The following is a 144179-nucleotide window of genomic DNA, read 5'->3' on the forward strand; positions in this document are numbered from 1 at the left end:
TTCTCTTTTTGGCTATGGTGTCATTCTATGGAATCTTCCTAGAGGAGTGACAGGGACACTGGGGGCTTTAGTGATGTTGGCCACAAAACTGCCCAGCATAACAGGACACTGAGAACAGCAGGGAAAATCAAACAAATTGACAGATATCAAATGCACCATTTTTTACAGCCAGCATAATTTAGATTTGTTCAGTATTTAAATCATTCCTGCAAGAACTTAGTACAAGCAGTAATTACATCATCCAAAGAAACAAAATACTCTTATATCCAATTAAACTCATTCAAGTGAATTATTTAAACAATTGCTGCCAATAAGCAATTCAAACCTTCCCTTCAAAATAATTTGTTTACAAACTTACCAGTGCTTCTGAAAAGGAGCCCTGGTGGTGCACTGGTTAAGCACTAAGAAGCTGATTGAAGGGTCCACTGTTCAAATCCAGCAGCGGTTCCATGATAGAATAAGGTGGCAGTCTGCTTCCATTAAAATGCATGGTCTGAATATCAATGGACTGAATTCAGGCATTAAAAGACTGAGGCTAGTACACTGGCTTAGAAAACACAACCCATCAATTTGCTGCCTACAGGAGACACATCTCAAGACTACAGACAACAATAGGCTGAGAATCAAAGGCTGGAGAAAGGTATGCCAAGCAAACAGCAATTCAAAAAAAGCTAGGGTTGCAATCCTAATCTCAGATAAAATTGACCTCAAAGTGAAAACTATAAAGAGATAAGGAAGGGCAGTATATAATGCCCAACGGAATAGTAGACAAAGAACCACTAAGTATTTTAAACATATATTCTCTGAATGAGAGATCCTCTGAATATGTCAACCAAACACCCCAAAAGATGAAAAGAGAAATGACAGCCTCAACAATTATAGTGGGTGACTTCAATACACCGCTCACTAAGAAAGATAGATCACAGGGAAAGAAACTCAACAAGAAGGCTAGAGATCTAAACACTACAATTAGACAATTTGACCTGACAGATATTTTCAGAGCTTTTCATCCACATTAAAATGGAATTCACATTCTTTTCAAGTCCACATGGCACATATTTGACAATAGACCACATGGTAGGATGTAAGGCAAATCTACATAAATTTAAAATGTACAGTCTTAGAAAACCCCAAGGGGCACGTGTGTTCTATTTACAGGGTTACAGTGAGTTGAAGCCTAGAAGCATTATAAAATGCTCCCCATTAAAGTATCGTATTCTCAGGGTAAAGTTCCACTTAACCACACAGCATTCTACATCTCAGACCAGCAGAATCCAGAGACTGAAACAAGAGACTCCTGAGGCAGAAATAGATGTAGAATGTAGGGTCTTAGACTCAAAAGCAAGGATTCTATTCTTATTCTTATCTCAACACCACCACCCCCAAAAAATATACATATACTGTGTTTTCTAGCAATTACACTTGTTATTAACTCGCTTCCTTCCAGGTGATTCTGACTCATAGCGACCCTGTGTGTGGTCTCTGAGGCTGTAAATCATTACAAGAGCAGACAGCCTCCTCTTTCTCCAGAGGAGTGACTGGTAGATTTGAACTGCTGATCTTATAGTTGGCAATCCAATGCTCCCTAACAGCACTATCCATTGCTGTCAAGTCACCTCTGATTCAGAGCAACACTATGTGCAGCGAAACAAAAACTGCGTGCTTCCACACCATCCTCCCAACAGCTGTTCTGTTTGAGGACATTATTGCAGCCACTGTGTCAAGACATCTCGTCAAGGGTCTTCTTCTATTTTCGCTGACTCCCTGCTTTACAAAGCACGATGTCCTTTTCCAAGGACTAGTCTCTCCTAATCAGAGTTCAAAGTTCATGAGACAAGAACTTATCGTCCTCCTTTCTAAAATGCATTCTGGTCTACTTCCTCCCAAAAATACCCCTTTTGCTCCTGGCAGCTCATTGTACCTTTGATATTCTTCACCAGCACCGTAATTCAAATGCACTCATTCTTCCCCACCTCTCTTCTTCACTGCCAAGCTTTCACATCCGTGTGAGGCAATGAATGTATCCTGATTTTGGTCAGATAGCTTAGTCCACAAACTGACTTCTTTGTTCCTTGACATTTTAAAGATGTCTGGTGCCAAACTTTGCCTGAAGTGATACATCATTGGAGTTCTTGACCACTGTTTTTCAAGCATTGATTGAAGATCAAGAATCATGAAATCTTTGGCAACTTCTTTTTTTTTCATCCTTTACTGGGTTGGCTATTGAACTGGTTGTGAACATTTTCATTTTTTTGACATTGAGTTGCAATATATACTTAGGGCTATAGTCTCTGAATTTCTGCAGTAGAGGGTTCAACTCTCCTTCACTTTCAGCAAGAAAGATTATGTCATCTGCACATCATAGGTTGTTAATGAACCTTTCTCCAATCTTGAACCTGATGCTCTGTCTTCTCTAGGGAGTTTAACTTCTCAGATTATATCCTCAGCATACAGACTGAATAAATACAGTAATGTGATACAGCTCTGATACACACTGAGTTAGTTAGTTTATTGTGCCAACCTGACTGATAAACACGTGTGGGGTTAATTGAAATGCAGAGGGGTAAATGGCTCAGTGAGCCTCGCCTTTCGAGTTCTCAGGTCTCTTGCTTTGTGATGATCAGACCAGGGTGCAGCTGCCTTAGCCAGTTCTCTGCTTCAGCTTGCAAGGCTGACTTTCTGCAAGATATCCTCAAGGAGAAGCTGCATGGACCTACCCCGATGCAGCCCTGGGTGCTGGAGCAGCCATGTGGAGACCCCTGCTAGCACTGAGATGCTTACACATTCACTGACTTGGCTTTCCTCCTGTAGTCGGTATCATTGTGTTTGTTTTGTGAGATGGAGGCAGACTTTGTGGATTGGTGTTGGACATATGGGTTAATGGGTTAATGTTGGATTTGTGGGCTTGGGCAGCACTGGGTTGGGATGTTTTCTTTATGCACAGCTAACCTGTATATAAAACTCTCTTTTATACATGAGTTTCTGTGAATTTGTTTCTCTAACGTACCCAGACTATCACACACACCTTTCCTGATATCAAACTATGTAATATCTCTTTCTCTGTTCCCTGTGACTGCCTTTTGGCCTGTGAAAGAGTGCTCGTGAGCAGAATGAAATGACCTGGAGTTCACATTCATCCTAATGTTGTTCAGAGCTTGTTTGAGCCACACTGTCAATAAAACCTAAGTAAATGTTTTTCTGATATTCCAGCTAAGGTCCATCTGGCCTCAGCAATGGTAGCCCTCATTCCACATCCTCTCTTGAACCCAGTTTGAATTTCTGGCAGCTTCTTGTGGACGTATTGTTACATCTCTTTTAAAATTATGTTCAGCAAAATCATACTTGCATGTTTTATTAAATGTAAAGTTTGATAATTTCTACATTCAGTTGGGTCATCTTTCTTGGAATGGTCACAGATATGGATCTCTTCCAGTGAGATCACAAGGTTGCTGTCTTCCAAATTGGGGGGCAGAGGTAATAGGTACAGTGGTAGCTACATTACATGGTGTCAATTTGAGATTTGAGAGGATTAAGAGTGCAGGGGTGGAGTCTAGTCTGTCAATCCAGAGATAGCCAAGGAGGGCTCTGAGTAGACATGGCCTTTTCATGAGAATTCTGGGAACTCCAGTATTTTCCTCACTGGATGCAGGAGACATATTCTCTCTCTGCTCACTACCTGTGAGACATCCCTGAGGAGAAGCCACATGAATCTACCTAGATGCAGCCAGAACCCTTGCCCTTGAGAAGCCACGTAGAGACTCCTGCCAGCACGGAGATGTTTATAATGCCACTGAATCCACAAGAATTCCCACCCACTGGCCTGTGTTCCTCCTGCACTCGGTATCATTGCATGTAGTCCATGAATCTGAAGAGTACTTTATAGATTGGTATTGGACTTTGGGGCTTGGACTGGACTGGGTTGCGATGCTTTCTAATAGTCTATTACCCTTTACATAAAACACTCTCCTATACACATACGAATGTCTTCGGATCTGTCTCTCTAGTCTACCTAGACTAACACAGGTGCTTCCAGCGCTTCCTCTGTGGAATGAAACACTGGTATTTTGTCAGTTCCCAGAGCCCTGTTTTTCACTACTGTCTTCGGTGCTTCTTGGATGTCGTCCTTCATCACCATCGATTCATCATAGGTGGCGATGCTGTTGTTGTTAGGAGCCATCAAGTCCGTGCCAAGTCATAGCAACCTCCATACAACAGCATGAGACTTTGTCTAGTCCTCAGCCAGCCCCACAGTGGCCATGTTCCAGCCCACTATGGCAACTGCCGTGTCAATCCGTCACCATCCTGTGGGCCCTCTTAAAATATTGGATGTCAACAATTTCTTTTGTGTGTTCCCTCCATTGTCTTTTAATGCTTTCTGAACTGACCAATATTTTGCCCATCAAAACTCAGAAAACTCACTGACCTGGATTATGATTCCATGTGACCCTACAGAATTCTCCTATCTTGCAACTCACAGCTTAAATTTCTCTTCAGTATTTTCAGTCTGAGATACGCGAAGCATATTCTTCCTTTTTCTAGTTTATAACTCTAGGTCTTTACACATTTCACTAGAATGTTCTGTGTTATCTTCTCAAACTGCTTTGTCCACTCAGCTCTTCTTTGTCATAAAATCTTCCACTCCCTCTAGCACGTTTCGGAACCTCATCTGACATCCATTTGGGTCTTTTCTTTCTTTCTTGTTTTTTTAGTGACCTTTTGCTTTCTTCTTGTATGATGTCCTGTTTTTCTTTTTAAGTATTTCATTGGAGGGAGAAAACAGGTTACCACAAATCAGGATCAGAACACATTAAAGATACAATCACTATTCCACAGCAACATATCTCCTCGTCTAGCGGCCAAGTCTCATCAGTATTCAGCCTCTCAGCCACGTAGACTCTTGGCCTGAAGCTCTGTGAACCAAGTAGCCAACCTGTCCCTGTCTCACAATCTTGGTGACTGAGACTGTTCCACAGTCTTGGTACTGCTCCTCTGCTCTGTCTCGTGTAATGCTTTCCTTGCCTTGGTCTTTGGTCTCAGTCTGGTCCCTCTGCTCTGTGCCATAGTCTCCATGCCACCGTCATTAGGTTTGCTGGTTTTGATCTCCACCACTGAAGATGCAGATCTCAAATTTGCTCTTCTGATGGCTCTGAACTTTCTCCCTGTGTCTGAGATACCTCTTATACACAGAAGAATCCCTTTTCTTGGAACTGTGGCTTTTCTCTATTAGGAAGCCACATGTATGATATCCTTGAAGCCATCTCACAGCTCATTTGGTCTTGGGTCACTACAACACTAGCGTGCTCATCAGTCTGCTGTGTACTTCACATTTGTATTATGTGACCCAAACTGGAGACATTCATTGGATGGTGCAAAATGTTGGGTGCTCTTTCACCTTTCCAAGGACTCAAACCTTGTTAGTTATAGCCATTGCTTGCTATTGAAGAAAGTCTCTCTTCAATGCCCACTTTTCTCTGCCCTGTAACCTTTAACTAGACCTGAAAATGACTTGCCCCATCTCCCCAATACCTCCCACAAGTATTCTGGAATTCTGTCTTTATTGCCACCGTGCACTTTTCTCCTGAAGTTGCATTGGGTATGTTTCGATGGTAATATGAGTCGTTCAAAATTTTCAGTTCCACGATTAAAATAAAATTGTCAAATTGCTTGTTTCAGAATCTCAATTTACTAGTTAAAGTGGGGTGAGCGCACTAGGAAAGAGCATTGGTAACCGTGTTTAGCAGTGGTTTAGCAGTTTGCACCCACCATTGGAGAAAGACCAGGCAGTCTGCTTCAATAACAATCTGAAGCCTTAAATCTGATGTGGCAATTCCACTCTGTCCTAGCAGATCACTATGGGTTGGAATTATCGCAATGGCTGTGAGGTTTGGTTTGGTTTTTTATGCCTTAGGTACATAACTATTTCACACAGTCAATACTATGATTGGCCTATTAAGATCATGGAGAATCCTGCCATGCCTGTGCAGGGGAACAGAGAAGGTACCGTGCACAATTATAATCTATATTGAGGCAGTATAAAGTCTATATGTTTGCGTGTCATGGGTATGTCTGTTAGAACGTGTATGGCCTCATGAGCTTTATAACACTAACAGTAAGGCTCTAGCACTCAGGACTTTTCTATGTGGTGTCCCTGGGTGACCACCAAGAATGCCAGTAACAGTTGAATCCCTCCGATCTGAAGCAAAGGGGTCTATGAAGTGAAATGTACTTATCCTTCCCTTTTACTTTTCTTTCCCTGTTCCCCCTCACCCTGCCCCTTCACATCCCATTCTTTGCTTTTTTTGTCCTCCCTTCTTCCTTCCTTTCTTCTTGTCTTCCTTCCTTTCTTCCATGCCTCCCTCCCTCCTTCTCTCTCTTCGTGTGCTTCTTTTGATCTTTCTGACTTCCTGTCTTCTTCTGGTCTTTATTTCTTTCTGATGATAGAATAAGCAAAAGCACATGACCAAGTTCCTATGGTTGGTTGACTGATTGATTGATTGATTGATTGATTGATTGATTGATTTGCTGCTCTGTCTCCTCTGGTTTATAATTTTTTTCTTATTAGAAATTCCTCTATCCTGGATTCTTCTTTGCCTGAAGTTTGTTTACTTGACGCTATAACCTCTACATGGAAAATGCCAAAGTGCCAGTGCATGTCAGGGAAGGGAAGTGCCTTTCTTGCCCATACATAAAACTGTTACCATCCTATTTCTGGGAGGCTCCACCCGTGCAAACTCAGGAGTGGTGAGGAGAACTACTCATTCTGAAGCTGCCTCGGGGAGGGGACGAGTCCCAGGGCGCAGCTACCTCTGGCACCCAGCAGGTGCTGGGCTCTGTCTTCTGAAACACTCTGTAACCAGAGATGTGGAGCAAAATAAGTAACACTCAATTATTGAACTAAGTCTACATACAGAAAACCTAAAGACATCCTTCTTCAGGGCTGCTCTCACTGTTCAAGGGCCTGTACACTCACTTTCACATTGTCTATAAATATGAGGCGAGGAGCAAAGAATGCTTTAAAACATCAAAATTATGATCTCCTACTGTGCTCTCCAGTGAACAAGTTTTAATAAGCTTTACTAATTTGCTGCATCTCAAATTTCCCACTGTTGTGCCGAAGTAAAGGACTGGAGGGATGTTCGTGAGGTATACGAATGTGCAAGCCCTAGAGACCTCTGAGATTTTCTAGAAAAAAATATCAGTAAACCTACAGAGGAATTCTCTTTTCACCACTTTGGAGTGTGAATAATTGACTTCTCTCCTATATTTATGGATATTAAATGCAACTATAAATCAAAAAGTAGACGAGGGGCTGGAAGAAGGGAAGCAAGCCTATTTGTGAACACAAATTCTTAACCCTCAATTCCCAAAGACAAACATTACTTTCCCAAGAGAAATCGTTCAGCTACTGTCCAAAGGATGGGTGGACTTTGTGCAGTCACTGATAAATTCGTGGGCTGATTTCTGTGTACAATGCGCCCCTAATCTCTGAAGGCAGGGGTACCTTTCTGCACAAAACAATCACTATCACAGCGGGTGCAGCCAGAGGAGCGAGGACGAACGGGCAGCATGTTAATAAGGAGACAGTTGGGGGAAACCACAATCTGTCAAGTCATGGGCACAAAAAAAAAATGGAGTCATGAGCAAATTCAGCCGGCAATCAGGTAGAGTGTATATGGTATGGATCTGCATAATAATCACAGCCCAAGCATAAGCTGTCATCTGTCCTCGCCTTTTAACTAGAAGGGAGGACCACTTTTACTTCCAGTCTGGCTGCGGAGATTCAGTGGTGATTCTCTGCCTTGATAGCTGGCTCTTTCTTCTCCGTTCTGCACGAGAAGAGGCATGTTCTCTCCTCCAGACACAAAAGCAGGAGTTACACCCATGAGCTAATAAACATGATCGAGTCCTGGCTTTTTTTTCTCTTTTCTTTTAACCTTGGAGAAAAGCCCATTTGTGCAGCTAAGAACAAATCAGGTTAGCAAGCCAAGAAAAGGGTTGTAGAGCAAATCACACATGTAATAAAGAGAGCAAAAGGCCATTTTAATGCAGATTCAATTAGGTTCTAGTCCAAAGGTTTCCCATAGGTCCCAGCGTAGACCTGTGTGTGGAACAGAGTGAGGTTCACATGCCCTTTTTTTTAAAGAATTGGGCCACATCCCCATGGTCCAAGACACAGTCAGGAAAACTGATTTAGTGGCCTAATTCCATCCTCAAAATTTGAAACTCCAGTATTGCCTGGGTGCCTTCTGGGCATTTTCCTGACATTTCACTGATGCTAAACTGCTCTCCATGTGGCTTTTTACAAATTGATACATATGGTTGGGAGCACAAACACACGTAAAGGTAAATTTACTATCCAAATGCTTGAATGAGGAAAGGCAAACTTTAGGAAATTAAAAAAAAGAAATCAGACTTAGTTTTAGAATTTTTTTTAAAGAGGACATCACGATACTGAAAAACTCTTTACAATAATCTTAATACTTTTCAAGCATAAAGAAAGCACAGTGTCTGAGGTGTGGCTTGGAAGAACATTAATTTCCATCAAACACCACACCCTTCAAGTCTTCATAAGCACAAGCGCTGCTTTTTCAGTCTTACAATGTTTTGCAAAGACAGGTTGAGACAACTCATTGTGTGCCCCACCCCATCCAGACAGCTGCTATTTATAAAATATCAAGGTGCCACAAATCGGATGACATTGTGGTTCCTGGTCGGGCTGCCATCTGCACAGTCAGCAGTGTGAAACCACCAGTGCTCCAGGGAGAAAGACCGGCTTTCTACTCCCATAGAAACAGTTACAGTCCCTGAAACTCGCCTGTCCGATAGGGTCACTATGAGTCAGTATTGACTCCATAGCAGTGAGTTTGTTTGTTTCATCACAAAATCCAGATGCCTCAAATTGATTCTGACCCATATCATGGTGCATCTATCCTTTGCAGTAGCTCCTCCTTCTGTTGTTGGCCAACGTCAAAAGACAGGAGGGACATCATCCTGGGCCGGCAGGGCAGAGGGAGGGAAGGGGGAGAGCCATGTGAAATTAAAAGCGGAATAGGATGGATGGCGCTTAGGTGATCCTTCTAAGAAAGCTGCCCGTCGCTCGTGCAAGGAAACAAGAGCAGAAGGAAAACAGCCGCCGTCAGTCAGACCTTGTTCCCAATCATGACCCATGGCAACAAAGACGGATTTAAGACACATCTTGCGTAGGGTAGGATTTGCCATTAGAGTGAGCATTTCAACACCAACAAAGAGTCGAGGTTCCTCTTTTAGACTGGACTACGCGATTCTGACTCTGAGGTGGCCATTTACAAGGGAGATTCTATTGTGGAATGCCCACTGAAATGACAATCACAGAGAAACAAGGACGGCGCCATTGAGCGGAGGGAAAGCTGACCCACAAAGGAGCTGCAATAGTTGCCCCATCTTTCCGCTGCGAAGTCTGGATCTGGAACATTGTGATTGTTAGGGTTTGCATCAACTTGTCAGACCAGGATTCTCTGAGGTTTGGCAATTGAGATCTGATAAACCAAGCTGTTGGTCTCCGGCTATCAAAAGATATAGCATCTGAGTTTGCTTGAAGATAAACAAACAGCCATCTAGCTGAGAAGCAACGAAGACGCACACCAGCCTGTGTGATCATGAGGTGTCGATGGAATCAAAGACCCAGAACAAAAACCTATCAATGTGAATGAGGGGGAATTCAAAGTAGAGAACCAAAGCCCATCTGTAGACAATTGGACATCCCCTTACAAAAGGGTCACAGGGAAGAGATGAGCCACTCAGGGTGCAGTGTAGGACCAATGAAACATACAACTTTCCTCTAGTTCTTTAATGCTTCCTCCCACACCCACACCCCCAACTATCATGACCACAATCCTACCTTACAAATCCGGCTAGACGAGAGCATGTACATGAGTACGGATAAGAAATGGAAACATAGGGAATCCAGGACCCCTCAAGACCAATAATGAGAGTAACAATACTAGGAGGGTAAGGGGAAGGTGGGGGGAGAAAGGGGGGACCAATCACAATAATCAATATATAACTCTCTCCCAGGGGGATGGACAACAGAAAATGGGTGAAGGGAGACAGCGGTCGGTATAAAACTTGAAAAAAATAATAACAATTTATAAATTATCAAGGGTTTATGAGGGAGGGGGAATGAGCTGATATCAAGGGTTCAAGTAGAAAATTTTTTTTGAAAATGATGATGGCAACATATGTACAAATGTGCTTGGCAGAATGGGTGTATGTATGGATTGTGATGAGAGCTGTAGGAGCCCCCAATAAGAGGATTTGTTTGGTTTTTTTTAAAGACCTGACAAACCCCATGATGTGACCTAATCTCTAAAACAGGATCCGCTACAAGCTCCCAATCATTTTTAGGAAGACTAGGGTGGGATTCTCACCCTTACTCAGATCATAGCACTCCGTGGAAAGGGCCTTTCCTTGGCTGAGTGGCTGGTTTCCACAATAAGGAAACCTTGCTTGGCTTTTTACTGAGTCTGGATCCTGCCTCTAGCCCATCAGCCTCTGGTTCTGAGCCGCTGACTTGGAGTCATTTGCCTCTGCTGCCACAAGCCTGACGGGCTTACCATGGATTTATTTGCTTCTGCAGCCACCAGTCTGTGGTCTTTCTGCTCATGTTGGGTTCATCTGCTCCCACATCTAGCAAGTCAGGACATGTTTCCAAGTTTACATCATGCCCACACATTTGGAACCTACTCCAACTTGGACTGGCCCGCTTCTACAACTATGTGAGCCATTTCTCTCTCTCTCTCTCTCTCTCTCTCTCTCTCTCTCTCTCTCTCTCTCTCTCTCTCTCTCTCTCTCACACACACACACACACACACACACACAACGGGGTTGTGGATAGAATAAGGGAGAGTGCAATTCCCTTATGCAGGTCACAGCCCTAATGCCATAGGAAGAAGTTTCCTCAGGGATGTAGCCTCCTTCCTATATAAGTTGACCCTGTGGGGAAGCTGGCTGGCTTCTTTCTGGTCTGGATCCTGCATCTAGTTCATCAATCTCTGGCTCTTTGGACTTGAGCCAATCCCACCCCCACCCCCTTCTGTATTGCCAGCCAACCCTGAGCACAACCAGCCACCTCCCATGTGATGTGACATCTGAGCTACCATTTGGTCTGCCATCTGAGTTGTCTGTGTCTGTTCTGCAGACACAGATATGACCTGCTGACCGTAGATTCACCCCCCTCCACATGTGCCAGGCTGTGTTCTTCCTGCTGCTTCTTCCTACTTCCTGGTGCATGATCTCCCTGCAGGCATCCAAGCCAGGAGAAACCTACCGCTTAACAGTTGGTACACAGCCTTGAACCAGCCTAGACTTCCCCACTTCTACAACTGTGTGAACATTTTCTTAATATAAAGTTCTCTTTGCATATTGCTTCTCTTGAGAGCCCAGCCTAACACTTACTCTCATGTCACTCTCCTTTATATCTGAATTCTTACCCCTTGTGGCGAATAAAAATAAAAGAGCAAATAACATGACTACTAGGCATAGCTCATGTATGGTGTACATGCTTTCTCAAGTCCCTGGAGAAAGAGATTGTGCTAAATATACTAGAGGATCGGTGAAAAAAAGAGACAGACTGCAACAAAATGGACTGACACAGTAGCTGCAATGATGGGCTCCAAAATCCTCTGAGGAGGACCGAAGGCTGGCCAATGGCTTGTTCTGCTGTATTGGGAGTCCCTGTGAATCGAATTATAGAACAGTATTATTGATACTACATCCAAGCAAAATTTGGCTGAAGATCCTCCAACAATGGTTACAGCAATGCATTTTCAGGGAGCTGCCAAAAGTTCAGCTGGATTCAGAAGAGGACATGGAAGAAGGGATACCATTGCTGAAGTCAGATGGATCTTGGCTGAAAGCAGAGAACACCAGCAGGATGGTTATTTGTGTTTTATTGCTGATACCACGGCATTGAACTTGGTGGATTATAACCAACTACAGATCACCTTGAGAGGAATGGGGATTCCAGTACACTTGATGGTGTTCATGTGAACTTGTACATGGATTAAGATGCAGTTGCATGAACCGGACAAGAGAATCCTACATGGTGTCAAATTAGCAAAGGTAGGCAACAGTATTGTATCCTCTCACCTCACTTATTCAATCTGTATGCTGAATAAATTATCATAGAAGCTAGATTATATGAAGAAGAATGTGGCATTCGGATTGCAGGAAGGATTACTAACAATCTGCAGTATGCAGATGACACAACCTTGCTTGCCGAAACTGAATAGGACTTGAAGCACTTACTAATAAAGATCAAGGATTGCAACATTCAGTATTGATTACAGCTCAATGCAAAACCAAAAACCAAACCAAATTCTCTGCTATTGAGTCAATGCTGACTCATAGCAAGCGTTATAGGATGGGGTAGAACTGCTCCCATGAGTGAGACTGCAACTGTTTACCCAAGTAACTAATGGTTTTGAACTGCTGGCCTTGAGGACCACATTTAACCTATTCTCCATTAATCACAATGCTCCGTATTGGTCCAGTGTAAAGAAACCAAAATCCTCACAGCTAGTCTAATAGATAACGTCATGATAAATGGAGAAAAGTTTCAAGTTGTCAAGATTCCAGGTGTTCTGTCTTGCTTAGATACACAATCCATGCTCCTGGAGCGAGCAGTCAAGATCAAAGCACACATTTCATTAGGTAAACCTGCTGCGCATGACCTCTTTAGAGCATTGGAAAGCAAGGATGTTACTTCAAGGACTAAGGTGTGCCTGACCCAAGCCATGGTATTTTCAATTGTTTCATATGCAAGTGAAAGTTGGATATTAAATAAGGAAGACCAAGAAGAATCGGTGCATTTGAATTGTGGTTCTGGAAAAGAACATTGAAATTACTATAGAATGCTAAATGGACAAACTAATCTGCCTTGAAAGAAATACAACCACAGTTCTCCTTAGGGGCAAAGATGGCAAGACTTTGTCTTACATACTTTGGGCATGGCGTCAGGAGAGACCAGTCCCTGAAGAAGAACCTCATGTTTGCATAAAAGAGGGGCAGCTAGAAGCCGAAGGCCCTCAATGAGATGCACTGACACAGTGGCTAAACTAACTGGCTCATGCGTAGGAACAATTGTGAGGATGGTGCAGGAGCAGGCGGTATTTCATTACGCTTTGAAATCAACTTAATGGCACAAAACAACAACGAGGAAAGTCAGAAATGTGTAAAGATTGTTTTTTGAAATGATTGAACATCTACAGCAAGGCCCTTCTGAAGCTCACAGACAGAATGTGTGAGTCAGAGTGCTTTACTGTTGCCATCTTTCCCCTGCCAGGAGGTAGAACTACCAGACACATAAGTCCTAAGAATACCTTTAAATGCAACTTTTTCAGGCCCTTAGTTAAGACATCGTCTCATTCCATGAGTGAGTTTTATGTGGTTGGGTGAGGATTCGAACAAGTATGATCCATCTGGTTAATGACGCATTCTTTTGGGAAGCATTCATAGTCTTGGGCAAAGGACACCTTCCATCTCTACCATCTTCCACCTCTTCTATCTCTATTTCTTTTCCTTCTTCTTTTCAAATCGTTTTATTAGAGGCTCATACAACTCTTTTTACCATCCATACATACATTAATTGTGTAAAGCACATTTGTACCTTCATTGCCCTCATCATTGCCAAAGCATTTGCTTTCCACCTAAGCCCCTGGCAACAGCTCCTCATTTCCCCCCCTCCCTCCCCGTGCCCCCACTCTCACGAACCCTTGATAATTTATAAATTCTTATTTTGTCATATCTTGCCCTGTCCGACGTCTCCCTTCACCCACTTTTCTGTTGTCTGTCCCCCAGGGAGGAGGTCACATGTAGATCCTTGTAATCGGTTCCCCCTTTCCAACCCACCCTCCCTCCACCCTCCTAGTATTGCCACTCACACCACTGGTTCTGAAGGGATCATCTGCCCTGGATTCCCTTGTGTTTCCAGTTCCTATCTGTACCAGTGTACATCCTCTGGTCTAGCCAGATTTGTAAGGTAGAATTGGGATCATGATAGTGGGTGAGTGGGTGGGGAGGAAGTATTTAGGAACTAGAGGAAAATTGTATGTTTCATCATTGCTACATCGCACCAGGACTGGCTCGTCTCCTCCCCGGGACCCTTCTGTGTGGGGATGTCCATCTCCAGCAGTACTATCCATTTGAAGCACGTTGAGAGCGGAGGGGCTGCATATCTGCATTGACACAATGCAGGCAGATATGCTGAACAACAGAGTGGAAACCCTCCTTTTCTCTTTCACTCATAGAAGCAAGGCTTGGCCAAGACGACCTTCCGAGTGTTACGTGTAGAGGGGGTGGGAAAGAATTTCAAATGTTTGTGTATTTTTTAACCAACTATCTGTACTCATGGTCCTTTGAATCTCTCAGGAAACCCCAGCACACCTGTGCTTCACATAATAGCAGCTCTTTCCCAGCAGGTATGTTTAGAGAAAGGAATCTGTCGCCACACAAATAACAGTCCTGACAAGGGAGGAGGAAATGGTGTCTCTGGGAAATTAAAAGTTTGTGCCAAAGAGTGGGTTGTGTACATCTGTTTATGTTCTTGTTTCCTCCACTGGCAGTACTCCTGTCAACCCAGGAATTCTGTGCTATGAACGAAATGGAAAATCGCTTCAGTATTACACAGTCCCAGCTGGATGTGAAACCAACTCACGACGATGTTATTAAACTCAAACGTAGATAACTATAGCTTTACACTTCCTTGGACTGAAAAAAAAAAGGGTACTCTCCACAATACATGAGACTCCATGGGTCGGGGACAGTGAAAGGCACTTGCCTGATGTTGTTTCTATTTTGGAGGGTAGGCAGAATTTCCTGGGACAAAGAAATGAAGTCTTCTGGAAATTTTCAAAATATGGAAGACTGGAAAAATATGAAGTCTTGTGTCCTGCCTTCTACTATTGGCCACCAAAGCCCAGCTGCTGGCCCTCAGAGGACATGGAAGGGGAGGAACTACAGGGACCTCGGTTGCAGTTACCTACACAGGGAACAGGAGGGACATTTAAGTGCGCTGCCTCATTTGATAGGGGACACATAGTACCAGCTACCATAACTTCAAATATGCATTGAAACTCAATTCAAACACACTTCCAGTGAAGCGATGTAGACTCATAGCAACCCTGTAGATGAGTAAAATTGCCCCTTTAGATTTTCAACACTTAAACGTTTTTGGAGAAGGAAACCACCTCATCTTCCTTCTGCAGAGTGATGTGGCTCGTAGCTCCAGGTGTAGCTCATGATGCTATCGGTGCACCTTCCATTATGCAGTAGAGCCCACTACATGCACACCGAAGTCAATCCTCCCTTTCTGCACAGCACAAGACGTCACTTCATGGTCTTCCATGGAGCTGGAGGAGTCACGTGACTCATTCTCCCCATTAGAATACTAAGAGAAATTATGAGTTCCATTTGCTGGTCTGGACCTAAAGTCATCCACTGTGCACTCAGTCGTGTTTTCCCAACTGTCCCATAAGTGAGAACACTGTTGTGCCTATCCAGCACTGGCCTCGCGATGAAGACAGCACACTGAAGGGAGGGAAGAGCAACAGGATCCAGGCAGTCTGTAGTCCTGAATGGCCATGCGGAGCAAAGACAATTAGAACTAAGCAATCAATGTTGCTCTCTCTTTCGGCCATTGTATTCTTGAAGGTCTCTGTAACTGCCAAGGGTCTCAGCGGTGTAGTCTTTGAAGTGCTGGGGTGCCGATCCATGTGAATTCACCAGCTATTTGGCACGAGAAAGATGGGACAGCCTGTTTCCATAAAGATTATTGCCTTGGCCTCCACTCAAGCACTTACTCAATGCAAGAACACTTTGTTCTATTAAAATGGCATTTCAGGATGCACACCTTCCCGACACGATTGCTGAAGAAAAATGTGTTCATAAGCAAATCTGGTGAAGAAAGCTGATGGTGCCCGGCTATCAAATGATATAGTGTCTGGGGTCTTAAAGGCTTGAAGATAAACAAGAGGCCATCTAGCTGAGAAGCATCAAAGCCCACATGGAAGAAGCACGCCAGGTTGGCTGACCATGAGGTGTAGACGGGACCAGTTATCAGACATCAAAGAACTAAAAATCTTATCAGTGGGCGCCCACCTTCCTGATACAACCACTGAAGACAAACATGTGCATAAGCAAATATGGTGAAGAAAACTAATGGTGCCCAGTTATCAAAAGATATAGAGTCTGGGGTCTTAAAGGCTTGAAGATAAACAAGTGGCCATCCAGCTCAGAAGCAACAAAGTCCACATGGAAGAAACACACCAGACTGTGTGACCTCAAGCTGTTGAAGGGATCAGGTATCAAGCATCAAGGAACAAAAAAATCATATCATTGAAAATGTGGGTGAGTGCAGAGTGGAGACTCAAAGCCCAATGGTAGCCAACCAGACACCCCTTGGTGAGGGGTTGTGGGGAGGAGATGAACCACGCAGGGTGCAGGGTAGCAACAATGAAACATATAACTTTCCTCTAGTTCTTAAATACTTCCTCCCCCCTCCCCACTATCATGATCCCAATTTTACCTTACAAATCTGCCTAGACCAGAGATGTACATAGGCACAGAGAGCAATTGGAAACACAGGGAATCCAGGACAGATGACTCCTCCAGGACCAGTGGTGAGGTGGCAATGCCTGGAGGGTGGAAAGAATGTGGGGTAGAAAGGGGAAACTGATTACAAGAATCTACGGATAGCCTCCTCCCTGGGGGAGGGACAGCAGAGAAGAAGGTGGGGGGAGACGTCAGACAGTGTAAGACATGACAAAATAATAATAATTTATGAATGATGAAGGGTTCATGAGGTAGGGGGAGTGGGGAGGGAGGGGGAAATTAGCAGCAGATATTAAGGACTCAAGTGGAAGGCAAAATGTTTTGAGAATGATGATGGCAACAAATGTACATATGTTCTTGACAAATGGATGTATGTATGGATTGTGATAAGAATTATACAAGCCCCCAATAAAATGATTTTTAAAGAAAGATTATCACCTTGGAAACCTGTACAGGACCAGTCTACTCGGAATGAGTTGATAGAAATAAGTTTGGATTGGGGGCCAGTCTTTGGCAAGCAGCCATTTGTGCCACGCAGATTTTATTATTATTATTACACCCAGGATTCTCAACGAGGCGATTTTGCTCCAATCTCATCCCCAGGAAACATTTGGGAATAACTGGGGACATTTTAGAAGTATTGGTGGGGTAGTGGTTATACCTTTGGGCTGCTAACTGCAAGATCGGCAGTTCGAAACCACCAGTTAATCCACAAAAGAAAGATGGGGCTTTCCACTCCCATAGTTCCAGTCTGGGAAGCCCACAGGGCAGTTCTACCATATCCTATAAGGTAGCTATGCGTCAGAATTGACTTGATGGCCGGGAATTTGGTTTTGCTCTGGAGGCATTTTTGATGGTTTCTACTCAGGAGCTTGAGGAGGAGGGACGTTGCCGACAGGTGGTCAGGGAGAGATCCAGGATGCTGCTAAACATTGTGCAATAAGCAGGTACCACTGGCCCCACCACATGCAAAGAAATGTCCAGTTGAAATGACTAGTGGTGCCACGGATAGGAACCCTTCACTTTAGGAAGCTGTCCTCCTGACCAACTTGATCAAGAATCCCAGGCTTCTTCACTCTCCCTGTTGTCATCGGCAAGGGCTCTCAGGTCATGTTTTAACCCCTGGGACAGAAGAGAAAACCAGGCTTCTCTGGATTGTAATCTTTATGAAAACAAATCACCAGGCCTTTCACCCACAGAGCACCTGAGTGGTTCCAACCACAAACGTTTCCGTTACTGTTAGACCATCCGGACTCTCCCTACTTTCTCAGTTTCCTCCCATCTTCCTTTCCAAATGCCCGCCCCAACCCCCCCTTGAAGCTCAAGCAAAATCAACTCTTGTATGCCACTCTGCCTTGATCAACTGTGGATTTTCTTAGCCATCTCTTCAGTTTTAGCTGTGCATTCAGATCACCAACGGAATATATTGAGAGCAAACCTTTAATAAAGATAATAATAATTAACAAAATATCGCTCTCTTCCTTGAATAGAATGGTTCCCCTGAACCCCCATATTTTAAAATATGAAGTCCCTCCAACATGTCACTGAAGGCCTCCTCTATACCTTGGAGAATTGGGCGAGGGAAAGAAAGTTGTGAGCAAGTGTCCTAGAAGGGAATTCGTGAATAGACAGTTGAGAAGACACTGAGCCAGAATGGGGTCAGAAGTTGAGTTGGGGATGGTTAACCACTGGGGGATTTACTTGGGAGGGGAGATGGAGCTTCCAGAAGCGGAGGTTTTGGGCTATGGTCCCACATTGAAGGGAGGAAAGGAAAGAGAGAGAGCAAAGAATGACTCTTTTAGACTATTTAACTGACCTCCCAGATTCTCAGACTATTTAACTGAATTCCCAGATTCTCAGACTAGTTAACTGAACTCCCAGATTCTCAGACTATTTAACTGAACTCCCAGATTCTCAGACTATTTAACTGAACTCCCAGATTCTCAGGGCAACAGAATGGGCCTAAGCTGTACCAGGTGGGTTTCTAGGGAAGGGAAACTCTTCAGCTCATGGGGATTGTTAAGTATAAAAAAGAATCCTGCGACTCTCCAACTTCGTGGCCTTCATTGTTTCTTAAAGGGAGTCCATATTTGGGATTAAAGGACCACGTTGGATAGTGGCAGATGTCTTAAGCACTGTGGCTTGTTTTCAGGTGCAGTGACACCTGGGAGAGCTGGAACAGGAGGACTGCCTGGTTCTGCCCACCTGTCTGCCACAGGCCTCAGCGGTTTCTTTCTTTGACAGGTTTCCACCTTCATTAGTTCCAGTTTTTGCAGGTTCTACTGTATTTTCCTTGAGATTTTAATCCATTGTCATCAATTTCCTGGCCCTGGGACATTCACATTTCTCTTGTGTGCCCTTGAATATAAATTATCCCCCCAAATGCATATTGTTCCTCTTTTCAATCTACCGGTAATCCCTGCATGACTTATGAATTCTGACCGTAGCAATACAGCAATACCCAATTTGTACATAAATAGGAATAATTAGGTGTGGTTTGTATCTACTGCCAGTTGGTAAAAAATGTGTTGTCTTTCTGTCCATAGAATATGTTTATCTTTGTGGGCATAAAAAAATAACACAGCACTAGTAAGGATAAAGATAAAAATGTTTTGATGTGTGTCTCAAAGTAGCGCCTTTGTCATTTTGAGCCATGTTTTTACCATGAGAGGGTTGATGGTGGTAAAGCTGGCTTGTAGTCTTTGCTTCCCTGTGCATAATAAGAGGAACTGTGTTTGCCCTGACTTTTGCAGATGATGATTTTGTTCGTGTGTGTGTGTTGTTTCCTTGTGGTTTTATCAGATCAAAGAAAAAGTTTGGAAGGTCTCTTAAGATAAATTATTCTTCCCAATTTTTATTGGGGGCTCATACAACTCATCACAATCCATACATACATCAATTGTATAAAGCACATTTGTACATTCGTTACCCTCATCATTCTCAAAACATTTGCTCTCCAAGTAAGCCCCTGGCATCAGCTCCTTATTTTCCCCCTCCCACCCTGCTCCCCCTCCCTTATGTCCCTTGATAATTTATAAATTATTATTTTGTCATATCTTACACTGTCTGGGGTCTCCCTTCACCCACTTTTCTGTTGTCCGTCCACCAAGGAGGAGGTTATATGTAGAGCCTTATCATCGGTTCCCCCTCTCTACCACACCCTCCCTCCATCCTCCTGGTATCAACACTCTCACCACAGGTCCTGAAGGGATAATCTGTCCTGGATTCCCTATGTTTCCAGTTGCTATCTGTACCAGTGTACATCCTCTGGTCTAGTAGGATTTGTATGGTAGGATTGGGGTCATGATAGTGGGGGAAGGATGCATTTAAGAACTAGAGGAAAGTTGTATGTTTCATCGATGCCACACTGCACCCTGTCTGGCTCGTCTCCTCCTGTAAAGGGATGTCCAGTTGCCGCCAGATGGGCTTTGGACTTGGGTCCCCACTCCGCACGTAGTCCAAAAAGTATAAATGGATGTTCTGAACGCAAACCAGTATTTTACCCTTCTCTGGATTAGAAACAAAACATATGAATCATCTGGAATTGAAAATTTTTTTATAAAAGAAAATCAAGGAACACAGGACACATTTGCACGTTCTTTTACAACAGGTACCCACTCGGGTCCCCAGGAATTAAATCACACCTCCATACTTTGAGGAGTCCTGGTGGCCTAGTGGTTACACTCTGGGCCGCTAACTTCAAGGTCAGCAGTTCGAAACCACCAGCTCCGCGGAAGACCGATGGAGCTTTGACTCCTAGTCCTTCGGAAACGCACAGGGGCCGCTCTAGCTTGTCCTGTAGGGTCACCGCGACGCGTCCACTGGACTGCAGGGGGAGGAGAGAAGTCCCACTTGGGAAATCGTGCTGCTGTCTCTTTAACAAACTGAAAAGGGGGTGGGCCTCCGGGCCTGCGAAGGCTCTGATTGGTTGTCCTGGCAGGAAGTGGGCGGCGAACGCACCGGTCCTCCGCGTACGCGGCTGCTGGGCCAGAGGCTGGCTTAGGTGGGTGAGCTGCCTGCGGCCGGAGCGCTGCGTGCTGCAGTCCGCGGGCGGGGAGCGCGGGGTGCCGAGCGGGGCTCTGCTTTCCCGGTGGGTGCGGCGCCCTGGCAGCCCTTGCGCGGGGGTTGTGCCCCGTGGGGCCGGACGCCGGGGGGTCGGGGGTCCGCTCGGAGCTAGAGGAAAGGCGATGTTACCGCCGCTTCTCAGCTCCCCCAAGGACCCCACCAACCCAGGATCTCTTTTCCCCTGTTCTGCAGGCTCGATTCCGGCGTCATGGCTCAAAGGGCCTTCCCGAACCCTTATGCCGATTATAACAAATCCCTGGCCGAAGCCTACTTCGATTCTGCCGGGAGGGTGAGTTTGGGCTATGTGTGCATCGACCCCCACCTCCCTCGTTTGTCTGGAAGAAAGAGATGGCGTCCGTTTTAAAAGGCATAGCAGTCGGGGCAAAATGCGTAAAGTATAAGATGTAAAATACATATTAAAGTATGTACTTGGAATCCTAGCAAATGTCCAATTTCTAAGAGACCACTAGTTATTAATATGGTTGTTAATTCCGGTAACGAGAAGTTAACTGAGGAAAGTGCCAAATAGATCATAGCCTAAAACCATTGGACTCTTCCCAGGGCAGCCCCACAGCTTAAAAACTAGCAAGTTACTCCACTCTCCTTCTAACATGCCACTGTGCCAAAGGGAACCTGGAGGTGATAGAACCAGGGGCCTGTGTTTTGGGGGAGCCGTCGGGTAAGCAGTGGACACCTAAGGGCAGTTCAAACCCAGCTGCTGCTCCTGTGGAAGAAACCTGAGGCCATTCCCATGAACATTTACAGCCTCGAAAACCCTAGGCAGGGTCGCTGCGTCAGGATCGACTTGGTGGCAGTGGGTTTAGTTTTAGGATGTGTTTTCTTCGGGAGCCCTAGTGGTGCAGTGGTCGGCTGCTAACTGGAAAGTCTGGCTAGTGGCCACCAACTGCCCCTAGAGAGAGGACCACGACAGCTTCTATGAAGATTCGAGCCCTTGGAAGTGCTGGCGGAGCCTTCTACTCCGTTCTCTAGCATCCGAACCAAGTCGATGACAAGGCGTTGTGATTGTTAAGCCTCTTTGGGTGTACATAATAGCCTGCCTAGACTGTGCAGTTCTTTTGAAGCATACCTAGTTTGAAGCCTGGTGGCCTAGTGGTTACTAGTTGGGCCGCGATCCCCAAGGTCGCCACAGGGAGGCTAGAAGACCATTAAGTGTATATGGATGGAGGTAGGGGCAACCTGATTATTTGAGGACCAATATTGAACTGCCTGAGCAAAGCTTTTTATAATGATCTTGAAGTCAGCAGGTTCCCCGTTGGCCGTTTGAGGCCGCATTTTTGCCTCGCTCTGCAAATGCTGGAGCAGGTTATGTGTCTTGTCTTGTCGGAGGAAGGCATGCTGCTCCATGCTCCTTTGGCAGAGCACGTGAGGAGGGTGTGCCCTCAGGAATGAAGCCTTTAATAAAATGTGGTTCGCGTTTGAGGCCGCTACTTAGAAGCTGTTTCTGAGGGAGTCAACTGCACCCATCCGTTTCCATGAGTGGCACCTGACCCACAGTAAACCTGTACTCCATCCCCTAACTCATCTTTTGTTGTGCGTTTTAACGGAGCCTAGAATCTAGATGAAGTCTAGCAAAGGAGTTCTAACGTCACTTCAAGTTGAGCACAAAAGACCTGCGCTCCTTAGTTCCTCAACACCGATTTCCATCAAGAAATCTGTTTTCTGGCATCTGTCAGAGAAAATAGTTTTCAGGGGCTCTTCCAAGTATTGCTCCAGTTGGAATCATTTGGTGGCCTGCCACAAGCAATCCATTTTCTCCCAGCAGGTCACCTTTGTAACTGCCAAATTGAAAGGACACTTCCCTTCCTTGGGCTTTCTCACTACTGATGGTCTCCTGGGGAAAGGGCCAGCTGATGGAGCATTACCCTTGATCTGTGTACAGAGAGTGTACTGTTGGTCTCCTGGGGGAAAGGCCAGGCCAGTGGTACCTTGTCCTTGATCTGTGTACAAAAGGTGACGTGTTTCCAGGCAGATGCACTCTCTTCTCTAGTTGAGATGGACAGACCTTTTCTGTTAATATTGGCGATACTTTATCTTACTAAATGCATGTTTATGAAATGGGTAACCTCTTAACAAATATCACTGAGTGAGAGCGTGTCCCTCACACAATGTGGGCTTTCCTTCAAGTGGTAGAATCGGTGAGATCATAGTAGTAATTCAGACTAAATGAGCCAGATGGAACCTGCCTTCTCAGAGGCATCCCCATAAGTGAAACTTAATCACTTGTTGTTCATCACTGTTATTTTCCTATTCTTATTGACCCTCATCTTGCTGTTTTCAGTGTTGAGGTCCTTCTGAGAGAGAGAGAGAGTAAGAAGCTCATTGATGGTGGGAAAAGTGGTTCTTGCAATCCTTACATGATGAAACAAAATGTGTGGGCCCTTAGTCTCCTACATTGATTTGAAATTTTACTACTTTGTGAAATTCAGGTCTGGGAACCATAAGAATTGTCCCAAAAATATTAAGGAAAGCATTTAAGTGACCTGTTAAGACCTACCAAGTCAGAATACAGAAAAACATCAAAAATCGTTGTAATCAGTTTTAGGAAGATGAATGGTGAATGGGTGGCCCTCTCAGTTTTGCCTGCTGGGACTTGGTAGGGATGCTTCTGGGTCCAGAGCCCCAAGTCCAAGTTATTACACTTTGTATGTCCTTAGACCACTTTAGACTAGTAGAAAGATGTTTCATCTCCAAATGCCTGTGACAAGTCTCAGTTGATCTTCCCAGTAGTCTTTGAGATTGGTGAGTGGTATTATCATTAACCTCTTCCTGACCTTATGGAGATAATTGAAGCAGAAAAGGAATTATTAATTGAGCAAGATCACTCAGCTGCTAGCAAATACAGCCAAGCTCGCTCATGGCAAGCCCAGACCCACTGCCATCGAACTATAATGCCCCTTTATAGGGTTTCCTAGACTATAATCGGAGCAGACAGCCTCCTCCTTCCCCAGTGGGAGTGACTGATGTTTTCAAAGCCAATGTGTGCTTCATTATTGTGCAATTCAGATTTTTAAAAATAATTGTTTAAATAATAGGTGAGCCCCATGAGATGGAAAATTACCAGAAGCCAGTTTAAGATCATCAGTCTATTTTGTACGTAAGACTCTCATGTAAAGTATTTAGGCCACAGCAATAGTGTTTTGTGCCCTGAATGAGGAAACATAATTGTCCTTTAAACTTTGGTTCATTTGTATGGCTTAGGAACAAATCGGTGTCCTGTCCTGGGCAGAAAAGAATGTGGCTAAGTAGAAGCGGGTAGCTTGTAGTCCAGGAAGTTGACTGGCCATCATGTTTTGATATTTGTTTTCCCTTAAATTATCTACAGCTAACCCCTGAGTTCTCGCAGCGCTTGAACAATAAGATCCGGGAACTTCTTCCGCAAATGGAGAAAGGCCTAAAGTCGGCAGATCCTCGGGATGGCACGAGTTATACTGGCTGGTCAGGTATGAAGTGCTGGCCATGAGCCAATGTAGAGTTATCTGGGCCCAGCGCTGTGCTCGTTCTACCTAGCCTTGGTCAGATATTTCACAGTGGCCTGAGCTTAGGCCCAGCCTCCTGACCACAAATTTGGGTTGCTGCTACATTGTGGGGAGAAAAATAGCTGTTAAGCAAACACACTGTTCATTTGGAGACTGCGCTTCTGTGGAAAGAGTCCCAACAGAGGTGCAGAGGCTCTGTCCACAGGATATAAAGCATGATCCAGGAGAAGCATTTTGGGGGAAGTGACCACATAACTCTTAGAACAGGACATCAATGCCGGGGCACTGGGTAAAGTATAAGTTCTGTGAGCTGACCATTGCCTGTGGTCATTGCTAGCTGGTTTGTCGTCACTGTATTGCCAGTTTGGAGAGAGATTTTGAATACCTGCAGATTAGGACGAAATGCTACATTGGTGTCAAGAGGTGAGAGAGGGTAACCAAGGAAGGAATGTTAGAGACCTGTGGTTAGTTCACTTTTGTAGAGAGACAGACAGACAACCTGACAGTCCTGAAGAATGCCCCTGTTAGAGGCACAGTGTTTCCCATTTACTTTGCAAGTCAGACAAGGAGAACTAGTTTGCAGCTCCACATCCATATTTGAATTTGAATTAAGGCACTGATGTTCATCATGGAAATACAGGTAGGTTCCTAGGCCTATCAGTAGAGATTCTCATTGAATCGATCTTGAAGGAGGCCCAGGAATCTAATTGTACAAGCACCCAGTGGTCCTGGTTCTTTGGGTGGCAAGCTGTGAAGGGCCGTACTTTGAAATTTCTATATGCAGTCCCACGGAAATCCTCTGTCAGTAACACCAAGAGAGTCCACCTTTCCTTAGGATGGGAAAGGCTGTCAATCCATTCATGACCTGTCAATCATAGGGGGACCAGTCAAAAAGTATTGCTACTGGGCTCCAATTCATACATTTATCACTTTATTCCCAAGAAAATGTTTTCAAGCCTGTCTGTGTGATCAATAGCTGGCTATAGGCCTGATTGCTCAGGAACACACTGTCTTGGACTTGGCCGGGTCCCATCAAAATGAAAGGATACTTTCTGTGCCGGGGAGCAGCTTGACCTTGAGGTAGGGCTAGTATCAAGTTTTTAACAGAACTATAAGTGAGCATCTTCCCAAGTCACTGAAGCTTTGTAACAAGTTCATAAGAGCACTGCCTTACTGGAAACAACAACTTTTAGATAAGTCACACATATTAAGAAAGGTTGAGAAGCCCTCAAAGATGAGCCCAAACAGGGAAGGCCTGAACCTCGATGGATGGAGAAGCTTCAGATGAAGTTCAGAAATGAGCTGGGAATGATCTTAGGGCATTTGGCTTTTTCAGTTTGCAGCATGCCTCTTGGCCTTAGCAAGCTTTTGGCTCTGGGGGTGTCAACAGTGTTGGGGAAAGACCAGCTATCACAGGCCCGATCTATTGTTGTTTTTTAAAACATTTTATTAGGGGCTCATACAACTCTTATCACGATCCATACATATACACATATCAATTGTATAAAGCACATCTATACATTCTTTGCCCTAATCATTTTCAAAGCATTTGCTCTCTACTTAAGCCCTTTGCATCAGGTCCTCTTTTTTTTTGAAGCTGTAGAAAAGTCTTTCCTGGAACATAGTTCTATCACGATACTTCATCTATTCATTCTTCCGAGGACAGGAAGGGCTGTCCTACAAGAATTTCATTGGGAAACCTTAATGAATCCTTCCACCCTACTGTCCTGACTTTGTCCCCCAGACTTCATTTTTTTGTTACCCCCCGCACCGCCTTCACCTCCCCAAACTCAGAGACCAGAAAAAAAATAATAGGATTTGAGCCCCAGGAAGATGCCCAAACTGATGGTAGACATCAAAGAGCACAGAATTTTCCGGGAAGGGTTAGAATTGGCAACCCTGCCTTCAGAACTGCATAGACCTTGATGGAGGAATAGATTTACACTCTATTTTTGTTTGCTAAAGTGCCTGTGAGTTTGTAGCAGTACTTGGCATGCCCTCATGTCTCACCCCTCAACACTTTGGTCGTGGTTTCTTGGGAAGCTGCTCTGTAAGCTGTAGTTCGTGCTATGGCCTGGCGAGGTCCGGTGACCTAAATGTGTCTGAAGAAAGGGACCTTACCCTCCATTCCTATCACTGGAGTTCACACGGGACCTCTGTGTCCCACATAATTGTATCAAAATCCACTTTTCCTTTGATTGTAGCATATTTTCCCTTACTGAGAAAACGGTGTCAACAAAAATTTCAAGGCAGAAAATAATTTGGTTAGGAATGATTTAAAATCAGAGTTAAACTGATGTTCCAAGGATGTTGAAGTCCAATATTTTTAGAGATAAGACGAATAGGCAGTATCTGGTCCTCCTCCTTACACAATAAACCCTGTGAAAACCAGACTCGTGTACGGCAGGAAAAGAAAACTCAAAATACTGCCCACGAAGACAGAGAAGGGATCCGAGTGCACCAGTGAAGGGCAGAGAGCTCTCGAGACCTCGGGAAGCGAGGCGGCCCAGTGAGTTCTGGCAATCATAGGTCCACTGTCATTTTGTTTCACGCTGCTTGGGGATTTTAGAAAGTTCCCTCAAGAAATGTCATGATGAGAATGAAAAGAAAGTTGTTTGCTTCAAGAGGGAAATTAGAACAGATGCCATTCGAGGAGCCACAGATAGGGGGCTACTGATAGATTAACCTCATTGATGAAAATGCCTACTGATCCGAAAGCATCAGGCTTTGTATAGAGCAGGACGGGTGCAGGGGTGGCTTCAGCGTTTTTCTTGGGTGCAGCATCAAACGATTCCTGAGGCTTAGACCGCCAATCTCTTCCTAACGTGTTTGGAATGTCTCGTGCTCTTTAATCTTGGCAAACACAAAAGAAGGAGAGGTGGCTAGACTTGACTTAGGACAGATGAAAAAAGAAGGGCACAAGCCTCAAGTCACCTATTCAAATGAATTTATATTACTAATTCAGATGAGCTTATCACTGGATGAAGAGGCATCAAAAAGTTCATGGAAAAATTTAGCTAAAATCTAGTGGATTCTTTCCCACAAGGTTTTGGAAACTCCCTCATAGATTCTGAAGTAGCTTGTTTTGCGGAAGAAATGGTGCTTCATCTCAAGTTTGAATTAATAATTTGACTGTGCCCGTAAAAGTTATCTGGCCCATATAGTACTAGAACTAGTTAAGAAACGAACACTTAAACTTGGCTCGAAAATGGGATGGAAGGACGAGCCAGAGCCAGTCAGGGTGCAGTGTAGCAAAGATGAAACATAAAACTTTCCTCTAGTTCTTTAATGCTTCCTCCCCCCACTGTCATGACCTCAATCCTACCCTACAGATCTGACTGGACTAGAGCTGGTACACAGATGCAGATAAGAGCCTTCAACACAAGGAATCCTGGGCAGATAAACCCCTCAGGACCAATAAGGAGAAAAGAGATACCAGGAGGGGAAGGGGACAGTAAGGGGGGGGAGGCAGGAGGAATCTAGCACAATGAGCTGCATCTAACTCCTTCCTAGGGGGATGGATGACAGAAAAGTGGGTGAAGTGAGACAGCAGTCAATGTAAGACATGGTGGGGAGGGGATTTATAAATGATCAAGGGTTCATGAGGGGTGGAGAATAGGGGAGAGGGGAATGAGGAGCTGATATCAAGGGCCCAAGTAAAAAGAAAATGTTATGAAAATTATGATGGCAACATATGTACAAATGTGCTTAACACGATGGATGGATGGATGTTTGGATTGTGATAAGAGCTAAAAGAGCCCCCAATAAAATGATTTTTTTAATTAAATTTTTTTTTAAATAGGGAGGGAGGAAGGATGAAGAGAGAAATCACTCCAAACTATAGCTTTGATGGTCTTGATTTTGGAGCAACATGGGATTTCTGGCATTTCTGTCTTTTGAAGGCCAATGTCCTACAACATTTTATCCCTAATGATCTGTGATTCTCATTGCTCATTCCTGAAAGCAGCTTTTATGGCAACTGTGTGAGTACGATTGGCAGACTAAGCAGTTCAGGGTGTCTTTGGCTGCTGCTCGTTTTATGATGAAGCTTCAAATCATCTAGATAAATTTGCTAATGGCTTTTGAGGCCAGGTTCCTAATGCCTCCTAATCGAACATGGTTAAAAAGCCATTATTCCCAATAAAATGGACTGTCTCCTCCAGTGTTTTGATAAATCTAATGCTTTGCTGTGCCGGTAGTCAGTCTAGATAGCAGACAGTTCTGCGTTGTATAAGGAACCAATGCTGACTCCACCACAGAAATTTGTAATGTTAACATTTTCTCCTCCTGTTATCTCAGGACTTACCAAACAAGCATCATCTGTTTATATCTGCAACGCTTTCCCTGCCCCCCAAAAACAAAATATTGGGCATGTGACAAAGCAGCATTTATATAATTTAATGCAGATTTATATGTTAACTTGGTGTGTGTCTCATGTTATCTTTCATAAATAATCCTCTTAGGAGATGGGGGTTATATGTGTTTAACTTTGTTTAGCAACAAATTTAGGGTCATATTTTTATGAACACTGATTTTTTTTGTTCTTGTTGCTCACTTGTTCAAAAATGCATTACTTTGAAAAGCACTGATTCAATGTAGAAAACCTTTTAAACTATTTCCTACTTCAACATTGATGCTTATTGTATATTTATTGCTGGTGTACCATAAACACTTTTGCAAATTATCATCACTCATTGTACAGCTTGTATGAGAAAACTACATGATATTAACACAGAACTGTAAATCACTGTCTTTTGTTAAATTTCAGTCAGGCATACATCTAGGAATAGGATTAGATTCGGCTGATATACCTCCCCATGCCCAATAAATTAAAAAAATAGCAGTGGTTTGAATAAAACAGCCGCCCTCCTCTTTAAGGACATAGTTAGGCCGTGATGTGAAAATTGGAGTTATGTGATAATGGGAATGACTGACATTGCATAACTATCAAATCCCGTCATTACGTTACTGCCAAACCACTGAGACTCGTGGTCCAGCCATGTTGACATGTACCTTGCCTCACACCTTGGCGTCTGATACTGCCAGACACTTACCATTATTCTGAAAAATAGTTTATTTTCCTCTCAAGTAGAAAGAGATCAGGCAGTAGCAACCCAAGGCTGATGGAGGAGCCTCAGCATGTCCCTCTCTTAGCTTGCTTTCCCTCCTTTGACAATCTGGGCCTCCTGGAAGTCCCACTCAGCATCTGACTTCTGCTACTTTTCCCCTGGCCAGGTCTCAGTCCCAGGCTCACAGCAGGGAGCAAGGTGAGATAATAGATCCAGCTGATTAGCTAAAAGCAAGAAGGGAGGGGACACTTTGAGATGAGATCTACCGCCTCTGCCTCTCTGTGCCTGCCTTTTGCACAAAGCTGTTTGTGTAAAAACCTCCGTTATAGGTGACCGTGAAGGACAGAGGAGACCAGGTCTCCAACAACAAAGGTGGGGTGGTGGTGAGAATCACATCACCGTGAAAGAGGGGGAGAGCGTGATGGGGACCCAATGCCCATCTGTAGACAGCTGGACACCCCTTCCAGAGGGGGAGTGTGGAAGAGATGGGCCACTCAGGGTTCAGTGTAGCAACAATGAAACTCAAAACCTTCCTCTAGTTCCTGAACGCTTCCTCCCCTCCCAATCATCATGACCCCAATTCTACCTTGCCTTGCGGACCTGGTCATACCAGAGGATGTACAGTGGTGCAGGGGGGATCTGGAGGCACAGGGAATCTAGGACAGACGAACCCCTCAACACCAGCGGTGGGAGAGGCGACACCAGGAGAGAAGGGGGTATAGAAAGGGAGAACCGATCTCGGAGATCTATGTGTAACCTCCTCTCTGGGAGATGGGCAATGGGGAGGCGGGTGAGGGGAGACGCCGGGGAGTGTAAGATAAGATATAATAATTATTTATAAACTATCAAGGGATCAGGGGTGGGATCGGGGAGGGAGGGGGATGGGGGAAAAAAGAGAAACCGAGCTGATTCCAGGAACCCAAGTGGAAGGTGAATTATGAGAATGACGAGCGCAACGAATGTATAAGGGTGCTTTGCTCAATTGATGTGTGTACAGACTGTGATAAGAGCCTTATGAGCCCCAATAAAAAGATTAAAAAAAAAGAAGAAAGATTTTTTGACTTCTGCCCTCATTGGTTTTTCATGTGGATGAATTCACCAAGGTCTATAAAATAGTTTGGATTTGGGTAAGCAGTATTGGTTACCTGTTCTTGGTTTCTAGGGACATCCATTGGATTTTGATTCAAAAAGCCTTTATTCCCTTCTGTATAAAAATAATAATAATAATAGTCTATTCATACACCTTGGCAATGAAAGGAAGTACTATAGCAATACCAAAATCATCAATAATGTTTCTAGTTCTAAGCTGAGAAAGACTGCAATTGACTAAACTTGATACTGTGAAATATTAGACATTTCTCATTTGATTAAGTAGATCGCAAACTACTTGCCCTCTTTGCTCCAGGCTTTCAAAGTCTTATGCCAGGATTGTAAGGTCCTAGATTTGCTTGTCTTCCTTAGCTCGTGCTGCTGTAACAGAAGTACCACAAGTGGATAACTTTAACAAGCAGCTTCTGCCCTTCCATTTAAAGAGGCTGCAAGTTTGAATATCAGGTGCCATCCACAGAGGAAGGCTTTCTCTCAGCGTCGCCGCCCTGCTTCTGTAAGGAGCCCAGCGGTGCACTCTGGCCCCAGCTCTTCTTTCTTGTGCCAGTAGTTCTCTCGCCTCTACTCCCTCCTCTCTTCTTTTTTCTCTTCTAACAGTTCTCAACCTGTGGGTCGCGACCCCTTTGAGGGTCAAACAACCCTTTCATAGGGGTCGCCTAGTTCAGAACAGTAGCAAAATTACAGTTATGAAATAACAAAATTAGCTTTGTGGTTGGGGTCACCACAACATGGGGAGCTGTATTATAGGTCACAGCATCAGGAAAGTTGAGAAGCACTGTCTCATAAGGTAGAAATTGATGCAGGTTATGCTGTTATTGCTAGGTGCCATTGGGTTTAGTTCAGCTTAGAGCAACCCCGTGCACAACGAATGAAACGCACCCGGCCCTCCGCCGTCCTCCCAAACATTATGTTTGAGCCCATTACTGCAGCCACGGTCGGTTCATCTCCTTGACAGTCATCTTTTTTGCTGAGCCTGTCCTTTACCAAGCATGATGTCCTTTTCCAAGGACTGGTCTCTCTCCTGATAACATCCATGAGACGCAGTCTCACCGTCCTTGCTTCCTGGCGCATTCCAACTGAACTTCTTCCATGACAGATTTGTCTGTGCTTTGGGCAGTCCGTGGAGCTTAGGGAAACCCCTTAGATCAGATCAGGGCTGTGATGTTAGCCAGAGTGTTATTATCCCACCCTAATCCTTTTACTACCCATGGGCTGGCCACCTCATGGCACTGACCCCATCCTTACGTAAGTGCCTAATAACACCATTACACAGCTGCCTGGGGAGATCATGGTCCAAGCAAGTGGACACATATTCGGGGAGACACAATTCTATCAATGACAAGCTTGTATCAATTCTACCGAACCCCAGTCAGCTGTCTGTGTTTTGACTTCAGGGCCCTCAAGGAAGCTGCGAAACCAGGTTGCCCAACTTGATGGTGCTTCGTTCATGCTGTGCCGAGATTCGGCTCACTCGATCTTGAAAATGAAGTTCAAGTGAAAAGATATAGCACCCCTGTGTGTTTAATGTTATATGCAGCATACTTTCAGTGAAAAAACGAGACTCCTATTATTTTTCCCATTCTCTAGCTTGTCAGTAAAAAATGAGGCCAATGGTGATAGGAAACTTAGAATTTCTTTTGGATCACACCGTTAGGCTGTATGCGCTTCAGAAAATCGCATGCAGAATGCTCTGCTGCCCCTGTGATGATTTTAAATAGAACTTAAAAGCAGCAAATTATGACCCTTAAAAGTATTGTATACTCACTTTATAAACTACTGTATACTTAACACTGCCTTGGCTTTATCTTAAAGTAGAAGAAACACAGGATCTGAGAAAGGACTGAGAGGCTCACTGGGGGGCTTTACGAACATGCAGACACGTCCCTTGAACCCTTGTGTGTTTTCACTAATGGGTGCTTACAGTCTGGTTTCATAGGCTGTCCCTCGGATTTGTACATTCTTCACACCTAGCGGAGCGGTAGCCTGGCTGCACCCTAGGACAGACAGAAGGAAGGCTTTCTGCTGGGTCCTATTGGCCACTGAGACAGTCGTGACCAAAAATCCCTCTGGCTGCTCTCATTTTTCTCAAATCTTTGTTGTGTGTGATCAGTTTTTCGGACCGTAATTGAGAGTTTCCTAGTTAGCAATATAAATTAATTTTCCAAAGAAAATCAAACCACGGTTCTCATTGATCCACCGTTAGTGGGATTGGCATTGGAATGACACAAGTGAAAGTGTACACACATACACTAATAACTGACGTGATATGCCAGGCACAGCCCTCCATGCTGCGCAGGAATTACCTAACCCTGTAACTCTTTGGCAGGGATACCATTCAATTCCCCCAGAACCCTGGAGAAAGCAGGGCTAGTAAGCACGTTGCTTTAGGTGGTGGTGGTGCTTAGCTCCTGTCAGTCAGCCCAGACTTAGGGGACTCTAGCTAACAACTAAATGCTGCCCCATCCTGGACCATCTGTATCCTCACTGGCTCAGATCATTGTTGCAGCTAGCACCTTGCCTTTCAAACCTGGGGCTCATTTTCTATCAGTGCTAGAAACACTGTTCAGTTAGGATCAATAGGGTTCTCATGGGCCGATATTCAGAAGTTGATCACCTGATCTCTCAGCCAAGTCTGACTTAGGCTAGAAGCTGCCGTGGAACCTGGCTTCCAGGGAGATCCCATGAGTATTTGAAATAACAGGTGACAAACTTCTAGCTTCACAGTGACACACAAGCCACCAAAGGACCACAAACTAATACAGTTAGAATTCAACCCAGTGAGCCTGGCTCCAGAGTCCTGCTCTTTACCGAGGGACGGGGGGCCGTGGACACTCTCAACTTCTGCATTTGGAATTATCTCATACATTTTATTAGTAAAGACACCCTGCTCCTAAGCTGTGATATCATGTAGTTTAAGCAACGACAACACTTCTGCTGTGCAAACCTCTTTAGAAGTGACTAATGACTGGTTCGATGTAAGTGTCTTGGTGTAAGAGTAAGATGAAGCCCTGCTACATAAGGAAGGACTTTGGAAAAATGGAAGGAGGCGCATTAGGGAGGCGAGTGTAATTTCTTTCAAAACTACGGCAGACAGTTCCTTAGGTTGGACATAGAGTACACGCTGGCAAGATTGATGGTCATTTAGTGTTAGAAACGTTCCAGTGTTGTTCTGTGGATGCTCTCCCCGCCCCCCTGCCTAATCCTGCATTAATATATTCAGCCTAGTTGCAGGATAGAATATTAATTGGGCCAAGACAGAAGCTTTTCCTCATAATTGCTTATAGTTGAAAAGGCTTGTTGAGGCTCTTCACGAGTGAATTATCACCCATAGTCTGAAATCAATCGGTAGTTCTTGCAGCTGTTAATAAGCGATACTTGAAATGAATCGCCTCAGTTCATTTCACCAGAATGCCCTCCTTTATGAAATTTACTACATTGAAGTTGTAATGCATCATGGTAGTGATGTATGACATATGTCAGCAATAACCATTGCGTTATCCATTTTTAGCTTTAATCCTGTCCCCGTAGATTTACAGGACTTCTTTACGGCTTGTGCTCACAGCTTGGGTAGCAAGGGAAGCGTTTTGGTTATTTAGATAACCCATCGAGAAGGATTATATATGCCTGTAAGCAGCACAGAAAAATCGCGGGCACCGGGCCCGCGGAAGATCAAACTTGCTATCAGCTGTTGAGTGTACCCAGCTAGTGTCAACGATTTGTGGGTTCTCCAGAGAGCATCATGCCACGAGCCATTGGGCTGGGTGGAGTTTTGTTCCAGGTAGACCTTGGCTCTTGGGGGAGGAGGGAGAGGCGGACATTTTTAAAGAGGCTTATAAAAATGGGAAGAACCACAAACAATGGTGAACAATTATTACTAAAGATTAAATCACCAAAGGAAGTGATCTTGGGTTGGAAATACTCATTTAGTAGAAAAAATTGCTTCCCTTGCAGATAACATAGGATTAAAGTTAAGTAAGCCCAAGGGATGGCTGCTTTCAGTGGTATCTTTAAGAGAAAATGAAGGGAGGTGCTGGGCCTCATTTAATTTCATCAACCTCCCCCTTCCCTACTTCCCTACATGCGCGCGCACACACACACACACACACACACACACACACGGAAATGATGATCAGCTCAAGTACACGCAGGACTCTGGGGACGTTCATGCTGAAGACATGACCCGACTCTATACCCGACTGGCAGAGTTAATGAGGCTCAGATTGGCTTATATTTTCTCTTTCCGAGTATTAGATGACATTTTAAATAAGAGGATATGCAGCATAATCCCTGGAGTCATATTATCTTACGCTCTAAACGCAAGTCATTACAGTCCTTCAAGACGCCGGTGCTCTGGTCTGCCAAGTGCACTCTGAGCTACAGCTTCAGCGTGTGGCCCTTAGTTACTGCTGACACCAGACTTGTGTGAAAGCGAGGCCTCCGAACAGGTATTTCTCTTTGCAGTTTTAGCTCTCTATAAGTAGCTCTTCATCTGAGCCAGCATCTCCATGCCAGGCTGGGTTCCTTCCGGAGTGCCCTTCACCTTCTTGAGAAAGCCCCTCACCCCCAGCCACAGCTGTTAGGACAAGCGGAAGTAATCAAGGGCCTGGGTCTCTAACCACACACAGATGTGCCCTTGTCTCCTGCTTGCTGACGATACTTGATAGAGTGTCAAAGTTCTCCTACTATAGATTATCCTACACTGAGAAGACACTGGTTGAAAATGACGGGACGTTTTAGATGCCTGAGTGTTGGGGCCTGCTAACTGCAGGGTCAGCAGCTCAAAACCACCAGCTGCTCTGAGAGAGAAAGACAAGACCATCTGCGCCTTTACAGCCTTGGAAACCCTAACAAGGGTCCCTGAGTCAGAATCCACTGATGGCCGTGGGCGGTGATGGCGGTGGAGTATCCTTGGGTAAAGCAGAGTGTTTGCAGTCAGATCGGGGCCGAAGGCACGAGGGAAAGAAGGCAAAGTGCTGCAGAAGAGCTCGCCACGCTGTTTGGCTTTTGCAGACAACACCCAGAAGGCTGGCGCCATGGCTGCCAGTTTTATTCCAGTAACGTCATATGACACAGTGCCAGGTCCACAGTTGGTGCATAACACGTTTTTGTTGGATGCCCTGCTATTACTATCTAGTTACTGCCCCCACAGACGAAAAGAGTGAACTCAAACCAGGTGAGATGAGGGGGAAGCGTGGGGAGTAAACTCTCCTCAGATCTGTTACGATGTAAAAGGGGGACTGCTCCCATCTCTCACCCCTTCAACCTCTGACCCATGTGAGAAATAAACTTAGAAGATAAATAAGGTTCCGCTGTTTGGTTTTATACTTGATCAGGCTTGGTGAGAAAGCTGGAATCTGACCCCTGATTTAAACATCCTCCCCAGACTCTAAAGGAGCCCTGGCAGTGCTGTCCACTGACAGGTTGGTGGTTCAAACTTGGCAACTAGCTGCTCCTTGTCAGGATGATGAGGCCTCCTCTCCTGTAAAGACTGACAGCCTAGAAAACCACCCCTGTAGGAGCGCCATGCATTGCCATCTACTTGATGGCCGAGGGTTTGGTTGTGGGCGCGTACTCAAAGAGGGAGCATCAGAGCCACCCAAGACTTGAATGTATCACAACAGGATCAGCTCAGAGAAAAGTTAGGGGCCCTGAGGAGGTGACAGAAGCCCAAGAAACCAAAGAGAGGCCAGAGGGCAAAAGTCTCACGTCACCAATCTTCAGTCTCTCCCTGCCCTGGAAGGACCATGAGGAAGAGGAGGAGGCAGGTACAGAGAGGGTGAGTATGATTCCATCCATGTGCTTGTAAGACCCATGGTGGCACTGAGGGCTAAGCCTTGGGCTGCTTGCTATCAGCTTAGTGGTTCAACCCCACCAGCCTCTCCTCGGGAGAAAGATGAGGCTGTCTGCTCCTGGGCAGATTTGGGAACTCCGAGGAACGGTTCTGTCCTATCCTATAGGGTCAATCTGAGCAGACTTGACTGGGTGGGAATGAGTCAGGAATCAGAGGGGATAAAGTGACTTTTCGCTAACCATTATGAGCTTTCAAGAATTATATATGGTATCAAAGTGACAACAGCAAGGAAGCTTTGGGGGCAGTGAGCTTGGGCTAGAGGGGAAGAGCAGCTCTGAAAGGAAGCCGAGGATGGGGTGCCCCTCGAAGGATGTAACCCATGAAGCTGACTTACACCGCATGCAAACTGTAGCATCGGGGCGTGCTTTTGAAAAAGTGCACTAGTGCCTGGGAGATGCCAGCAGTTCACGATGCCCTGCTTAATCTGACGACTGAGCACGGCCTACTCGCCTGATGGTGTTTCCCTGGCGGCTTTGTGGAGGGTGCTGTGCTCAGCGACTAAACAAGAACAGGAACTCTGCCCGCAGGACAGCTGCATTTTCATCGAGGGCTTGGGTTGAGCACACGCTTAAACGCACACCGCTGAGAAACGGTTACAAAGCCAGTGTTGGAAAATAGCAGCGTGGGATAGGGAGACAGGTGATTGAACGGCATGGCTGAGTCAGGACAAGCCTTCGCTTGCTGTGTCTTCATCCATCGGAAGGGGTGAATAGTCACAGGTACCATGAGCAGTTGCAATGAGAGAGCAGTTTGTTTGAAATGTGTAACCATAGCCTTGCCCCTGCACTAGGAGCTCCTGTCTCCATGTCGTTCAAAGCTCTGGAGACCGTCTCTGAGCAGTTAGCTGAGCACCTCCTGCACTAGCTGTAACGCGAGCACGGCTTTTCCCGCCAAGAGTACCTGAAGGGAGTCGTGGAAAGCCCAGACTAATGCGCCCTCGGTGAGGAAGTACATTATGGAGCTGAAGTGAGCACAGCAAAGGTTTTCACTTGGACGTGGGCAGGTTGTGAAGTCAGTGTGCAACGTGGGGCGGCGGTCTATGGGATGCAGCATAGCTGAGCTGCTCATACGAGCCGTTGGGGGTTTATCGTGTCCATATACACTTGAGGCGCTGGGAGCTCTTGATTGGTCAAGATGAATAGGACTAATGATCGCAGAAATTCAAAGCTTGCTATTAATTACTCCCCAACAGTTGGCTGTATTTACAGCAGGACTGGGGACAAGTAGCTGAGTAAAGAAGTGGAAGATTGCGAGGTAGCCCCTTCCGGGGCTAGTGGCTGCAGAAGGACGCTGGATAGAAAACTAGCTTACAGCTTCCCTTCCAGCAAGTCTGGGGTTACTCTCTTTGCTAAGATATTGTCAGGTGTGGTGTGGTTTGGTGTGTTGTGTGTGTGTGTGTGTGTGTGTGTGTGGTGGTTGTTGTTTTTCAAGTAAATTTATTTTCCCGTGAGGCAGCGTCAGACTTCTGTCCCCACGTGGCCCTAGCAGCTCGCCGCAGAGCTGGCCCCGGAGGACCTGCCCCAGTGATGCCCGTGCCTGTGGTGTGGGGGCAAGTAGCCCGAGCCGCATGGAGGTGGCTGTTAGGCATTTGAAATGTAGCTAGTGTGGCTGAGAAACTGAATCTTGAATTTTGTAGATTTTAATTAATAAGCTTTCCTAGACAACATGTTAAAGAGGCGCATGAGGTTAGACTCATCCTGCTGTGCACCCAGTAGCAGACCCACCAAGCCACACTCTATAGCCTGTGAGATCACAGTGATGGGCCTGTATTGCACTCGGCTCTCTAAGCGTAAGCCCCTCCCATTTGGACTGGCCTCTCAGTCTAGTCCAGATGCTCCTAAAGAGCCCCAGGAGCCGCCTACACTCCAGGTACCACCGTCCCCAGACATGTGGCACTTACTGATCCAGACCCCTCTTCCCCGGACTCCAGACCCGTGCATCCAACAGCCAGCCGTTCACTAATGTCGCAGTGACTTTCACATGATAGAAAGTGTTGTGGGTTTGGAACTGGACTGCTAGCCACAGTTTGGCAGTTCAAACTCACCAGCAACACCATGAAGCATGGTCTCAGCAACCCAACATAGGGTCACTATGAGTCGGAATAAACCCAACAGCAACTCAGTCAGATAGTCTTTCTTATTAAGACGATCAGTACATGATAGAATAGATTTATTTCTTCGGTAAATAGGCACCCCAGGGACTACCGTGGCAGCTTGGTGGTCCTCCAGCAAACGGGCATCTTGGACCTTAGTGCTTCACCATCTCATCACAGAACTTCCTCCTCGCGGTGTAAGATGGGTGCACCAGCTGTACTGTTACCTCCGCCTTGCGGTCCAGAAAAAACAGAACAGGAAAGAACAAATGCCAGCTTCCCTTCCTTCCAGAGTGTTTGCTGGAAGCTACCTCCACGGCTCTCAGGACGTAGACCCAGCAGAAAACCAGACCCTTCTGGGCAATCCTGTGATGATCGACAGCCTGTGGCAATATTGATGCAGAAAAGGTATTTGGGGGGCACCACTTAGCAATCTCTGGTAAAAGAGCTAAATTTCCGTCTCCCAGAGTAGAATACATGTCAGAGCAGTCAGCCATGGATAAGTCATGAGGTAGCCTGTAAGCTGCTTATCACAGAGCCGAAGAACAATGCTAAATGCAAATAGCTAACTGGGTTGAAAGCCGTTTTCTATGGAGGGCAGAGGGCTGCGCAGGGGCCTGATGTTTTTTGCATATTAAGACTATCGGTACTACTTAGCTCTTTCCATGAAGAATATATTATGACAATTAAATGTAAGTTTATAGGGAAATGGAATTAAAAGGAAATGGAATCTTTCCACAAATTTCTTGAAGCCCTGTCATTTAAAGACTATGAATGAGGTCTCCCCCGACACCCCTTGCACCTGTTTGGTTTCCACCTGGTCAGCTCTCTCTAAGGTTAAGCCATTTATGACTTAGGCAGGGCTGGTGGTAGATGCATGAATATTGGCAAGTGTTGGGGGTTCAGGTTCGAGACCTTCATTCACATGCAGTCCGCTCATTTTTTTTTTAATTAATCAGAGGTTTACAATATTGGTGAGGCAGGGACCTGAGCCTTTCTGGAGCCAGAAAGATAGAAGAATCCCTGAGACCATTGCTCTAAAAACTCTTAAGTCAAAATATCCCCCCACGTCTTAAAAGCACACAGTCGCACAGCCTAGATTAATCAGTGAAATAATCTGCCATGAGCGCTAGGTTTTTAAAAACTACATCTGTGATCAAGTTGACAACAGCAACTCAAAAGATGAGGTAGGAAGCTTAGAGGGCTGTGTGGATTTATGTTAATGAGGAAAGCAACAACCTTGAAAAGGTTTGAGAATGGTTGAGGAACGTAATCAGCGCCTCTGGCTTATACATGTAGAAACGATTGAACCGGTGTGTGTCTGTTCTGTGTGCATTCTAAACAACCAAAATAAATTCTGTGTATACACTCACAAACGAACTCCTAAAAGTTCATCGAAAATGGAATGAAGAGATCATGGAATTTTTCCAGCAACTTTTTGAAGCCCTCTGAGCTAGGTAGGTAGGTAGGTAGGTAGGTAGGTAGGTAGGTAGGTAGGTAGAGGAGGAAGGACCGTATATACTCGAGAATAAGCCGACCCGTATATCAGCCGAGACACCTAATTTTACCACAAAAACTGCATTAAAAATGTGCTAAGAACTCAGCTTATATGTGAGTATATACGGTAAATGTCTCAGGTTTACGCATTTCGTCTTCATCTCTGACTTGGCTGATAAGACTCACTCCCTAGCCCTCTTTCACCTGTGGGGGCTCAGTGACAGGGCCGTAGGCATCGACTACAACCTGCAGAAGTTTACTTCCTGAAAGGGCCTCGCCCGAGGAGGCTGAGAACAGGAAGAGAGAGAGAGAGAGATCACGAACGTCACGGCTGCCAAATTCCACAGCAGCCCTCTTGGGGAAGAAACCAGAGAAGTGGTCCCCCACGTCTCCTGAGGAATGCATCCCAGATGGAAACCGTCACGGGGTCTGCCTGTCCAGTGTGGAGGTCAAGAGGAGTGGCCGATCATGAGAGACACAGGGCCTGAAAAGGAAAGCAGCCATTGGCCTTGTGTGTAATCACTTTCTATTTGCTCAGCTCTCAGTCGTCATCCCCGGGGGTGGTGCATCTCCGTAACTTCATCAGGAGTTCAGACAGCAAGGGGAATGAATGGAGGGCCAGAGAAACGGGGAACCGTCTAGAGCAGATCGCACCTGCAGATGCATGCCACGGATGGAGACGGGCCCATTCAGGGCCTTCTTGCAGAAGCAGCTCTTGACACTGACCATTTGTGAAAGGCGATTTTTTTTTTTCTTACCCATATGCTGCCATTGTGTACACTTCTACCTACAAACCATAAGCTGCGGAACATCTGACATTAGCTTAGGGAATTCCTACCACCAAGCCGCTTGGAAAGAGCAGACAAGGTTATTAACTTTGGCAGGAAATGAAAATTTGGCCTTAATATACATGTGAAATTGAATTGTCTGGAGCACCAAGCTTTGGAGATTGCCCATGCAAAGTGAGAAAGCTATCTAAATTTAAAATTGTCCTCAGGACAGCGGCAAGTCATTCTGCAGGCTGCATCTTTACTGCCCTGCAATCCGTGGAGACTGGCGCTATTAATTTAGACTTCAACACAGGCTCTGTGTCTTCTAAAAATGGTAAATGAGAGGGAAAATGTACTTTAGAGGGAAAAGGGAATTCTCTGGAAATGCTGCAGGCAGGCAGGCTGCGTCCTGCACGTCCCGGAGTCTGCCTTGAGACCGGGCGGCGGGGGGAAGCCTCTACCTCCGCTGAGGGCGGCCGTGTGGGCTAAGAACGTGCGGATGTGCCTCGGCGGATGTGCCTCGGCCGCGTGGCCCCGCGCCAGCAGTAGCCGTGCAGCCGGCTGGGGAAGGCCGAAAGGAAGGCATTGGCAACATTCGATTCTCAACCTGTGGGTTGTGACCCCTTTGGGGGTCAAACGACCCTTTCACAGGGGTCGCCCAATTCATAACGGTAGCAAAATGACAGTGATGAAGTAGCAAGGAAAACAACTTTATGGTTGGGGTCACCACAGCAGGAGGAACTGTGTGAAAGGGCGGGGACATTAGGAAGCCTGAGAACCACAGTCACAGCCTCTCTAGGTGCCTGGGTCCTCAACAGAGAAAAGATGTTGAGTTGATTCGACTTTTTCTGATATCAAAATCACTGTAGTGGTTTACTTGCAAGGCCTGGCTGGAATGATACTGCAGTGTAGCCTTGACTGCTCACACCGAAAATGACCATTTCATTATGAATCTGGCCATCACTGAACGGACAGACGGCGATTGCCGGGTAAGCCTAGTCCAATGCCTTCCTTAGCCATTAAGAATACCACTGTAGGTGAGAGTGGCGATACGGGGTGTGGGGGAGTGGTGGATAGGGGGAGCCGATTACAAGAATCTACATATAACTTCCGCCCTTGGGGATGGACAACAGAAAAGTAGGTGAAGGGAGACGTCGGACAGTGTAAGATATGACAAAATAAATTATCAAGGGTCCATGAGGGAAGAGGGAATCAGGGAGGGAGGGGGGAAATGAGGAGCTGATGCCAGGGGCTTAAATGGAGAGCAAATGTTTTGAGAATGATGAGGGCAATGCATGTACAAACGTGCTTTACACAACTGATGTATTATGTATGGATTGTGATGAGTTGTATGAGTCCCTGATAAAATGATTTTTAAAAAAGGAATACCACTTTAATGTAATAGCCAGTGCACGAGAAATGACAAATACTAAGCTGTCTTGTCAGAGATCTTCCTCCTCCTTCACCCCCTGCTATGAGTTGGGCTGCTGCTCATTGTAAGATCAGCAGGGAGAAAGAGAGGGCTTTCTATTCTCGTAAAGAGTTACAGTCCTGAAAACACACACGGGCAGGGCTTCCTCACCCTATAGGGTCATTATGAGTCGGCATCGACTCGATGGCGCTGAGTTTGGTTTTGGTTTGAAGCTGTCTCATCGAAGGTCTCCCTCCCTTTGTCACTGACCCTCTGCTTTGCCAAGCGTGATGTCCTTCTCTAGGGACCAGCCCCCCCGATAACATGTCCTAAGCACGTGGGACGAGCTCTCGCCCTCCTTGCTTCTAGGGAGCATTCTGGTTGTACTTCCTACAAGACAGAGTTGCCTGTTCTTTGGGCCTTGTATGGCGCTTGCGATATTCACCAACACGATAGCTTCTTAGATGCATCCGTGTTTCTTCAATCTTCCTGACTTCTCAACAAGATGGCTTCATACGGTGACTGCAACAGTGGGCTCAAGCATAACAATTGTGAGGTTGGCACAAGACCAGGCAGTGTTTGGTGCTGTCGTGCAGAGGCTCGCCATGAATGGGAGCCAGCTTGATGGCACCTGACACCAACAAGCTATCTCTCTCAGAGCTGTGTATTTAGAGTTGTCATGAACAAGGAAACTGGAAACACATAAGTCATTTGCCTCGTCCTGGTCCTTAGAGCCTCCTCTAGAGCTAAGGTCACCTGAACTTCCACCTGGGGGACGTCAACCCTGCCGAGGCAGGGGACACACACGGCTGTATAGCCCACCGCTCTTTCTTGGCCTTTTCCCTTCCTCTCCGAGTTTCCTCCTTGTCTCACACCCACAAGGCAAGGATGTGAAATACCTTGTTCTGTTTCTGCCTTCCAGGTATTTCTGTGCTGTACTTACATCTCTATGATGTGTTCGGGGACCCTGCCTACCTACAGATGGCACTTGGCTACGTAAAGCAGAGCCTGAACTGCTTGACCAAGCGCTCCATCACCTTCCTGTGCGGGGACGCGGGCCCGCTGGCAGTGGCGGCCGTGCTGCATCACAAGATGAAGAACGAGAAGCTGGCTGAAGATTGCCTCACGCGGTAACCGCTCTCTGCTTTGAGGATGGCTCGCTAGACCCCGTTACGCAGTCATTCAGTCAGCAGGTCGCAAGGACGGTCCTGTGCACACACTGCTTCTGTCCCAGCAGATGAGTCTGACTCCCGTCATTTGATCACAGTTAAGGAGGCACCAGTAGCATCCCGGTTTTGTTGTAAAACGCAGCAGCACCGACCTGTCCCAAACCAGACATCAGTCCAGGATCAGAAATGAGACTTAAAAACATCTACCCGTGTAATGACTAATCTAAGGTGCTCTGCAAGATCAATAATTTGGGAAAGGGGATGTAGTTCTTCCTTTTGGTGGCCTGAGAGAGACCCCTCTCGAAACAGCCTTTTTTTTTGGCGGGGGTGGGGGAGAGGATGAAATAAAGATAAAGATTTCCAATTTGATCATAAATAAGAACTGTCCGCTAGAAGCCTGTGAGTGATGACAAGTTACTCTATGTTATAACTGGTTCTTGCCTTACTGGGGCCGAGGGGTGGAGTGCCTGTGGGAGCGCCGGAGCCAGTTCCCAGCCAGCGGGCGCCCCACATGTGCAGCCCTTCCTGGTTGTCTGTGGAGATTTGCTGCTTGGCTCAGATGCTGAACGAGTCCCAGGGTAAGATAGACCAGGAAGAAAGGCCAGAAGGGTGGGACTTCGCCCAGGGAGGGTTTTTCCCTACTAAAGCCCGTTTGCTAAAAAAAAAAAAGAAAAGAAAAAGAAAGGCCAGAAGATCCACTCCCAAAACTCACTCCTTCTACCACTGGTCATGCGGATGGCCCAGCAAGGGCAGCATTTCTGAGGTTGTGTGTGGTGTCTGCGTGAACTGGGACCAACTCAAACACAGTGAAGGACAGTAGTTGCCTTAGGAGAGTTTCTTGAGCAGTCTTGCCGACAAGTCTGGCTGCCTGACGTGTGCAGGTGGTCCTGCTGGGCACCCAGCCCCCATCTCACACAGGCTGGGTTGGAATTCCAGCAACATTTTCATCAGTAATTGTCCCTGAGTTAAAAGGACCCCTTTGGCACAGTGGTTAAGCACTCAGCTCCTAAAGAGAAGGTCGGTGATGTGAACCCGCCAGCCGGGGAAGGATGGGGCACTCTGCTTCTGCGAAGATGTGCAGCCTTGGAAATCTTTGCGGCCGTTTGTGCTCTGGTCGCTGGGAGGCAGATCGCCTGGAGGCCAGGGCACTTGAGCGTGAGCTGACTGTGGATTTTGGTTCCCCTGGTTCTTCCTTACCCAGGACTGTTAGGGGAGCGAAATGTAGCATCCGCAGGTTAGAGTTTTGAGGGTCTCTTATTCTTGCCTAGTTTTGTGTTCTTTATTTGCACAATAGATTTTGGGCCTAATTCTAATAGCTGTACTTTTAAAATACTGCTGTGTTAATGTTCACAGAGGACTCTTCTATACCTCTGTTGCTTAAGCAAGTGTTTGCAAACTCCTGCTCCCCCAAAGTTTCCATGCAGTCTTCCTATTATATAGCCGGTATTTTTCTGCTGCCAAGTAGGAGGGCGTAGGGGAGGTCAGGTGAGGGTGTCTTTTGTTCTACCGAGAATGCTGTGTATATTATTGCCTCCTTCCCTGAATTGGTTGAGGTTACTTGTTTACGTAATTCCTCTGCTGCAACTCAGGACCCCTGGTGGTGCTGTGGGTTAGGCGTTGGCCTGCTAGTTTCAAGGTTAGCAGTTCAAACCCACCAGCCACTCCCCTTGGAGAGAAATGTGAAGCCGACCACACCTGTAAATATTTAACATCTCAGGAACCCTACACAGGCTTACTGAATTGGAATCAACTCAATGTTTCAAGTTTTGTTTGATATTGGTGTTACAAGTGTCAGAGATTATTATTTCGTCCAATGTAAAAAGAAGTAAATACTTTGAATATTTGGAAGAAAAAACAGCCTTCTACTCTTTGGGTGGGAGGCTTGTCACTGAGTTTGGCCAAAAAGGCAGCGGAAACAAAAGAGGCAATTCCCTGTTAGTTTAATGAGCATGTGTTGCTGCCACAGAAGCTGCCTTGCCCTAGGCTAGCCAGTGCAGACAGACTCGGGAGTATATTCCAAACACATGGAGCTACATTATTTACTTATTTTCTTGCCAATCATTTAACCCTTAGCCTCAAATCTGAAGCATTAGCACTGTTGGTCTTAATAAGCATTCTCCAGTGCAATGGCTACTCTGAACTCGCAGGCAGTATCCATGATGATGGGGTTTATTAAGGAAATTGATAGGCTACAATGCAAGAGAGAAATGCTCAGGATACAGTTGTTTACCAGGACACGGTACAGAGTTTTTTTCAGGTCAGCATATCACTCCACTGTAAGCCTCAACCCGAAGGAATTCAGCCCCAGCTCTGTGGATCAGCAAACTCGGCTCCCTGAACTAAATGCCCAGAAGCACACCGCTCAGCCCAAATGTGTGCTCAGCTCCATCCTTGGGTGAGCAAGTCCAGCTTCCCCAATTAAGTACCCAGAGGCACCCCACTCCACAAACCAGGCACCCACTCCCACCAAAAAGCATTCAGCTGTACTTGCTCTGTGGGCTGGGAAATCCTTCACTCTGGTCCATGCTCTGGCTCCTGGCTCTGCTGTTGCTCCTCTGATGGGATAGCTAGCTGTCTTCTGGATCCAGGAGGTTCTCTGCACAGAGGACACGCTGTGCTCCTGCCTCTTGCTGGCAATGAGATCATTCCCCCGGCATCACGGAGGGCTCATTTCATAGGCAGCAGGATGCCATTTCCTGGGGGAGCCTGTTCAGTTACTCACAGATGAATCCTATCAGTACCTTCAACTTCCTTCTTACCAAACAGATGCAGGAAGAGGTCATTTGATGGGAGTTGAGGACTTTGGCTAGAAGAACTGCATCGAACAATTCACTGCCCTTGAAGGGGTCTGCATCCAGTAGCACTCAGTGAGTCACTCAGGGATCGTAACATTAAATTGGAGTGGTCCGACATTTTCTATAGTAGACCAACCTTTTCCAGCGTATGCACTGCCAAATGGTAACAGTTTGCTATGTGAGGAATGTGAATAGGTGTTGAGTGGAAACAAGGTCGGAATATTTCAACAAATCTGGGAAACGCTGAAGAACACAGTGGAATGCTTGTCTTTCCAGTAGGCTGCTCTGGCTCTGGTAGCTTCACATTACGGAAAACAGGAGGGATACTGAGGGGCAGCCTTTAGCAAACTTTGAAAGGCTTCGTAAGGGTCTAGTCTAACACCGTCTTTGGGAAATGCTCCTGTGTATCAGATCGGTTTTGACTATTCAGGCATCCTAAGGGTAAGCTAAAATGTCATTCCTTTTTGGCTTCTTCATCATTGAGGTGCTTTCGTTATTTGCATTTTATTTATGTGTAGTCACTTGACTCGGTGACGCTCAAATGCAGACTATGGATATGTGATAGGAAAAAAAGCTGTGACCACAATTTTGATTTTTTGTTTGTTTGTTTCTGAATTCATAGCAGAATAGAAAGACCAACAAATAGGAGGGCTTTTGTTTTGTTTAGCCACATAATTATCTCCATCTTTCATGTTTCCTCCCTTGTAGGGAGACAACCTCTGTCTTTTAAATTCAATTTCTGCAACTCTGAAAGTGTTTCATGTCACCAGTTATTTAATGAACCCTGCTCCTCAGTAGCATTTGCTGTACTTCCTGCCAAGCCTCCTTCTTCAGGGCCATCCCAGCCCTGACAGATACCGGACAGGCAAACAACCCGCGTGTTGCTGGAAACGGCTCCCCCGACAGCTTGCCCCTCCTACCTTTTCCTATGGTAACAGTCTCCCACAATCAGAAGTTTGAATTTTGAAGAGCAAAAGGGCCATTGTGAGATCATTTAAAGTCCCTTTTACTACAAAGGCAAAGAAACCAAATTCAAAGCACTCAGTCTAAGTCTTAGATTAAAGTCAGTCTAATCTCAGAGTAGAGATTCTTAAACTTTGGTTTCTCAGAATATTGAGCTGGCTCCCCGCCCCAAACTAAAGCCCAACCCCACTGCCATCAAGTCCACTCTGGCTCCTAGTGGCCCTACATCGAGTTTCCAGTCTCGTTCATTCTTGATGCGAGCCAGCAGCCCCGTTGTTCCTCCCTCAGCGAGGCTGACCTGCTATTAGCCCGCCAGCGCTCAAACCACAGTACCACCAAGGCTGCTCTCGGCCCCCCAGAGATGCGTAAAACTCACCCCCACATTTATTTCAATCCGGAGAGCACATTCACACTCTCCTCGAAAGATAAGAAACCCACAATGGTAAAATTGCACAACCGTAGAAAAGAAAGACTGTGTGTTTCCATGTTAAAATGGCCCTGCAGTGGCAAGGTGAGATGAGTAGGGGGTGGTGACCAACAACGTGAGCTCCTCCTGTCGCCTGATTTACACCGCACCCCTTTATTTCAGCTTCCTTCTACCCAGGGCTGTGGAGCTATTAAGGGAATAGCAAGCAGGTCCCCTGGTTTTAGTCAGTAGAGGATTATGATTAGCCCGGCCCAGATACTGTTTGGGGGGGTCCATCGTGAAGACCCACGAAGAACTCTGCCGTTCTGGGTGGGGGTAAAAGTATTCACCCTTTTCTTTGTTGTGTGCTGAGTCAGAAGAGGGTCTCTTTTTAAAAACTTACAAGCCCTCTGATTACACAGAATGCACACTCTCCCCAGTACCACCCTGGGGAGTGCTTCTGGCAGTGCAGCAGAATGACCCTGTGCCCGGGGCCTGCCTTCACCCTTCACTGGCGTCTCACGGTCTTGTGTCATCTGAGGATGGCTTGCTGTTAATATCAGCATACCAGAACAAAGAAATGGAGCTGCACGATGTCCTTCTGGGCTTCTGAAAACACATAAAATAGCTATTATGATCTATAAATGCTGCCATTTCCTCATTTTATCTTGAGAATATAGCATGCAAAACCCGCATCCAGAAGCCCAGCCCCAGTCAGCATCAGCTGGCCACAGCAGCCTGAAGGAGCAGCCAGAACCTTCGGAGCAGAGCGTTTCTGCTCACGGAGGAGGAATGACTTGGAAAGGGAGAGTGGATTATCTCAACAACACAAGTAAAACTTGCTTTAAAACCCTGCCTTGGGTCATCGTCAGGCCCAACTAATGAATTTTAGTGACTTGGATTCAATTCCAGGACAACTGCAATACGCTGTTACCCTAAAGTAGTATTTTAATGTTATATTCTAGGCAGTACTTTGTGTTCAAGTGGCATTTGATACCTTCTTTGACCCTTCCAAATTCAAACAAGTTGGGCTCCCAAATAATCGGCTTGCTATTTTATATCGCCACCTAGTGGTGGAGCAAGTCATCACATTGGCAAATAAAGATGGCGCTTTTCCTGGTAGCACCATGGTTCAAACATAGTTTCGTAGCAACATCACTGGCGTGCTTGTAACCAATTTGATTAAGAAGCATTTCCAAGAAGCAAACCTTATTTTTTTAATTCCCAGTATTTTCCCTTTTGAATAGTTCGTTTGATCTTCACTAAAGGAAAGGTAGAATGCTTTGTCATATGTAAGTTTCATCCAGTGTGGTACATTTATTTTGAAATTTGCTAAAGGCCCTAGTCACAACATTGAGACATTCACTCCTTTACCATAATAATTGAGTTCATTCCTAGGACGCAGATTTTCTTTTCTTAGGGCCCACCATTACTGAAATCCCAGTTCTGGCTAGAAAAAAAATAATTTGTTTTCTTAATTGTCTCATAGCTCATTAAAATACCTAGCTATTCGTGTGTGTGTGTGTATAAATAAAAATGCATGTATGTACCCACCAGGTAGACCTGTTGACCATTAAATTAGTTTTTAAAAAGCAAGGCTGTGCTAAATAGGAAAGTTAATAACAGACACCTTACTTTGAGTTTAGGATTGTTCTTACTCAAGAGAACAAATACTAACCGTAAAAAGCTTAGCTAACTCAGAAGCTTGCCAGAAACTACAACCGTCTAAATTTGCCTTAATCTTATTAGACAAGAGTAATTGTCGAACTTTTACCTCCTAATATTAATATCTAAATGGCTCACGCTGCAGGTGGATGGAGAGCCAAGTCCTTTCCTGGCACACCAGAGAGAACCTGAGGCCAGGTGATCTCAGTAAAGAGGATGGGGCCGGGCTCAGTCAGTCCGTCACGTCAAGGTTAGCCCATCTGTAGTTCTCTTCCTGTTTTAGAAGTTTCATTGTACGGAGCTTCTTTGGCCCAGTGGTTCTCAAACTTTCTAATGCCGTGACCCTTTAATACAGTTCCTCAAGTTGCAGTGACCCCAACCATAAAATCATTTTCGTTGCTACTTCATAACTATAATTGTGCTACTATTAGGAATCTTAATGTAAATATCTGGTTTGCAGGATATATTTTCATCATAAATTAAACATCATTAAAGCATAGTGATTAATCACAAAACAATATGTAATTATATATTGTGAAATATTTATGTGTTTTCTGATGGTCTAAGGCGACCCCTGTGAAAATGTCGTTAGACCCCCCCAATGGGGTCGTGACCCATAGGTTAAGAACCGCTGGTTTGGCCCATTTGTTTTATTTTCTGGAATCTAAAGGATGATCTTTTTATGCATATAAGATGGCTAGTGCCCGTATGCCGTAGATAACCATGGCTCCACTTATATTTATAGAAGAAAAGTCAACAACAGAAAGTTCCTGCATGAGTTAGCGTATTTGCACACTGAACCAATTTGATGAAGTTGCTCCAGCTTTGGGGTGTGATTCCCATATAGTATAAGCCAACCTGAACATTAGCCGAGGCACCTAATTTTACCACAAAAACTGCATAAAATGTGCCATGCAGGTTACCCGGCGTATCCACGAGTATGTAGGGAGTAGGAAAAGCGTGACTCGGTAACGGTCCCGTCATGCGTTGTGCAGCACCCTCTTCGCATCAGGGAGGAAGTGCCCTTCAGTGCGCTCATCACTGTCAGCCCTTGGAATCATCTCGCTCTTGTTGTTAAAGTACCCTTCTTCACTTAAATTTGTAAGCCCCCTCCCCCCCATTACAGGCTTGAGGCGGAATACGGGGACACTTTGTCTTGCATGCATGTGTCTTTGCTTTGTCTGAATGAGAGGGCTCCGTCCCCTGGTGGAAGCAGCTATGAGGTGGTTCTTCGTTTTTGTTTCATTTCTGTAAATATTGGTGACTTTCAGAGACTGGAGGTGGGGATTGTGTACTCCCTCAGTCACAACCTCGCCACTGTGTATATTAAAATAGATTACGCAGTTGGCCAAATTCTGCCAAATGTACAATGATAGCAAGAACACACACACATACACACATGATAAATGCATGCATCGTGTTGTTGCTCGTGGGAAGTGACTTCATTGTAGAGCATCAAAGGGTAGTAAGTAGAGCCTGCACCATCCCCAAACCTAGCACCCATGTGGAACACAACACACTTGAGCATGCTTTATTCTCATTGACCGATCCTCTGTGTTGGTTCTAGGTAAGGCTATTTTTAGTGTTAGGTGTTCTAAATGTTGATCTTGGTTAGATTATTCCACACGTGGTCAGGCACTGCAGAGGTAGGATTTACTTTGAATCTAATGAACCCTCCCCAGAGTATAGACTAGACTTAGGTGACATACTCTATCCACAGGCATAGCACACTATTGAGACTTAACGGTTTTCAGAGTAATTGAGGGAATTGTAGAACTGGAAGGGATCGTTTATCTCATAGATGAGAATTTTAAAGTACAGAGATTAAATTGTGTGTCCAGTGTCATGGTATCATAAGGTACCAAATGGGAGAGCGATTATCTGGTAAGGCTCATCTCTCATTACTACTCCTTTTCAGAAATTCCCTGGCTCATCTTCATATTTTTCCCAATATACTTAATATAATTTTGCCAAGCTCACCAACAATTTGTTTTACTAACTTAAATGGGATCCTAATGAATAGATAATTTAAGGGAGAGTAGAGGTGTGCTTTAAAAAGTTCTTCAGATTAAAAAAAAACCAAAATCTAAATTAGCAAGGGCATTTTCCCTACCCACCCTGACTTGTCAGAATTGAGCCGATCAGATAAACACCCTGCTCCCCCTCCTGAGTTCTCGCTGCTCATCTTCCCTTCTTGTCAGGCCCCTGGGGCTCCCCTTTATGATCCTCCACTCTACCACCCAATCCCCCTTTATGGCAGAGGAAAAGCAATGGGAATTCATCACAGCTCTTCCCATCTGTGAGGAAGTGTCCCTCCCTTGGGTGGGGGATGGGGAAGTGGTGCTGGCTCCTGTGAGCACCCCTTGTCCGTGCTGCTGCTGCCACCATGAGATTGTTTGGGCCCAGGGGCGTGGAATGATGGGGAAAAAGATTAAACTGGAGGGGTGCCCTCAAATAAAAATGACAAGTTGCTGCTTAAACCAGTTCTGCACTCACGGTCTTTACTGTATTTAATTTTCAGTCTTCCTGTTTCACAACTGCCTGTAGAAGGAGAATCAATAGAAACGAACTGGTTTTGAGAAACAGGGCTTCCCAAATGCATCGTAGAGAACGAATAGATTATACTGAAACCTACCAGCGGAATACTATAGAGCCATGAGAAAGAATACGATTATGCTAATTCTGTCGTAGTTGAGTCTGTTCCAATTCATAACAACCACAAAGAACAGTAAAACTGCCCCCAGAGGGTTTCCGCACCTTTAATCTTTGCAGAAGCAGGATGCTGTGCCACGTCTTTGTCCCACAGAGGTTCTAGAGGGTTTGGACCACTGGCCTTAACTACTTAAGTACTGTACCACCAGGACTTTCTAAAACTATTCTTTATGCACTGAAATAGAATCATTTTCAAGAGTGGTTGTTAACTAACAGTGCACAGCATGTGAGGGGAAAATGCACATAGGCGTCTCTGAGGGGTACAAACAGCTAATCCTCTTGGCTTCTGACTGAAAGCTTGAAGGTGCCAGTCACCATAGAGGCACGTTGGAAAAAATCCTGGTTCTCTAGCTCTAAATTAAATATAGATATAGTCAGCCATTGAGAGCCCAGTTCTACTTTGTCACATGTCACAAGGTGTCCTTATGGACTTGAGAGCACTCTCTTGTTTAGTGTACATCGGCTTACGCTTGGATGTACAGAAGGTAATTCTAGGGATTTGGAAGACATTGGTCACTGCTTGGCTCTGAAAAGAACGCTGGAAATTAAGCTGCGAGTGTGGGGAGAGACGGCGAGACAAACCAATAACATTTAGCACCATTTGCTGTTACTGTTCACTGTGGTAGACCAGTCTGCTGTAAGAGCCAAGCCCCAAACTAAACCCACTCTCGTTGAGTTGATTTTGGTGCTTAGGGTTTCTGAGACTGAAGGAGTCGGCAGCCTTTTCTTTCTGCCACGGAGTTACCGCTGAACTTGAACCACCAACCTTGTGGTTCACAGCCCAGCGCTTGACCTATTGGTCCACCAAGGGTTTCAGCGTCTGCTGTACAGACACTTATGATCAGCCTGGCGGCACCTAAGAAGGACAGCGAGGAAAGTGGTAGCAGATGTGGCCTGCGTTTCATTTCAAGGGTTGCTGACCTTCGGAGACCTCGCTCTCTCTCCAGACTAAATGCTGTGGGCACCTCTGGCCCGGAACTAGGCAGCGTCCATTAACAGCAGCCAGTCCCCTGAGTTCTTCCACTCTTTGAATGGCATGTTCGTCAGTTCCATCGTGAACTTCAGAAATTCAGCTGAGGGCTAGTATTTGAACCCAAAAGACTACACTTTGCAGTCTGGCCCAGACTACCTGCACTAGAAAACACGTATGTATGTGTGTATGTATGTATGTACATATGTATATTTGTATTTTTTTAAGGTCCACTTGTATGCCACTCCCAGTCCCTTTCAAATTATCTTAGGTGTGTATTTTTTAACCCCAGGCTGATTCATCTAAATAAGGTCGATCCACATGCCCCAAACGAAATGCTGTATGGACGAATGGGCTACATCTACGCGCTGCTTTTTGTGAATAAGCACTTCGGAGAGGAGAAGATTTCTCAAAGCCATATTCAGCAGGTACCGCGGGTCTGTGATCTGTTTGAAGTAGTGTCTGCTCCCTTAGCAGGAAAGTGTGTCTTAACCTCAGCACATCAGGCACGGCCAAAGGGCCAGCAGTGTCCCCCCGCCTCCGCCCTCAGCCCCCCCCCCCAGGACTGATGAACGGCCGGGTGAGAGGGAGAGCTGAGTTAGCAGCCCCACCTGCTCAGATGGAGGGCTTGTAGACCCCTGTGGAAGACAATCCATGTGACATTTCTCCTCCGAGATGCACGGCCTCCTTTGGTGCCTGAAGGAGCTACCCTCTGCTTTGACAGGTTCACCAGGACCCGTGCTTGCCTCTTTCTGGCAGAGTACATCTGCGCCCACTTCTCTGAGTGCAGGTTCCAGGACTGCCACTTGGTATCTAGTTCGGGCTCCTCCCCAGAGCAGACAGTCCCTCGCCCCCCTCGGGAACGTTTCTGTCGTGGTCCTCATGATGTGGGGACGGTTTCCTCCCTGTAGGTTTGTGAAACAGTTTTAGCCTCTGGAGAAAACCTGGCTAGAAAGAGGAACTTCACGCCGAGGACCCCACTGATGTATGAGTGGTACCAGGAATATTATGTGGGGGCTGCGCATGGCCTGGCGGGTATCTACTACTTCCTGATGCAGGTAAGGCTTTGAAACGTGCTTCCTGGGGTACTGTCTTAGATGAGAAGAGAAGTGTTGTGGTTCCACTCTGACAAGCCTTGTGGTAACCTTGCTAGAGGTCAACGGAGGTCACGCTTCCGAGTGTGCGCTGCAAAGCGTAGAAACCTAGATCAAGCCTCTGCACTCTGCGGTGACACTTAGTTTGTAGCTGACCGTTGGGTCTACGTACCGAGTGGCATCTGTGCAGACCAGAGAACTTTGGCCTAGAATTCTGTAGGAAGTGCCTCCTGTTCTTTTGTTCGCTCTCAGCAAATGCCTGGAATTGAGATTATTATTCCTCATTATGTGGTACCACCCATTGAAGCCTACTCCAGGAGAAGAAAACAAAATCAATAGGAAACAAATGAGCATTTGTTGCCTCGGGCTGGCGTAGAGAGCAAATCGGAGGGGGCCTGCAATGGATTTTGTGTAACTTCCCTGAAAAATAGCTGAATTTGCTATAACCAATAGTTCTTAGGGTCGAATACTATTGGGAGACATCAACTAAAGGCAGGTAGACTAAGGACAAATAGAATTCACTGCAGCAAGCATAACTTAGAAGTGGCAGGCAGAAGATAACTTCTCACAAGAGCATCGTTTAAGGAGCTTACTAAGCTCTCTCTACAGAGGAATTGGCACTTAAGAATAAGAATCCATGGGACGAGAGCGGGAGGCGTCGAGATGGCAGCGTGGTTACACACACTGTGCTGCTGCCCCTCTGCAGCCAACACCTGAGAGACTAGTGAAAGGCAGGCGACAGAGCTGGAGCTTTGAACGTCCAGCGGAAGGAAGTATAAAGAAGGGAATAAAAATAAAAGTATAAAGAGGAATCGAACCCTGAATGGAAGAAGAAATTCAAAGAACACCACAAACAAGGAATGACAGGGAGCAGGGGACTCTGCCAGCAGTGCCAGCTCCGCGTGGCCATCGGGCGAGCACCAGTGGTGACCTCGCGAGGAGCCCAGGAAGGCAGCCTCGCAGCGCCCCCAAAGACAGACTCGGACACGGGCGCAGAGGGACACAAGGGGAGTGGGGCATGATCTGGACCCAAGGAGAGGAAGCAGGGGAAGGGAGGCAGAGAGCTCCCGGAACCTGGCGCACACATGAAGGAAGCCAGGGTCCCGGGCAGGAACACAGACCGCAGGTGGGTGGTGCACGTGAAGGAGGTTCCCCACCAGTGATCGTGCTGCCGCACAGGGGCCCTCCAGCTGCTCCCTGACCTGACATGCAGCAGCGACTTTATGCTCTGTGTACTTGCCCTCGGACACCCACCCCAACCCCAGCCTGACAAGAGGCGACAACCACCCTCCTGCGCACTCACGCTCACTTTTGAGCCCCAATCCAGTGAGCAATGGTGACCATGCCCCCACCCACCCCTAGCCACCTCTCCCAGCAAGTGACCTTGATGGTGCTCCTGCTGGCCTGAGAACCATCTAGCCCTGCCCGCCATCTAGCCCTTCCCGCCAACCTGGTAAGCAATAGAAAGCACCCCCACCACACACCCTGCTGATGGACTCAGTGCCCCTACACACAAGCCACCCGCCCCAGCCCACAAATCCAGCAAGGGGGAACAGCTCCCAAGGCATGCTCACCACACAACACTGCCCCGCCCAGTGGGTGAGTGGCATTCCCCCGCCCCCCAACAAGAGGCAGCAGCCTGTCCTCAGCCACCCTGAGCAACCAGCCGACAGTCCCCAGCTCACACTGCCCACTGCTGCCTGGCCCTCCACAGACAGCACAAGCATGCTGGCACCGCCAGACCGTGTTACTGGAGGGTAACCAAAAGAGAAAATGTAACAAAATAAGAAGAAGATCAGAAAGTCTTAGTAAAAACAAAATCAACAGCATTAAAGTAATGGAAAAGCAATTCACTAGCAAAACGAGCACAGAAAATTAAGTTGAACAAAGTACCACACATACAAATAGGCCGGGCGGGGGAGGGGGGCAGGGGTGCACTTGGCAAAATTATAGCAGTAAATCTATATACTTATTGATAATCACACCAAATGTTAAATGGTTTAAATGGAGTAAAAAGGGCAAAATCGGATTTAAACTAAATGACCCATTTATATATTGTCCATAAGATACATGTCAATAATAAGCTAAAAATCAGAGATCGGGTGACAGTACTGATTTCTGATACAGCACTTTAAGGGAACAACGAGACAAGGCGGCCATTTTTAAAGGGGGACCATCAAAATGTGTATGGGAATTCTTCATTTAATTCTATTTGTCTATGGTCTTTTTGAAGCTGTGTAGTATAATGATTAAAGGGCCATTTGACCAAGACACGGCCCTAATAAATATGCACCCAGTGAAAGAGCCCTGAAATGCATAGTTCAAACTTGAGAATTGAAAAGAGAAATAGATCACTTCATAATTACAATAGGAGACATCAGTACATCCCTGTTGACAAAAGAAATAGAAATAAATTCAATAAAGATACGGAAGAGCTTAACACAATACCAGCTTGATCTCATAGATATATACAGACCACCCAACAACAGCATAGTGTGCATTCTTTACTTAACATACATAAACACCTCACCAAAAAATATAAGAAATCCGATTTAAAAAGGGGCAGTGGACATGAATTGATTCGTTATCAAAGAAGACTTCCAGATAGCTATGAAAAATGCCGCCATAAGCCATCCAGGCCAAACACGCTCATCGTGACCCTTAAGCATTTTTTACAGCAGAAGAATGCCTCATCTTTCTTCTGCACAGAGACTGGTGGGTTTGAACTGCTGACCTTGTGGTTAGCACCTGACCATGCCACCAGGCCTCCTTCATTAGCCATTAGACCACCGGTTCTCAACCTTCCTGATGCTGTGACCCTTTCATACAGTTTCTCATGTGGTGGTGACGCCCCTCCCCCCCAACCATAAAATTATTTTCGTTGCTACTTCATAACTGTCATTTTGCTACTGTTATGAATCGGGTGATCAACCCACAGGTTGAGAACCACTGCATTAGAGGGAGGCGAATTAAAACTACAGTGAGATCCCATCTCATCTCGGCAACAGTGACACAGCAGAAAAACAGTAACAAAGGCTGGAGAGGCTGTTAGATTGGACTGAAAAATCGTGTAGCCACTGTGGAAAATGCTATGTGGTGCTTCCTTGAAGGGTTGGAACTAGAGTACACGATCCAGCAGCCCCAATCCTAGGTGCCTATATCCGAGGTAGCAACGAGCTGTGACATGAATGGACAGGTGCACTCGTGTTTATCATTCACAATTGCAAAAAAAAATATGAAGCAACCTATATGTCCATCAGTGGAAAAGTAAATAAACTATGGTACATGCAGGCGGCAGAAAGACTGGACTCTGCTCCCATATATAGTTCCAGTGTCGGAAACCCACAGGAGGGTCTCTATTGAGTCACCCCTGACTCCATGGCAGTGGGCCGGGTTGGGTTGGGTTGGGTTGGCACATCCAGACAGTATTAGCACAATGCAACCAACAGGAATAATGGACCCCACAACACAGTTCACAGCATGGACGCACCTGGAGGGCATTAGTGCTCTGAGTGAGACATGTGCTAAAAGAATGTTCAGAATAGATCACTGTCGTTTGAAAAGCAGGAGTAGGTTTACACGTAGAAAGAAACATTCTTTGTTGGTTACCAAGGGTGGAGATGGGAGGGGGCATTGAGAATCACTAATTGGATAGTAGACAAGCGGGGATTCTGGTGAAGGGATAGGCAATATACAATATGGGGAACTCAGCAGAGATTGGCCAAGGGAAGGGAGACACTGAGAAGCACCTAAGAATAAAGGACAACAGGGGTGAATACTTTAACATGTACAGCCTAACAGCAGTGATGACAAACTAACTTGTGAGCAAATACCAGGGAAATATATACCATATATACTTGAATATAAGCCAACCCGAGTATAAGCCGAGGTACCTATTATTACTTGGGAAAGCAGAAAAACTGATTGACTCTAGTATAAGCCTAGGGTGGGAAATGCAGGATGTGAATTAACACAGAGACCAGAGGGGAGAGACAGAGCGCAGCCACAGACACATCCTTACCAGTTCAGCTGCCAGCATCAGTGAGTCACTACGGGTGCTTCTGTGAATTGGAGCCGTCCACATCATAGGACGGCTCTGATTGGTTAGGTGTGAGTAAACAAACATTCAAAGCCCTGCAGTGTCAGCGGGGCTTTGAATGAACAGTGGAGGAACGGCAATCACCCGCGAGATGTTACACCTCTCTGGAGTACCACTGACCCGTGTGTAAGCTGAGCCTCAGTTTTTCAGCACATTTTTTGTGCAAAAAACTCGGCTTATACACGAGTATATACAGTATGCTAAATAGGTGAGGGGGGCCAACAATGGTTGTTACATACGCACCCGTAATTGCTGTCTGACCAATCCAGTTTGACCACTTTAAATAGAATACATGGGGGTCGCAGTTATAGAAACTACTAAGACATTGGGACCGAAGTAGTGACTTGAAGGCTTAAGACCACCTCAATCCATTGGCAAAACACAATTCAGAAAGATTGTGTTCTACATGTAGTTTGGTGAGTAGTATCCAGGGTCTTAAAAACTTGGAACAAAGGTGAAGAAAGAAAAGTGGAGACTTACGGAAGCCTGAGTCTCCTCTAATAACTTGAGACCAGAAGATCTAGATGGTGCCCAGCTCTGACCTCCGGACACTGACTAGGACCACAGTAGAAGGTCCTGGTTAAAGTGGATAAAAAATGTGTAACAAGATTTATATTAAAAAAAACAAAAAGGCCAAACTTATCTGAAAGAGAGTAGAGGAACCTCCAAGACAATTGCCCTGAGATAACCTCCTACCTTGAAACTAGATTCACTCCCAGAGGCCACCTTCCAGGCAGGTAGCAGATGGGCATATAAAGTACCCGGAGCATCAGTGCACACTGCACTCCTTAAAATCGTCAACTCTGAAACCAAAAGGGCCCCCTGTTCCCCGAACTGCAGGGGAGAAGGCAGCGAGGGCCGTGAAAGGAGGTGAATGGAAATGGGCACTCCGGGAGGACCTGCCGCGAGTGCCAACACCGGGGGACTGGCAACCAATGTCACAGAACTGTCAATGTGTCGATTATTGATTGGAAAACTAATTTACGTGTAAAATTTCACCAAATGCAAAATAAAATACATGGTTTTAAGTTTTCCAAAGCAGCAGAGGTGTCCCCTCCATTTCCTACGTCAGAACACGGCAGAAAGAACCTTGTTCAATTAGCATGTTCCATGTACGTCCTCGGCTATACACTACTACCGACTTGGTTAGTAGCTACTTATAGAAAGAATTAATGTCAGACCACCCACAGCCATGAACAGAGAGGCTAACACTGAAAACTTTAAGATTATTGTCACTGTGGGATGTGACGTCACATTTCAAGCACTGGTGTCAGTAAGAGACCCACCATGATACGTATTCATGCCACACTTCTCAATTAGAACGCTTGGAGTTTGGGTTTCTGACAAGTTGGATTTAAATCTCTTGTTTTCTGGCACGATCCTTCAGTGCCTCTTTATTTTTCAAAGTAAATGCTGATTCTTGGGTATTGAGGACAGGAGAGTTTATTTCTTTTAAAGTTTCAAGGGTGAGTTGGAATCGGACATGTGTACCTGATGGCCTCGCCGTCCTGACCTCACACGGAAACAGCATCAGGAAACATCTTGGCCTGCGTCTTTTTATTAGCTGGAATAAGGACTCTGAGACCTGAGTATTGGTTTTTCCATTTGCAAATTATTAGCTATTTGACATTATTTCATTTTTACCCCCAAAAGCCGATTATTACAGAAGGCATCTATGAATAAAACAAAACATTCCCTTTAGGCTATGCAGGATATTGAGGAGAATGTACTCATTCGACTCTCCTGTGTACCCTGAGCTTGAACAGGGTTCTTCTGGGTGAAGTTGAGTCCGTGTCCCTAAAGAACTTAGTGCACATTCCGTAGGGAAATCACTCCATGTATGTGTGTAGATAAGCGCGAATACTGAAAAGGAACATAGTACACAGACTACATCCATGGCCCCCAAGAGTTAACTGAGCTGAATTCTAATGTGTTCCATTCTTTGAAGCCGTAAAATGAAATCACAAAATATGGAACTGAAACATCCAGTAGGTGGAATGACTTCCCATGCCTTTGGGTGATGCATTATTGGCCTAGGACCTCATTCCTGAGGTCCTAAGAAGGTCTGTTTGCTTGAGTAGAACTAATAGCCCTTTCTCTTTTGTAGCCCAGCCTGCAAGTGAGCCAGGCGAACTTACATACGTTGGTCAAGCCCAGTGTAGACTACGTCTGCCGGCTGAAATTCCCGTCTGGCAATTATCCTCCATGTGTGGACGACAGTCGAGATCTGCTTGTCCATTGGTGCCACGGTGCCCCCGGAGTGATCTACATGCTCATCCAGGCCTACAAGGTACTGTGTACTCTCGTGCTTAAGGAGTAAATTATAAAACGCAATACAGGGGTGTCACATAGACTAATCTTACAAATTATTCTTAAAAGAGCAATAAATAAATCACCTGTTGGGCCGAAGGTCACCTTGAAAGTGGATTAAAATTCATTTTTGCCATATCCATCTGCACCACACATGGACATCATACATATCTCAGACTGGGGAGAGTGCCTCACTGACAGTGTAGCCAAGGTGGCAGGTACATTTTAAGTATGCCCAAAGCAGGATTGAAAATAGAAAGAAAACCACTTCTTTGGTGCCCTAGTGGCCAAATCTGCAACTACAGATCTACAAGTTATCAATAGGCACTAGCATCCAGTGACCTAAATCAACTTTTAGAATCTCAAACTCTGTATTCTGGGAAGTTGGGTCTCATAGAAATACTGGGAACTTTTTTTGTTTGCTTGTTTGTTTTAGAAATACTGTTTAAAAGTAAGAAGCAACTACTTGCTCTGGTCATACTCTCAAGCCTATTAACTCTTAACCAGAGTTAAGAATTAAAGTAAGAAGGCTTCATTCTATTCTTAACGATGCTTAGCATTAAAAGTATCCACGCGAGACTCACTCTCAAGTCTGTGCTCAATATTTAGGGATCAGCAAAAGATTTGCAAAGGCACCTCTACTTTTTGACAAAGTGCCGTTTTTACTGTCAATTTGCACATAAATACATGACTGACTACCTTCTCCGCGGTGTAAAGACGTGTAGGGAAAAACATCACTGTTAGCAAAGAAAATAACTTGTATTCTTGGTCGAGCAACTAATGATAGGCTTCCAGGTAAATCATTGCCACTTACTAACACTCACTATACAAACACACCCAAAATTTATTCTGTACAGACAAGGCCATGCCTATTTTAAAAACAAAAACCAAGCAAAACTGGTGATTTTGATATAACTTGTTGTCACCAGGATAATATATCTCTCTGTCACTCACTTTCTCTTTTACCAAGCTCCCTTCCTCTCCTCCTTTCCGTAGCATAACACCACCCACCCCGCCGCCTGCCCTTCTGATCGCAGGAAAGCCTCTCACTAAAACCTTCTTTGTTATCCCTCATGACAAAGCAGACGCTCCCTCACTCCTGCAGGTATTCAAAGAAGAACAGTATCTCAGTGATGCCTACCAGTGTGCGGAGGTGATCTGGCGGTATGGCTTGCTGAAGAAAGGGTACGGGCTGTGCCATGGCGTCGCGGGGAATGCCTACGCCTTCCTGGCCTTGTACAACCTCACGCAGGATATGAAGTACCTGTACAGAGCCTGTAAGGTGAGCGCGAGAGCTGCCAGAGAGAGGCCTTGATGATGGTCCACTTCATCAGGCCTTTTTTTTCCCTTAGCCACAACAGTACAGATAAACCATTTTTAAGAATAACCTTCAAAAGCCATTGGATTAAATTATCTTTTTATTTTTGAAGGACCTAATTCTACTCAGCAGTCCCTGTGGGCAGAGGCGGAGTGGGGCGGGAAGGGAAGGAAACATGGCTGTTTCCCTGTCTTTGAGAGCCTTGTTGCTAGGTGGCCCACGGAACGCAGTCCGTTCCTCCCTTCCTGAATACTCCCCTTCGGATCGTCCTTTGCTCTCTATAAAGCCTCTTCACCATTTTCGTCTGGCTTCCGGAATAATGGGACACTGAAGGAATGTGTGTTAAGGCTTCGGGGATTTAGGTCTAAAGTGTCATGTGGTTTAACCTGCCCTCCTTTTCAGTTTGCTGAGTGGTGCTTGGATTACGGCGAGCACGGCTGCAGGACACCGGACACCCCCTTCTCCCTCTTTGAAGGTACTCTTCACACGTGGCAGGGTCGCCTCGTGATGGTGGGGGTGCTGTCTCCTTCCCTACCTAGTAGTTAGGGCCCTTGAGTTTGAGTTTCCCCCACAAATTCATTTCGTAGTTCCTTCTTTATTCCCTGAGGTAGTAAGCACTAAAAACGAACTCGAGCACTACCACAGCCCCAGCTGGGATTCACACTGGCCACTCCCACGGTGAGCATTCTGTCGAGGCGACTGGGAGTCACCTCAGCACGGGCCTTAGGAGCCTAATGTCACCGAGGTGGAGACTGAGGGTCCGAGGTAAGTGAGCGTGGTGAGGAGGTTCACACATGGTAAGAGCAGGGCTCTGGCAAGCTGCCGGTTCCCTGCCCACTGTCACCTGCCCGCACAGAGAAGCAGGACACCTCAGGAGTGATGTGACACTAACGTTGAATTACAACATAGATAGGTATAGACAGACTGCTGCATCTGCGTCATCTAAATCATTGCCATTGATAAAATACTGTTGATGTGGGGGTGGGGAGATTGAGCCCCATCCTATTTGTTGTACTAACTTCTGCCTCATGCTCTCTCTTCCAGGAATGGCTGGAACGATCTATTTCCTGGCTGACCTGCTAGTCCCCATGAAAGCCAAGTTCCCTGCATTTGAACTGTGAAAGAAAAGCATGCGCCCTGCAGCTCACTACATGGCCCTCTCTGTGTATTCAAACCTGGGCTAAGTGCTTGCACGGCTGTCCATGGAAACACGGGGTCAAACTGCACTTGACTGAGTTGTCCGTTCTTTTTTTGTGAGCGTGCCCCTCGTCTAGTTCCCATTCCTCACCATTTGCTTTTATCTCGAAGCATGCAAGGAAATACTTCACCTTTAGTGATTTCTTCCTAACGGGAGGAGAGGTGGGATGTGCAGTAATTTGAGGGCATATATACATGCAGACCTATTGGAATTGGGATGAATGCTTACCCTTATGGAAGCGTATAGGTATGTTACAATTTCTAGGAATGTAAAAAGAAACCAAATGTACTTAAAGGTGAGTGGCTGCTTCTGATGGTGTGCTGCCCCCACCTCTTCTCTTTGAGGTGTTCCCGCCCCCGGGCGGTCGGGCAGCTTTCTAACTGTGTTTCTCTAGGGCTTGGTTAGGAAAGGGGCCACACTATAGCCTGTGCTTCCAGAAGAGGACCTTCCAGGGCCAGGCACGTAGTGATCATTCCTCCATACACAATGGCCGTTTAGACTGAACAGACGTAAATATGCCCCTTTTTTGTTTGTGGAAAGGCATCCTGGCTCCATGGTGAGCGTTTTTATCAAAAACTTCTAAAGTGGGATGATCCCTTTCAGAATTCTGATTTGCAGTTTGGCTCCCAGTAGCCCAGGTACTGGGTCATGCCCTCTCTAAAAGAATCCCGGGCCCACTGAACGTACTTAGTGAAAGCTGTTTGTCCTTGTTATTAGTACTCACCCGGGGTCAGGAAGCACGTTTCACGTGTGAGTATTTTGTGACCAGGATTGCCCTTCACCTGCCCAGCCCAACTCTGCTTTGACTTCAGTTTGCAATGACTGTGCTTCAGTGCTGGCTGTGAGCTAAAAGCCATAAGGGAGTTGCACTCCCGTGAATTTATCTAAATGATGTGATCTTTTCACCAAATAATTACATCACTCTACTTTTCCTTAAAAGGGTGAGGGGGAATCGGGAAATACTATGTAGCAAATAACTAGAACAAGACGGCCAAGCTTGTGGTGGAAGTGTGTTTATTTCTTAGGTTTTGCCCAGTGATGTGTTTGAAACCAGTAGATATTGTAGGCTTCCCCTTTCCTCGCTGTCTGGGCCTCCGAGTCTGGCCTTGCTATCGGAGCGGCTGAGCCTGGTGCCTCCCGCTTGGTGCCACTGTCTGACTCCTCAGCTCCACCGCCTCCGTGGCTGCCGTTTTCAATCCTGTTTTGTTTCTTATGTTTTCACGTTGTGACTTTGTTTAAAAAAAAAAAAATACCACAGGGTTTAAGAACTTTAAATGTGCCTCTACTTACAATTTTCTGGATCACAAAAGCATGCTATTGTTCATGCAACTTTGAACCAAACCTCCACTATGAATGTAGGTTCCACAGGGAGTCGCCCCGATTATTTCCCAAGGAGCACCAAACTAAATAGCTAATGCTCCTGGAAGTTGACTGACCCCTGCAAGCGTCCTCTGTCAGTGGGATCTGCAGACCAGCCCCAGGGCTCAGGTCTGAGGATTAGTCTTTTCTTCCTTCTGTGGCTGGTGCAATCTAGGGGCTACATTGTGGCCCTGGGCTTCTGAAGGGGTACTGACTGGTACGCTGTGTGCACTGTGTGCCTCCCTTGTGAGAGTTGCAGATCCACGGTGTCGGCATTCACAGCCGTGGGGAGAAGTGCTCAGGGAAACGAATTTGCCTGTAGCTTGAAAGAAGAAAGGCCCAGTTTAGAGCAATGTGTGAGTGGAAGGTGTCTGTGCCTTTCCCAGGGAAAAGGAACAGAACCCACCTTCCTGTGGCCCCAAGACTGAGACTGGGGCACGCTGCTTCTCCAAGGGCTCGGCTAAGGGCATCCCGGGAGGCCTTCGGGCAGGGAGAAGAAGTACGATGAAGGAGATTCTTGTTAACAGCTGGACAGCCGTTTAACTACTGTCACCATTAAGGACTTCACCGATACAAACGATATTCAAAGGTTACCCCCACCCCACCCAATGTTTTCAGGTGCAAAAGAAGTTTTGATAGAAATTTCAACTCAGGCAAAAGGCTGCAGAGCTAAGACCAATACCTTGATACTATGGGCAAATCAAAAAGTAACTTTTATACCAGCTCTTTTCGTTTTATTGTTTCACTTATATTTCTGGATTACATTCCCCCGCCCCCAGGTGGTTTTCTTTTGGATTAAAAAATAAATTAAAATCCCAGAAGTCACTTTCCAGAAAACTGTGTAGCATCTCTGTCCGCCCGAAGATGAGGCAGTGGGATTGCAGGCGCCCGCCAGGCAGTGTTGCTTTCTCCTGCTGTGCTTTCTGCGCCTGAGGTGATGAGAGCCGCAGTGGCGGCAGGAATGATCTTGACCCAGAGATTCTCACCTGGCTACCAGAACGCGCCCGACTTCCTGTCTTTCATCCGGGGCATCGTGGGCTTGCTCTTTCATCTTTGATGTCAGTTACACTTATTTGGCATTAAAGAGGCCTTTGTAATAGGTAGAATTCGAGGTAGAAGTTGGTCCGAGGCCAATTTTTTCCCCTTATTAACTTCCTAAACAACGGCTCCTCTGCTCTCGGGCTAATTTGCATCCGGTCCGGTAATGCCCCATGGATTCTGAAACACAGAATGTGAAGGTTGAACGTTTGCTCGCTTGCTCTTTCCACGTCAAGAACTCCTCGGCCGTGCTTTATGTCTCAGACTAGGTCTCGTTATCTTTCTGCCTGTATTTTCAGCATTGTTGAAGGGAAGCAGGTGTGTTTGGGATCTTCTGGGAGCCCTCTGCAGCATCACTGCAGCAGGTGTGTCGATGTTCTGTAAGGGAAGTTGACTACTGGCACTGAATAAAATTTCGTTAGCAATAGATATCGTTCTGAGTTTTTCTTATTGTTGTTATGTTGTTAGTTTGCATTGTTTTAAACTTAAAAAATATTTTCCTTCAATGCTGAATGATGGCTTCCTTTTCACTCCCTTGTTTTTCCCCATTGTATTACCTAGGATTTGCTTCCGATTTTAATTTCTTTTTTTTAATTCACCATTGAATGAAAGACTTGCAATCCTTTATGAAAATAGAAATACATTGGGGAAAGGCATTTCAAAATCTGATCATTTCTGAAATTGGGGAGATTCTACCAGGCTTCGAGCAGAACAGTGTATTCACCATCTCGTACAGGTGAGACTCTACCCTGTGGTTAAGAACTGGAGGCCTAATTCTAGGACGTGATTTCCCCACTGACCAATTCTGAAAAAAAAAAACTGAATCGGCGGAGGGCATTAACCGAGGCTAATTCTAAAATGCGAGTGCAGAGGCTGGATAGGAGGCCTGCAGTGCTGGGGCTGCCTGTGTGCGGCTTCTCATGACGCAGCTACTGTCACTTAGCCCAGGAAGGCGCGGCAAATGACAGACTATTTGTTTCCCTTCCTGGGTTTCATTTGTCGTCTCGTGCATATGCTTCAAAGGTACCTTGGGCCCCTAGTCTATTGTTGAATGGCCCTAACCCTCAGGATATGGCCGCTTTCTCTCTTTCATTCCTGTGAGTGAAGCCGAGGACAGCGTTAGATGTGGTTCACCTTTACATTGCCGGAAGTGTCTCCAGGTGCAGGCACTGAGGCAGGGAGGGAGGGACGGATGTCTTAGGTCACCCAGAAGCTCCTGGTGATGCACTGCACATTGCACTCGCTCTGCACGACCCACATCCCACTGGTCAGGCCCGCTACCGCTGTTGGCTGGTTTGCTGGCTCATCTTGCTCCCCGCAAAGCAAGGCCACTGCCTGGGAGTCACTTCTGCCTGAGCAGCCCTCTGCAGGGTTCCCAGGACTGCCGATCTGTGTGGGCGCCGACAGCCCCATCTTTCTCCCATGGAGAAGTCGGTAGGTGTGAGCCTGGCAGTGAGCATCCCGATGCCTCACCCACAGCGCCACCATGCTTCTTGGCTCACCTTCCTACAAGAAGGAAAATCATGACAAGCAGGTTAAATGGCACCCAGCTCTAAGCTCCCAAATTAGAACCTGGAGATGATTCTCCCATAGTGATTTGGCTGATTCCCCTGCCCACCCTCCCCCAACCCAATGTTATAATTAGAAGAGAGTTCTGTTCTTCCTCCCCCCATGTTCTCTGGCTAGAAGAGAGTAATAGTATTCCATTTCCCGCTGGACTGTCAGTAAAGGTCCCCTGTGCTCTCTAATCTCAAAAGCATCCTTGAAACAGGACAACCTTCAAGCCATTCCGCCGGAGAAGCTGCCTTACTGTGTTTCCCACCTAAACACCGCCTTCAGTGGCCGCCACGGAAAGAGACAAACGGGAGCATGGCCCTCTGACAATGGAGAACACTCTGCCTCCATTGGTCCCATTACGTAAACTGTCTAAACACTCTTCCAGAAGCTTTGTGCTCCGGCATCCTGGGGGACTTATTTGACAATTGTGTGCATAATAGGAGAATGCAGCAAAGGCGCGAAGCCAAGAGGTGAAATAATGAAGAGAGAGAGATGGATCTTAGCAGGGCTGGCACTCATAACCAACCAGTCTAATTTTGCCTTTCTACCTGATGTTAACTTTGCATCCACATGCAAATCACAACCACGGTGACATTAAATCTCCAGCTAATGTTCTATCACTCTGCAAATAAGTGTTAGAGAGAAGCATTTGTGAGGCACTCAGTCATTATGCAGCAAAAGGCCGGCTCTTGATAAATCGGTTTATAACGTAGTCTCCCAATTGCCTAATTTCTCTTCTCTGGCGAGCTGAGGTGTTAAGGAAGGCATTTATAATGTGCAAAGTACTGATGTAACTCCCTGAAAGTCAATGGCTAATAACGAGTGTCGTCTGAGGATTCAGCGTTCCGGAAGTCACACGCATGTACCCGCCGACTGCTAGAATCCCAACTGCTGGCCTCTCGGCTTGTATACAGCAGACATGCATGAGCAATGCTTGAAACCAGTTTCTCGCTGAAATCCATTCAACCTGGGTGAGCCTATTGACAAAGTGCCCTGCTAGGGACTCTGTGGGACATAAGATGGCTCTACGGGTTCTTAAACTTCTCCCCCTCCCGACCTGTGCCTCCTGGCCGGAGGAATTTGCCCCACACCCAGTGCTATCAGCAACACCTTGGATTCATGAAATGCTTAGTCCTGGTGCATTCATAAGCCTTTCACTGGTGCCAACTTGTTTGAGGCTTTCACATTTGGTTCCCCAACCCCATATTGGGTCTTAACCCACAGTTTAAGAAGTACTGAGGTAGACATCCCTGCAAGGGTGCCTGGCTGGTGCCAACAGCTAAACACTCGACTACCAGCTGAGTGGCCGGTCCATCAAACTGCCCCCGGGGTGCCTCGGAAGACATGACTGGCGATCCGCTTCTCAAGGGTCTTTTAAACAGCCTCACAGCCATCGAGTCAGTGCTGACTCATAGCAGCCCCCTCTGGGTTTCCAAGCCTGTTTACGTAAGTAGAAAGCCCAATCTTTCTTCCTTGGGGCCGTTTGTGGGTTTGAACTGTCCAGCACATGGATCGAAGCCAGAGCAGCACCGCTACACCACCAGAACGTCCACAGGCTGAAGTGTTCTCTGAAGCGTCTCCGTTCTGCACACGAGGCCATCATGAGCCGGAATTGTCTGGACAGCAACAGCAAAAACACTTCTTGACAACTCAGTCTAGTGAAGAAGTCAGTTGATGGATTACCCGAGCGATGACAGGGAAATGTATTCTGTATTGCTGTGAACCTCTACGGTGCTCTTCTCAGTGACCTGCAGTTTCTTTCCAGATTTGTAGATGGCTTGGCTCAGTCGACATGCAGAGCGGGGAGACCTCAGCAGCCACTCGGTCGTGTTGGAACCCTTGAAAGTACTTCCTGTTGGCCACCATGGGGATGGAAGGGGTGGAGGGGAATATGAAGATAAAAGTTTTGCCTGCAAATTGCCACTCATGCAGCCAGATTCTCCAAAACCCCCAGCACCAGCAGTATGAAGGGATTCAGGTGAAATCCATTGCCCTCTGAAGCCATCTGTTGAAATGTAAACAAATATTTTTGAAGAGAGAACTCACGCACATGTGAGTAGCCATTAGCACCGATGCAGTTGGTTCATGCCTACCTAGCATTTACCTTGAACGTTCTCAAACGATATTGATTTGTGTTCCTGGTGTTTGCTAGGCGCGGTAACTAGATAGGATGTCAGCTCAGAAGATTTCCGGTTTGGATGTGAAGATAAATTGAAATTATCATTTCAATATAAAGGGGCTTCAAAAATTGCATGGAAAATGTACTTTTTCCTTGACGGCACAATGTACGATGTGTTGGGCTGCTTACCAAAGGGTCAGTAATTCAAACTCACCCGCTGCCCCTCAGGGAGAAGGTGAAGTAATTTGTTTCCATAAAGGTTAACCTCAGCGCCCTTGCTCTGCCCTCTAGGGTCACTATGAGTCATTCCCCTCCAGCAGTGAGTTTGGTCTGGGTTCAGGGTATTAAGATTAGAGTTTGCAATAGGCAAGAGCTATGCTTCACCCTATCTAAAATTAGAGACAGTTATTAGGGGTGATGTTCTTTCAAAGATTGTGTGGCTATTTTAAAATTGGGATGAAGTTAATAAATTATAGGGTAACCTCAAAGATAAGAAATAAGCCTCATCAAAATAAGAAAGGAAAATTGTATGAAGATTTAGTAAACACTACAATAACAGCAATGAAGACTATGACAAGAAACCAACAAATGAGCACAGGAAAAAGAAGCCAATAGCAACACACACACACAGCAGTGTTAAAGAACAAGATGAATCTGAAATCCCTCATAACATGGATGAACCAGGAGGTCATGCTGAGTGAAATTAGTCAATCACTAAAAAGCAAAGATTGCATGAGGCCACTATTGTAAAAAGTCAAAAGGTTTCACAAAGGGTGTCAGGGGAAGACAAGTGTTAACTTGGGTGAAAAAGAAGTCACTCAGCAATAAGAGGGAGGTTGGTTAAAGAAGGGGGGCGTGGAGACAATGAGAGGAAATGGAGACAACTACTGTTATGCACACCATCCTGAATAAGTGATCAACAAGTAGATGTCCAGATTGGCATACAGGCTAACAGGTGTGAGACTGCATGGGTGTATATCCAAGAATATATAAAGGTTTGAGGATGTTAATACACGTGTACTCGCCTTTGCTGTAAAGAACATACAAGGAGTAAAGTTATGAAACTTCTTAGCCATAACCAAGCACTTCAAAGGAATGGGTTGCTGCGTCTGGGAGCTCAGGGTCAGAGTCTCAGGAGAGAGGAAGGCCAATTGGCCTGGCAGGGTTCCCAAAACCATGTTTTACATCTTACTTTGATGATTAGCAATTGGGGTCTTGTGAGTGGTCATCTGAGGTGCAACTATTGGTCTCTCCCACTCCAGGGGGAAGAAGAATGAAGAAATTGAGAGACACAGGAAGCTCAGTCCAGCGGACTGACGGCCTACATGAACATTAGCCTTCCCTGAGACCCGAGCCCAGAAAATTAGATGGGGCCCGGCGACCACCACCAGCTGCTCTGAAACGGATCACAGCAGATAGTCCTGGGTGGAGGGTGAGAAAAGTTTGTAATACTCCTTCAATCATAAAAGATACCAGGCTTACTGGTCAGATAGAGATTGATCGAACCCCCAAACTGTGGACTTTAGAACTGAACTCACCCCAGTGAGGTAGGTACACTTCAGTCTAATCAATCATTTCAGATCAAAGGGACACCATTTGTCCAAGGACAGCGTTCAGAAAGTTTCAGACCACAGGAAGAATGTCAACTGGAAGCCGAGTAAGCAATAGTACACTGAGGGGATTTCAGTGTCTGAGCTGATACAAAATGTGTGTGAAGGTTTTAATGTATAACTCATGATCTGCTCTGTGAACTTTCACCCAATTCACTTTAAAACATGATGGGGCTTGTAGCCCAAACTAAAAGTAGCAATGAGCAGGGCCAAATTTAGGTGCTTTCTATAATTTCTTAGAAAGCAAAGATGCTTTCCAGGTGAAAGAAGCAACGTGCAAAAACAACACTATATGGCAACACTGAACACAAGTGCTTCGCACGACGGCGCGGGGTCATGCAACGCCCGGAGGAATGGGAGCTGAGATGGGACAGGTGAGACGCAGCTGCGCCAGCTGCCGTTACCTTCAACTTAACCAGGGGACGGTAGAGAGTGAAATGTTGGAAGCCACCGTGATCAAGTTTGCATTAAAAAAAAAAAGTTATTGGCATATAATCCACACCATACAGAGCAATGGTTCAATCACATCACTTTTAAAACATTTTGCTCGTTTCTGTACTCGTCGCCATTAGCGGGACTGTCCATCCGGTTACTGTGTCTACAGATTGACCTATCCTGGATTCCAGATACAGGAAAGCCAACAATAACAAAGTAAGACAGATAAAAAGCCTCCATCAGAAAGAAAGCAGAGCTACGACAAATTTTCAAATGGATAAAAGGGAGATCAAATGACAAGATGTGACATTTTAACCTGTCTGTATCTGCGATCATCTACTTTCCAGGGCATTCTGCACGATGACAAGGCTCTTCAACATCCCTGGACCAGTGGTTTCCAGGGGAGACCTGGAGCAAGAGACCAGTCTGGGAACTTTGCAAGAGCTAATGAGAACTTCAACCAGAAATGAAGAGGATGGGATGCCTTTGAGAAATATAGAAAATAAAACGGAAAGAAATTCTATTAATACGTAAGCAAGAAGTTGAAATTGGGGTATCGCATGAGCTATGGGTTACTTGAACTGACTTTAAGAGGGTTGGAATGTACTTGAGTCAGATTGGTCACCTGCAACCACTGGGGTACTCTCAGTAAATATTCAGAATCTCTGAGTTGTTCGGCATAAATGAGCTGTGGAGGGCTCCCGTGTCTCTACCTGACTACTAAATTAAGTGGAAGCAAGTTTCAGACTGAAGTTTGCCTTTATTTGACATTTATTAACAAGCTTTAATAAAACAGGGAGTGCTGATACATTCCATTTAAGACCCAGGACTCTGTCCTTTTAAGTGTTCCCACGGTGACTTGAATAAAGGGCCCACCCAAGATCAATGAGAGAGATATTCAGCAGCAAGGTTTGACTAATTATCTGGGCTCTGCCTTCCAGAGAGAGCAGGGCTTTGAAACTGGTTCATTTGAGTTCCACCCCCTGCTGGAGTTTGCATTTCCACACCAGATACAGTGAGCCAGAATCTGCAGATTAACACGACTCCCAGGTCATTCTCACAGATACTCTTACAGCTTGGGTTAACATGTATTCTGATTCAATATCTACCGGGCAAAAATGCAAATTCTCAACAGGGTGTCAAATGGAAATAAGCCCAATTGGAAGCCCTGCTAAAGAGGCCACAAAGAATCCTTGCATGCATTACCAGTGACATTGCTTATGGCACACACTACTGGAGTCCTATGGTCAGCCTCCTAGATTCGTGTATCCACCTCATGCAAGGAAGTATCCTGAAAATATTTTTATTTAGCCCACAAATTTTGACCACCACCAGTTTCACCAAGTAAAAAAACCTGATATTATCTATCATGCTAATTAAGAAAATCTTAGATGTTAATGGAGCGTGAAGGACAGCTAAAATTTGTAACTGCAGTACAGCCTCGAGTGCTAGGTGACTGCTCCACTCAGTATATATTCACAGTCAAGACACTGGCCACTTAAAGGGAGTCAACCCCAAAACCAAAGCCACCACCATCAAATCCAGTTCTGGCTCATAGTGACCCTACACAGGGTTCCCAAGGCTACAGATGGTACAGGAGCAGAGAGCCACATGGAAGGGGTGAGAGCTTGCATCTATTCTACTCCCCTCCCCATCTCTCAGAGGCTGTAGAAGACAGAACACAGAGTTCTGACACCATGTGTGTGGCTATAAATTACAGACCTCGACATATATGGTGAGTGAGATCGGGAAGGAGCCACACATCCAGAGGCCTGGCCAGGAATATGGTAGACTGGGCCATGTTGGACACACTGAAGTGGAGGATTCTTTGTAGATATCCAGAATCTGGTGTGCAGAGAGCACATCCGCCTGGAAGACTTGGAGATTATAAAGCGCGTCTGTTAGCTCAGACCACCTAAGAGGAAAGGAGACAGAAACAGCACTCGGGGGAGTGGTGCCCTTCCATGTGTCTCCGAGCAGACTGGGCTTCACAGGATTTATGATTTTTCTAACAGTTGATTCGGGCTGTTTTTCGAGAATATCCACGAATTCAGCATTTTCTGCAGGAACCATTAAGTGGCATTGATCACATTCTTTGAATTGTGTCACTAGTCTTACCCTTCCTTCTCAATGGTTCCTCCATTAACATAATCGCCCCTCCTTGTGCTAACTCCACCACTCCTATCTAATCTTTCTGGTTGCTATTGTCCATTTGACCCCATATTAGAGGAGCGTAATGCTCGAGGCAAATATTCTTACTAGTTACAGGAATCATCTTTTAGTATTCAGAAGATTTCAGGTGGTGTATTTGGTTAAAGGTCTAAAGATAATCTAAAAATAATCTTCCAGCAATAATTTCAGTTCAGTTTCAGTTCAACCAACTTTCATGGATCCAGGAAATCTGGAATCTGTGAGAATTTGGAATTTGATTCTGCAGTCCCCCCTTTTTGATTAGGATACTTTTTTAATAAATCATTTTATTGGGGGCACTTACAGCTCTTATAACAATCCATACATCAATTGTATCAAGCACATTTGCACAGATGCTGTCATCATCATTTTCAAAATATTTTCTTTCTACCGGAGCCCTTAGTATCAGCTCCTCTTTTTTCTCCCCCTCCCCCCTCCCACCCTTTTTAACCCTTACTAAATTATTATTTTCATAGCTTACACCATTCACTGTCTCCCTTCACCCATGTTCGTCCCCCTCAGGGGGATGAGAGGGTTGTACATCCATCATTACAATCAGTTCCCCTTTCTGCCCCTAACTTCCCCTACTCTCATGGTATCAGTACCTCCATTACTGGTCCTGAGGGGTTTATCTGTCCTGCACTCCATGTGTCAAGAGTTCTTATTAGTACCAGTGTGCATGCTCCGGTCTAGCCAGGATGCTTCCATAGAATCTTTGATCAATATAATCATTAATGTTAAACTGAAACCAAACTCACTCCGCTAGAGTTAATCTGACCCAGAGCAATTCTATAGGATGGGGTAAAACTTCCCCTAGGGGATTCTGAAACTGTAACAGGAGTAGAAAGTCTCATCTTTCTCCTGAGGAGCATCTGCTGATTTTAAATTGCTGACCTTGTGGTTTGCAGCCTGGGGTAATTACATAATCTGGTGTCAATTTGAGACTATTTATAGTGAACGGGTGGAATTTAGCCTGTCAATCATGTTGCAGCTTGATGACCTCATTTGTAGGCGCAACAAAGATATGGTAAGTAGCTCACTGGAGGCCAGGTACACTCACTCTCTGCTTGACACTCCTGTTGAAAAGACACATGGAGCTTTTCTGATGGAGCCAGAGCCCTGGAGCTGGAGGAAATCCATTGAGACCCACGCCAGCACTGAGATGCTTCCAACACCACTGAATTCACAAGACTTTCCACCCACTGTCCTGTGATCTTCCTGTTTTCAGCATCGTTGCATGTGTTGAGTGAGTCTGAAGAGGAATTTACAGACTGGTATTGGATATATGGGCTAATATCGGACTCACTGACAGACTTGATCTGGACTGGGCTGGGATATTGGGTTTTTTTTAATATACAATTGTCCTTTGATATAAAGTTCTCTCTTAGATACATATGAGTCTTCCTGGATTTGTGTCTCTAGCCTACTCAGCCCACCACCCAACTCATAACCACTGCAGCAGAGAGCTTGTGGCAAAGGAGGCAATTAGCCACACTTCCCGTGTCCCCCTTCAGTTCTTGACTCTCCTTCTTCCTCTGTTGTTCCAGGCAAATAAACACCAATTGTTCTTGATTCCACCACCCCTCCCTCTGATACACATTGGGCCTGATCTGGTTTATTTTTGCTTTGTTTTCATATTGGGGTTTATCACTGATGGATTTTGGCATTGGGGATAGAACTCTTAAATTTTTGCTACATAATTTAATGTTTTTGGTATATGAAACCCAAGATTGATGAACCTATAGATACAACAAGTAAAATAAGGGTTCCTGGGGGGTGGAGGGGGGGGCGGTAAAGGGGTGCTGATATCATGGAGTTCAAGAAGGAAGAGTGTTTTGAAACTGGTTGTGGTAGCAACTGTACAATACTGCTGGATGTGCTTGAACTATGAAATGGTATGATATCTATATTAGTTCTCAATCAAATGGTTATGAAAAATGAAACTAAAAACAATTGTTGTGTCTTGGATGGGTACTTTTAAGATTTTATGTTCCCAGGCACTAGGCAATCAACTCAGAGGTAGATCATAAACACTAAACATGCTATTTGACCAATTAACTAGGATGCTTCATAAAACCATGACCCAAGGCCAAGAAACCAAATCCCAAAAGGTTTTGGGTGTGTATAAGCAGTCTCAATAAATACTTTTATAAATGTAGCTATTGTATAACTTTTACCAATTCGAATTATTTACACCAAAACACTGAAAGGCAAGGTACAGAGTTGAGGAATATATTTGGAAACTGATATAGTTAAAGTTTATTGTGCCAGCCTGGCCAATAAACACATGTGGGGTTAATTGAAGGGTGGAGGGATAAGTGGCTCGGTAAGCCTCGCCTTTTGAGTTCTCGGTTCTCTTGCTTTCCGATGGAAAGTTTGAATTTCTGGCAGTATCTTGTTAATGCACACTACAACCGCATTTCAGTTATCTTCAGTAAAAAATTATTTGTATATATAAATAATGATATTGTTCAATAATTTTTTTCTATCTTTGGGTTGCTATTCTCTGAAACAAGCACTAACCTGAATCTCTTCAATTGACCAGGTAACTGTCATCCAAATATCTCGGCATAGATTAGTGAGCGCTTTCAGTTTTTTAAACATCTCAGCAAGTATTTCAGCAATGTCTGGGCCTTGTTCCCCCCAACCCCCCCCAATCCCCCAATGCCTTTCATGCAGCTTGAATTTCTTCTTGATTCTTGAACTTTTTCAAAACCATTGATTCTTGATCATCTGCTATCTTTTTAAAGGACTGAATGTAGGCCAAATCTTTTTGTCCAATAACTGTGTGTTCTTGGCGTCTTTGTTGGATGCTTCCTGCATCTTTCAATGTTTGGGCCCATAGAGCCCTCACTCTTACAGCTCAAGGCCTGGGCTTTTCTCTTTAGTCCCTCAGCTTCAGAAGGGTGGAGCCTGCTCCTTCCCTTGGGTTCTGACGCGGGCTCTTCGTTGTGTCGTCATAACGCTCTGCTCTCTCTCACTGAGCTGCCCTTCGACATGCTCTCTCCAGCACTTTGTGTCATCATGCTCAAGGGCAAGTTTCATAGTCTCCTACGACATCCACTTTGGTGTTTTTTATTTCTTTCCCGGCTTTTTAATAACCATTTGTTTTCTTCCTCCATGGTTTTCTTGATATCATCCCACAACATGTCAAGTTGTGTATTTTGGGTTTTTTGAGAATTGTTTTCATTGTGTTCATCTTTGACTTGAATTTATATATAAAAAATGGATAGTCTGGCCTTGTATAGACTGATGTTAATTAAGCTTCTCTAGCATCTTTTTAAAACAGTTTTATTGGAAAGTAATTCACATATCTTATAATTCAATAGTTCAATCATATCAAGGAGACTTGTCCAACAATCCCCACATCAATTTTAGAGCACCCTCCCCCATGGTTAAATCGCCTTGAAGATGAGTTATGCAGTCACCATCCATTCTAGTGCTCGCTACCCCCTCCTGCCTTCATTCTGTCTTCCCCAAACCCCCTTTCCCTGCCTATGATCCACCCCACCCCGAATTCCCTACATCTCCTTCTATCAGTTATTCTCAGTATGCATCCACTCCTCCTGCGCTTTCCAACTATGAGACCCAACAGAAAACCATAAAAACAAAATCACCCTCTAGTTCTTGAATGCTTCCTCCCACCACTATCATGATCCCAATTCTACCTTACATAGCCGGCTGGACCAGAAGATGTACACTGGCATGGATAGGAACTGGAAATACGGGGAATCCAGGACAGATGAACCCCTCAGGAACAGTAGTGAGAGTGGTGATATCAGGAAGGTGGAGGGAGGGTGAGGGAAAAAGGGGGAACAGATGACAAGGTCTACATGTAACCTCCTCCCTGGAGGACGGACAGCAAAGAACTGAGTGAGGGAGACATCAGATGATGTAAGATATGATAAAATAATATTTATAAATTATCAAGGGGGAGGGAGGGGGAAAATGAGGAGCTGATACCAAGGGCTCAAGTAGAAAGCAGGTGTTTTGAGAATGATGATGGCAACATATGTATGAATGTGCTGGACACAAATGATGTATGTACGGATTGTAAAAAGAATTGTATGAGCCCCTAATAAAATAATTTTTTAAAATCACACTAAGGTGGTAAGGATAAAACCATAATACAGATAAAATAGAATGCATAAGAAGGAAATGACCCCCAACAGCATTCAAGAAGCCAGCGAAGAAATTTCTGCATGGAACCATACTTGTACCCAGAAGAGATCAGGTCACATCTATAGGGTGGACAACTGGCAAAGTGTCAAGTTCAATCCAGCGTAATCAAGATTACAACTGCCGTTGCCTGATGGTAAGGCTGTTTGAGACTCTTGCCTGTAGCTAGAGTGGATCTGCCAGTGGCTCAGTCTGACCAGATTCTCTACTGATGGGTTTGGGGCTCCCACCATCCCCCATCGCCCTCCACAAATTGAGTGTTCATAATTTTTGCTCTGGTGCTTGTATCATGACCATATTCGAATTTTGCAATTGGCATCTTTGAATCACACAAGCTGCTTGTTTTGATACAAGCCTTTAAGACCCCAGTCATTATTCTGATGGATAGTCGGGCACCACCTGCTTTCTTTACCACACTTTGCTTCAGCACCCTTGTGTTCAGTTATCATTTCATGAAGATGAGTGCCAAGCAGGGCCATGACGTAAGAAGTGATTGTTCTTCAGTTGGAGGTAGAATTTAGTGTGAGTGCCAAACCCATTCCTGAATCTATGACTTTTTAAAAATTTACTGTAACTTGGGAGCCAATACATGTCATATCATTCCATAATTAAATCATCTCAAACATAATTGTACAATATCTTCCATAATCATACATGTTTTCCAAAACATACTTTTCCTTCCTGGACTTCTTAACATCATCTCCTTCTTGTCTCCCCCACCCTTCTATATCCTTCTTTCCCAAAACCTTGTTATATTTTCTTTCCCTGTAGGCCAAGCACGCCTGGGTTTCATTTACCAAAAAAAAAAAAAAAAAACAAATAGCACAGCTTCAAGAGGGTGAGCCCCAATGGTGATGCACCTCTGAGTGCATAATAAAAACAAACATAAGCAGAATATAACAGAATGGCCGTCACAGGATTGCTGGAATAATAGGTATCTTAATGCAGCACACGGAGCCTTGATGTCCCAAGACCTTGCTTGTTCACCAACCAACAGTGCACTCTTCTTGACACACTGTCGTCTTCTACCTCAGACGCTGCGTGTTTTCCGGCTTACGACCTCAGGTTGCAAGTGTGTTTGGGGTAGAGTCCAGTTCACCCAGTGGAGCCCTCGTATGCATTCTCTGGGGGATGATGTGCACACAAATTTTCAGGATTCAGTGTCCCAGCATTCTGCAGCACCCAGGATACCCCCAGATGCCCTAGGTCAATTTGCATCCCCCATGCACTCCACGAAAGGCCCTCCCCACCTAATGATCCTACGAGCATCTACAGTCTCTCCTCCCCCAACACACATGGTGATCAGCTCTCCTTCCCCTCCCTCAACAGACACGCACCTCTGTTCCCCCAACCTTGACCACTCCCTCTCTCCTCTCTGGCGCTGCCCCTGCCATCAGTAAGCCTCATCCTTCTGACAGGGCCGCCTCCCTCTCTGGGAGACCTCACGCCAGATCCACATGGTGCCCACTCTGCAGACAGCATTCCCCATTTCTCCCCCGACCATGACCATTTGATCCCAGTTGCCGTGAGGTCCCCTCTGACAAAGTGACCTCCACTAGATTTACCTGGAACAGATGATGTACGGCTCATTTTGACGCTGGTCCCCCTCTGGAGCAGGCTGCTGTCTGGTCTCTGGCCAGAAGACTGGATGGCCTGCAAGCTTGAGCGTGTGCCCCTTTCTGCTGCTTGTTCCTATGGCTGTGGACTCAGCCAGTATTTGACGTTTCGTGCTTGGCTAACTTCACTCAGCATGATGTCGTCCACAGCCCTCCAGAAGTTGAGGTGGTTCACGGTTTCATCGCTGCTTTTCAGGGATGTGTGGTATTCCGTTGTGTGTGCGTACCAGAGGTTTTTTACCCACTTTTCTATTGTCTATCAGCTTTTATAGGATCTCTCATGGCATGGTTACTTGTTGGGCTGCTCTTTGAATGGTTAGCAGTTCAAAATGACCAGCCACTCCACAAGACAAAGACTGAGCTTTCTACTTCCATTAGACAGTTACGGTCTCAGAAACCCACAGGGGCACTTCTATTCTGTCCTACAGGGTCGCTATGCTTTGGCATCAAGTCCATGGCAGAGCATGTTGAGTTTCTATCATCTTTCACACAGGTGCAGTCAACTTGATGTGTGTGTATTCCATCTGTCAAGTGTAGAGGTACCATTTATGTTGTTGAAAAGGGGGTTTTTTCAATGAAGTTGATCTTCTCTCAGATTTCTATCACGTCATCTCCAGCTTCGTTTCTGTCGTCAAGGCCCTAATTTCCATCCACGGTTCCTTCCTCTTTGTTCCTAACTTTTGCATTCCAGTCATTTTGTTTCTACATTTTAGCATTCCAAAATGTAGTAATTATCACATTAGCCATGTGGTGATGGAAAGATTGTGTTGATTAAGGGTAGAGATGTGCAGTGGATCGTTGTAACCTGTCATTGATTATTTTGTTGTTGTTAGGACTACACACAGCAGAAATACACAAATTCAATAACTTCTCCAGGTACACTTCAGTGATGTTGAATGCAACTTTGCTGGGCAATCCTTCTCGCCCTCCTTTTCCAGGTGGGTTTTCCCCCCTCAGCACCAGCTCACCACTGGTTCCTGTCTACTTTTCTATGCTCTATGGTCTACTGTTCTATGGTTCCTGTCTACTTTCCAAGGGTCTGTTGTCAGTCTGACCCCATGTACAGGCAGCCTCTAGCTAACACATGCGGTCCATTTTAAGTTGAATTCATAGGCAAGCCAGAAGAGCTTCTCATTCAGATTCAGTTCAGTGTGAAAGAAGCTCATGTGACACTCTCGGGGAAGCTTCCATCCCCTAATTGATTGCAAGACTGGGAGTTCAAACTCAGCCACCATTCGTGAGGAGAAAGTTCAAGCTACCTGCGTCTGTACAGATTTACAGTCTTGGAAACCCTGTGTAGGGTCACCATGAGTCAGAAACTACTCCGTGGGTTTAATTCATGTAAGAAGGAACCTCAGTGGCACGATGGTTAAGGCAATCAACTGCCAACCACAAGGTTGGTAGGTTGAACCTCGCCCACTATGATAAGAGAGTCAATGGTGACCGGCTAAGACAATTGACTTCTGTAAAGATTTACAGCCTTGAAAACCCTACAGGCCAATGTCACTAGGAGGCAGAGTAGACTGGATGGCAGTGATGTTGGGGTTTAATTCATGTAAGAAAATTCTCAGCATTTTCCCAATGATTTTATAGATGCTCCTGCAATAAGAGGAGGCCAGTGTGAAGAAGAATGTGCTGGCAACGGGTATTGGTTCAATTGTTTCAGAGTTGGAGCAAATTTTCATTAAAAGGCAAATATGAGTTGTCCAAAAGATAAAACATTCAGAAACACTAAACACATTATTAGGCAATTAACTGGTATGTCCCATAAAACCATGTCCCTACCTTTAAACCAAGAAACCAAATCCCATAAGGAGCTGGCTGTTCATACGCAGCTTCTTTGATGCCGGCTGTTTCTGTTTTTTGTTATTATAAATGTTTCACACAACTTGTGGCCACTCAGCTTTTTTACAGGTGTGCCCCTTACTGGCAGCAATTGCATGAACTTCTGTGTAAACCCTGCCCTGAATCAATGTGATTTTTTCCCATCACAGTCAGCTGGAACTTGGTGCTCCCTAAGCAATTACTCCTCTTTTCCCCTCCTCCAAACCAGCAATATGCTTTTGGTCTGGACACAGTCGTCTGTTCTCATCTTTTTAGATCTCCAAGGCCAAGCAATGTTTTTCCTTTTGTGATTGATTTCACTCAAGATAATTTCTTCAGGCTCCACAGCATATTGTGTCAACACTTAATTTCTCTTTCTGGCTGAGGCTCCATGGGTTTTCAAATGCCGTGACCTTTCAGAAGTAGTTTTGAGTAGTATCAGAGCACTTAAGAGTTTGTCCTACCCATGAAAAAATAATAATTTATAAATTATCAAGGGTTCATGAAGAAGGGTAAGGAGGGAGGGGAAAATGAGCTAATACCAAGGTCTCAAGTAGAAAGAACATGTTTTGAGAATGGTGATGGCAACAAAGGTACAAACATGCTTGACACAATGGATGGATGGATTGTGATAAGAGCTGTATGAGCCCCCAATAAAATGATGTTTTTAAAAAAGTTTGTCCTACCCAGGAATCTAAGAGGAATACAAAGGAAGGTAAAAGGGAAAGGCGGGCAACATCCCACTCTACTTGGACACCACGGACTTGCATTCGTCAAACATGAAATAACCATGTGAAGGAGCCTGGATCGTTAATGTGGACTGCACTAGACTGGGGTTTAAAGAAAGGGATAGGGAAAGATAGAAATGTAGAAGAATCAAGGAAATTTATTTAATTCCCAGGTCAGGACTTCGGAACGATCAATATGCATGCACATCATAGAGAGCTTGTTCAAATGCTTCCCAAATGGAGTAGATTCTTGATTCTGCATTCTTACCCGGCCCCAGATGATGCCCACTCTCCTGTCCATGAAGCACACTCTGAATAGCATGAGATTAGATCACCCATCACAGAATCCCCACTAGGTAGAGGAAAGGGAGTAAGGCTTAAAATTGGCTGGTTAGTTGAGTTGATTGACTTATGTGAAATCAGAGAGCCGTTGCAGTAGTTGTAAGGAAACGAAAGAGCTGGGACGATTAGGTCTGAGTTCTGATGTGAAGCAATTCCATCACGGCAAAGAGTCCAGTGTGGAGGGGGTCAATTTCACTAGGAAGATTGTAACAAATGAAAGAAATGGTCTTGGAACAGACATGCGTTTATCATTTTAATGAGGAAATTGCCAGTGAGGTTTGGAATTCTTTTCAATGCCAATAAGACGTAAGCTTCTAGTAATCTGCGAGTCGTACAGGAAATATACAAACTGAAGAATTAATTTGAGTCACTTGGAGTCATCAAGGTTTGCCTCGAGAAAAGTAAACTTTCTGCCTCTTGTTTAGGATTCATAAAGAGTCAGCATCAACCAGCCAACTCTTTTAAAGTGTTCAGTGCAAAGGTCAACTCATCTTTTTTTGTTTGTTTTGTTTTTCAAACAAAGTTTCATTTGGCCTTGCTTGCCATCATCCGTCATTGTTTCACACATGAGAATTTTAAGCAGTGATGTGGCTCTGCAGGAGCTGACCCAAGAAACTTGCATAGTTTTTTAGAAAGAGGAAACACCCCTTAGATTTGCACTCCTGAAAGTGAAAGCCGACCCAAATGCATGTGGTCCTTCCTATCCCAATACTCCTGCTCGCAGTGTCTGTCCTCTCGATGTCCTCTACTAAGCAACCATCTAACTTGCGATGGCTCACATACCATAGGAAAGCCTACCATTTCTTTCACGTTTTCTCCTGCCCAGTTCAAAATGGAATTGTTTTAATATTTTATTGAAATATTTAAAAGATACAAATAAGCCCTTAATGTATTCAGCAGTTCACTCCTTTATTTTTTCTTTAGAACCCATCACACATAATCAAAATTTTCTGAGGGTTGAGGTTGTCTAGCTTAAAATTTGTGTCCAAGTGCTATGTGAACAATTTTTAGATTTAAAATTAGTGAGATTAGCCTTGTATGTTCTGTAGATATTGAAAATGTGATTATTTAATTTTTTTCATTTTCTTGTTGTGTTTTGGAACGCACACCCTCTTTAGCAGGCCTGGGGAAAGTTCTTAAACCCAGGGAGCTATGCCTATATTACGTAGTGGATAAAACTACAAAAACTCTGCTCGGTCTGTCCCTTCACAAAGATTGTAGGTTCAGTGTTATCCTCTATATTGCTCAAATATGAAAGACATTTTGAAATAATCTCTAGAAGTGCAGGTCCGCCTCACCAGACCTTGGTTCCTTGTAAGATGGAGCCTTGGGTCTCTGTACCAGACCCACTGCACAGAGGGGACACTCAGAAAAGGTAGTAAGCCACCAAACTGAAATATGATCTGGCCAGCTAAAGACATGGAATTAAAGCCCTTTATTTAAACTTATCATATAGTAATAAAGGACCTTATGTTTAGCATGGCTCTATTTTCTCTTTGGTTTCTTTTCTATTTTGCTTAGTATCATTTTTCTTCCCAATTCAAACAAAGCCACCATCTAGTTTGTAAAACCAAGTGGGTCATACAATGAAAACCAGATTATTATCCAGCAGATGTCAGTAGAGTGCAGTTTAATAATTCCCATTGTTAATCAACTTGAAAAATTAGTGGAGCTGACGGAGGGGGAAAGACAAACAGCTGGAATGACATCTATTTGTTGCCATTTTGGCAATTACATCAAAAAGCTAAATATAGTCACCCCCCAAAATTGATTTAAAACAGATTGTTTTGAAATCAACATTTGTAGTATTTCCAGTATGCCTGAATGACCATATTGGACTAACCATATTGGTCATTCAGGCATATTGGATAATATAAATATAATCAATTCACTTTCATTGAGTCAATTCTGACTCATAGCAACCTTATTGACCAGAATTTAATTGCCCCTGTGGATTTCCAAGCCTATAACACTTTCCTGGAGTATACAGTCATAGAAAAAATGTTAAACATTGTTTTTCATTAAATTAATTTTTAGAACAGTCATAGAGTTAGTTAGTGGTAGATGTCTTCAACTCCAATGTTCAAAGCCATTTAAATTATATATCAGGTCACTGTTCGCTAGAGCTCAATCATGGGAGACAAGGTAAACTCTGGGCAAGGGATATGGGATTATTCCAATGTGGGTGACGATGTGTGTTGAGACTGTCTGTTTTCTGAAGAGCAGAGCTCTATCTCCACTGCCCCTGCGCGTGGCTGCCATGCGAATGATTAGAGGCACCAATCCGCTCAGCGGTCTCTGGGAAGCGAGCTGTGGCTTGGACTGGTGAAGCAGTAGGGAGCACCCTTCTGCGCTCCAACACACAGGGGACGCTTGGAAAAGGTATTATCTGAGACATGATCTGGCCAGCTGAAGACACGAACTTAGAGACTTTTATTTAAACTTATCATATACTAATGATAAGGGGTCACCACCAGGCAGAGTTGATGTGTCAGCAAGCGGTGGATTCTTTCTCAAGAGGAACATTAAACTTTTAGAAACACAAAGTCCTTTCCATGGTTTTCAATTTTAAAGGGAAAGCTCAAAATAGATTTTTTATTTGTAATTGTAAAATTCACATCCCATAGAATATATCAAATCCCAAGTGTTTCAAAAGAGACTTGTAAAGCCATCACCTTGAAAAGCTATTAGAACGATCATCATTATTCATTTTGTTCTAGCACTAAAGTGGTTGGACTGCTAACTGCAAGGTCGGCAATTCGAAACCACCAGCCAGCTGCTCTGTGGAAAATGAGGCTTTCTACTCCCCCACACAGTGACAGGCTGGGAAACTCACAGGGGCAGTGCTGTACCATCCTGTGCGACCACCATGAGTCCAAATTGATTCAAGGGCAGTGAACAAGAAAAAACGAGGACAGCCCTCAAACAAGTCTTAAAAGATGTACCTTGATTAAGAAGGCAATAGACCCTTGAATCTCATGCTAAGCTCCTTGTCCTGCCAGGACTTCCCCTCTTATCTCTGCACCCCAGCCATACCTTCTTATCAGTCCCTCAAGGACAGACACATGAACTTCACAGCAAAGAGCCTCTGTGGATGTCGCATGGAATCTCCAGGGGGAGCCCCAGGAATGGAAGCCGACTTCAGGCTCCCTCCCACACTTTAATGAGGGCATGTCCATTTTCAATTGGGTGACTGGAATGGTAGTAATTGCCATTTATAGTCTATTCCCATCTCAAAATAATGAAATTACTTTTTTTGCTGCTCAGTTCTCTCCAACACACACACACAATCTCAGGCTCAGCACTCTGAGACAGTCTTCTTCATGGTCTCCTTCACTCTGTCCCACAAGCCACAAACTGCCCAAAAAGTCCCTGCTGTACCCTACAAGATGGACAGGACACTTACAGAAATCACCTTCTTCTGAAGCAGCCCGTGGACTCTACTTTTAAATTACCATTTCTTAATGAAGAGAGAGGAAGTTTATATTCTCAGCAATATGAGAGGATAAAAAAAAGGACAAGAAGCAACTGACTTTTATTAATAACTTTGCTGGAAAGTGGAAAGGCAACATCTGGAATACTTATGACCCATTTGGCATGCTGTTCATCTCTGTGGATGAGATTCGACATGACAAGCGCTGTCAAAAGGAAATAAGCTCCATCTAGTTAAATTAGAATGATTAGGGTCATTTAGACAGAGGAAGTTTAATTTGTATGGATCTAGAAATTTTATACAAACTGGAATACCTAAGTATTTAATCTTCCCTGAAGCTCAATTTTAAATTGAAAGAGACTATTGCATAGATCTATAATGAGATGAGACATACTAGAAATTAATTTAACTATTACAACACTGGGAGCATGTGGTGTAGCTCAAGAACCCAAAGAATATTTCACTTGCCGTTTATACACAATGATAGACTTTTTTTTTTGTTGCTGCAGCTCAATAACCGCTCCATTATTTCATGAATACATTTAAAAGAAACTTCAGCATCCCGGTGTGAATGCTAATTTTTCTGCTTTTTGTTTGAATTTTCCAACTACCTTTTAAAAATTAAGCATATCATATGTTTAGCCTCTACAGGTATATTTTTACATTTAAATTTGTGATATGTTAGCATTATCAATAACCATAGAGATTTTTCATTAAAAGAAACAGTTTGTGTTGTGAATTGAGTGTAGATTTACAGAGAAGATGATCAGTTGGATACTCACTGAGTCATACATCTTATATTCGTGGATTGCGATCTCCTCCATGTGCCATCACGTATCTCCCAGTTTCCTGGCCTCCTTCTTCCCCAGCCTCTGGACTCTCTCCTTGGGTAAATGCTGCCCTTTGGATCTCAAATGGCTGATTATTCCCACAAGGGGGTGAATTTAGTTCCAGACCCAAAGAGTAACTAAGAGCCACAGGCTTGGGGCCCCATCAGTCTCTATCTACAGATATTATTACAGTGCATAATTCAATTAGATCGAGCATAATTGTACAATTGCTACCACCATCAATTTCAAAACAGTTTCTTCTCGGACTCTTTGATATTTACTCTCCTTTATCCCCTCCCCCGCTTACCCTACCCACCAGGAACCCTTACTATTATATTACTGTATATCCACGAGTATAAGCCAACCTGAATATCAGCCAAGACACCTAATTTTACCACAAAAACTGCATTAAAAATGTGCTGAAAAACACGAGTATATGCACGAATATATACGATATAAATCATTATTGTTATTTTGTTGTTGTTGTATCTAACACCATCCAATGTATCCATTCACCTGCAATTCTGTTATTCTTTCCATGATTTTGAATTTTGTTCCACATTTTTCTCCCAGTGGTTCAAATGAGGTTACGTAATTGTAATTTATTGTTTTATAATATGCAAAGTAAATGTCAACATATCTAATTGCAATGTTATCACTTGTAATAAAATTCTTAACCTTCCTGTATCACAGACCCCTGTATTTTAAAAAATTATTTTGAAAGCTCTGGATCTCATTTCAGAATAATGTTTCAAATATGGAATATAAAATACATAGGATTACAACAGAAAAGAATATACTGAAATCAAAACATTTTAATATGTGAGATTTGTTATGTATGCCTCTATATTAACACAGTTAATGACAAGATCTATTAGAGTCCTGGTGGTGAAATGGGTAATACGCTGGGCTGCTAACTGCAAGGTCAGCAGTTTGAAACCACCAGCCACTCTTAAGGGAAAAGATGAGGCTTTCTACTCCTGTAAAGATTTGCAGGTTCAGAAACCCACAAGGACAGTTCTACTCTGTGCTATCAGGTTGCTATATAAGTCAGAATCAATCCGATGGTGTTGAGTTTAATCTGAGTGATCTATCCTGGCAATTCTGACTTACATTGCACTCGAAGTAATGGCAAATAAAAGTAGCCACTGTGATGGGTTATTGAAATGTGGCTCATTTCCATCACTAACAAGATCTTAGATACTGCAAGCACAGCTGTTGGTTGCCTACATTCATAATTAAGGAAATATAGGTTATTTGTCTTTCATCCATGTTATTCTATCATCAGATCTATTCTGTATGTCCCAAGGGTTGATTAAGAGTTCTGGTTGTACAATTAAGTAGATGGATATGATATAGTTAGACAGATTTACAGTGGTCACTCTAGCAACTGGTATGTGTGGACAGAAACAAGGTGGTGTGCAGAGAGCAATAGGCAGTTCTTGAGTTGGCTAATTAACAGCCCGGGCAGCTATGACAACTGACTCTCCAAGCCTTTCTTCCTTTCCTTTTTTTAATAAGTGATTTGATTGAGGGATGTTACAGCTCTTATCGTAATCCATACATCAATTGTATCGAGCACATTTGTACACATGTTGCCATCATCATTATTAAAACTTTTTTTTCTAGTTGAGCCCTTGGTATCAGCTCCTCCTTTTTCCTTCCCTCCCCCACCCTCCCATCCTCAAGTCTTTATTCCACATTGTGTCATGGTGCCAAACCACGCAGACCCATGCCAGACTTTGAAAAGAACAGTATGCTAACTTACTGGGGTTAAGTAACTGAAAGAGTCACTAAATTGTTTGACCAACTCTGTATCTTAGAGTACTGTTTAACTGAAAACACCCTTTCACCTGGAATAAGGTCTTATTTTAGTGTACAAAAGAGACCCCAATCTCAAATACAATTTGAGGAGAGCATTTATTAAATCTTAGAAGGGACAGCGTAACATAAAGACACAGATACATCATCTGCCTGAGGGAGGCCAGGAGCGTGAGTTCAGAATAGTGCCAAAGGACTGGTAGTCAGGATGCTAGTTCAATAACGCATGGAACAAAGGAAACTGTCACAAGTTCATGACTGGCGGCAGAACAATCCATCACAGTTATAGTGGGACTACAGAGGTGGGAACAGGATCATCACTGGGGTCCGTACATTGTCATATCTTACAAGATTGGTCCAGGGCCTTTAAGACAAGGCATTCAGGACCTAACTGATAGGCTTGGGTCATGGCTTTGTGACCCCTTAGTGCTGTCCCATAATGGTGATCTCCTTGAAAGACACACCCAGGCAAACCCCTAAGAGAGAATGCCCTCCCTGGGCTGGCTAGAGAAGAGTGGGGGTCATCTAGTCTCCAAGGCACTCTACCTAAGGATCAATTACCTACATCCTCCAGTGATAATCAGATAGAACTCAATGAGGCTTCATCTATGTGGGGACTCTGAAAATGAACTTTGGGCGGTCACAATCATCCATAGCCTTTTGCCAACTGGAATGCCTAGAATCTAAACCCTAATACAATATTAATAAGATATGAAGGACTCATCAAACCCTTACTACTATCTTAAGAGCCAAGAGCAGAATACCTCTGGAAAAGGCTGTGCTTCATTCAGCATGTATTCAGAGTCTATTCTGTACTGGATGCCCTGAAGCTGGAGACCCAAAGCTCATTAGGACCGTGGAACCGCCCTGCCTTTAGAGAACTCACTCACAGACAACTGCAGGGATCAAACAAGTAAACAACTAGTCCAATGGCTTTGAGTGATCGGCTCCATAACAGAGTCGTGTGCCTAGTGCTATAGGTGCCCAGCAGACACAAGCCTTGTGAAACTGAATAAATACAGAAGGCTGAAAACTGAGGAGCCAGGACAGTAGTCTGCCACTGTAGAAAACAGTGGGCAGCAAGGATTGGGGCAGACTATCGGGAGAGTAGAATGTGCGGAGGTCATTCAAAGTTTTGAAATGGGCATGCTTGACAACAGTGCACAGAGAAGGGAGAATTAAGGCTGCAAAGGACTTGATTTCAAAAGGGCTTTAGGTCTCTTATGAAGTAATTCGGTGAAGTGAATGGTCTTGATAGGACTCTTGCACACGCGAGCAGTGCGTGTGCCCCACCAAGGGTGTTGGATAGCTTGCTGATAATGTCTAGATACCTGTGCAATCCGAATAAGGTACAGATACCTGATAAGTCAGAATCAACTTAGTGGCAGTGGTTTATATGGTGGTGGTGGTGGTGGTGGTGGTGATGTGTGTGCGTTGCTTGTTTGCTTTCTTCACTTCAACAGTGGAAGTGACAAGGTTGGATTTGTGAATGAAAAGTTTAGTCATGCATCCATTCAGAAGATGGGCTGAAGAAAGGAGATACTGAAGGTAGGGAGGGAGACCCAAAAGGAGCCGTGTAAGGTCCCAGGGAAGCCAGGAGAAGGATCCAGAACCAAGGAAATGGCAGTGGGGATGAGGCAAGGATGGACTTGAGGCAGAGTAGACAGGTGGGAACCAGAGAGCTGTGGGACTGAGAGAAGAAAAATGTCAAGGATGACATCATTTTTCCCAAAACATGGCTGGAAGTCCTGCTAGAGACGGGCATTTCTGGCCTATGACAGCCTGCCTTTGTTTTGGTTTTTTGCTTGTTTTTCCTTTACAATTCCCAAAATGAATGCATATGCCACTGTCAGTGATTGGTTGAAAATGTATTTGAGGATTGTGTTTTGACATTACAAAACTCAACTCTAACTCTGCCATCCAGTCGATGCTGACCCATAGCAACCCTATAGGACAGGGTAGAACCGCCCCTGTGGGTTTCTGAGACTATAGCAGAAAGCCTCATCTTGCTCCCTTCAAGTGGCTGGAGGTTTCTAACTGCTGACCTTGTGGTTAGCAACTGAGCAAGTCACCACTATATCACCAGGGCCCCTTTGGAAATATAAGCCCCTGCATTTTAAGAACAAAGAGAAAAGTTGTTCTAGTGCACTGTGGCAATGTAAGATGTTCACATTAGGGGAAGTCGGGTAAAGCACATGTAGGAAAGTTATTTTGTAACTTTTTCTAAATTCATTTCAAAACAATAATAATTTAAAAAGAATTGACATCACTTGAGTCCCATTCCTGGGCTGTAAAACGGTCCCAGTTAGATTACAAGTAACAAGTAACTCTTCATGCTTACGGGAAGGCTAATGCTTACAATTTAATGAAATCCACTCGGAGGTGGAAACCCTATCTGATGCATAATCCAGTCCTTCGGAAAGTAAGATGGAAGCAGATTGGCCTTGAAGCTGCATGGAGTTTAAGCGTTGGAATTTCTCACATGCACAGGTCCTATGGAGATTTGGGCTATTGCTGAGCGCTGGAGAACATTCTATCTAGGTGCAAACGAGTAGCTAGGTTTTAGTCAAGCCTTTCCGTGTAAGCAATTCTGGTCAAATGTCTGAGCTAAACGCAGACATACAGATGAGACTTCACACTTTAAGTCTTCAGTATTCAGTAATCTTTTTATGGTTTCTCTTGGAATTCCAAATAGATGTTCACTTTTAGGAGGTGTGTGTGTGTGTGTGTGTGTGTGTGTGTGTGTGTGTGTGTGTGTGTGTTTGAGAGAGGAAGGAATCCCTCACATCATAAAATATTTAGTATAAACTTCTGTACCTAACAGAGGGAATGGATAAACATTTTAATTAAATTATGAATTGTCTTCCTTGTAGACAGTGGAGTCGATGCTATTGATCAGTTTGGGAAAGATGCTTTATGTAATAACAGTTCTGTATACAGTACTTTGACCTCTAATGCTGTTTTTGCATTTCAACTCAGTATTACTGTCAGGATCCTAAGAGATTTCCCAAGCCCTTGATTTTGCAAGAGTATTTTTTTAAGTATCTCAAGGACCCACAGCAAGAAGTGGGTTGATTTACGATAGGACACAGGCCGACTATTCTCTAGGAGAGGGGAGCAAAGTTATCAGGATTTCTGAACAGTGACCCAGAACAGCCTCTATATTTTCTCTCTCTCTCTCTTTCTTACTGGCCATCACTAAAAGAAAACCTTCTGCTCTTTGGACTCTCTACAGTAACGTAGTGCAATTTTAAGAGGCAATGATTAACTATAAATTATGGTCCCCTGGTGGTGCTGTGATTAAAGTTCTTGGCTGATAAGCAGATGGTTGGCAGTTCAAACCCACTAGCCACTCCAAACAAGAAAGACAAACTAGCTTGCTACCATGAATGTTTGTAGCCTTAGAAACCTCACAGGGCAGGTCTACTCTGTCCCACACGGCTAGTGTGAGTTAGAAATGACTCAATGGCGGTGAGTTTGGTTTGTGGGTAGAACCATTAAGCAAACACGACTCTCAAGTCTGAAACCAGAGCCATGTCGAGTTGGGTTGGAGTTGGACTGGGTGTGGAAGAATGTCCCCTCAGGAGGATAGAATCTCCTCTAAGGAGGTACGTGCTCCTAGGAACACTTGCTGCCACTAGACTTTTGCAGTGACTGCAGTCTGTCACCATCTCCCAGTGACTCCAGGCTGAAACCAAATCCACTGTCAGTTCATCCCCCACCAATCTGGAGCCAAGCCCAGAAATAGTTCCACCACTGCCTTGGTGGCATCTGGGACGGAAGCAAATGTTCTGCACAGTGGCGCCTGTGGGCTCTGATCAGATAAATTAAGGAGTCGAGCATGTTTCCACCATTTGGTTTAGTTTTATTTTAGTCCCCAAGTCCCTTTGCTCCCATTTTAAGGCCTGGCACTTTGTCACTGCGAAGGCCACACTGCCTTAACACTGAGCAAAGCTTCCTCAAGTAGAAGCGCCACATGCCAGATCCGTCCTGAGGGACACCCGGGGTCCAGCAAACCAATTGTGCAGCTGTTCTGGGCCATCATCTCTTTGCTTCCGTGTGTTTGAAATCATTTCCTCCAAAAATAAAGTAAATGAAGTCGGCATGAGCGACTCCACTCGGTTCGTTTTTAGAGTACAAGGAGTTTTCTTTTCACGATCAGAAAGTTGAGATTCTGGCTTTGTTGACAGAGGCAGAATTAAGAGTTAAACTATGACACCTCATTTACTCTTTGAAAAGAATTGCTGGTTGAATCACAAACTTTCTTCCACTGCAGTCATATGAGGTGGAACCTCATGACCTTGTTGATAAGCTACTGCGTCTTGACCTACACAACCACAGCTTCACGTGGTCCGAATTAATATTCCTATCTCCACGTAATTGGTTCAGCTCTCTCTTCTTGATCCCTTGGACTTCCTGACAGCAGGAAAAGTCCCAAACGCACAAGAAAAATAGGTAACATTGTCCTGGGAGGCCAGGGTTCTTCTCCACTTTCAGCCCACCCAGTTCTGGCAAGAAGCAGCTTCTCTTTGTGCACACGCGCACGTGCATACACACACACACACACACACACGCTAAAGGGAATGCCTTGTCTCCCTGCCCCCACCCATTATTTCTATCTGCCTAACCACTGTGGACTACAAACTAGTGCAATCATTTGGATGAAATGTATGCCTATCTAGTTATTTCACCAACAATTCATCTACCAAGAGTACTTTAGCTCATGGAGAAGATAAAATTATTCTTATATGAAAACAGAAATAAACTGTACTGGGAAGTGATGTTAAAAAATCAATGTATGGATGTGCTTTATACAATTGATGTATGTATATGTATGGATTGTGGTAAGAGTTGTATGAGTCCCTAATAAAATGTAAAAAAAGAAAAGAGAAAAAAATGATTAGGGCAAAGACTGTACAGATGTGCTTTATACAATTGATGTATGTATATGTATGAACTGTGATAAGAATTGTATGAGCCCCAATAAATTGTTAAAAAAAATCAAAACTATTGCTACCGAGTCAGTTCTGACTCATGGCAACCTCATGTGCTTTACGGTAGAACTCTGCACATAAAGTGTCCAATGTTAATGACCTTGAGAAACCAGACCTCCAAGTCTGTCTTATGAAGTGCTCCCACTAGCTTCCCACAGCCCCAGTTCGCACTCACTGCCATCAAGTTGATTCCGACTCACAGCGACCCTGTAGGACAGAGAAGTGCCCCTTCAGCATTCCAAGACTGCTCCTCACCTGTGAGCTGAGACAGAAACTACAGAAAATGTCAGCTTTTAGACTCGTTAATCAAACTTTCCTTCCCTCTAAAAACCTACCCCCTGATACTGCTACCGCCACCGAAGCTTTTTCACCACACAGGTCTCCTCTAGCAAACCCTTCCTTGCAGGGGGTGTTGCCTGGGACTTATTAGCCTTGCATTCACATAGCAGACTCTGCACACAGTAGGTTTTCAGTAAATAGTTTTGCATGCGTTAGTGAATGCTAAAACACAGCATTGTTGTTTTGAAGTTTTTTTCGCTATTGCATTTTCTTTGAAGCACATTATTGCTGTATATTTAACATTAGGTCTATGGTTTATTTTGGTTCAGATTTTCTGTTTAAAAACAAACCAAACTCACTGCCATTAAGTTGATTCCAACTCATAGTAAACCTATAACACAGAGTAAAATTACTTTGCTGTTTTTCCAAGACTTCAAATCTGTTTTTTCTACTTTATTTGTTTATTTTTTTAATCATTTTGTTGGGGGCTCTTACAGATATTATAACAATCCACAATTCAATTATATCAAGCAAATTTATACATATGTTTTCATCATCATTTTCAAAACATCTTTCTACTTGAATTCTTCTTCGTCCTTCCCTCCCTCATGAACTCTTGATAAATTATACACACACACACACACACACATATCTTACACCATCCGCTGTATACCTTCACCCACATTTCTGTTATGGGTCTCCCTGGGTGAGGGCGTCTACATCCATTATTCAGTTCCCCTTTTCCCTCCTTCCCCTACCCTAGCCTCCCCCTACCTTCATGGTATCGCTATTCCCATTACTGTTTCGGAGGGGGTTATCCGTCCTGGAGTTGGCGTGTCTGAGCTCTTATCTGTACTGATGTACATATTCTGGTCTAGCAGGATTTGTAAGGTAAAACTGGGATCATGATAGTGGCTGGGAGGAATGCTGTGTGTTTCGTAGGTGCTTTACTGCACCCTGGCTGTATTGTCCCTTCCTTGTGACCCTTCTGTGAGGGGATGGCCAATTGTCTACAGGCAGGCATTAGGTCTCCCCTCTGACCCCTCTCCTTCACATCAGTATAATTACATGTTATTGATCTTCTGATACCTGCTGTCGTCGACACCTCATGCTGGTATGCTTCTTCTGTGTCGACTTTGTTGCTTCCCTGCTAGAAAACCACTTATTTAACTTCAAGCCTTTAAGACCCCAGACGCTATATCTTTTAATAGCTGGGCACCATCAGCTTTCTTCACCACATTTGCTTATGCACCTATTTTGTCTTCAGTGATCGTGCTGGGTTATTAGAACAGGTGTTCTTGTGTTGAGAGAAATCTTAAGTAGAGGCCTAAAGTCCATCTGCTACCTTAATAGTTTAACATATAAATATATGTACATAGCTCAATACCCTATCATTATATATTAATATATTTACATATGCATATGCCTATATTTATACCTCTCTAGATGGCTTTTCCCTCCTAATTTTTTCTTCCATTTTCTTTTACTTTCCTCCTGCTCCACTCTCATGTTTACACTTCACTTGGTTACAGCATTGTTTTTATGAAGTGTTTTTCTTTCTTTTTCTTATTAAATACTTTTATTGGGGGGTCTCACATCTCTTATCACACACCATACATTCATCCAGTGTGTTAATCACATTTGTACATATGTTGCTATCATCATTTTCAAAGCATTTTCTTTCTACTTGAGCCCTTGATATCAGCTCCTTGTTTTTCCCTCTCCTTCACCCATAAGTTATAGATTATTATTTTTATATCTTACATCATCCTCTGTCACCCTTCACCCACTTTTCTGTTGTTCGTACCCCTGGGAGTGGGTTATATATCAATCCTTGTGATTGATTCCCCCTTCCTCCCCCCACCTTCCCCTTATCCTCCTGGTATCTCTACTCTCATTGTGGGTCGTGAGGGGTTTGTCTATCCTGGATTCCCTGTGTTGTGGGAGCATCTCTGTAGCAGTGTGCATGTTCTAGTCTAGTCCGATTTGTAAGGTAGAATTAAGGTCATGATAGTGGTGGGGGCAGGAGTGGGGAAGCATTAAAGAACCAGAGGAAAGTTGTATGTTTCATCGGTGCTATATTGCGCCCTGACTGGCTCGTGTCTTCCTTGTGACCCTTCTGTAAGGGAATGTCCAATTGTCTATAGATGGGTTTGGGTTCTCCACTGCATGCCTCCCTCCCCCATCACATTGGTATGATTTTGTTCTAGGTTTTGGTTGCCCGATACTTGATCCTGTCGACACCTCATGATCACACAGGCTGGTGTGCTTCATCCATGGGGGCTTTGTTGCTTCTCAGCTGGATAGCTGCTTGTTTATTTTCAAGCATTTAAGACCCCAGATGCTATATCTTTTGATAGCTGGGCACCATCAGCTTTCTTCACCATGTTTCCTTATGCCCCCATGTTTTCTTCAGCAATTGTGTCGGGAAGGTGAGCATAACAGAATTCTGGATTATTAGAACAAAGTGTTCTTGTGTTGAGGGAGTACTTGAGTCGAGGCCCAATGTCCATCTGCTTCCTTAATTCTTAACATATAGATATAAGTACATAGATCTATTTCCCTATCATTATATATAAATATATTTACATATGTACATGTCTGTATTTAGACCTCTATAAGTGCCCTTTGCCTCCCAGTTCTTCCCTATATTTCCTTTTACTTTCCTTTTGTCACACTATCATGTTCAGATTTCATTTGGGTTTAGTAATTCCTCGATGTTACATTGTCCTTGATTAAGCCCCACTAGGCATCCTATGCCCTTGTCTCCATTGATTTTAGTTCACTTGTTGTTCCTTTGTCCCTGGGTTGGTTGACTAGTGCCCCCTTCCTTTCTCCCACCTCCCTTTCTCCCTTTCTCCCGTATCCTTCCTGAACTGTGGGTTCCATTGTTCCCATCTCGAAATTATTTATCCCGCCTATCTAATCTAAGTAGATATGCAAAGACATTAAGTAGGGCAAAACCCAGACAAAACCAACAAAACAATAAAAGAAGATAAAACAACAACCAAAAATACAATAACAACAACAAAAAGAAAGCCAATGGTGAAAAAGGAAAAGTCTACAAATAGTTCCAGGTATGTTTTTTGACCTTTAGCAGTGTTTTCCAGTCGAGTCTAATGGGGTGCCACACTCTGCACACATAATCTCTTTTTAGTGTTCCCTGGAGATTTCATCGCTTTGCTCCCTGTGCTGCTCTGTTGCATGCCATGAGTGTTCCACCCTAGTGTGATGGGGTCAGATAGGGCACAGTTCCCACACTGTGTCTCTAGTGTTGTCCCCCGTAGCACCCAGTCTGTGGGTTCTCATTACTCTGCAGGTGAATTCTTTCGATGTACACAAGTGGTTTATCTTCAGTACATTCCACTGTCAACTTGTGACTCCTCTGTATCTGTATCCTTCCCTGAGTCCAATAGCCTATGTGTTCCCTGTGCCAAGGTTCTCAGGTTTGTCTCAATTCCCTCATTAATGGCTCTAATAGTTTGGAATTTTACCTCAAGGTCTGTGATCTACCTTGAGTCTATTCTTGTGCCTGGAGTGAGGTGAGGGTCTTGCTTCATTTTTCTGCAGGTAGATATCCATTTCTTCCAGCACCGCTTACAATTTTTTAATCATTTTATTAAGGCCTCCTACAACTCTGATCACAATCCATACAGCAGTTGTATAAAGCACATTTGTACATTCATTGCCCTCATCATTCTCAAAACATTTGCTCTCCACTTAAGCCCCTGGCATCAGCTCCTCATTTTCCCACTCCCTCTCCACCTCCCTCATGATCCTTGATAGTTTATAAATTATTATTTTGTCATATCTTACACTGTCTGATATCTCTCTTCACCCACTTTTCTGTTGTCTGTCCGTCCCCTAGGGAGGAGGTTATATGTAGAACCTTGTAATAGGTTCCCCTTTTCTACCCTACCCACCCAGTATTGCCACTCTCACCACTGGTCCTTAAGGGGTCATCCGCCCTGGATTCCCTGTGTTCCAGTTCCTATCTGTACCAGTGTAAATCCTCTGGTTTAGTCGGATTTGTAAGGTAGAATTGGGATCATGATTGTGAGGGAGGGGTGCTGGGAAGCATTTAGGAACTAGAGGAAAATTGTATTTTTCATCGTGGCTACACTGCACCCTGACTGGCTCGTCTCCTCCCCATGACTCTTCCATAAGGGAATGTCCAATTGCCTGCAGATGGGCTTTAGGTCTCCAATCTGCACTCCCCCTCATTCACAATGATATGATTTTTTGTTCTGATGATGCCTGATAACTGATCCCTTCAACACCTTATGATCGCACAGGCAGGCCAGCACCACTTATTGAAGAGGACATCCACTTCCCATTTGATATTTTTCGGTCCCTTATCAAAAATCAGTTGATTGTATGCTGATGTTTTTATTTCTGAGTTTTCAGCTCTTTTCCATTGATCTTAGTATCTGTCGTTATACCAGTACCACTGTTTTGACCACTGTGGCTGTATAATAGGTGCTAAAGTCAGGTAGAGTAAGCCCTCCCACTTTGTCCATGAAGTGCTTTTCAAGAAGTTTCTCAGTGACCTGCTTTTCTTAAGTGACTCCTGAACTCACCCTAATATGTTGCAAGCATTTCTGTCCATCAGAATTTACATCTGAGGAAACTGGGTATGTTCATGATTGGGTAGTTTATTCCAAGGTCACAAACATACCTATGAATGGACAAAAGATGGTGTGTCCTTACTCATAGACTATCGTGTAGCAGAGGTTAAATGGCTGCAATCACATCAGGAGGTACATTTTAGATGGGGGGGAAAGATCCTACTAAAGGCCAAAACACAAAAACAAAGTCAGACTCACTACTGCCAAGTTGATCCCCACTCAGAGTACCCCTCCCAGACAGGGCAGAACTGCCCCTGTGAGTTACCAAAACTGTAGCTCTTGACAAAAGTAGAAACCCTGTCTTTCTCCCTAGAAGCTGCTGGTGGTTTCAAACTGCTGACCTTCCTGTTAGCAGCCCAACAAATAAGCATTACAGCAACAGAGCTCCAAAATCAAGACTAAGAGGAGATATTTCCACAGTTACTGATTCCGAGCTCAAAGAAGAGACAAACATAAAGAAAGAATATAATTTTATTTTATATAAATTTATTTTATATTCACACAAGACTTCTTTAGAGTGTTCATGGATGTGTCACTGCTACCTAGATCAAGATATCTGCCCACCTACCTGTCCGTCTGTTTGTTACCTGATGGCGCAATGTTGCTATCATGTTGGAAGCTATGCCCCAGGTATTTCGAATGCCAGCAGGGTAAGCAGCGGATTTTGGCAGAGTTTTGAGATGAGACTAGAAAGATAACCTCTGAAGTCTGCTTGTGAGGTGTCCTTAGGCTCCTATGAGAGTTCTCTTGCCATAGATTAGGAGCCCTGGTGGTTTAGTGGTTCCCAGTTGGGCTGCGACCCACAGCGTTGACAGTTCAAAACCACATGCAGTTCTGTGGGGCCCAGACGGCTTTCTACTTCCACAAGTTCCAGTTTCAGAAGCCCACAGAGGGGTCACTATGAATCAGCATTGACCCAATAGCAGTGAGTTTGGTTTGGGTTCTGCAATAGAATATCAGCTTTCTGGTCAGGTCAGACAACCAAATTCATGTGACGTTGTGGAGTCAACGCATCTTTAGAAGGGCTGGGGGTATTGGTTTACATATGTACATGCCATATTGTTTAATTCCTTTTAGGACCCACTCTGCATTTCCAGACAATGCACCTGGCTTTGCTGTTGTTGGATGCCATCAAGTCGGTTCTGACCCATAGTGACCTCAGGGGCAACCGTAGGAAACACCCCGGTCCTCACAATGGTGCCCATGCTCCCAATTGTTCCCACTTGAGTCCATTGTTGCAGATTCCATGTCATCCATCTCCTTGAGGACCTTCCTCTTTTTTGCTTCAATGCCACTCAAGTAGCCAATGAACTGTTCTCCTTGATGTCCCTCATGCAAATTAATGAACTCTAGTGTGGGTCAGAGAGCAACACGTAAAGTATTTGTTACCTCTGGAGTACAGAGCCCTGAATAAACCTAGCTGTGGAGTCCATTCCAATTCCTAGTGACCCTGTAGGACAGAGAATGTCCCCAGAGGGTTTCCTTGGCTGCAATCTTTGTGAAGCTGATTGTCACACCTTTTCCCCTTGGAATGGCTGGTGGGGTCAAACTAGTGACCTGGGCTTTACCAGCTGAGCTCTAAATAGGTTTTCTGAAAACTGAACGTTCCACTGCTGCCATCAGCATTTCTGATTGTCCTGACCGTTCGTTGTTTTCCAGGCGATTCTGGTTTTGCACTTTAAGTATGAACTGCTGCTGGGCCACATGTTAAAATGAACAATCACAAGCGTATGAAAGCACATGCATTCTCTATGCTTCAGTATTGAAAATTAAATCACAGGCACTATAACACTGGGTAACTATTCTGCGTGGTATAGTCAAATACTCACCTTGGGCAGGTGAGACAGTGATACATGTGACCCTCCAAGACTTTCTACTGACTGTTCCCCCCTTCTTCCCCATCCTTTCCCCAGGAAGCAGAGGCTCAGGTCTCACTTTGCACAAAACGGAGTCCTTTGGGACCTACTGGTGAGCCACTGTGCTTGGTTTAGAAGATTTACTGGTCCCAATCACCAGGAAACACGTTCTTTTAAAACCCTGGTCCTCCCAGAATTGTTTTTGTAGAATATTATTTCTAAGGCTCTCCCACTCGCCCTTGAAACTAGCTGGCATTGTGCTGTGGGGCCTGGCGGTGTCTCCTCTCCCCTTTTGAGTATCAGACAAGGCCTGACTAGAGCCAAGAAGAGGGAAGCTGAAGTTCAGGCCATCTTTGTTTGGGAAGTGAAGGTCGTCTCTTGTTTTGTTTTATTTTGGTTTTCCTCACTTCCTACTCTAACAGTTAAAGGAAAGATCCCAAGCTTCATAGCCCACTGCTGTTGAGTTAATTCAGATGCATAGTGACCCAATAGAGCAGAATAGAACAGTTCTAAAACCAAACTCCGACTTATGGGATCACTGTGAGTTGGAATTGACTTGATGGGAGTGTGTTGGGGTTATAGTTTCCAAGACTGTAAATCTTTACCAGAATATACAGGGATTGGTGGGGTTTGAACCGCTGACCTTTAGCTAACAGGCCGGTCATAATTCAATACACCATCAGGGTTCCTTAAAGCTTCACAGAGATCTTGGCAAAAAGTAAATTGAAGTAGCCTCCTTTCACCTGCATCAGATCTAGATCATAAGACAGAAGAACAAAACGAGTCATCAAAACTCACCCTAAACCTAGCCAGCAGAGTAAGGTAAGCTTGGTGCACACATTCCTGGAGCAGCTCCTGAGACTCGTGCAAGGGAGGTCAGGCAGTGGTTGTCAAGATAAAGGTTTGCACTTGTTTACATACCTCCACACATCTTAGACGTTCATCCCTGTGGTAGTTGCATAATCTGTTGTCAATTTGAGACTATTAAGAGTGAAGGGGTGGAGTTTAGCCTGTCAATCAGGTCACAGCTTGATGACCTCACTTAGAGCCACTAAGAAGATAGCTTGCTGGAGGTGGGACACAAGTTCATTCATATGCTAGTGCCCAGGAGCTGGAAGAGCCACATAAAGACCCCTGCCAGTGCTGAGATGCTTACACCGCCACTAGATCCACAAGACTTTCTACCCACTGGCCAGTGATCTTCCTGCATTTGGCATCATTGCATGTGTTTCATGAGTCTGAAGAGTAAGATATAGATTGGTATTGGCTATATGGGCTAATATCAGACTTACGGCCTTGATCTGGACTGGGCTGGGATGATTTCTCAATCTATAATTGCTCCTTTATATAAAGTTCTTTCTTATACGCATATGAATGTCTGAATTTGTTTCTCTAGTCTACCCAGACTAACACAGTCCCTATCGATGACTAATAATTCTTGTCATTCAAAATCTGCCTGAGCAAGAGCTATGCCAAAGGAGAGGGGGGGAAACCAGCAACAACAAAAACTAACTGGTAGATATGCTAATAAAATTCATACTCAAACTTGCTAGGGCAAATAAGCATGTTACACATTTTGCAATCATTTCACCAATGCATTTGTTAAAATGTGATGAAATGGGAGGCACTGTCTTCCAGAATATGTTAAATTGAGACCAGGAAGCTAATAACCTCCAAACTAAATTATATTTAAGAGATCATATATCCTATTATTGAGCCATCTAGATTTCCAGCGGAAAAAAATAAATCTTTCCCCATTCCAGATGACTTGTTACTATGACAATTCTCTGACACCATATTTTGGGACTGTTACTTTATTCTCTTCATTTCCAGCTGCCTAGGAGAAAATGATGTGGCTCACATTCACATCACCTCGTAGAGAACAAAGAGACTCAAAAAAAGAAGTTAAAAAATATTCAGTTGGTTATCACTTTAATACTACAGATGAAACTCTATCTCCTTTTCCACTGACTCTCTTCCACAGTCAATAAAACACACTTCAGAATTAATTACAACAAATACTAGTTAAGTCCTCCGGTGTCTACATGATCTCCAGCCAGATGCAATGGTCCTGTATTTTGAAGAGAGCACTGTACTGCCTTAAAGCTCTGATTGGAAATAGAACATGGTGTACAGAGAATTCTGAGCTGGATATTAAATATTAAGGCTTTCACTGAGACTTTCAGAACTTTATAAATCTTTATCATCACAGGTGGTTATTAAAGCACTTACTTGATGTTTTCAAAATTCTAAAATGATTGGAAGTACATATGAATTATTATAGCATGTTGTCTGGGTTAACTAACAGTGTTTTGCTAAGTGAAAGTTGTCACCAAATCCATTCTGACTCATGTGTTTCAGAGGAGAATTGCACTCTCTAGCATTTCCAATGGCTGTTAACTGTCAGATCTCCAGGCCTTTCCTTCAAGGCACATCAGGCTGGGTTGATTTGAACTGCCAACCTTTCCATTAGTAGCCAAGCCCATCACCACTGCTGCTACTCAGGGACTCCAAATAAACATGACCTGAAATGCTCAACAGCAACAAAAAGGACATCTTGGAATACCAGCTATACAATTATTATGAAACTAATTAATGGCACTGAGATTTCTAATCAAAAACCTCTCAATTAAGAAAGACAAATGGGGGAATTTCCATAATCTGGCATGTTCTTCAATAGTGCAGAAAGTCTTCAGAAGATTAATTCTTCTGCACCTACTTTAATTAGAACTCATGCACTACTTACCCATCAAGTATTTATTCATCACTCCCTGCCAGATCTTTCTTACTTCTGACACTCAGAACGCAGTCTGGCTCATCCCCTGACAACAATGGATGCACTTACAGTGAGTAGCAACAGCACTGACGGTTTGGGCATCTGAGCAGGCATGTGGACTGAGGAATTTTGAGATAATTTTTACATGCAAGACCTACATCTTCTTTACTTATTTTGCTCTCAATTTCCTACTGAAATTATTTAGCATTGTAATGCAGAAACTCCTATATCTCTAAGGGAACATGAACTCCCTTCCAAGACATTATCTTCCTGAGTAGATTCCTCAGGAAACATAACAAGTAAGAAAATGTAGGGGAAGCAACAGCCAGTCGCGACTTATTGTCAGGAAGGAAGCCAACTAGAAAGAAAAAAATCAATCATGACCACCTGTCCCTGCTAATTCCCAGGAAATATCTCTCCATTAGAAGACGGGATGGAGACAAGAGCCAGGAGGTGCGACATTGACTGTGAGAGGCCTCCCAATCCTGCTGGAAGCTTCACGCTGTAGGAGTTTACAGTGAATGGGATCTACAGTTCAATGCATTATAAGATACGGCTTTTCTGGCCATAGTTTTTGTGATTTTTACCAAACTACTGGGTGGGATTATGTAATGAGAGGGGTTTGTATTCTTCCAAGAGGATTGCTTAGCTTGCTAATGCAATATAAGGTTCATGGCACCCTGTGGGGTGGGACCATGCAAATGAAGTGTAAAGAACCCAAGCATGGGCATTGGTCCGTTTTGCCATGCTGCGAGGTTTTAAATGAACCATCTTAGGAATGGAAAGGGCACTCTCATTACCATCAAGGAAGATAAGGTATCCTTTCAGCCCTGAGACTCCTGAACCGAACTTCTCCGATGCAGGAGACAGACAACTGTATAACACAAGAGACGGCAAGAGATGACTGAGAGGTGGCAGAGAAGCAAAGGCAGCAGAGGCAGCAGCAATAAGGACAGGAGAGCGCACTGGGCTTCCTGGGCCCAGGCGGGGGTGGGGGTTGGGGTGGAGGGACAGGGGGCGAAGCTGAGTGCACTTGATCACTTGCTTGCTGGCAGAGAGGGTTGCAGCCAAGCACTGAATGGGGAGGAGCTCAGAGTGCCAACCCATACAACGAGGCTGGGTGGCCTTTGACTGGCGCCTTACTGGCAGAGTGAGAGTTTCATCGGCAAAGCCACACTTGCCCAAGCAGGGCCAAGCTACAGAGCCATCTGGCCAAGAAGCAGAGAGCGAAGAGAGCTTTGTAACCCTTGCCCAAGCAGACCATAAAGACCAGGGCCTGGGCAGGCCCACAAATGAGGCTGAGAAGAGGCTGCCTTGGCTGAAGAACTGTATCCTGCGTGTGCTCGGCCCTGAATTGTGATCAATACCTTCCCTAATAAATCCCACAATCGTGACTATGATCCGTGAGTTCTGTGTGGCCTGAGAGAATTAGAAAGTGCCGTGGGAGGAATTGTTGGTGTCGGAATAGGAAGGAAGGAAATAGGAAGAAAGGCTGAAGGATGCGGGCGGCTCACCCCCACCTCGAGGAGTCAGCCTGAGGCAGATGCTGCTGATGTTGTTCCCCTTCCCCTCAGGAAGTTGGAGGAGATGAGACACCGCACCAGTGCCCACCAGTGCAGGCCCCATGCATGTCACAATCCTCCCACAAAGGTTCTAAATAGTTTTAAATGCTATTGGAAACCTTCTTTGGAAAAATTTTGTTTGTTTTCTTTTTTCCACAGTTTGAATAGCATCTAATGCACATATCATATAATTCAATGGTTCAGCCACATCACTACTTGGAATATTTCCTTCAATCTCTTACTCATCATAATTAGCAACCTCCCCTGCTGAACCTCAAGACACCATTAATCCAGTTACTGTCTCTAGAGATTTTGAAATTCCTTTTTTTATAGAGGGATAGATGCATTCTAAATCAGAAATTATTTGAGAAAGAGGGAGACATGAAAGTAATAATAAAATTTTCAACTCTCCAACTAAGACTTTTTTAAACAAAAGGAAGTGTATATATGAAGTGTCCAGATTTCTCAGGGGGACATTGGTAGAAACTACTTAATTGTAGAAGTTGAAATTGAAATACAGTCTTCAGTGTCCTAATGTAAGAATGAGTGTAAAATTTTTCAACTAACTAGTCAAAATATAAAAAGAGAAAGAAAGAAAATGTGATCAACTCTCAAAGACAAAAAGGTTTATAAGTATTAGATTCATTCTTTCATAAAATTATAGTGAGATAAAATAGATAAAGTTGTTGCCAGTGATACTAATCTCTCTCTCTAATGGGATTTTATTGGAAACACTTAAGGCTACCAGAAAGCACTACAAGGTTGGCTTCTGGAATATTTTACAATCATGTCACTTAGCACAGGCATGTTTTGTGAATATTAACAGCCTGATTTCAGGTAGTTCATCAGCAATGACCTTCAAGCATGCTAAGAACTCTTTGCAAAACCTGAATGCTGAAAAGAGGTTTATAGCTGAGAGTGTGATTTCTTCTTTCACGTATGAAAATGAGGGAACTGGAGGGAATAAGAAGGCTCTGGGCCTCTTTTCTGAATCAGATGTTTCCTAACTACATCACACTGAATGTTTTTTAAATTAGCTATGACCCTCACTAGAGTTACAGACAATGATATTTCCCACCAAATGGGATCTTTACCATTGTTTCTGTTGTATTTTAGTTTTGTTTTGTCTTTAGTCTAGTCTTTAGTTTAGTCTTCCTCTTTGTTTTTTTTTCTGTTGTTTTAGATTATTTTGTATGTGTTTGTTTTGTTTTGTTGCATAATGAGGTGTGTTTCATGCAAAGGAATGCAAGAATATTCAGCATAAAATAAAATGTCAGTTAATTTTCCTCATCTGAAAGAGCTAGTGTTCAGTAGAGATTGAAAGAGAAATGTTCATAGTCAATGCGACATCAATGGAGGCCCCCCCGGCTCCCACCATCTGAGGACATCTTTATAAAGACCCTAACTTTGTCCTAGCATCCTTATTGTTAATGGGATGATTTGAATGATTTATCTTTTTGAGACATGTCACACATATATTACACATTATATTTGATCTTGGCCAGAAGGCCATGAAGTAATATTGTGAAGTTGTTTGTTGTTTTAAAAGACTAAAATAAAACTGGCCCATTAAACCCAATGTTTGTGTTTCAGGCAAGGCACTAATAGGAAATATATTTTAATGCAGTGGAAACAGATATTGAAAGCCATTTAATTCTGTCTTCTGGAGCAATTTTCAGAATCGTATATATAAACCTTGTAAAGGTGTGATTTGCAAGGCTCTTCATGATCCAGTTCCTCTCCCCCTCTCCTTTTCTATCACAAGAAGAAAGTCATGGGATCCTGAAAACAAACAAACAAACAAACAAAGCTTGTTGGTCATTGAGGCAAGGTTCTTGTAACGGAGTGAGAGCTAAAGATTCCTTATGGAGTGACCCTCAATTAAGAAGTCTGCAACAGAATTATTTTGTGATATTTTAAAATAATACTATGTAAGATATCCACCTACCTGTCAGATGTGTCTAATCAGAATTCAGGAGTATAACCTCATTGTGTGTGTGTGTGTGGGTGTGTGTGTTTAAAACAAAAAGCCCTTTATTAAAGAAAATCTATTGTTTCTCTACATTTTTTTCCAAACTTGGTCTAGACACTTGTGAAATTTTTCTCAAATGATTTCAAGAATTCTTAATTCTTCAGTGTATACCTCAAAGCATCAGTCTGAGCACTCTTGAAGGGTTGAAATGTCTATGGGGAAGGGGGGGTTTCCAACAGTTTTATTGGCACATAATTCACCCTGGTGGGCATAAATGGTTAAGTTCTCCACTGGTGGCTGACAGGGTGGCCCTTGAAACTTCCCCAGACAAACCTTGAGATGTGTTTCCAAAATGTCACATCCTTGGGACCCTGTGGAACAGGTCTTCTCTGCACACGTGGCGTCCCCATATGCCAGAGCGGTGGGTCAAACTCCATACTTCATTGAGGAAAAATTATAAGTCTTTCCATTAAAGTTAGGAACAAGACAAGGATGTGTTCAGTCAGGGCTAAAAATTAATGTTGTACTGGAAATTGTAGGGTATGCAGTAAGACAAGGAAAAAATAACCAGGAGGGAAAAAGGAGAAATCATTTTTGTGATTCACAGTTAACATGCATCTTTGCAGAGAAAATTTGAGATAAACTACTTATAAACAATTCAATCTATTAATAGAATTTAGTACATTTGCTGTACCCTAGAATAATATATAAACATTCACTTCAGTCTTATACACCAGTTACAGATAATGAAAAATTGTAATTTGTGAAAGATACCGTTTTTTTCCAAATATAATTTTTTTACTAGCCTCAGTAACTTTTTTTCACTTTTTTAAATCGTTTTATTAGGGGCTCATACAACTCTTATCACAATCCATATATACATCAATTGTGTAAAGCACATTTGTACATTCATTGACCTCATCATTCTCAAAACATTTGCTCTCCACTTAAGCCCCTGGCATCAGGTCCTCATTTTCCCCGCCCTCTCTACTCCCCTCCCTCATGATCCTTGATAATTTATAAATTATTATTTTGTCATATCTTGCCCTGTTCGATGTCTCCCTTCACCCCCTTTTCTGTTGTCCGTCCCCCAGGGATGAGGTCACATGTAGATCGTTTTAATCAGTTCCCTCTTTCCAACCCACCCTCCCTCTACCCTCCCAGTATCACCACTCACACCCCTGGTCCTGCAGGGAAGATACCATTTATTATAGCAATAAAGTATATTTCAGTAGGAAAGACAGAGGGAGGGAGGGAAGAAAGAAGAAAAGAAACAGAGGAAGAGTCAAGGACCGAGGACGTGGCTGGCTGACGCACCTGTGTGTGAGCCGCGGCTCTCTCGCGCTGACTCCAAGGACGTCAGGATTTGTTCTGCTTCCGCTCCATTACGTTGCAGAGAGGAATCGCAGCGTCGCAGCAGAGTCACTGCACTAAAATAGGTGAGAACCTGACTTCTAGTAGTTACTCCACAAATTATTTCTTAAAATAATTTAAAGTTATTGAATACTTAATATGGCGGCCTCTCTACTAGATGAAAGCCAAACTCACAGCCACCAAGGGATGCCAGTTTACAGCGACCCAAGAGGACAGGGTCCTGCCTGTGAGTTTCTGAGACTGACACTCTTTTTTTATTACTATTAAGACATCATTTTATGAAGGCCTCTTACAGCTCTTACAATAATCCATAAATCAACTGTATCAAACGCATTTGTACATGTGTTGCTATCATCATTTTCAAAACATTTTCTTTCTGCTTGAACTCTTGGTATCAGCTCCTCTTTTTTCCCTCCCACCCTCATGGAACCCTGGTAAGTTATAAATTATTATTATTTTCATATCTTACACCATCTGCTGTCTCTCTTCACCCATGAGTCTGTTGTCCCTCCCCTAAGTGGAGGTGGGAGATGGGTTATGCATCAATTCCCCGTTTCTCCTCCTTCTCCCCCCACTGCCCCCCTACCCTCATGGTAGCACTATTCCCATTACTGTTCCTGAGGAGTTTATCTGTCCTAGATTCCATCTCATCCATACCGGTGTACGTGCTCCAGTCTAGCCGGAATTTTAAGGTAGAACTGGAGTCATGATAGTGGGGGGAAGGAAGCATTTAAGAACTAGAGCAGTGGTCCTCAACCCAAAGTTCGCGACACCTTTGGGGGTCAAATGACCCTTTCACGGGGGTTGCTCAATTCAAAACAGTAGCAAAATTACAGTTATGAAGTAGCAACGAAAACAATTTGCTCCCCTTGCTGCTCTGTTGTGCTCCCTTCGTGTTTTGCTCCGGTGTTGGGGAGGTCAGACCAGGTGTGATTCCTGCTCTGTGTCTCCAATGCTGTCCCCCTTAGCACTGTGGGTCAGTGAAGGGATGTAGTGTCTCGTGGTGCGGTCAACCCTATGGTCCTCTCTGTGCATTGGCTGTTCTGAGTAGGAATGTCGCCCTTGAGGCTTTGTGGACCGGGATGTGGTTCTCTCTCTCTCTCTCTCTCTCTCTCTCTCTCTCTCTCTCTCTCTCTCTCTCTCTCTCTTCCTCTCTCCCTCCCTCCCTCCCTCCCTCCCTTCCTCTTAGTTGGCTCCCCTGTGGTCTGGGCAGACCCACCACTCTCCCTGGGCTGCATCTTCAGTGCTGTCTTCCTTGGTGCATTCCTCTGGGGAGGGGGTCAGTGTAGCCGGGGCTGGAGCCAGAATGCAGACCTTTCTGTTGGTTCACTTCTCATGCTGGTAAGTTTTCTTCAAGGTTGGCACCCCAGGCTGAGGTCTGCTCCCTTTCTCACATCCTGTGGAGACATGAACAATACCCTCCCACGTGTGGGTTAGTGACCTGTTCCCCCACTATCCCAGTCCTCTGCCCCCACCCTTTCCCCTCCTTTTATGCCCTAAGCAAGACCCTTACCTCCCTCCATGCACAAACATAAACTCCAGGTGGATCACAGATCTCGAGGTAAAATCCCAAACTATGAGGACCATCAATGAGGGAATTGGGACAAACCTGAGAACTTTGGTGCAGGGAATATGTAGGCTGTTGGAAACAGGGAAGGACACAAACACAGAGGAAGCACAAATTGACAGGTGGAATATACTGAAGATAAAACCCCTGCATACATTGAAAGACTTCACCAAAAGAGTTATAAGAAAGACCACCAACAGTAAAAATATCTTTAGCAATGACATATCAAAGGCCTTATTACTAAAACCTACAACACATGCTAGCACACAATAAGTAAAACCAAATAACCCATTGAGGAGAGGGGCAAAAGACCTGAACAGAAGTTTCATAGGGGCAGAAATCCAAATAACCAACAAACATATGAGTAAATTTTCCTGATCATTAGCCATAAGGGAAATGCAAATTAAAACAATTATGAGATACCACCTACCACCCTCAAGATAGCCTGATCAAACAATCAGAAAGCAAAAAATGTTGGAGGGGATGTGGTGAGATAGGAACTCTCATCCTCTGCTGGTGATCCTGTAGGTATGTGCAGCCATTATGGAAATTCATTTGCCAATACCTAAAACAAATGGAAATCAAGCTTCCCTATGACCCAACAATCCCCTACTGGGCATACACCCAGAAGAGGTAAGAAACAGACCACAACCACACATCTGTGCGCCGATGTTTATTGCAGCACAGTTCACAACTGTAAGGAATTAGAAACAGCCTAAATTTCCATCAGCAGCCTAAATTTCCATCAACAGCCTAAATTCCCTTCAACAGCCTAAATTTCCATCTTGGCGGGAGCAGAAAGCCCCGTTTTTCTCCCATGGAGCGGGCTGTTTTTTACTGCTGACCTTGAGGAACACAGCCCAATACAAAACCACTGTGCAGCCAGTGTTCCCATTGCTACTAGATACCAGGGCTGTAAAGATGAATAAAGCCATGGCCACTTTTTAGAAGGAAACCTGTTTATTTGGTGGGAATTATAAGCAAGCACATCAGAATATAAAATGTTCTGTAATAGAGTAGTATGTGAATGATAACCAGGAGTACCCCCAAAACATGCCATAATTTCGTTTAATCTATGTATTTAATTTTTTTTAGGAAACAACTTTATCTCCTTCAAAGTGCTCTTGATTACACTTAATACATTGGCCAAATCTGCAATTACATTCTTCAAAACATTTTTCAAACTCATTTTTTCTTCCCTCTTTTTTTTCTTCACCTCTTCTGTGTCGTCAAATCCCTGTCCTTTCATGTCCCTCTTCATTTGCAGAAACAAAAAGAAGTCTCATGAAGTGAGATCAGGTGAGTAAGGCACATGGGCAAGAGAGGCGTGCTGTTCTTTGCCAAAAACTGGCTCACTGAGAAGGCTGCATTGTCACAGTGGCAAAACCATTCCCCCATCTGCCACAAATCAGGCCTTTTTGTCCCATATTGTTACACTATCTTTTTAGACCTTCTCCATAGAAAGCTTGGTTAACAGTCTGGCCTGGAATAATGAACTCCAATCCCCAAATGCATTAAGGGCTCACATTTCTGTCCATTTGAGAAGTTGATGGACGTCCAGAATTAGGTTTGTCATCAATTGACATTTCACCTTATTTCACTCCAACACTTGAGTTTTTCCCACAGCGCTGTCCTTGCAAGCTGTGTTCACCATCACAATAGTGTCTGCAACATTTTCCCCAAACAGGAAACAGAAATTTAACCGTTGCACGCTGTTCTCTTAAATCGGCCATCACAAAAAAAAAAAAAAAGGTGGCAGAGCGGAGCTTCTTTTTTAATTAATATTTGGGTATCCCCTCATAGGCTGAGACATTATTAGTGGCTCCGCATGTCCTTTGAAATACCAGCTGCCTCTCTTCCATGTAACGGCCTCCGTGTTCTAACCTGAAGGTTCACTTTATCCTCTTCCCTCGATGCACAGCGCCCACTCTCGCACGTTTCCGCTAAGGCGTCCTGTCCTCTTGGGAGGCGATCCTGTAGCTCCTCCTCCTCTGCAGCCTCTCTCCTTAGCCCCTTGTCAAAGCTCAACTTTCCTCACAGCGTGTTCTCAGCCACCTCAGTCAGAGGTGCTCTTTCCGCTCTCTCTTTTACAAAGTACGTTTCCTGAGACCACTTTGGGGAATGAATAGTTCTAGATGATAGTTTCTCCTGTACCGGTCTGTCTTTTGCACCAAATTGTAGCAGACTGGAGCACGGTTTGCTCATTTTTGGGGTCACCTCTGTACATAGATCTTCATTATGTCTGTGTTGCCTTTCCCAATGAAGCTAGAATGCTACTGTTCGAAGTGCAAATTAAATCTTTTCTCAGACAGTGGCTGAGTGAGGCTTTTAATTTAATAAAGACATGAAAATGTGATGTGCACTTTTTTTATTAAGTGACCCAGAATTAGCAACACAACATACACGAGTATGTATAGAAAAATCGCCATTATGCATTGTGATTTTTAAGGAATTGCAAAGCAATATGCAAAATGCAATCTTCTTATTTGAAAATGCAATTATTGTTATTATTATATGTGTTGTTATATATAAAGTGCCTTGGTGGTGCAATGGCTAAGCACCCAGTTATTAGCCAAGAGGTCAGTGCTTCTAACCTCAGCTGCTCTGTGAGAGAAAGATGTGGCAACCCATTCCTTTCACAGGCTTAGCATACCCTGTGTTTCTATGAATGCTCCCTACAGGAGTTGGGCAATGTACTTTCCATATTAAATGACTGTAGTCTGCCATGCAAAAGACGTGATGGTGGCCTACTAAGAGGGGTCTGGTCAGTTCTTGTCCCTGGTCGGAGAGCTCGGTCTGTAACTGACCAGGAGTTAGTTTGCTTCTACAAAGTTAATCCCACAGATGTTGGCAGATAGAAACAGAATGGAGAAAGAAGTAGAAAGAGGAAAAGGCAAGAATAGAGAGGAGCAGAGAGCGAGGAGGCAAGGCCTCCACGGAGAGGTGTGATACAGGTCTCGGAGCACACTGAAGGGGCACCACAGAGGTGAGAGAAGAAACCTATTGCTAGGAATGGAGCTAATCGGAGGGGACAGAATGCCCCACTGGATGCCCCACTGACTGTGAGCTGGGTCAGTTAGTAGAGAGGTCCAAGGGATAGAGGCCAAAGACAGAGAAGCCTACACAATTGGGGGGGCAAGGGGGATAAAAGGTAGCAGTAAGATGCACAGCAGAAAGGAGGCCAGTCCTCAGGAGTTACAGAGAATCCTCCTGTGTACACTTGAGCAGAGGTTTGCATAGCAGAGAAAAGACCCTGCCATCCTTCACAGCCAAGAGGAGGAGCTGAGAGAGGGGCCCTGCACAAAAGGGAAGGATGTGCTTCGCACTTTGAGAGTTCCTGCCAGACCTTGCCTACATGCTTCCTGCTCCTGCTCCTAAGGCCCAAGTTGCAGCCTGTTGATCCTGGACCTGGTGCCGAGACATACCGTCAGTTCTTTAAAGCACCCTATAACTCTTTATATCTGTGAATTCTGTGTAGCCGACGCAACGAACCTTCGAACCCAGGAGGGAAGCAGAGACTGCCCCGGGGAGGACAGTGGGTGTCGGAAATGATTAAGCTGTTGGAGAGTGGAGGTACACCGGCTCTCCCCCTCCTGAGAATCAGCGTTGTGCTGGTCTTGTCGTTATCCTGCCTTCACTTAGGTGAAGTTTGACACCACACTTGACCATTGACCTGTTACAGACCTAAGTATTTAATTTTTCTATAATGAACAAGATGTTTTTTAGAAATAGAAAAGTTGATTAACAACCCAAGAATTAAGTCATTTGCTTATCATTTTTTTCATGTTAAAATTTTTATGTTTAACATTTTTAAAATCTACTTTTCCAAAAATAAGTGATCATACTTCCACTCCCAGGTGTCTCTGGGTAGTCCAAACAGTTAAACACTGAACTTGGTGCTTTGAGCACATCAGCATGCACCTTGGGAGGAAGGCCTGGGAATCTGTTTCCCAAAGTTTCAAGCTTAAAATTTCTAGGGAGTGCAGTCTACTCTATGCTCTATGCACCCTGAGTTGCCATGAGTGAGAATCAACTAGATGACCATGGGTTTTGGTTTTGATTTTTAAAATTCCATTTTTTAATAGAAAAAAAATTAAAACATGCTTCCCACGTCTTTCTGCCTTTCTGTGTTTGAGACCCAAAGAAGACAGCTAGTTGGCATCATAGCTTTGTTGACATATACAGATAGATAAGTTCCAGTTCACAGAATCCACGCGTACAACAGAATGGAACATTGTCTGTCCTTCACCATCCTCACAATTGTTTTGTGATGGCTAACCACAAGGTTCAACTCCACCCCTACCCTCTCAACTATTCCATGAGAGAAAGATGTTTGGCGATTTGCTTTTGTAAACATTAACCCGAAACCTGTCATAGCATTGATTCTAGTTCTTAGGACCCCTATGTAGGCTTTCCAAGGCTTGCCATCTCTATGGGAACAGATGGACTCTTCTTTGTCCCTCAGTTTGGCTCTGGGTTTGAACCACTGATGTTACAGTTGGTAGCCCAATGCTTGCTGACCCAACAGCATCATCAGGGATTCCTTTTGTAAATATGACACCTTTTGACACTCTATGGGACAGGACAATGCTACTCAGTCCTTCAGAGATACTATGAGTGGGATGCTACTTGATGGTAACTGGACATCATGGTATTAGATATCGTGTAAAAGACACACACAAAAAAATATTTCTGAACATGTCCTTCCTGACATACTTTGGCACTTCCCTTTGCGTTTATCTTCTTCCCTGTTAGCTGAAAACCAGTTCTCACATAATGAGTCAAGAGGAACCATTAAGAGCAGTATTGATTTAGGAGAGGGACAAGGAAAGTGGGCACTTCAATATTCCTTGCCTCCTTTGGGACGGTTAAAGAGAGCTTAATTTGACCTGAAGTCGTGAAAAGAACAGACATGGAGTCCCTCTTCAGATTTTCGATACTGAGCAGAATTGATGTGAGAGAGCTAACTGCTGTCTCCAAGCAAAAACACATCTCCTGTGAGCAAGTTTATAGCTTTCAGAGGAGAGGACAGGGGCACAAGCTTGCAGAATGGTGCCTGGAACATTCTTTTGAGCAGATAAAGACATTTAAAATAGCCCGGAACTATCATCCATGAAATGTTCTTTTTGATACTAAGATATTGCAAAGACAGTAAAAAAGGAAGCATATCTCATCTTATAATGTCCTTGACTGTTCAGTGTTTAATTTTATTTTAGGAGCCTCTTGATCTTGGGACAGATGTGAAGATATCACTGCCCTCTTCTTGCATCTTAGTGGGGAACTACCCAGAACAGAGATCAGCAGAAACCTCTCTTTCGGATTAGGGAAAATAAAGATTCCAAATTAGGATATAGGCTCCTTTCCACACACATCAGAGAGTCAATAGAATAAAGGGAGAGGACTCTCTACTTTATTTCAGAAGTGTTCAAGAATGTTGAGGTCATTATTGTTCATAAACACGATCCTTTTGCTGAGCAAGCTTCTTATAAAATGTTTCCTTATTCTATTCATTCACTTGTTCCATGAATACATATTAAATTCTTGTGATCTCTAAACCCCGTGGATCACAATGGTCTGATCCACAGCTGATCACGGGGCTGGGAGAGAACAGGACTGGGTTGCATTCTGTTCCGCATGGGTTAAGATGTAGAGGAGCCAACTCAACACCAGATCCTGACAACAACATGTTTCAATTCTGGTAGAAGTCTTCAGGTTTCAATGTCTGAGATGCTTGATGCCCAGGAACACTGCTGAGATTCTGCTTCCATTCATATAAGAGGGAAAAAAATGACATCACCCTGCCTCCCTTGTATTTAGATGCCTGGTTGCACTCTGATTGCATTGGGCCTGGCTCTGGATAATATTAACCTTTAATAACTCACCTTTGATCTATATAAAATGACTCAACAGTGGTTAGCAGTATGTGTAAATAGTCAATTCATTTAGAAATACATGGTGAAGCTCTCTCCTAATAAGAATACAATTAAAAACAATTGAATGCAGTGGATTTTAAAGTTGACTACATAGTAGATTCAAGCGGAAGGTAAGTAAAAATACAGTTGTCACTAAACAGAAACTTCATGAGGGAAGACCTTTGGGCAACCAACAAGCACAGGAAGAAATATTCCTGATCCTTAGCCATTAAAAAAAATCTACTTACAGATGGATATTGGGCCTCCACTCAAGTACTCCCTCAATGCAAAAAGAGTTTGTTCTATTAACCTGGCATTCCATGATGTTCACCTTCCCGACACGATCGCTGAAGACAAAGTAGGTGCATACGCAAATGTGGTGAAAAAAGCTGATGGTGCCCAGTTATCAAAAGAGATAGCATCTGGGATCTTAAAGGCTTGAAGATAAACAAGTAGTCATCTAGCTGAGAAGCAACTAAACCCACATAGGAGAAGCACACCAGCCTGTGTGATCATGAGGTGTCAATGGGATCAGGTATCAGGCATCAAAGAACAAAGAATCATATCATTGTGAATGAGGGTGGGTACAGAGTGGGGACCAAAGCCCACCTGTAGGCAACTGGACATCCCCTTACAGAAGGGTCACAGGAAGGAGACAATCCAGTCAGAGCGCAGTGTAGCAACAATGAAACATACAACTTTCCTCTAGTTCTTTAATGTTTCCTCCCCCCCACTATCATGATCCCAATTCTACCTTACAAATCCGACTAAACCAGAGGATGTACACTGGTACAGATAGGAACTGGAAGCACAGGGAATCCAGGACAGATGAATCCCTCAGGACCAGTGGTGAGAGTGGTGATACCGGGAGGGTGGAAGGAGGGTGGATTGGAAAGGGGGAACCTATTACAAGAATCTACATATAACCACCTCCCTGGGGGTGGACAACAGAAAAGTGGGTGAAGGGAGACGTCAGACAGTGTAAGACATGACAAAATAATAATAATTTATAAATTATCAAGGGTTTGTGGGGGGCAGCATGCAGGGAGGGAGGGGGAAATAAGCTGATACCAAGGGCTCAAATAGAAAGCAAACATTTTGAGAATGATGATGGCAACAAATGTACAAATGTGCTTGACACAATGGATGGATGTATGGATTGTGATAAGAGGTGCACGAACCCCCAATAAAATGATTTAAAAAACAAAAAACTCTGCTCATGGAGACCCTCTATAGGGTTTCCAAGATGGTACATCTTTCCTGAGACAGATCATCTAAATATGCAAATCAAAATAACAATGATATAGTCTCTCACCCCAGCATTAATATCAGAATTAGAAAAATTAATCTTGTAAACAACAAATGCTAGCAAGGGTGTGGAGAGATAAGGATCCTCAAGCCGTGCTGGGGGGACTATAAAATGGTGCGAACATTGTGGAAAGCAATATGGTGGTTCCTTAAAAAGTTGCACTAGAAATACCATTTGGTCCAGCATGCTCCCCATTTGGAATATAGCTGTAAAACTCCTCCCATGCCCCTGGCTGTGGGCAAAGAGACACCTGACTGGTGGTGGTGCTCGTATATCAGCCAGGGGCAGAGCAGACTGGCAGCCCCTTGTTCATCCTAGCTTGATGCCTAGATCGTGGCCAGAGCTGTTTCATGCCTAGGGCACATAAAAAAAAAAAAAAAAACTTCTCACAATATGGATGCATCTGGAGAACATCATGCTGAGTGAAATTAGCCAATCACAAAAGAACAAATATTGCATGAGACTGCTGCTTTAAAGAGTCAGGAAAAGATTTCCACCTAGAAAGAAACATTCTTTGAAGGCTTCCAGGAATAGCAGAGGGAGCGAGGGCAAGTCACTAAAGGGTAGAGATAGAACAACTTGAGCGAAGGGAAAGGCAATGAACAATCAGTGGAGCTGAGCACAAAATGATCAAGGCAAAGAAAGATACGGAAGCATGAGAACTGAAGGCAACAAAGGCAAAGACAACACACACACAATCTTTCAGTAATGGATACATGACCTGATTGCTACCTCCTGAGTGTCTCTAAGTAGGAACCACTCGTATGAGCTTGTCTTAATTTCTGATTCATAGAAACTGTGTGAGAAAATAAATGCTTATTGCTTTCAGCTGAAAAGTTTGGGGGTAATTTGTTATGTTGCAAGAGATAAGTAATCTAGGATTGCAAGGCGAGAAGAAGAGCAACTCTCTCTCTCCCTTATTCCAAAGCCCTGCTGAGTTTCTCCCTTTTTCAATTTACAGAATAGGAGGGGAGAAAATAGACATCGAAGACCTGGCTCTAGCAACGCCTAAATAGCTCAAATAAACATCTATCACCAATTGTCTCCCTGAATTTTATATGCCAAACATGTGGAATTGGTAAATGTTGTGTTATCTATTCTTTACACAAACTGAAATGAAGGAAAATTATGCCCTCCATCATCAGTTTATTCATTCACGTATCTCTTCCTTTATTTAACTAGTGTTTGTGGAGCATGCTAAATCTCAGACACTATGCTGTTTGGGGAAGCACAACAGTGGGCAAGGTAGCCTGGCACCCTGCCTCATGAAACGTCCATTACAACCAGTGAGATGGTCCATAAGCAATTAAACAAATAACTCAAATTCCTGGATGTGTTATGGATCCATCAGACAAAGGGTTGTGATAATGAATGTGCGATGTGCAATGTCCTTGGAGTTGTGTCATAGGTAAGGAGATGACACCTAAGCTAAGCCTTAAAGATGGGAAGAACCTCTTCGTTGAGAAAAAGGTAGTAAGGACAACCTAGGAAGAAAGAATAGCACATGCAAAGGCCCTGGGGTTCAAAGGCACATGAAGGAACTGAAGAAGTCCAGGAAGACTAGAGTCCAGTGTGTGGCAGGGCAAAGGGGCATGAGAATCCGTGGGAGTGCATCCATTTCTATCAGCTTCTTGGGGACAAAAAGGTCATTGGGAATAGGTGCACTATAAAAATAATCTCCCCCACCCACCCCCACTCCATACATTCTCCAGGCCTTCTTTAACCAGTCCCTCTGCTTCACACCTAAACTCAATAAGCAAATAAATTTCCATTTGAACAAAGAGATGGGATCAAACTGAACAACCAGCTTGAGAACTCAAGACCTGCTGGTCCTCTCACTCCCTCAGCTGCCAACTTTTGCCAGAATATCGTTCTTCCTTTGCCAGGATATCGTGGGTCTCCAGACTTACAATGTCAGCCCAGCACCCTACAGATTTTCTCTAGGCGCCTGTGGTGGGAGGGTCCAGACTGGAAGCTAGATGAACACGGACGCATCTCGAAAGACTGAATTTGAGGTAACACAGAAGGTAGGTTGGGTTTAGCAATGACTGGGAACCCAGAAAAGTTTACTTGGAAAGTTTGGGGTCCTTCCCAAGGCAGTAGCGTCTGATGAACAAGTTCCTTGAGTGCTCAGACTTAAAATTCTGTCTCTGTGCTTGACCTTTCAGAGTGTTTGCTGAAGAAAGAAACTGCAAAGGAAAGCCGAGAAGTCACATTGTAGCCTTGCAGGCTGGCCGGGTGCTGAGGGACCACGTGCTATTTATTTAGCCATGTTGTAATGTCCTTTTCAATCCCAAATTCACCCGTGTTTCCAGAAAATTATTGAAATGGGACTTGTGAGATACACAGGCCCTTTCAACAAACAGTAATGTAATTCTTCCTTCACACATTCTGGGGAAGGAAAGAAAGACAAGGGGGTGGGGAGGGAGGAAAGGCCGCTTTGAGCTACTGTGCAGGCTGGAGTGAACTAAAACTGCAAACCCGCTAAGGACCAGCAGGAAATCCAGGGCTGAGGGTGGGGGGTGAGATGCAGGTGCCCCCATACTGGAAAGTTTCCTGTATAAAATGATGAAACTTTTTGTAAGCTCAAATGGCAAGTGGGGAAGAAGCAGTTACCATTCGATTATATGGGAATTTTTTTAGGGTTCCCAACCCCCCAAAATAACTTACTAAACCATACCAAACAACACAGAAAACCGAAGTCAAGCATCATACTCTCATAGAGTATTTACACACACAGGGCAAAGCCAGGTATTCTCAATACCGGATGTCAAGGGGAGTTTCCCAGGAAGGAGCTTCAGGAAGGTTCCCTGGTCACTCAGGGTGTGCACTGCCGACATGACAGCCCCCCGCTGCACAATGAGTGCTGAACATCAGCTTCTTGTTGTGGGTGTGGTAGTGGTAGAGGTGGAGGTGCTGTTTAGTTCGCAACAGCAAAAATCTTCCAGATTTCTTTCCGTTATTGAAAACAGGCACAAATAGAGGTCGGTTTGGGGTAACATTTAGGAGGCCTAGTGGCATAGTGTTTACGTGTGGGGCTGCCATCTGTGAGGCTGGCGGTTGAAACCAACAGCAGCCCTGTGGGAGAAAGAGGAAGCTTTCTACTGCCATGAGGACTTGCAGTCAGGGGCCACCGCAGGGGAAGTGCTTGCCCGGCCTGCAGTGTCGCCATGAGTCAGAATTGGCTGGATGGCAGTGAACTTGTCATTTTGTATTTTTGTTGAGGCTTTTTTGTAAAATTCGAGTGCTGTAAAGTGAATTTTCTAAAAACAGGTACAGAGGTTCGTAAAGTGTTTCATCTGCATATCGTGAAAGTGTGGCATTAACAACTCCATGGGGGTCACCTACGTGGCAGCCCACATTTCCACTGCGTAGAATTCCACTTGATGAGAAGCCTTATGTGTGCTTGGTCTTGACTACAGAGAGCCCTTACCACACCACACTGCCTTCTTCCTGGCTTTTATGGGTCCAAGGGATTTGTGTTACAGAATTCAGTGGTTCTTTGATGTCAAAAAAATGTACTGGGCAAATTCAAAGGCTGGAGATGGCAAATTGAAATGAATAACTACAGGCGAACAGGTCTCCCATGTCGGAGACATGAGAAGGCTCTTTTGGCTGTCTTCTTCCTAGCAGAACTCCAAACTCAGGGGCTGAGGCTGCCTGTCCCCAGAGAATTCCTAACATGCCGCAGAGTGGCCTCCTGGAGAGATGGATACGCTCCTGGGCCCAAATTAGAAAACCTTGACCAGGACAAGAAGCAGCAAGTGCACTGTCAGCCCCAGGCTATTCTTGTCCCTGCAGTTGCTGCCCCTCCTCAAAACGAAGACAGCAACACTCATGCCATCTAAAGCCCCTGAGCGGGCTTTGAGAAACGCCTATCTCTCCCTTTGACTCCATCCATTGACATTCATTTTACTGAAGTGCACTGAAGTTCAACATACATTCAGAAAAATGTAGAGGCCCTGAGTCCAAGGAAAAAGAGGTCGAAACACAAAGACGGTCTGCCACAGTACTACATGCCCGGCATGTAGAAAGGGCCCGGCTCGTAGTAGATATTCAATATAGCACCACTGATCGGGGAGAGAGAGAGAAACACGTGCATCTTAAATGTACACCTTGATGAATCATCACAAAGTGACGTGTTCATACAACCACCACTCATTTCTGTCCCTCTCTCCCTTCCAGTGGTCGCCACCATCCTACCTGAGAAAGCCATCAGTTAGTTTTGCTTGGTTTTGAACATTTTTCAGCAGAATCCCAAAATACATCTGTCAATTTCCCAAATGGACAAAATTGTTCAGTGAATTTGAAGTTCTTTCTACCAATGCAGACTGTTCATCAAGCTTGCTTTTTAGAAGTTCTGAACAGATTGCATTGAATGGGCTACCAAAAAAAAAAAAAAAGTCCCGATGTGTAGCAGACAGGGGACTGGTTTATCCACCATGACAATACATCTGCTCGTGCAGCCATCTCAGTGCGCCAGTTTTTGGCAAAAAAAAAAAAAAAAATGGCTCTCTTGCCCCACATACCTGACTCACCTGAGTTTGCTCCATGCAACTTCTTTTTGTTTCTGTGAATGCAGAGGGACATGAAAGGACAGTGATTTGATGACACAGAAGAGGTGAAGAAGAAATGAGGGAGGTTCTATCAGTTATCCAAACAGATGAATTTGAAAAATGTTTCCAAGAATGAAATCACAGATTTGGCAAATGTATTAAGTATAACGAGGAGTGCTTTGAAGGTGATAAGGTTGTTTGGTAAAAATAAATACATACTTAGCTTTGAAAAGGAATTCCTGTTTGGGGGAGGTACCGCTCATATGTTGTTTTATATTTGGATTCTTTAACTCGATCCTTTATTTGATCCAGGTAATGGCCTGTAGCTGTAGTCGGTTCATTCTCACTGCTGTGTAGCGCTCCGTGATGTGAATATATTGTAGCTGATTTATCCATTATACACTTGATGGATGTTTGGGTTGCTTCTAGTCTGCAGTTGTTGTGAATAAGGTTACTTGGGTGTTTTTGCACATCTTTTTTCATATATATGTAAACACATCCTATAAAATGTTGCCAAGGAATGGAACTATTTGGCTCATAAATTATGCACACATTTAGTATTTCTTCTTAACTTTTCCTCCTAGAAGACACTTCCATTTTATTTCCCAGAAAAACAGCAGTTCTCTAAAACTTGTTTTGCCAGTTGGTTCTTAAAGCTATACTGAATATTGCAGAATGATTCAGAAATTATACAGTCATTTCCATGGGGTGTTTGTGCTCTTAGCTAACTGGAAAGTCAGCAGTTCAAATATACTTCCCACCTTGTGGGAGAAAGATGAGGCTTTCAACTCCCATTAAGATTTAGTCTCAGAAACCCACAGGTGCAGTTCTACCTGTCCTACAGGGCTGCTACAAGTTAGAACCAATCCCAACTCAATGACAGTAAATGTGACTTGAGTTTTTTTGGAAACAGAATCCACAACCGTGGTTTAAACTAGTGAGTGTTCTCTTGCTGCCACAAACCCTTTCCTTGACGTGGGTCCTGTATCGTGTGCCCTCTCATGCCACCGTCTGGGATTTTCTGTCCCCTTCATGCTCCTCTCTTGCCAGAATCACATACTACACTATCAGAATTACACAATGAAGCAAGCTCTTAGCAATTTTAATCACTATAAATGTCCTTCCTTGAGAAACCCTACACCTCCCTTGCAAGGGAAGCAACATGCTAACCATGTAAAGAATCACCTTGCCTCCGTGTTCAGCCCCTGGCCCCCGGCCGCTGTAAGACAAGATTTCTGAGCACTGGTCTTGACTTGACCCTCACTGTGGCATGACCTCTAACAAGGGAACTCTAAGATCAAAAGGAGAAAAATAATACCTGTCTCTTAACTACACCGGGTTGGATTTATTGAGTGTTAAAGAAGCAATACTGGTTAGAAACCTCATGATGAAAGGAGTGTAAATATTAAAAAAGAATCATCTTTATTATCCAGTCCAAGTTCCTTAGCCAGCTTGTACTTAAACACATATCTAGTCTTAAAGAAGAAGCCATTCAGAACTCGTTTGGAGTACCTCGTGATTCTACTAAGTACTATTACTATTATCTCTTTAACTGAAAATCTCATATTACGAAAAATCGATAATTATTCTCTCATGGTGATATTCTACACAGTGGTATCACCCGTTTTCCTTCGATGTCACATCCTTTATCTGCTACATTAGGTTGGACAGTCAGTTCCCTGCTCCTCTCGCTGTATCCACGTTCTCCCAGCACTCAGATGTTGGAGCTCCATGCTGTCGATTCCCTGTGTCCCAACTGGAGACACTGAAACTCATAACACGCGCTCCTCACTGTGTTCAGTCATCTGTGTAATAAATAAATATTTGTTGTACACTTCCTATGTGTGGCAAGCTGGAGATTCGTTGGAGCACCAGGTAGATGAGTCCTTGAGCTCGTGGAGCTTATGTCATAAATATTTTTAAACAATATATATTTTTATTCATGTAAAAAATAGTTATAAGGGCTATGAGGGAACGAACACTCCGGTCCGGCCTAAAGGGTGACTAGAGTGGGGTTGTTGATGAGCACATGGTGGAGGGAGGTTTTTCTGAAGCGGTCACACTTGGATTCAAATATAAATGATCTTTCGAAGTCGTTGGAGGATGTGCATGAGAAAAGGACGTCAGGAAAGAGCGCAGCAAGGCCCTTCCCAGGGAAGGTCAGTATGACAATACCGAGACCTCTGGGAAGGTGGGGGAGGGGGGAGGCACAAATAACACCAAAATAGCAGACGACGGACAGTGGAAGACACAAAATAGTAATATATAATTGATCGTGGATTCACAAGGGTGGGAGGGAGAGGGAGGGGCAAAAAGAGGAGCTGATACCAAGGGGCTCCAATAGAAAATGTTTTGGAAATGTTGATGGATGACAACATGGGTACCGGTGTGCTTAATACAATTGAATGGTGGATTGCTATAAGATTTGTAAGAGTCTGCCTCACCCCCTCCGTCATAAAATGATTCATAATAATAAAAAGAGATATCCCAATTAATTAATTGTTTTTTTAAGAGGTGGGGGCAGCATGTGGACACCAGATCAAACCCAGCCTTATGGGTGATCACTAAGAGTTCTTCCATCTTGCAAGTTCTGTAGCAGATGATTCCATTGATGAATAATCAGATATATGATTTTTCTCTGGACAATGAATGAAAGGCTTATGACCAATTTATTAGTGTAGACTCTATTCTGATCTATGGTATGTCCAAGCTCTCTCTGCTGTCAGAACCCCTCCTTCTTGGAGGCCTATTCTTCCAAAACGTAACCTTAAATAGGATCAATTTTAAAATAGAAATATCATGTAATAGATGCCACACATCCCCCCCGTACCTTTTTCTACATGTAAGTATTTTTATCTTACCTAATTAAACCAAAACCACACTCACTGCCAGGCAGTCAGTTCCAACACACGGTGACCCTATAGGACAGGGCAGAACTGCCCTGTGTGTTTCCCAGACTGCTTTCTTCTTCAGAGGAGGGCTGCTGGTGGTTTCAAAGTGCTGACCTTGAGGGTAGCAGCCCAACCTGTAACCCCACCAGGGCTCCTTGGTGGGCACTACCCAGTTCTGGTTTTGTAGCAAAGAAGGCAGCTTGTGCTTTCGATTATATGAAAACCAGGTTCTGTTTCTAGTTTTGACGCTTACTGTGTACAGTTGGCTGGGTAATTAAGCTCTCTGAGTGTTTTGATCTGTTAAGTAAAAATGATAAGACCTACCTACCACCAGTTCTGTTACTTGTCTGTCAGTTTGTCATCCTGTGGTAGATTGACTGATGCTGTGGTACTAGAAGCTATGTCACTGGTATTTCAAATATCTCCAGGATAATTCAAGGTGAGTAGGGGTCAGTGGAGGTTCCAGATGAAGAACAGACTGGGAAGAAGAAATAGGTTGCTCCCTTGTGAGGGATTCGCCAATGAAAAACCTGTAAAGAGCAGGGAAGCATTGCCATATATTTTGCCAGTAGATGAATCCCTCAGGTTAGAAGGCACTACAATACAATTTGGAAGAGCTGCTTTCTCAAAGTACAGTCGACCATAAGAGGTAACATCATGATAAATGGAGAAAAGTTTGAAGTTATCAAGGATTTCATCTTGCTTGGATCCAGAACAAATGCTCACGGAAGCAGCAGTCAAGAAATCAAACAATGTATTGCATTAGGCAAATCTGCTGCACGAGATCAATTTAAAAGTGTTAAAGAGCAAAGACATCACTTTGAGGACTAAGGTGTGCATGACCCAAGCCATGATATTTTCAATGGCCTTCGATGTGCATATTGGATGTGTGAATAAGGAAGACCAAAGAAGAACTGGTGCATTTGTGAGCAATACAAACCAACTGGGACTGTTGAACAAACCAATCTGTCCTTGATGAAGTACAGCCAGAGTTCCCCTTATGAATAAGGAGGTGAGACTTCGTCTCACGTACTTTGGGTATATTGTAAGGAAAAATCAAGGAGAAGGACATTATCTGGGTATCCCTGGGTAAATGCTACTCTTTTGATCTTGTTTGGTTGGTTGTTCTAAGCCACATAGATGAATTCAGCTCCACACTTGAGAACACTTAACCATAGCATTAGGAAATAATGATGTGTTTCAAAAGGCAAAAATGCTATAAATTTGTAGTTAAACTCTATTGGCCTTTGCTCCTTCCCATTCTTCTCAGTTTTCATGGAAGTTCTCTGAAAATAACAGGTTTGTTAATGATCACAGATAAAGTTAGTAATATACTTGATCTCTCTAGTCAATATTTGAATATAAGGATCATTCAACCACTCACTGCTTCCTTTCGCTTTGAGGTTGGGATTTATAAGCTAGTACATGATCATTCTCTGAGTCAATCACAAATACAGTGATGATTCCTGATGTGGCAAATTATGATTAGTCTACTGTGAAGTCTAATGAATGTTATTCATTACAACTTGGGAGATTCGGAACCACGAATTCTTCCTTTTACTTAATTCGTTCAGGAGAAAAATCAATTAAGAAGACATGATTTCCTTACAGATCTTATCCACCGATGTGGATTACGACTTGCAGAGCTCAGAGTAGGAAATATATTTCTGGTAGAGGAGAGCTGTAGTGAGCAAATGATTGGACATCTGGCTGTTCAAGTATGGTTTAAGTCAAAGGGAGGCGGGCACATGGTGGTGTGGAATGATGGGAAACCCATCTACATTCAGGGCTCGTCGCTGGAAGGCGTCCTTGTATGTATCATGCACACAAGAACTGAAAGTGAGGGGAAATTTATGAGCTACGTATAATTCTTTCTGTTCATTTTTTAAATTATTTATTTTATTATTTAGTATTCAAACAAATCTCTGTGAGAGAAGTATGAATTGAAAATACAGATAAACAAAAAAGAAATCCAATCATTATTCTACCGCTCAGAGATAATTATTAGAAATATATTGGCACTTGTGCGCACACACATACAAATGTATCACAAATCGTACATGCATCACCATCTAAGTGACTAATAAACACCTGTAGATGTCATATTAAACCCCCAAATGGCTGTGGAGTCCCCTTGACCTCCTTGCAACCCTGCACAGGGTTTCTGAAACTGTCATCTTCATGGGTGCAGACAGCTTCATCTTTCGCCGACAGAGTGAATGCGGGGTTTCAGCCGCCGACTTCACAGTTAATAATCTAATGCCTATAACCCACAGGGAAAAAAATATATTAGAAAAAAAGTGATCACAAATGAAAAAAATTTTTCAAAAGCTCACAATTATAATTATTTTTCTTGAGTAATGCCAAAGGGCTTGTGACAATAGATTCCACAAAGCTTCCCTTGGTGTCTGTGTTATTAGATAATGTCGAGTCTGTTCTGACTCAGAGTGACCCCATGCACGACTGAGCCGAGCACTGATCCGGTGCCATCATCTCAATTGTTGCTATCTTCAGACCCATCATTGAGGCCACTATCTCAGTCTATCTCATCTGTGGTTGCCCTGTTTTTGGCTGCCTCTCTATTTTGTCAAGTATGATGTCGTTTTCCAGGGACTGGTCTTTTCTTTCTTTCTTTCTTTTTTAAATCATTATATTAGGGGCTCATTCAACTCTTATCACAATCCATACATACATCCATCGTGTAAAGCACATTTGTACATTCATTGCCCTCTTCATTCTCAAAACATTTGCTCTCCACTTAAGCCCCTGGCATCAGGTACTCGTTTTTCCCCTCCCTCTCCACTCCCCCCTCCCTCATGAACGCTTGATAATTTATAAATTATTATTTTGTCATATCTAGCTCTGCCCGATGTCTCCCTTCACCCACTTTTCTGTTGTCTGTCCCCCAGGGAGGTCACATGTAGATCCTTGAAATTGTTTCCCCCTTTCCAACCCACCCTCTCTATCACCGCTCAGTAATGCCACTCACACCACTGGTCCTGAAGGGATCCTCCTCCCTGGATTCCCTGTGTTTCCAGTTCCCATCTGTACCAGTGTACATCCTCTGATACAGCCAGACTTGTAAGGTAGGATTCAGATCATGACGGTGTATTTTCATCGTTGCTACATCGCACCCTGACTGACTTGTCTCCTCCCCAAGACCCTTCTCTAAGGAGATGTCCAGTGGCCTAAAAATGGGCTTTGGGTCTCCACTCCACACTCCCCTGCGCATTCACTATGGTAAGATTTTTTGTTCTCATGATGCCTGATACCTGATCCCTTTGTCACCTTGTGATCGCACAGGCTGGTGAACTTTTTCTATGTGGGCTTTGTTGCTTCTGAGCTAGATGACCGCTTGTTTACCTTCAAACCTTGAAGACCCCAGACACGATATCTTTTGATAACCGGGCACCATCAGCTTCCTTCACCACATTTGATTGATCACCCTCTTTGTCTCAGCAGTTGTGTCGGGAAGGTGAGCATCATAGAATGCCAATTTAATAGAAGACAGTATTCTTGCATTGAGGGAGTACTTGAGTGGAGGCCCAATGTCCTTCTGCTACCTTAATAGTAAACCTATAAATATACGCACATAGATCTATTTCCCCATCCTCATATATAAATATATTTGCATATGTACACGTCTTTATCTAGACCTCTATATATGCCCTTTGCCTCCAAGCTCTGTCCTCTATTTCCTTTTACTTTCCTCCTGTCCCACTATCATGCTCCATCCCCACCAGGGTTTCAGAAATTCCTCTTGGTTACATTACCCTTGGTCATGCTCTACTAAGCCTCCCATACTCTCCTCACTACCGATTTGGATCACTTGTTCCCTTGTCCCTTGGTTTATTAACACCACTACCTTTCCCCCACACACACCCCTCTCCCATGTCCTTGTGGACCTATAGGTCCTGTTTTCTCTTCCAATTGTTCATCCAGCCTATCTTATTTAGACAGACCTGTGGAAATAATAACATGCACAAAAACAAGACAGAGCACAACCAAGCAACAATATACAACAAAACAACAGCCAACCAATGCCCAAAAAAACACATCAAGAAAGAAAAGCTTGTAGTTAGTTCAAGGATTGTTTGTTGGCCTTTAGGAGTGTTTTCCAGTCCAGTCTGTTGGGGCACCACGCCCTGGCCCCAAAGTCCACCTTCAGCATTCCCTGGGGACCTCGCTGCTCCATTCTCTTGCTGTTCTGTTGCACCCCCTTAATGTTTTGCCTCGGTGTGGCGGGATCCAATCGGGTGCAATTCCCACCCTGTGTCTCTGGTGTTGTGTCCTGTAGGGCCATGGGTCAGTGAGGGACGTCATGTCTCATAGTGGGGCCAGCCATGTGGTCCTCTCTCTCGACTGGTTGCTCTAATTGGGAACATCGCCCTTACAGCCTGGTGGACCAGGATGTGCTCCACTCTCTCCTCCCCCGCTTTTTCTGTTCCCGTGTGCTCCAATCAGATATGTTCCTCTCCCAGAGCTTCAAATTCAGTGCTGTCCTATGAAATAAATACTTCTGAGGGGAGGGGCATGTGTCCACTTAGTAGTTGGAGTTGGGGCCTGCCCCCCCAGACCTCTCCACTGGTTCCCTACTCCACTCTGGCATGTTGCATTCACATCTTGGAGCACTGGGTTGAAGTCTGATCCCTCTTTCCCTGTGGAGACACAAACAATACCCTTTCCTTGGGTGGGTTAGTGCCCTGTGCCCCAGCTACCCATTTCTTTTTTATTATTTTTTTTCCTTTCCCCACCTCCTTTTTAGCTGTCTACCATGTGTATCCCTGTATTTTTCTTGTCCCTGCCATATTACCTGGTCCTCAACCTAGGAATGTTTGTATACCATAGCTTTTTTCCTATGCCTCTTTTGCATTTTTTTAAAGCTTACCTCAGTTGACTTTGAATTCTTTCCATCTTTAAGCCAATGCTATCTTGGGGTCTGTTTTCTCTTTTTCGCTATCTGGGTGAGGTTGTTCTATGTGGTGGTCTCTTATTTATGCTTGGTGAGTGTTGTTCTTCTGCCCATACTGGATCGGATCGGCAAGGATCTTTTGTAGGGATGGTTTTCTTCTAACATATTCTTTGAGTTTTTCCTTTTCTGGGAAGACTCTTACTTCTCCATCTATCTTGATTGTTAATTTGGCTGGGTAGAGTATTCTTGGGTTTGCATTGTTTCCCTTAAATTTTTGGCATATGTTACTCCACTCTCTCCTCTTCTTCATAGTTTCTGCTGATAGGTCTGAGCATATTCTTATTTGGGAACCTTTATATATGATTGCTTGCTTTTCCCTAGCTTCTCTCATGATTTTCTCCTTTTATCTCAAATTTGGATAATTTAACTATTATGTTCCTTGGTGACTTCTTCTTGGGATCCAGTCTAGTTGGTTTTCTTTCAGCCTCCAGAATGGTTACCTGGTTTTCATTCATTAGGCTGGGGAAGTTTTCCTCCAAAAATTCTCTCACTATTGTTGCAGATGACTTCTTTGTCGTGTCTTCCTCCAGTAAGCCAATAATTCTAATGTTATTCTGCTTCAAAGCATCAGACATAGCTCCTAAGTTTTCTTCAGCTTCTCTGATAATCTTATTAGATTTTTGTTCTCATTTGTTAAAGTCTGCTTGTCTGTCCTCCAAGTCATTGATGCAGTTCTCTGCTTCCTCCAGTCGATTCTCGAGGTCCATGTTTCTGCTACTGGTCTTTGTTATCTCCTCACTAAGCTCCTGTATTTCCCTTTGGTTTATGGCTTTTATCTCCTCTATCATTTCATCATTTTTTCTGTATTGTTTCCCTCATAGTCTGTATGGCTCCAAGTAGCTTTCTGAAAATTTATTTCTGTGGCAGCTCAATGTCTGCTTCTTCTATGCATGCTGTTATGTTCAGGACATCTTCTGCCATTGCCTTTTGTTTCTCCCGTTTTTTCGTTGAGGTCGTTGGGGCTGATGGCAATTTGCATTGCGTTGTTTTAGAGGAGCCAGGTATCATTTTCCAGGGAGGTGAAGAGCACTGGCTCTCTCTGGGAGTCATGTAGTAATGCTTCTTCGAACTGCCTACAGCTTATTTCACTATGTAATTAACCTACCACCTTATCCTCCTGTGGCTTCCTTCTGAGGGGAGTGACCCAGAAGGCTCGTGGGTTGCCTGCTTTGGTATTGCGGAGGTTGGGCAGAGGTTCCTGCAGCAGCTTAGAATGTTGAGGAGTGTTGGCCGAGCTACCTTAGGACCCCAGGCACACAGGCAGGAATTCCCCTGTAAGAAATTGAGCAGAGCATCATCTGGTGGAGGTCAGCAGGGCCTTTCCAAGCCTGGGCTAGCTACACAGGGTGGAGTTCATCTAGCTGGGTGTGGCGCAGACATAAATGACCTAGGCTAAGGGGAGCGGTCTGGAGGTTAGCAGTAGTGTGTGAGAGACCAAGAAAGAGACAGAGAGGAGGAAAAAAATTTAAAATCAAGCCCGCTGAGCCTGTGGGGGGTGGGGGGAGAGGGATGGGGATAGAGTGAAGAGATGAAAACAAATGCAACAATGTAACTGAGTCCCGATCCCCACCAGTGGAGCTGCAAGAGTTTAGTCCCTGTCCCGAGGCAGGTGGTGGCAAACTGGGGCTGTGTTGAGACCAAGCTGCCCTACAGGCTCTAAATGGTCCCAGCTCTGGCAGAGACAGTGTGGGTCCAGGGTCAAGCCCCAGGTAGCCTCCACTGAGGTAAGCCAAAAGCCCCCAGCCCCTCAAAACCCCGTGGGTCTATGCCTACTTGTCTTTATGGTGCTCCTTCTGTGTTCCAGAAGTGTTGAATTTCCCTCTAAGCAACTCTCCTGGGCTGAATTCTGCAGCATCCCTCTGGTATGTGTTATTCTGTCGCCATCTTCCCGGAAATCCAGGGACTGGTCTTTTCTAATAACATGCCTAAAGTACATGAGACAAAAATTTGCCATCCTTGCTTGTACACAGCATTCTGGCCATCCTTCTTTCAAGACAGATCTGTTTGTTATTTTGGCAGTCCTTGGCACTTCCAATATTCTTCTAATGTACCATAATTCAAATAGTTTCCCTTCTTTTGAAGGTTTTGAATAAGTCAGCTTTTACCAAGGAGAACCATGTCTGTCTACTTTTTATATTTACCCCTTTTAATTTTTCAAAGTTGTATTAATATTGCTTTCACATAAATAGCACCTTATTATATGCGACAACTCCTGTTGTGCACGTCTGCTCACTTGGCCTAGATACCGCTTCCACCTTTCCTTCCTCAATTATACTTTCCTTCAGGAGACCTTTGCAGATGCTCGCAAGTCAATATTTTCAACTACATATTCTTATAACTCCATTGGCATACCCTTTGTATCAAGTAAAATTTCAAGTTTTTGTGTGACAGTTTACCAATATTTCATTTCCCCACCAGATTATTACTCGCTGCCATAGAGTCAGTTTCAATTCATAGTAAACCAGTAGGACAGACCTGCCCCTGTGGGTTTCATAGACTAGAACTCTGCAGGGAAATAGAAAGGCTCCTAATTTTGCTCACAAGTATATCTGTTATCTGTGGTGCCCAGCATGTTTCATGGGGCACCATTCTTAGATGCCTTCAAATTGGTGCTGACTCATACTGACTCTATGCACAACAGAATAAAGTACTGCTGGTGCTGCATACTCCTCGAAACGCTGGCTGAAAGTCTTGCTCTTTTTCACTGACTCTATACTCTGCCAAGCACTGCTCCCTTCTTTTGCCTTCATTACTCTTCGTCCAGCTTTCAAATATGTATGAACCAACTGAAAATGACATACATGGTCCAGCTTCACCCTATGCCTCAAAGTGAGATCTTTTCATTTTAACACTTTAAAGAGATCTTTTATACCAGATTTGTCCACCTTCAAAAAACTCAAACTCACAGCCATCAAGCCAATGCCAACTCATAGAGATCCTGTAGGACAGGGTAGGACTGCCTCCGTGGATTTATGAGACTGTAACTCTTTCCAGGATTAGAACACCTCATCTTTCTCCAACTGAATATCTGGGTGTTTTGAACTGCAGACCTTGCAATTAGCAGCCCAACAAGTAACCACTATGCCAACAGGGCAATGGGTCAATTTTTTTTTGACTGCTGCTTCCATGAGCATTGGTTATGGAACCAAGGGAAAGGAAAGTCTTGACAACTCCAATCTTTTCTTCATTTGTCACGATATTGATTATTGACCAGTAATGAGAATTTTTGTTTTCTTTATAGTGATGTTAATACACAATGAAGTTCTTTAAGTCCTCTTCACTGAGCTACAGCTCAGGGCTAGGGGTGCTTCTGATCAGAGCACACAGGAGCAAATGAAGAGGGAAGGAGAGAGAGTGAAATACATCCTGGCCCACCAAATCCAAAGGCCGATATTCCTGCTCAGAGCAACCATTGCACAGCGAAGACCATAAAGCCAGCCCTACGACGAGATACTAAGTCTCTCACTGACCCATAGTGCTAGGGGGACAACACTGGAGACAGTTTAGGAATTATGCCCGATCTGACCCCACCACACCAGGGTGAAACGCTAAGAACATGTAACAGAGCAGAAAGGGGAGCAAGGCAATGAAGTCCTGGGAATAGCAAAAATAGATGTTGGGGCCAGGGTGTGGCACCCCATCAGACTCCACCAGAAAACACTCCTAAAAATCAACAAACAGAGCTGGAACTATTTATAGGTTTTTCTCTTTTTTTTTTAATTGGTTGTTTTGTTGTTTTCTTTTCTTTTCTTTTGTTGCTTTGCTTTGCTCTGTCTTGTTTTTGTCCTTATTATTGTCTCTGCATGTCTATCTAGATAAGATAGGTGGGAAAAACAATCTGGAGGAGAAAATGTGGGACCAATATTCCAGGGGATACACAGCTGAGGGGAGGTGGGGGAAAAGAAGTGGTTGTTAACAAACCCAGGAATAAGGGAGGAACATGTGATCTAAAATTGATGGTGAGGAGGTTATAGGATGTCTGGTAGGGCTTCATCAAGGGCAATGTAACTGAGAGGAATTATCCAAACACAAATGAAGGCCAAACATGACAGTGGGACAAGAGGAAAGTCAAAGGAAATAGAGGAAAGAACTAGGAAGTAAAAGGCATTTATAGAGGTCTAAATACAGGCATGTACACATGTAAATATATTTCTATATAATGATAGGGAAATAGATCTATGCACATATATTTATATGTTAAGTATTAAGGTAGCAGATGAACATTGGGCCTCTACTCAAGTACTCCCTCAACACAAGAACACTTTGTTCCAATAACCTGGCATTCCATGATGCTCACCTTCCCAACATGATCACTGAAGACAAAATGGGTGCATAAGCAAATGTGGTGAAGAAAGCAGATGGTGCCCAGCTATCAAGGGATATAGCATCTAGGGTCTTAAAGGCTTGAAGATGAACAAGCGGCCATCCAGCTGAGAAACAGAAAAGTCTACATAGAAGAAGTACACCAGCCTGTGTGATCATGAGGTGTTGATGGGATAAGGTATAAGGCATCAAAGACCCAGAACAACAACAAAAAAAATCATACCAATGTGAATCGGGGGGGAAGTGCGGAGTGGAGACCTAAAGCACATTTGATAGAGAATTGGACATGCCTCTGCAGAAAGTTCACAAGGGAAAAGACCAGCCAGTCAGGGTTCATTATAGCACCATTGAAACATACAACTTTCCTCTAGTTCTTAAATGCTTCATATTCACCACCACTATCATGGCCCCAATTCTACGTTATAAATCCAGCTAGACCAGAGGAGGTACACTGATACAGATAAGAACTGGAAACACAAGGAATCCAGGACAGATAATCCCCCTGGTACCAAAAATGAGAGTAGAGATACCAGGAGGGGAAAGGGAAGGTGAGGGGGTAAAGAGGGAACCAATCACAATGATCAATCTATAACCCCCTCCCCAGGGGATGGACAGCAGAAAGGTGGGTGAAGGGAGGGAGACAACGGTCAGTGTAAGACATGAAAAATAATAATTTATAAATTATCAAGAGTTCATGAGGGAGGAAGGGTGGAGGAGGGAGGGAGGGGGAAAATAAGGAGCTGATACCAAAGGCTCAAGTAGAAGGAAAATGTTTTGAGGAGAAAGATGGCAGCAGATGTACAAACGTGCTTGACACAGTGGATGGACAGATGGATTGTGATAAGGGCTGGATGAGCCCGCAATAAAATGATTTAAACAAAGAAAATAAAAGGTCCCCCGTGTTGCAGGAGGTTAAGGGGACCTCCTCCACCCCTGATGCAATGTTCTAGTTTGCACCGCCCAGCTCTCAGATTAGTTTGGTCGGCGTACAGATTGAAGAAGAATGGTCAAAGGATGCAACCAGGACACTCTTCCTGATTTTCCACCATTCCACAGCATGGTTAGTCTGCTCAGATAAGTGCCTCTGGGACTGAGTACAGGTTCCGCATGAACACAATGAGTGTTTGGGAGTGCCGGTTTGGCACAATATTATGCATAGTTTGTTATGACTCACACAGTCAAATTAAGAGTTGATAGAATAGGGAAACGCCTTTCTAGTGTTCTCTACTTTCAACCAAGATCCATGTGACATCAACCGTGATTCCCTTGGCTCCACATCCTCTTCTGAACCTGGCTTGAGTTTCTGGCAGTTTTCTGGTTTTTAGTTATACTTAGTGAAATTTTACTTGTGTCTGATATTTGATATTGTTTGACAATTTCCACATTCTGTCAGATCACCTTTCTTTGAAACACGCACAAACATGATTCTTCTCTAGTTGGTTAGAGAGCTCGGTCTCTTCAAGATATCTGGACATTGATGAGTGAATGCCTCCAATGTTGCTTCATGTATGGAAATATTCCATTTGTGATCCCTTCAGTTTCTGAAGCCTTGTTTTGCCAATGTCTTCAATTGAGTTTGTATTTCCTTTAATGCCAGCAGTTCTTGAACCATATACTACCTCCTGAAACAGTAAATAAAGCATCATACAGTTCTTGTAGGTGCAATGACTCTGAGTGCCCACCCCTTCATCTCTCATTTGATGGTATTCCTGATCTTAATTCGGTGCTTTATACAGCGTAAGGGCCATCTAGAAAACCCTATAGCGTAGTTCTATTCTGTCCTATAAAAGTGCCATGAATGAAAAAATTGACTCAGAAGAACCTAAAGAAATCAATGCAAAGAAAGAAACCAACGATCGCTGGGAAGCTTCATCTTTCGCTTGCAGAGGGGCAGGGGGCTTCCTACTGCACACCTTGCAGTTAGTAGCGCAACATGGGGATTCCAACTGTCAGTCTTCTGGCTAGCAGCCTAGAGTTTCACATTTACAGCACAAGGGCTTTCCACTGCTTAAAAAAAATTACTTGTACAATTTGCTTTCAGTTTACTTGATTGTTGGTTTTCAAAAATCAATTCCAACCAAACTTCAAGGGCACAGGAAGCAAATTCATTTTGGTCACCCAATCCTTCTAATGTAACCATAGAACTGAGCATAAATAGGGACTCTGTTGTTGTCATTAGGTGCCATCAAGTAGACTCCAATCCGCAGCAACTCTACCCACAACAGAACAAAACACTGCCTGACTCTGCATCAGCCTCACAACTGTTCCTATGCTTAAGCCCATTGTGCAGCCACCGTCAATTCGTCCTGTTGAAGGCCTTCCTCTTTTTCACTGCCTGTCTGCTTTACCACACATGACGTCCTCCAGAGATTGGTCTCTGACGAGTCCAACGTATGTAAGATGAAGTCGTACAGCCTTGCTGCTAAGGAGCACTCTAGCCATACTTTTCCCAATTCTTCTCCAGCACCACAATTCAAATGTATCAATTCTTTGGTGTTCCTTATTATTCAGTGTCCAACTTTCACATGCACATGATGCAATTGAAAACAGCATGATGTGTTAGTCTGGGTAGACTAGAGAAACAAATTCATAGACACTTGTATGTGTATAAGAAAGAGCTTTATATAAAGAGTAATTATACACTAAGAAAACATCACAGCCCAGTCCGGATCAAGTCTGTAATTAGCCCAGATGTCTGATACCAATCTATGAAGTCCTCTTCAATTTCACAAAACACATGCAATGACGCTGAATGCAGAAAGATCACAGGCCAGTGGGTGGGAAGTCTTGTGGATCCAGCGGTGTTGTAAGCATATCAGTGTTGACAGGGTCTCCACGTGGCTCCTCCAGCTCAGGGCACTAGCACAGCTCCATGTGTCTTGTGAGCCGCAATGTCTCCCAGGGAGTGAGCCTGGGTTCTGCCTCCAACGAAGCTATTTATCTCCTTAGCGCCTCCAAACGAGGTCATCAAGCTTCAACCTGATTGCCAGGCTTAACTTCACTCTTAATCCTCTCAAATTGACAACATATTATGTAACTACCACACATGACTTGGGTCAGGCACACATTCGCCCTCCAAGTAACATCCTTGCTTTTCAATAGTCTAATGAGATCTTATGCAGCAGGTTTTCCCAACGCAATGTGTCTTTTGCTCTTTTGACTGCTGCTTCCATGAGCACTGACTGTGGATCCAAACAAGACAAAATCCTTGTTGTCGATCTTTTCTCCATTTATCTTGATGTTACCTATAGGTCCAATCAAACTGTATACTGAGCAAATAATCAGAGAAACTGGGTTATATGGAAAAGGATGTGGCATCGGGATTGAAGGACAGCTTATTAACAACTTTTGCTATGCAGATGTCTCAGTCTTGCTTGCTGACAGTGAGGAGGACTTGAGGCACCTTCTGAGATAAGAGATTCCAGCCTCTATAATGGATTACTGCTCAATGTAAAGAAGACCAAAATAGGCACCGCATATACTCAAATATAAGCCGAGTTTTCAGCACATTTTTAATGCAGGTTTTTTTTTTTTTTTGGTAAAATTAGGTGCCTCGGCAGATATCTGGATTGGCTTATACTAAAGCATATGTGGTACTCTAGAATATGTAAAATAAATCAAACCATAACTGTTTGTTCTTATTAGGTACCCTGAAGTCAGCTTCCGTTCATAGAGACCTCAGTATAAGAGAACAAAGCACTGCCCTGTCCTGTGCCATCTTCACAATTGTTATGCTGAACTCATTGCTGCAGCCACTCGGCCAATCCTCTTCTTCACTGACCCCTGCTTTACCAAGCCCGCGACGGTCTTTGCCAGGACTGGTCTCGCCTGACAACATGTCCAAAGCATGTGTGACAAAAATCTCACCAAATCTCACTTTTAAGAAGCATGTTAGCTGTGCTTTGTCCAAAAGATATTTATTTGTACTTTTGGCGGTCATGGTACTTTCAATATGCTGTGCCAGCACCATGATTCAGACGCATCGATGTTTTCCCGGTCTTCTTCAGTTATGGCCCAGCTTTCACCAGCACATGAGACAGCTGAAAGCACCGTGACTTGGTTCACATGTGCCTTCACCCTCAAAGTGTCCTCTCTGTCCTTCAATGCTTTAAAGAGGTCTTAGGTAGCAGATGTGCTCCGTGCAGTACTTCATTCGATCTTTTTTTAAATCATTTTATTGGGGGCTCATACAATTCTTATCACAATCCATGCATACATCCATTGTGTCAAGCACATATGTACATTTGTTGCCATCATCATTCTCAAAACATTTGCCTTCTACTTGAGCCCTTAAGATCAGCTGCTCATTTCCCCCCACTGCCCCTTCCCTCATGAACCCTTCATAATTCATAAATTGTTATTATTTTGTCGCTTCATTTTATTTTTAACTGCTGCCTCCATGAATTTTGATTATGAATGCAAGTACAATAAAACCCCTGACAGCTTCAATTTTTTCTACATTTATCATGATCTCGTCTATTAGTATAGTTGTGAAAATGTTCTTTTTCTTTGCATTGCTAGAACCCATAGTGAAGGGTGTAGTTTTCTGTCTTTATCAGTAAGTGCTTCAAGTTCTCCTGAATATCAGCAGCAACCAAAAGCTATGTCTCCTGCAATGGTTAATTAGGTTATTCTGCGTTAAGGACCAGTGATGTGAAAGGGGAAGCATGACTACCATCCTTTCTGAAGAAGGACATCCTGCCAGAGAAAGCAGAGGAGCAGTGAAAAAGAGGAAGACAAGGTGGGTTGACACAGTGGCTGCAACAAGGGGCTCAAACCTCAAAACGATCGTGAGCGTGGTGCAGGACCAGGAGGTGTTTCCTTCTGTTGTCCACGGGGTCTCTGAGTCAGAACCGACTCAATGGCACCAAACAACAACAACAACAATCTTTTCTAAAGCTCAACATTTCCAAATGGAAGACAAGTAGTTTATCTTAGCCAAAAGAAGCTTAAGGACATTTATCATGGTCAAAGAAACAGATTCATGGGTGACAAAGGCTGGCCACACGTGGTAAAAGAAACAAAAAGAAGCTAGAGATAGAACAGGGAGGGGGGCCTTGAATGATGACTTTGTGCCTTCTCTGCCATTCCCTCATACTTTTATAAGCGCCTAAAAATCTTAAAGAGCAAACGGTACGGTTAAGCGTGAAGAACACTCAAAAGAGCTGGCCACCCAGTGTGTCAGCTGTCGCCAAGAACAGGAATCCTCAGCTGTTGCCCTTTTCCCCTTGGAAGCATGTCTTGTCATATAGCCCTATAAAAAGGAGCAGTCGAGGGAGGAGTTTCATCTTGGTGCTGATTAGGAGATTAAGGTACCCAAGATGACAGTCTCAGAACACCTCAAAATTCCTTTTCTCCTCTACGTGTAAATTCTCTCTTTAACTGACAAAGCCTAACTTAATGGCGTATACGTTGTGACTAAATTATTTCAAAAAATAATCCATGAACCAAGTGGTGAACGTGTGTGTCTATGATCTACCCGACAAAATAAAATATTCAGGAATCAGTAGGAAAGAAGTCTTACACCATTTTCTTTGCTGTTTCAGATCATTTTATTTTTTAAAATGCGTCTACCTTTTAAATATGGTCTTATTTAAAAACAATTTTACATTTACAGAAAAGTTGAGAAAAAGCAGAGAATCTCTTTTTTCTCCACATTCATTTTCCTCCATTGATATTGTCTTAACATTATTAAGACACTTTTACCACAACCAATATGTCAATATTGATGCATTAGTATTTGCTAAAGCCCGTATTTTATCCTTACTGATTAAATTTAATTTTACCTAGTTTTTTTTAGAAACACAAGTGGATTCATGGTTTAAATAATGGGCTCCTATCCATAAGGGGGCAGCAATTCCAACCCACCAGCCACTCTGAGGGAGAAGAAACAGGACTCTGTGCCTGTGAAGACTTACGGCCCTGGTTCTCAACCTTCCTGATGCCACGACCCTTTACTAGAGCTCCCCATGTACTGGTGACCCTAACCATCAAATTATTTTTGCTGCTACTTCATCGCTGTCATCGGGCAACCCCTATGAAAGGGTTGTTTGCACCCCCAAAGGGGTCATGACCCACAGGTTGAGAACATTGATTTACAGTCTCAGAAATCCTATGGTACAGTTCAACTCTGCAAGGTTGCTGTGGGTCAGGTTGGCTCAGTGGCACTGGGTTTGGTTTAGAAGGTCCTTTTAAAATTCCAGGACCCCATTCAGAACCTGATGCTATATGTAGTCCCCGTGTCTCTTGAGATTTTCTAACTTATAATAGTGTCTCAGACCTTTTTCATTTCTTAAAGCCTCTCAATATCAAGATAAGGTTGAGGATGGTAGGCAATATTAGATGATAAATACATATATTAGGTCATGAGACAGTAAGTGTTTATCAGATATTTTGTGGAATGCCCTGGTTGGGGTCTGACTGGTAGGTTTCAGGCAGGAACCTGTCAAGCGCTACCTCAGCCACATGATCAAAGTGACATGTTATTCTGATAGCTTGTTTGATATATTGTAGTGAGAATAGCACTTCACCTCTGTGGTTCTATGCTTAAAGTAGAAAATTTTGAAAAAAAAGTAGAAAATTTTGTATAGACTTGTCCTTCTCTAAGAATGCATAGAAGACCAGAGGGTTTTAGCTATATAATGAGATTGCAGACAAGAAAGGTTTATATCTAGTGAGATCAGTCCATTTCTCCACTGCTATGCAATAAAAAGCCCCACTTTATATTTTGGGGTGTTTGAGATTTGACGATCAAATTACTAATTTGTAGTGGCATTTTGAATCTAAAATGTACTTTTGTCCCACGAATTAGTAAACCATACAGTGGATTTGTAGATTAGATAAACAATATTTTCGATTGCTCTCGTCTGTTTTCTAAATACAAAATCCACTGCTATTGAGCCAACTTCAGTTCTTCGCAACCATATTGGACAAAGTAAAATGGTTTCATCCGGTTTCTCAGGCTGTAAATCTTCATGGGAGGAGACAGCCTCATCATCCTCCCACAGTGGGTTTGAACCACTGATCCTACACTTAATAGTCCCATGATTGGCCCGCTTTTATACATATGAGAGATTTGGTACAGAAATTCCTTCAAATCTGTAGCCAACTAATAGGTAATGTAGCTTTATAAGTTCTGAGAGGGAAAAAAAATGGTCTAAATACGAGAGGGACCAAAATATTTTTTGCTCAGAACCTATAAAACCCCATTACTAGTTCATCTGTTATGGATCGAAGGAATTTCTGTGCATAGGAGAAATATTAACATGGACTGCAGATTGAAGGAAAAGCATCGCTTAGAGTTGGTGGTTGCCAAAACCCTCAACAAATACTTTAATAATCCAAAGGAAAACCAAGTGATGGACAAATTTCAGCCCTTTATTCAAATCGCTTGTCTGTTATAAAACAATTCACTGTTTTGCTACTCTATTCTAATTATGACACTGTAACATTCTTAAGTAAAATATGTCCAGATTCTCAAGTAAGACTTACAGCAAAAGCTCTTTGGAAATGATGAATCCATGGCAATATGAAAGGAGGAGCTAATCCTGAATCTATGGCGCCATGAAATCATGTGTGTGCGTGTTTTTACATGAAGATTCCTGGTGGCATAGTGACTTAAACATTGGGCTCCCAACTCTAAGGTCAGTGGCTGAGATCTCTCAGCTGCTTCTCCCGAAAAAGGTGAGTCTGTCTCCTTAGGTAAAGATAGACAGTCTTTTTTTTTTTTAACATTTTATTGGGGGCTCATACAACTCTTATCACAATCCATCCATACATCCATTGTGTCAAGCACATTTGTACATTTGTTGCCCTCCTCATTCTCAAAGCATTTGCTTTCTACTTGAGCCCTTGGTAAGGATTTACAGTCTTATAAAGAGTCTCTCTGGCAGTGATTGGGTAGATGTGTACATTTATATATTATATGTGTGTGTGTAGTATGTATTGCTCATATGTATACATATAATACCTATTACTTGATGGTTTACCAATTAATAAATCAAATTACTTCTGTTGACTTGGTTCTGAGTTTTGGCAACCCATGTGTGCCTGGGAATACGGGGCTCCACAGGGCTATAATAACTGAGTCTGGGGAGGTTGGTTGCCAGGCCTCTCTTCTAAGTGCCTCATGGTGGCCTAGAACGGCTGGCCAATTACTTCGTAACCAAGTGCTTAACTATTTGTACCACCCAGCAGCCATGACCAATTAGTCCCTAGGTCCTAATTAAAGGTCTCATGGGTTTAAAAAAAGTAAGCATGAGCCGTGTACTAATTGTAACCACATACCTCACCTCCAGTGACACAATTTGCCACATTGGAAACATTCCATGTGATCTTAGACCCATGAATATGAGAGTCTAGCTCTGCAAACAGAGGAAGCCAAGGTCAGAAAGCAATAAGACTCAGGTTACTCACAGACACTTGTACAGTATTGAAAATAAAAGTCCTGTTTTTTCTTTCTTTCTTATGTTAAAGTCTGCCCAATTATATACATTGAAAGTTTATCTTGTCCCACTAGTTTGCATAAAAGATTTAGGTGAGAAAGAAGTCATTAGACTTTATGTCGGTTAGAAAATAGAATGAGTAAGTATTTACTTTGAGAACTATTATACCACTAGACAAATCGTTTTCCAATAGGATAAGTTGTGCTGTCATTTTCATCCCAGTTCATATTTGTCTTGAAATTATAGGAAAATATTAGTTTATAGGAATTAGTGTTTCGTCACATTTGTTTCGTATAGAATTCCCGGCACACTAGAGAGAGAGAGAGAGAGAGAGAGAGAGAGAGAGAGAGAGAGAGAGAGAGAGAGAGAGAGAGAGAGAGAGAGAGAGAGAGAAGAGAGTGAGCGAGAATATGCTCCCTAGAAGGGAATCACTCTCAGACTCGGTGGGTTCTCCTTATTGGCTTGCTTTTTTATTTTTAAACCCCAGCACCTCTTTGCTGACCAACATTTCCTTGCAAATCATGGCAAGGGTGTGGGAGTATAACCAAAGGAGCGGGGTGAAAGTTGGTGATGCTCGCTGCCAAATACCAAGTTGAAATTGAATCCTTCGGTAAAGTTCCTTAGGCATGGGGGCGCAAAAGATTTACAACTTCAGCAGAACTATAATTCTACCAAGAAAAAGCATCAGTCAATCCCCTGTCATGAAAGGATCCGACGCTGGCTTTGTAGTCTTTCTTTCTCCTCTCTCCAGGGAGGTGGAGGAGGGAGAAAAAGAAAAGGCCAGGGGAGTTTAAAAAAATTGATGAGGCTCTGACCCTTTAGATTCCATTTATAGTCTGAGCCAGAATGCCAGCCCCCTTGCCTAGAGAACTGTCCAATCCAGCCGCATGTGTCAAGATTCTGTTAGGCACTAGGTGAAATATATATGCATGCTCTTATACCATTCCTCACCCTGGGGCCTCCTTCAAGACACTGGGCCGTGGACCAAGGGCACTGCCACTCCTCTTCCAAGGATCATTGTGACAGGTTCTCTTGGAGAAACACTTTCTCTGCTGTTCCCTCGCCCTTTTGCACAAAATGGCCCCAAAGAAGGACGTGAAGAAACCGGCAGCCGCTGCCCCGGCACCTGCCCCTGCCCCTGCACCTGCCCCTGCACCTGCCCCCGTCAAAAAGGAAGAAAAAATTGACCTCTCCGCCATTAAGGTAACTACCCGGGTGAATTGTTTGGTCACTGAAACGCCTCTCAACAGTAAAGAACTCTAGGAACTTGCAGGGGTGGGGGGGTGTTCTCCACGGAGAGAAAACCGTACCCCTGTAGTAGGTGCACTGCTGGATTGGGGGAAAGAAAGTGCTGCCTGCGGGAGGGAAAAAGAAGCCCCTCTAACGTGAGGCCAGTGAAATGTATTATGAGAATGGTACTGGATGTGGGGACCTCTGCTGACTCGTGGTATCTTTGCTTTCTATTTTCCCTAAATGGTCAGAGCGAAAAGTAGGAAGAAATTGTTTCTACGTGCAACGTGTATGGGTTTTACAGGAGTTGCACTTGTAGATTGAAGTCGTCGTGGGTTTTTTGTTGACAGTACAAAGAAACCCTATGTGGAAACGGAATGACTTAATTTGACGGGATTTCAAAAGGAAACTTTTAGCTTTCCTTGTTTCCAGAAGTTTAGAAACAGACGATGATCCAGTTGTCATGAATGTCTTTTATTTGACAGCTGTTTTACCTCATCTGCAAAAGGGAGGATTTGTGAAATCCAAGCCAATTCCCTCCAGCTTTGCCTAATAAAATTTTATACACCACGACATGGGTTCTCAGGGCAGAGAATTATGTGCTTAAGGATTTCAGTGACTATAACCGTCATCTTGTTTATTTACCTACAATATCTAATTCTGAATTTGTGAGCTACTTCCAAATGAAACTAACCAGAAAACCCTGTAAACCGTGTTGGGTAGATAGATGGCTTTTAGCTTGTGTCCTTGAGCGCGCGCATGCTCATCTTGAACTAGAGAGCATGATGGAGTGTCGTGTCATCACTTTGCTGTGATCTAAGTTCCCCGCTGTCCAAAGCTCAGCTGTTTCTTGGTAAAATGACAGCATGGATATGCCTGTTACCTCTCTTCAATGTGGTCCCCCAAGTGTGCACCTTGTCCTCATCCACGGGCCTCTGATTGGTCCCAACGTCAGCATGAAAATCTGGGTCTAAGGACCTTGCCTTATATGGAGAACTGAGGGGGCAGGTGCCGGCGAGGCAATCTTTCCACTCGAGCCAGAAGCTCTGAGCGGGATAAATCTGAATGTGGTCAGCCATGTTTACTTGCGGCGATGATGGGCACCTATAAACAAACCTTTCGTTGACTGTACTAGTATAATCGTGGATTGTTTTAAGGTCCTTCAAATAAATGCTGAATTCGGTCACCCTTCGATACACACGGCGAACTGAAATACATTTGTATTTTTCCTAGCATCCCCTTTAAGCACGGAATGCTATGTTTCAGTGTCAGGGAAGTAGATCACCACAAGCATCGAGTTTGCAGGTACCTGAAACCATCGTTGAAGAAATTGAAAAGAACACACTCTAATATTGGTTTTCAAATATTCTGAACGACTGTCTAGGAAGAAGCATGCACGCAGGATCGTCTAGTGAATGCTTTCCACTGTGATGACTGCACACATGCAGCTCCAGAGGAACTAGAATTTTCCTCACAGGCAATCCTTGCTAATGTACCTTCATAGGTACAGACTCCTTGTGCATTATAAAATTATAACGTGAACGTGCATACAGCCACGACAGTGATTCCAATTGTCTCCATTGCTTAACTCACCAATTTATAGTGACATTAGCTACCTGCGTCCATGTCACGGCTATTTTTCTTTATATTTATGGTGATTTAGAAGACAGTATCCTCTCTTTGTATCTGACATTACAAGCATCTGGGAAAGAATGGTCGACGTGCTTTTCTTAAGAAGAAAAAGAAGTCTCCTGCTAATGAAAACAGGCATTAATTTTCCTCCTTGGATGACAATAAATAAATATAAT

The 144179-nt window shown here is 44.1% G+C and overlaps 2 protein-coding genes and 1 non-coding gene across 4 annotated transcripts in view; all 3 read left to right on the forward strand.

Moving 5' to 3' along the window:
* The first annotated feature begins 20534 nt into the window (after nt 1-20534).
* On the forward strand, nt 20535-65422 carry LANCL1 (LanC like glutathione S-transferase 1). Of its 2 annotated transcripts, none has more exons than XM_075529021.1 (10): nt 20535-20590; nt 20845-20941; nt 23996-24113; nt 42869-43076; nt 52919-53054; nt 53538-53684; nt 59927-60109; nt 61235-61411; nt 61850-61922; nt 62492-65422. In XM_075529021.1, exons 2-10 carry the CDS (start codon nt 20861-20863, stop codon nt 62566-62568), a joined length of 1200 nt encoding a protein of 399 aa, XP_075385136.1. In that variant the 5' UTR covers nt 20535-20590; nt 20845-20860; the 3' UTR covers nt 62569-65422. The 2 variants fall into 2 exon arrangements, with proteins under 2 accessions (XP_075385136.1, XP_075385135.1); XM_075529020.1 differs by having other exon boundaries at nt 20578-20677.
* Nucleotides 65423-116178: 50756 nt separating this feature from the next.
* LOC142425265 (small nucleolar RNA SNORA48) lies at nt 116179-116322 on the forward strand. Its single transcript, XR_012779614.1, has one exon. It is a non-coding gene; the product is annotated as a small nucleolar RNA SNORA48 (small nucleolar RNA).
* A 25896-nt stretch (nt 116323-142218) lies between these two features.
* The window catches only part of MYL1 (myosin light chain 1), a 21327-nt gene continuing 19366 nt past the window's right edge, over nt 142219-144179 (forward strand). The window contains exon 1 of the mRNA XM_075529454.1: nt 142219-142344. Within this exon, the coding sequence (XP_075385569.1) occupies nt 142219-142344 (126 nt within the window). The remainder of the gene's footprint in view (nt 142345-144179) is intronic.

The sequence above is a fragment of the Tenrec ecaudatus genome, chromosome 13, assembly GCF_050624435.1.
Source record: "Tenrec ecaudatus isolate mTenEca1 chromosome 13, mTenEca1.hap1, whole genome shotgun sequence".
Taxonomy (NCBI): domain Eukaryota; kingdom Metazoa; phylum Chordata; class Mammalia; order Afrosoricida; family Tenrecidae; genus Tenrec; species Tenrec ecaudatus.

What these genes read in the sequence shown, in the direction of transcription:
- LANCL1 (XM_075529021.1), top strand. Translation starts at nt 20,861, where the DNA reads ATGGCTCAAAGGGCCTTCCCGAACCCTTATGCCGATTATAACAAATCC. An exon ending in GAGTTATACTGGCTGGTCAG is followed by an intron (nt 24,114 to 42,868) that starts GTATGAAGTGCT and finishes TCTGCCTTCCAG; the next exon opens with GTATTTCTGTGCTGTACTTA. An exon ending in TGCTCATCCAGGCCTACAAG is followed by an intron (nt 60,110 to 61,234) that starts GTACTGTGTACT and finishes TCACTCCTGCAG; the next exon opens with GTATTCAAAGAAGAACAGTA.